We start from the raw sequence: 144,179 nt of genomic DNA on the forward strand, positions 1-144,179 counted from the left end.
TCCTTAATTTGATTTGATTTTATCATATGGGATGTGTTCAAAATTTTCCTGCTTGATGACGTCACTTCTGACCATGACATCACCTATAATAATAATACAGGTATTTATATACCGCCTTTCTTGGTCATCAGTTCTCCTCAGACTTTATTCAAGGCAGTTTACAAAGGCAGGCGGTTCTAAATCCCCGTAGGGATTTTTACAATCGAAGAAAGGTTCTATCTTTCAAGAACCACAACATTTCAGATGGATCTTTCTGATCTGGTATCACATTCTGGCCTCTGGTTTTCTCCCATGCAAGCTGACAAGCAGCTCCATCTCTCAGATGGAGGGCAGCCAAGACACTTCTTCGCTCACACCAAAGAGCAGGTGGAATAACTCCGTTCAGCTTGTCAGCTGCTTCAAGGTCTCACTGTTCAAGGTGCCAGTGGCCTCAAACTGGCGACCTGCAGATGTTATCTATAGGTTATCTATAGGTTGATGACATCACTTCTGGTGGGTCCTGACACATTGTCATTCTCAAAAGTGGGTCCTGGTGCTTAAAATTTTGAGAGCCCCTGATATATATAGTACTGTAATAATAACCAGAAAAAAAGGCCCTCAAACATTTATCTCCCTATATTTACACACGATTGCAAACTGCAGGAGCTGAACTCTTTGCAGACTAATTAGCAGCTACAGTATCTAATTTTTTGAAGAGCCTAAGGGCTAGAGGTAGTTATCTGAACTTTCTATCACCTTTTGGTGACCCACCAAAAATCAGATTGTGACCTACACTTTGGGAACCACTGTTAATGCATCATGTCTGGCAGCCATTGATGGACCTTTGCTACTTGGGGAATTTGTGTAATTCTCTTTAAAAGCCATTTCAGCAGGTGTCAAGCACCCCTATCCCCATGGCAGAGAATTCCACAAATTAATGTTGTATTGTGTGTGAAGAAATGCCTAAAAAAAAATCTGATCAGAATCTACTGCCAGTCAATTACATTGGATGATCTACACCAGTGTTTTTCAAACTGTGGGTCGTGAACCAATTTCAGGTGGGTCCCCATTCACTTCAATATTTTATTTTTTAATATATTAAAAATATATTTGATGCTACCATGGCATGCAACTGCATTGGGGAAATGTTACAGATCTGTACTTTTAACAGGCTACTCCGTATAAGCTTTTAACAATGATAGTAAATGAAACGTACTCCTGGGTAAGTATGGGTAGGATTGCAGCCTAGGATTGTTAAAAATTTTCCTGCTTGATGACATCATTTCTGGCCATGATTTTCTTGGTGGGTCCTGACAGATTCTTACTCTAAAAAATGGGTCCTGATGCTAAAAGTTTGTACTAAAAGTAAGTTTTAGTACTGGGACCCACTTTTTAGAATGACAGTTTGTGGGGACTTTAATGAGACTTACTTCTTAGTAAGTAAGGATCAGCATCACATGCAGGGCTAGCGCTCCAAAGCCCACAGCAGCAGCTTCGCTGTGCCCGCCCACATGCCGCATGTGAGCCACCCGCCTTACCCAAGACAGGGGAGGGAGGAAGTGCTCCCATTGGGTTGCTGGGCAGAGGGGCGGGTGATGTGAGACAGGTCCCCTCACAGAGCCTCTCAGCCTTCCTCCTCCCCGGGTGGCCTGACTAGATGGGGCGCCTTGGGAGCATGCCTGGGTCTTTGGTGTCAGCCCCCCATCTCCCTCTTCCCCCTGCTGTCTGTTTCCTTCCCCCCCCCCCCGGCCTTGCCCCTCCCTCCTTTGCCCCGCCTGTTGCCAAGCAGGAGAAGGCTGGTTTTGTGGCTGTGCGGGCTCCTCGCCGCAGCTGCTGGCGCATCCTGGGGGCGGCGAGCCTAGAGGCTCGCACCTGGCAGCTGGGGCGACGGCGCACGTGCCCACAGAGAGGGGTCTGCTTGCCCTCTCTGGCACGAGTGCCATAGGTTAGCCACCACTGACCTAGACCAGGGGTCGGCAACCTTAAACACTCAAAGAGCCATTTGGACCCGTTTTCCGGAGGAAAAAAAACCTCAGGAGCCCCAAAACCCTTTTAACATCTAAAATGAAGATAATACTGCATATATAGTTTTTTTTTAACCTTGATGCTCTTATAGATCCCATTTTTATAATGTAGCCCCCTCTTGTAGCTTTTAGTTAGTTTTGTCATACATTCTTGTCCTGTGTTTTCAGATGCCTGGTCCTCTATGGTGTTCTACCTGATTCCAAGGCCATTCTCTGCCTGGAGAATTATACCCACTTTAAGCAAATTAGCTCCCCTTCTTTCCCCCAACAAATGACCCTGGTTCTGCCCTGTAGTCCTGCTGGACCCCACCTCCAGGGTAGCTCACCTGTTCAACCTGCAGAGGTCCTCTCTCCTGCCAGCAGCCTCCCACCACTACAGCAGCCCCTTGGTCCTCAGCAGGTCTTGGGCACAGCAGCCACACACCAAACTCCAGTGTCTCCAGCAGTCCATTAGTCACAAAGTCAGTCAGAGCATCCAGGACAGAGTCCAAAGTCAATAAGCCAAGTCACAGTCCAAGATCAGATTCCAAAGTCAGTCAGTCAAATCAGTCAGAGTATCCGTGTCAAAGTCAATAAGCCCAGTCAGTCAGTCTCCTCTCCTAGCTCCAACCTGCACTCCTACAACCCACACCCCCTTCCTCAGGTGCTCCTTATATCCCTGAGGGCCCTATTGCCTTCAAGTGACTGCAGCTGTGCAGCACACTCTGCTGGATGCCCAGGCCTTACCCTTAAAGGGGCCACTGCTGACACCATATCTCCTCCTCACCAGATCTTCCAGGATTCCAATACATATGGAGGTTATGACATCTGCTTATCTTACATGGATACTAAAGAACTCCCCCCACCTTCCAGAGGCACCCTGCTGGAAGGGACACAGACTCCAGAGGTGGGGAAGAGAAGAAGCGAGGGGGGGGGGGGCAGCCACAGGCCAGCCTGCCTGCCCTCCCTCCCTCAGGTTGCAACCCTCTCCACACTATCCTGGGAGTAAGCCCCATTGGCTACAATGGGACTTCTGAGCAGACAGGTTGGTTGGAGCTCTCAGGTTGCAGTCCTCTCCACACTTTCCTGGGAGGAAGCCTCACTGACTACTTGTGAGTAGACCTGCATAGGAGGGGGCTGAGGCTGCAGCCCTCCACACCTTCCTGGGAGGAAGCCTCACTGACTACAGTGGGGCTTACTTGTGAGTAGACCTGCACAGGAGGCTGAGGCTACAGCCCTCCACACCTTCCTGGGAGTAGCCCAGGGACTACATTGGGGCTTACTCTCAAACAGACCTGCATGGGCTCCCACTCACCGGTCCTTGCGCTTGGCCTTGAGCAGGCTCCAAGGCTGCCATCCCAGGCACCCTTTCCTAGGAGTAAGCTTCATCTGCTGTAATGGGGCTTACTACTGAGTAGACACACAGGATGTCTCCTCTGCTGTGGAGGAAAAGCCTCTCCTTGCACTGAGTGGGGACCTGCTCAAGGAAAGGCAGGCTGCAAGGGCTTGCAATGGCTGAGGAGGAGGGCAGCTCAGGATTGGCTGGTGGTCAGCCAGTGAAGGGCCCTGAGCCATTCCAACAGAAAAAGCCAGGAGCCTGCTGGATGCTGATTGGCTGAGCCTGCTGGAGAGTTGGGGAAGGGGAAAACAGGGAGCTTAAGCCTGCAGAGCAGGCAAAATTGAAAAGGGAAACCAATGCGGGGCAGGTGGGGGTGAAGGGAGAGGAGGGCAGTGAGCTCAGGGGGTGGAGGGAAGCAGCCTGCACTCCCAACACAGGTGCCTCCTGTTAACCCCTTTGCCACTTTCACTGGGAGGAGCCGCAGCAGACAGCTGAAAGAGCCACATGCGGCTCTAGAGCCGCAGGTTGCTGACCCCTGACCTAGACCCTCAGGAGGTGAGGGGAGCCCAGCTCCCCTCCCCTCCAGGGGCTTCTGAGCTCAGCAGAGGCCACAGGTGTCCGTTCATGGCCTCTGCTCAGACCAAGCTCTGCAGGAGAAAAAGCACAAGTTCCTGTTCATGGAGAAACCAGAAATGACATTTTTAATGCCTCATAAGGCATTGGGAGGCCTGAGGAAGCCCTAAAGTTGAAAAGTTGGCTATTCTTGGTGTATAAGATTGCAACCTTAGTCGATCCAGCAGACCTCTTCTGAGATTCTCTGTTGAATTTCTGTCTATCATGCAACTGGCTTGGGTTGGGTTTAGGACTTCTTCCAGAAAAAAAAGTGACAATGTTGTCCCCTCCTATGCTCCCCAGACTTTGCCGCTTCCAGGGTCACCTTCTTGCTTCTATGATGGTTTAGTACTGGCTCCATTTCTATCCTGGCCTTCCTGGGGATCTCTGAGTGAGATACAAGATTCTCTCCCCCCTTTTTGTGCTCAGAAGGTAGATGCCCTGTGAGGTAGATTCAGCTGAGAAGTAGGTGCCTGAAGCACTTCTGTTCCTGGAAAGATCCTCAGTGTGTGTTAGTGGTTTCTCCTTGAGTTACAGGCAGAGCCTTTGTATTTCATCAGGGGGTACAAAGTTTCTTTAGGGCCCCTTCCCTTCTCCACTGGATTATTATTTCTATGAATTATGATATATACAACTATGTAGGCTTACCCAAAACATGAATGCTGGTCTTCACACAATCTATGCAAACATTTTCTGAGATCTCAGGAAATTTTCAACTCTCTTCCTTTGGCTCCCAGGTCCCCCTTTGTCCCTTTTTGACTAGTGTGGTCCTGTATAAATTGCACAGGGCCAAATCTCACTGTGTTCAGGTGCTTTTTTTCTGGGGAATGTGTTTAGGATTGCAGCCTGAAACTAATTTAGGGCGCGATCCTATCCTATGCTGGAACAGGCAAGCCAGCAAGCTTGTGCTGTATCAAGCACAGGATAGGGGCCATAAACAGCTCAGCCAAACATTTCCCCTTACCTCTGAGTAAGGGCTGCTGACCCCAATGGGTCTCCTCGGACTCCTCAAGAGGTGGCACAAGTCTGAGGAAAGCGGAGCTGCTTGAAGCCCCTCCATTCTCCCCAGGAACAGGGGTTGGGATCCAGCATAACTGCCGGATCCCAGCCCAGGCTCCCGCTCCCCGCCTGCCCACTGCTCACCTTCCCCCTGCCCAGGAACGCCTCCTTCCTCCTCCCCGCCTACCCCACAGCAACCTTTTGTCCTTGCGCTGGGAGGAAGTCGGCGCAGAGGCTTCCATCAGCCTCTGCAGGCCGACACTTCTGGGAGCGCCAGCCTGGCTTCCTCCCAAGGAGGCGCAAACATGCCTTGCAGCACGTTTGTGACCCTCCCTGGCCAGCCCAAGAGACTTGGGCCAGCCTAACGCCCTGTTAGGATTGTGCCCTTAGTAAACTTTTGTCTTTTAATACAGAGCAGGAGTTTAGGTGAATATTATTTACAATATTTAATTTGGTTATATTATGTAGTTTGACTCACGCTGGATCCGCACACTGGATCTTATCCCTAGAAGTCCCTATTCTGTGACTTTATTTGGTCCCTAATCACATGTACCTGGCTATATCTCCCACAAATCAATACACCGCTTGATATATTTCACTTACAATTGTGGTCTCTTCTATTGATTCAGCCATAGGGTGTAAAAAGAACCTGATTTTCAGATTCATGGCTGAGTGAGAATTTAACCTGGCTATCATGCACGTGGTCCAATTCTTCATTCCCTACCCCATGCTCCTGGCTGAAACAATGGTCCTCATTGTTTTGGAAGTGGCTGTTCCCTGCCTGGCCACAGGGTGTCCCACTTGCTCAACTTTGCTTGCTGAGGCTGCACACTTTGCACAGTGAGAGATGCAGTAGATGGAGACAAGGTCTTTCGTTTGTCCAGTTAGGTGAAGGAAAGTTAACTGAACAATTGGGGGGGGGGGGGGGTAGGAACACAACAACTCTGGACTCTTCTCCAGGCTGAATTGAGGGGTGGTTTTCATGCATGTATATCCATCACTTGCCAATTGCAATGTCAAGTGCAGACTTGCATGTGTGAATAGGCTATAGAGGCAGTCTAAAATGGTTTTTATTTTTTTCAGGGATGTTGGTGTTATCCAAAAATAAAAATGGGTGAAAGCGGTGTTATGTATTTTTATTCCAAATTACCATTTTAATAATTTTAAAGCATTTTTATCTGGTGTAATCACTGTGATATAGGTGGTTTAAATGTGCTTTATTTCATTTTTACTGTTTTAGACTGCCCTAGCACAGATCTAACAGAACAGACAAGGCAGCCATATCTACAGACCTATCTTTAAATACAATGCTTTTCAATGGAGCTAGTTCACATGTTCAGCTGCCTGATATCTGTTATCATAACTGGTTTAGGGCACAATTCTATGTATGTCTACTCAGAAGTAAGTCCCATTATATCCATTAGGTCTTACTCCCAGGAAAGTGTGGATAGGATTACAGCCTCACCCAGTGAGGTTGGGAGGCTTCTGTCAAGAAGATCACCTCAAGGCATGTGATTATAAAGAATGGAAAAATTTATTTATAAGAACTCTGCAGTTGGATAGTGGGAGGGGGGAGAGAGAGAGAGGGGGGGGGGAGAGAGAAGCCCTTCCTGCTTGTTATCTAGTTGGAAAGGGAAATGAGAGAAGGAGGAAGAAAGGAGTTGCCTGACTCTAGCAATCTGCATACCAGAGAGAGCTTTGCTACTGGAAAAGTAAGAGGGGAAAAATCACACCCCATCTGGCTAGTTTGCTAGCTATTTTGCCCCCCTTCTGGTGCAGAAAGTTTGTGGTGTTGCACCTTTCTCAACTTCCAACAATATGAAGTGCTGAGCAATGGAGAGATTGACATGCATGTGTGAACTGGTCCTTAGAGCCCCAGAGGAGGTCATTTTGCCTGGAAGGATAACTTTGCTTGGAATAATTACTCTTCCTCCGACACATATTCATTTAGAGCAGCAGTGGTTGCTATATGGAACATATAAGATCTAATGGCTACCCAGGTGTTTGGAGAATCAAACAATGGGACAGAATGCCGAACTTTGAGACACATGTCCTGATCATTTGTCCTTTGATGCCCACAAGGCAATCTGCTGCTCACAAATGCTTCCTCCTGCCTCTGTGGAAGAGATCACTCTGTATGTGTCTCCAAAAGTTGCTGAAGTGAGTGGGGAAGCCCAAGCACAGAGGCAGTGGCGTAGCTAGTGATTGTATAGCCTGGTGCCAAGTTCAAAATGTTGCCCCGGAAGTGATGTCACAATCAGAAGTGATGTCACGCACAGGCTTTTTTAAAAGTGAAAATTGGGAGGAACCCACCTCCTTCTCCCAGCAGCTCGCCACCCACTCGTTCTGCTGCCTCCCCCAGTCAGTGGCATAGCTAAGGCATCTATCTGCTACCTGGGGTCAATGATTTGTAGCCCCCCACTGCAGACAAAATCAAATTTAATTAAGTAAATAAATAAAAAGTGTGCCCCTGACATTGTGTTGGGGTGCAGCGGGATGGTTATTCTCCCCCTGCTACATGTAACAAGAGCCCGCTTGAAAAAGTGCCTTTTACCCGGTTAGCTCGGGTAACTATTATGATACATGGAAATGTGAGTGGACTCATATTAACACCTTATTGGTATCAAGCTGTATCATGATAACATGACATTGCAACATGTCAATAACATAATAACATGTCATTGGCTCGCAGAACAATCATTCTCATAGGTCAGTTCAGAGTTAAGAAAATCCACTTTGTGCCATAAGGCAGTGTTTTCATTTTCTGGTTAATTGGCCATAACTTTTGACAGAATACAGATATTCCAATGCAGTTTGCTTCACTGCATTCAGCATTAAATTACCTTTCCAATGATATATAACATGATGGTATTATTGATACATACCAAGTTTTTTCACAATTTTGGTCACTAGTGTCAAGCTCAGCTTGTTGCCCCCTAAAGCTTGGTGCAACTGCTACCCCCTGCACCTCCTTAGCTATGCCACTGCACAGAGGAGCTCTATGTGTGCATTTGCAGCACACATGACAAGCAGCGATATTCAACGTTTTTCTTCTTGTGGCACACTGACCTCTATGGTCTTCACCTCTTACGATGTCACTTCCAGCCTCTGGGAGATTCTTCCAGGTTCTGCAGCTCTGTTTCTAGGGCAACTGTCTTGTAGTAACAAATTGCCTGTTTCAAATGTCTGCTCCACTGGTGGAGGAAGAGGGACAGACAATCCATTACTACAGACAGTTGCCCTAGAGTCCAGGACTCACTGCAGTACAGAAGTGTACTCAGGACGCAAGCTCTGTAGACCTGGATCTTGGTATGTTCTGTCAGCTTCTTGTTGAACCAGACTCTCTTTGTGAGTCTGGAAAACGTGGTAGCTGCTTTACCGATGCGCTTGTTTAGCTCGGTATCGAGAGAAAGAGTGTCGGAGATCGTTGAGCCAAGGTACACAAAGCCATGGACAACCTCCAGTTCATGCACAGAGATTGTAATGCAGGGAGGTGAGTCCACATCCTGAACCATGACCTGTGTTTTCTTCAGGCTGATCGTCAGTCCAAAATCTTGGCAGGCCTTGCTAAAACAATTCATGAGCTGCTGGAGATCTTTGGCAGAGTGGGTAGTGACAGCTGCATTGTCGGCAAAGAGGAAGTCAACACAGATATTTCAGCTGGGCTTTGGACTTTGCTCTCAGTCTGGAGAGGTTGAAGAGCTTTTCATCTGATCTGGTCCGGAGACAGATGTCCGGAGATAGATGCTTGAGCAATATGTTACTTTGTTAAACTAGCCGCCCTGGGTCCCTTTGGGGAGAAGGGCGGGATATAAATAAAGTTTATTATTATTTATTATTATTAAACTGCTAATCTTACCCACATACCTGATAAATAGATGTCACAAAAATGTTAGGGATCTTGTTTCATCAGAAAACTGACCCTGTACATCTGCCTTTGATCTTTCTACTGCTGGGAGAAATGTAGAGCACAAACCATTATGTCTTGCATTTTGCCTACACAAGGTAGTGCTAGCAGAGCTATGAGTACATCTACTACTGATAACTGGAACAACTAAGCATGATGTTCTCTTAAGTCACCATCTATGCACCAAGTCAGAAGACCAACAAGGGGCACCAGAGAGATGCTTTAAATGCTGGCCGATCAGTTTTGCATTTCTCTTCCCCTGGAGACTTGCCAAATTCAGAACCTGTGTGTTTTCTGGAAGCCACATAAGATGTTTTTATTCAGCCTGAAGCTGGCTTGTCAGGAATAGGGTATAAGAATTAGAGGATATAATTAGTATATTGTTCCCTATACTGAAGTCTTGAGATTGGGTGAACCATAACTCCAGTTCAAGAAATAATGCAGCAAAAATGTTTAGCAATTAAGGAGTGTAAACTGCAATTCTAGACTAAGAATCAGAGACTTGCCAGTTTAAAAAAAAACACACTTAAATATATATCACTGACTCAGCAGTTATAAGACTCGCATGTTAAAATGTCCTTTAAAAAAAAATACAGCCTCATATGGGTGCCTGCAGATATCTGAAGACTGCCAGCATTTGGGTGGACATGATTTCTCCCTGCTGGGAAACATTCATTTCATGCCAGCTGAAAGCCAGTTCCCATTTCTCCTCCTTGTGCTTATTTCTGAGATGCAGAAAAGATTAATGTACTCCCAGTAAAAGAATGGAAGCATTTGCTCTTAAGCCACAGCACAAGAGTTGCTGCCCACATGGTGAATTCTTGACAAATGTAATGAGGCTGCGCATCCGTCGTTCATTAAACAATTAGAGAAATGAAGGCAGGCTGCCTTTATTATGGCAGCTCCCTGGCAACAAGTATGTATGTGTTTATTTATCTGAAAACCTATTTGTTGCCCTTCTAATTAGAGCCATGTTTTAATCAGCAGATTAATCAACTGGACCTTTATTTGATATATCAGAATGGGGTTGTTTTAATAGGTGAAGGCTAAAGCTAAATGAACCTTTGTATATTTTTTGAGATTGCTTTGGTTCTGGTATGTTACTGTAATTGGGAATGAATAAAAGAAATTAAAGGTGGCTTTACTTTCTAACAATGGCCCAATTCAGATGAAATGACAAATGATAGTGTATTGTTATGAGAATGAGTGCAGAGAGCCTTGAGGTCTCATGTCCCCAACCTTTCACACATGAGAGGAGGTGATTAGAAGCTTCCACTTTTTGTTCTTAATAAACAAGTTCAGTTTAAATCCAAATTTACAAAATTTTACTGTGGTTAGTTCAAACAAACCAAGACTAACCGTGGTTTGAGATCCTGGTTTATAAATTAATCACAGTTAGAACAAACCATGGTTTCCTGAGATCAGATGTAATGGGTTTATTCAAAGTCTGACTGTGGCTTCTTCACATCTAAATCAGTGGTCTCCGAACCACGAGACTGCTGCATCTCAAAAATGCATTCCCCGAGTAGTGTGGCACTTATTGTTTTGTGCCACAGCTGCTTGTCTTTCCAGGTGATCACCCCATAAACTTGCACCAGGCAGCTGCTTCCAATGCCTGTCGTTCCAGCAAGCTATGCACCTGGATTTCTGGGCAGAAGCAGCTGCCCGGCACAAATTTCTGGGGTGATTGATTGGAAAGCAATCTTTCCCTCTACCCAAGGGAAGCTGGGAACTATAGTTCTTTGAGGATGGCCTAGAAACAGAAAATGATCAATTTGCTGACCAACAAGGAAACCATTTAACCACCATAGGTTAAAACAAGTCAGCTGATATTTCCTGACCCCAAAAAAGCTTCCTTAGGTTTGCTCACTGGTCAAACCAACAAGGGAGCTCTACTTAAACAGCAACTTGTGACTACAAGGGCTCAAGACCACCTTCACTTTGTTTACCTCCACCCCAGATCACCCTGCCCTGCCAGATGTCTGACAGCAGAGTCATTAACTGATTAAAGAAAATTACTGCCCAATCCTATCCCTTGCTGGGCTGAAGCATGCAGCCATGCCATGGAGATGTCTACTGGATGCTATGGGGAGAATCAGGAGACCTCTGTAGTCTCTCAGATGGCCTATGGATCTCCTCAGATCTACTCCAGCGATATAAATCTTCTTATGTAGATGCTGCCATAGCAGAGAATTGCCTGTTGTCCAAGGAAGCCCACACCATGGCTTCCTCATGAAGAAGCTGCTTGAACCATTCACTAAAGAGGCTATACTATATCTCCAAAACTAGACGTGATAGGGCAAAACGGATGCCATTTTTGGAATTGGCACCCCAAATTCATCTCAAACCACCAGAAAGTTTGGGAAAAACTTTTCTGACCCTCAATTTTGTAGGCCTGTGTAATTTTAGGTGCCTGGTTCTGGATTTTCTACAGCTCTACTTGTGGTACTCTCGTCATGGAACAGTATTACCTTCTGGAACTTGCAGGGAATCACATATCTTCATGCACCCTCTGTTATATAGTGGGTCCATGCGAAATAAGGAAGGCATAGAGATAACAGCTCAATACGTTTATTCCATCTTCAGAACAGGACCTGGCAATGAATCTGAATGAATCCGACACAAGGCAAACACCTCTGGCTTTTATACCCTTTAGCTCTGCCCAGACTTCCCATGATTGGTGCAGTTGAAACATTAACTAGAGGGCCAATCGGATGGTAGGATTTCGATCCATCACCCAATTGGCCAGTCATAAGTCTGGGCCAATCAGTTATGCAGGATTATGCAGGATTTCGATCCTGCATAACTTGCATACATAACACTCTCCCTGCCACATTCAAAGTGTATGTAGAGAATGCTTCTGGCATAGCTTTCTCCAATGATTTAGTTTAGTGCATCTTGTAATGGTGCAGCCCGGGGAGGAGTTGCACCACATACCCTTTTCCAAACATTAAAGCTGAGTGAAAAACGCATTAAATTGCATTGTTTTGGCAGCTGTTTTGATAAGCAACATTTGGTTTTAAACTCCCAAGACTTGATGTTTGTCTTAGCAATAATGATGATTTGAAGGGGCTCAGAGCTTGCTTATGATGAAATTCATCATTCCGTGCCTTTGAAGCACAGGAGAGTGTCTTTGAGGCTGTTTTCCCTGACAGAATATTGGAAGAGACCTAAGAGCTCTCCAAAGCATACATTGTGCCATCTTAAACCAATTCAATTCCCTTTCCTGTGATAAAGCAAGCCAGTTTCAAGTAGATAGCATTGCTCAGTAACGACTCCCAAAGCTGTTGTTTGAAACACAACCTAAGTGTTCAATTATTCACTACATACAGCCAATTTGTTAAGGAAGGACAAGTTGCGTCTATCACCTCCAGGGCCGCAGCTTCACACTGCAAAATACAACACGACAATAAGCCAGTGTTGAGAAGCATGGGTTGAGAGTGATATGGGTACCACCAGTGGTACGTGAGGTGGTACTTGTGGAACCCCTGGACACCTGCCTCCTGGCAGCAAGACCAGGAACACAACCCAACAGACAGTGGTAGGAGGCTTAGCTTGGTGGACAGAGCTCCAAAGCATGCTTTTCCATGCTCAGAGAAGCCCTCCCATCCACTCTGAGTTTCTTGCTGTTGTTTGTCACATAACATCTGGCCTCCCATGCCAGAAGTAACAGGCAATAATATTATCACCGGTTACTTCCAGTGGTACTTCAAATAGGTGGAGCATGTGAAGTGTTATGGCGGAGAACAAACATTGAGAAACACTGCAATCAGCTTATTGGTGGTGCAAAACCTGTTTATGTCTGCAGTTAGGGCTGCACCTAATGTTTTCTTACAGATACATTTGGGGCAAAAACTGTGCTTTTGAAGAGGGTATGAAATGTTCCCTGAAAAATCCTTGCTTGTACTATTTTTCATGAGTGTTCACAACCACTGTTTGAAACTGGAAGTAAAACCAGAAGTGCCTTTCTAAGGCCTCCAGCAGGCCTTCTGAGGTCTGCCAAGGCTTGGGGAGTCCATGCACAGCCTCCATATACCTCAGAAAGCATCCAAAAGACACATAAGAACGTAAGAACAGCCCCACTGGATCAGGCCATAGGCCCATCTAGTCCAGCTTCCTGTATCTCACAGCGGCCCACCAGCAACGCCCCCTGACACCTCCCTTAGTGTGGCAATTGGGGCAATTGACCCCCTTGGCCCCTCATAGCTATGCCACTGACTGTCTCCCCTTTCAGCAGCTGCTTCAATGCCATTTTTAATCAGCTTCTCCTTCCTGGAAGAACCCAGTCAATCAGCAATCACATAGACTGATACAATGACGCTATGTAGCCAATTCAGCTTAGCTTCATAATGCTGCTGGGAAAATGAAGTTAATTGTCCTTATTCTGAATGCCCACTCTTGCTGTTGTTTTTCCTGTTGTCAGGACAGGGCTTTGCTTCCTTGTCTGCAATGCCTGCACATTTGCAAATCCTTTCTCCTCCTTTCAAAGACACTGCCAAAACTGGCCTGCTCTCCACCATCGTGAAAAACAGCCATGCAAAGTGCCATCTTGTCTTGGCTTAATCCAAAAATAGATTGCTTAAAAAAATGGCAATAAGATAAATGAAAATAAAAATCACACTCGTAAATGCATTCGGCTTTTTACTGGTGCCAATAAAAACCAACAGGCAACCCCCTACAGCCTTAATTCCATCAAAATCTTTCACTAGAGAGCATTAAAGAGAGTCTCTCTCCTAGGAATCACTGTTATTCAATGAATTGTTCCATGCAGACACAAGGTGGGGTTCACTGAAGGGATAAACACATTTAAAAAAACGTAACGAGCAAGCCATGCGCTGCTTCTAGAACAAAAGGCCGAGTTGCACAATATTGGCACAATGTGTTCAACAGAGAACAAACACAATGTGTTGTGTTGTGATGGAAAAAAGTTAATGTTTCATACTCAACGTTGATTTTCAGAATCAAAGATGAATATTCTTAAAGCGCTGAATCGCTTTCCTTTATGCTGGGTAAAGCCGTGGCAGTCTCAATGGGGCTACTTGGATCTGTGCCACCTCAAGAGGTGGCGCAGATCTAAGCAGCCCAGATCTGCGCTGGGCTGCCCGGGAATGGGGCACCTACCCCTGCTCCCCTGCCACCGCCCTCTTTCCTGCCTTTCGCCAGCCGCCCAAGACCCCGCACTGGCCTGACTTGGCTGGCATGGGCTTACCTCTTGTGCCAGCCCAATGGGGCTTGTGCTGGGATCTCCCTCCTTGGTGGCACAATAGTGCCATAAAGCACTATTTAAAGCACTATTTAAAGCACTATAACTTTGGTTGGGCCGGCACAAGGAACTTGTGCCGGCCCAATCAAAGGTTGGGATTGCTCCCTAACAGGCAGGTTTTTCAAGATTGTTCATGATGCTGGATAAATGGTAGCAGATATCTTTGGAAATCTGGGTCCTTTGTCACCTGGTGGGGGCAAGGGGGAAGTGGTTTAATGTTCTGTTGAAAGTGTATCTATAGCCCACAGTGCTACCAAAGCAGTGAGACTACTTTGCTGCGTATCTAATAACTGAAGAACATCTGTTTGAGGCCTAACAAGCCAGCAGAGAGCAGTGCCATCCATCACAGGTGTACCTACTATCTTAACACTGAAGACAGACTTTCTTTGCCTTGATGCTTATGGACAGGGTCAGCAAGCAGGCCCTGATAACTCCTGCTGTAGGTCCTGGTAACACTCCTGGTTTCTTTGTCACTCAGGGTCTCTGTCCCCACTGGCACCCTGCCTTGGAAAGCCATCCAGCCCTTGGAAGCATAACAGATGTGAAATTGTTCTCCTGCCAAGAGGTGGCCCATCCGAGTCCTATGGCAAATCACACAGCCTGGCAATCTCCACTGGCTCTGACAGGCAGCGTGCACCGTGTAAGAAGCAAGGTGTGTGCATTGTACACATAAGGGCACTTGTTCTACACATAACCAAGCCTCTAAGGAGGAGGTGTGGAGGCTGTTTCCCAAGGGCCAGCGCAGCCCTAATGATGCAACAACAGCAACACAAGGGATGGGGAGTGAACGTTGTGACATCACCGTTCCTCCAGTGCTACAAGCAGCCTCCATTAGTTGTGTACCTGTTTTGTGTGAACATCCATGAAGCTCATGCACAGACCCTTCCTTATTGCCCCCGTGTTCCTTCTCGCTCCCATCTTGTCCTCTCCCCTGATGCCCCTGACCCTTCTCCCCCAGCTTACAAGTCAGCGCAGTTCATGATCTTGCCCCCTTCCCACCAGTGCCAGCTCATGCCCTCCCAGAGGCCCATTTATTTTTACTCTCTGCTTCCTGTTCTTTAACTCGTTACCAATCCATACAATCCAGTTAAGATGCTCGGGGTGCAATTTGTTGCCCAACACTATTGTGTAAACTGCTTTCATAACCTCTTTCTTGTTAAAAGTTGGTATAAAAATATTCTAAATAATTTTTTTAAAATGACCTCACTCTGTTTAGCACAATGGTTCATCCAGCTTTTGAACATGTCAAAGTCATAGGAATTGGGTTGTGCCCATATGAAAACATTTGGAAAGTCATTTTGAGGAACACTCTGGGAACTGAGGTCACGAATTGGACCAGATATTTATTAGTGAAGAACCTTGCAATGACATCCAATGAACATATCAATGGAATATATTTCCTGAGAAGAGAAGCTCATAATAGTCATTTTTCTCTTTTATCCTTTTCTTTTCACAGAAGAACATATACCCTGAGGGACCTTCATTTTTTCCAATGCGATTCTTTATTATTTAAATATGAACAGTATTCCTTCACATAAACAATTACTCAGTCATCACATAACTGACACACAAACATGACAAAATAAATATACAACAAGAGCACAGATCAATTTTTGTATGTTTAATTTAAATATTAAATAAATAATAAATTACAGGTTTTAAATTTTTTTTTTTTTACCATTATCAGTGCCTGAAACAATAGGAACGCCAAGAAGAGGACAAAATAAAAATAAAACAAAGAAAGGAATCAGTCTCTCTCACTCTCCCGCTCTCTCTGTTTCTGCATTTTGTCCCCACCCAAAATAAAATTGAACAAAAAAATCTTTTTTAAAAAAGCGCTTCTGTTATAAAATATCTTTAAAAAAACTCCCATTGTTAAAAGAATAAATAACAAAAATATATAAAAAATAACTTGGTTGCATCAAAATTACACGCAAAAGTTAGATTTTTTTTCTCTTCTTAGAGGAAATATTATTGTTTTATTGATCAAAAAGTTGTATTTCTTTCAGGGATTTTCTTTTTAAAACTCCTTTCTGTTCTCATGATGTGATGTCCAGCTTCAACAGAAGTATAAATTTAATAAATAAAGATTCAATAAATAGCCAAAAAAAAAAAATTAAACATAAGGTGTTGCAAATATAAATTACATACATTTTCCAAAATTAGGGTCCATACAGAAACAGACTTACTGTGTTTTGGATTTCCTCCTACAGAGTGAGCTTAGCTTCCCAGTGCTTTTGACAAACATATTTATCCGTGAACTGTATGCTGATTTAAAGGTCTGTCTAGCACCTCCCTGTGCTTCAAGTGAATGGTTTGTCTTTTAAACAAAGCACCTTCTTTTAAAATACCACATGATGCTTTATCTGATTTAAAATTTGTTTAAATCAGAAGCATAGCTACAGGGGGGAATGGTGTGGTAAGCACTGCAGGAGCCACAATGCACCATGTAAGCAGCCTCTCCCACTCACTATTGGAGCCATTCTGGGCAATAACGGCAACACAGCTGCCAAAATGGCTCTAACTATGAGTGGGGGGGGCGCGCTTACACATCTCGCTGGAGCACCTGCAATACTTACTGAGCTGCCCCCCGATAGCTATGCTACTGGTTGTGTGCCTTGTTAAAATACACAGGTTTTTTTTTTTAAAAAGCTGAAATCTGCTCTTGGGAGGTAAATTCATACTGGAACAGGTGCTAGCCAAACCCCACTGTGGAAAGCTGGCTTCTGTGGCCAACTGGCAGAACTGGTTTTCCCCTGAGCTTCAGTCCTGGGGAGAAGATTGTATCTCTGAATAAAACACAGTAAGTGCGCTTCCAGAGTGGCTCCACCACTCAAAGTATGCACGTTAAATAATTTACAGGATAATTCAGCTAACTACTTTCCCCCAATCCTTCTTTTTCTTTTAAGGAAGTGCAATTTCTCTACTCTTAAATACTAAATGAGTTGCAATCACCACCAAATTGGACTCTATTTACATATTGAAAGCCTTGTGTTTTTAATACTTCAGCTCAATCCTTTCCTTAATTTTTCCTTTCTTTTTGCACTTTCCATGGGTTCTATAAATTAGCCAAGTCATAGAGCCCAGTGTTGTAATCATCTTTATCAACACAAGTCAATTTACTCAGATGAGTAGCTCTAAAGGGCTACAACAAGGCTATGCATTTGAGTAAAGTCACCCATGTCTTTTTTCTTCCCCCCCTCTCCCCCCTGCTCCATTGGTTTTTGGAGCCTTCTCCTAGACCTCTGTCTGTAGCCCAGGTACACGCAAGATTAAGCTTTTAGTGCATTTTCACACTGAGGCTTAATGTCGTCCCTCCTCCAAATAGGCTTGTAATTTGAATGTAGACCCTACATTGGCTAGAATGCTCATTTGTGTTACTTCCACTTTCTCATCTGCTGTAACAATCAGAAATCTTCACATACATCACATGAGAAAAGTTGAAAAGCTCACATATCAGAAAAGCCTCACATATGAAAATGCTTTCAAAAATCTCACATTTCTAACTTCAGTTTTACCTTGGTTGGAATCCAAAGGTCATATGTGGTATTCTGCTGCCAGCCCCCCTTTCTGCCATCACCTCTTTCGTTCCCCCAAAAGTCAGTGCTTAAAATTGGGGTGACCCCCCTGGGGTAGCATTTGATGTGGTTTGAGAGATGATGGCCAAAAGCAGGAAAAGGGCAATCTCTTGTATGCAAGCAGAAGCGCCTTGGGCGGGCACAAGGGACTCTTTGGATACCAGTCCTTGTCTCCATGGAATCAACAACTTTTGTCATTCACTTCAGTGAACCCAGGATTCAATTATCAGGGAAAAAAAACCTGACGAAGGCTTTCCTAGCTCGCTAGGAAATATATTTAGAAGTTAGAGTTTTGTTTTTGTTTTTTGGTGAAAACTAAATTATTGCCGAGAGGAGGAGCAATTTCAGCACCATCAAAAATCTTACACATAATGAATAGTTAATACTTTTACATATTAAATTTATCCAACACATCTTCTGGCTTTTGAATATGCTGGGAACCCCATATTGTTCACACAGTGTGAGGAGGACTTGTCTGAGGAGGGCTGAGTGGTTGCCAGGGGAAATGGCAACTTTTTCCTGACGCCTCACAGACATGTTTTGGATTGGGATTGGGAGGAAGTTGCTGATTGATCTATATCCAATCAATACAACTAAGACAGTGTGGGGAGCTTCTCATGAATCAATTCCTTCCCACAATCCCTCCACACTGACACGGCACCAATGGACCATGTTTGGCCTCCATTCCAAATAGGAAGGCTTTGAAAAACTTCATTTGCTTGACTAAGGGAAGGTTCCCTTTGCCAAGAGCTGAAAATCCTTATGTTGAATCAATATTTGTATCCTCCCCGCACAGCTATTTCCTTTCACAAATTCATCAAATACATATAATGGACGAATGAGGAGCTGAAGAAATTTGTTTTGCCAGAGACATTCACTTCACTGTAGTTCGTTAAGTGCACAGCGGACTATGTGTACCAAAGGGCTAACCAAACAATAAAAATAAAAGAAACTGGTTCTTTGGAAGATCTATACTCAGCTGTTCCTTCTGTGACGATCGCTCTGTCTTGTCAAACTTATAAAAAATGTAGAAAACAATGCTGAGAACCAAGAAACATTGCCATGTATGTATCAGCCAAAGTCCATTATGAAGGGTAAATGAATACACTTTGTAGATTCCCTTTTGTCCCTAATCACACCTTAAACTTGTCTCTGGCATTGATGTCTGCAGTATTTTGCTGCTACTCAACGATGACCACAACGACAAACAGAAACAGAACCAGGTCAGCAAAAGGACTTTCCAAAACTCATGTACACTGGACCATGACACATTTAGAAATCTTCCATATGAAATGTTCCAATATTGGTCTGTTCATTAATAGCTTTTTTTTTTTTAGACGGACAAAGGAATACTGTAGTTGCAAACTCCAAAAAAGCTTCCCTGAGAACCTTTTGTATTTTTTTTTCCACTGCGCTTTTCACTGGAAATGCAGAGCTGCTCTTTCAGAAAATAAAAAATAATGCTACTCTATAATACTTGTACAAGTTCTCATGTCCGACAGCAGTCGGAATCCTTGGTGGGGTCAGAATCCCAGCCCAGATTCAGTAGGATGGGTAGCCTGCAGCTCCAGATTTTCATGTACAGTAACAGGTCACAGAATGCATGTGTTATCTGGGGACATGACCAAGGGTGGCACAACACAAGGTTGTGGAATCTGTTGTGATGCAGACAAAAGCCCTGTTCTTTGAGTGCTCTGGATCTTGGATTACCTCTACTATGGAACCTTCTTTGCTAGTGGAGGTGGCTGGCAACCTGTGAAGATCCCTGATCTCCATCTGCTTCCAAGCCCATTTTTGACTCCCCCATAGAATGGGGTGAAAAAAGAAACAAAGCTTCCACTGTTTGCCAAAAGGATGCTGTTGAATAAATGAAAACATGGAGTTCAGTTCTTGAGAATGGCCTCGTGGTTAGGTTTTGGTCCGTTTATTCATTCATTCGACAAGTTTCTTAACTTGTAAACCTGAATATGCAGAGTGAAGGTCCTCTATTTTATTCCAGTTATGTTTACTTTCTTTGTCCCACTGTAATTAGACCTGAATTCCTTTAATGGCCTGTTTGATGCTTTCTAGTAGATCTTTGTTCTCTGGATTCTGGTAGCACTCCTGGTTGGTGTACATGTCAGTAAGGGTGTTGACATATGCATCAAAGTTCTGCTCACTGATTGGCTCCTGGGTCCAACAGAAAAGCCAAAAGAAGCAAACAAAAACATAAATCCTAGCTGGAAGCAGAGAAAAGTCTAATATCTGACTCAGTGAGATTCAAGGCCAAACTGCATATTACAGTAAACATATAATTTGTCCCACTGCTTAATTTTTTTTAATAAATAGCAGGCATGGGGTGGTTGTAAAGATCTGGAATGCAGTGTGGTAGGAAGGGATGTAACCTTTTACCCCACACTGGGGCCCTCACAAAAATCACTGCTGTTTAACAGAGGAGATCTTCTGGAGAAAGTAGCATTTTGGGTTTGTGCGTGTGTGAAGTTTGTCAGAAGGACTGCAGGAAGGGGTAAAAGGATTGGGCAACACAGCACAATCCCAGTACTGAACTCCCTCTACCCAGCTGCTATTTTAAAAATAACAAAAGGAAAATGGAGGCCCAAATTCAGCCCAAAAAGTTTTAGTCTTGTGAATCTACATTCGGCATTCTCTTCTAGACCCCATGTCTCTTTTGCTGGGACATATCAACAGTTCAACTGCTGGGACATAACTTTTGCTGGAGCATATCAACTGCTGGGAATATCAACTGTTCTTAAAAATATTCTGCTACTAAAGTTCCCCCATCTTCCTCTTTTATTTTGTCATTTCAGCAAGTATTGGCTCATCTTTGCATTTGATGTTATGGTCAACCTCCTGAATAGAGTTCATGCAGCAACTACTACGTAGCTCTTCCAAAGCGCTGTGTGGAGTTTTGGGCTTTTCCAGACTATCCAAAACGATGGGTTTTATCCTGAACATTATACCTGAACAATTTCCAATCCAGCATCCTTCCATTAAAGACTGAGGGCCTGATCCCGAACAGTGCGCACCAGCTCACGGCGGAACCAATGCCAGAGCTAGCCCAGTGTGAGCCCACACTGGGCCAGTTCTGGCACTGGGCCCGTGTTCTACTGTCCTGCGGTCGCCTGGACTGTGACGGAGAGGTGAGTGGGGGTATGGGGGGAGGAGGTGTTCCGGGGTGGGGGAGGGTGGGGAAGAGGCGTGAAGGTAGGGAGAGGAGCGAGAGAAGGGTGGGACCAGGGGAGCTCAGCTCCACCAGATTCTGAGCCCCATGTCAGGCTGCACGGTCCTACATAGGACTCTCTGATTCTGTGCTGGCTCAAGAGCTGCTGTAGAATTGAGTAGCCCCATTGTGGGGCTACTTCCCTTACTTGGAGGAAGGGGACAAAAGTCCTCCTCTCCCAGGAAGACAGTGGCAGCTGCCCAGGGCATGTTGGATGCTACAGCAGCCATTCTGTCATCGCAGCAGCCCTGCGCTCCAGGTAGCTCAGGATTGGGTTGTGAGAAAGGTTAAAAACAGGAAATGGTAAAGTAAAAATTCATGACTTAACATGAACATGGGACGGGGGTGGATTTCTGTCAACATCATTAATGATAACACAGACCTTAGCCAACAGGGACTGCCTATCACAGTCTCATTTCACACAGCAATAACAATAGCATTGGAAATGCAAGTGAGTGAGGAATTGAATTTTCCCAGGCACTGCCTGGCATGCAATGGTGGGAAAAATGTGATATCACTTTAATAGATGCATGCCATGGAGGGAAGATGAGTGAACTCTGTGTAACAAATGGGTGACAACTGTACATTTATTATTATAATAAAAACGAATAGTCTGAAGAGGCCTTGGGACATGAATTGGCTGAGAAGGAGCACTGGAGCCTGACCGTTCAAGCTTCAATAAGTTAGTGTATGAACTGGATCTTCAGTAAGTGAGTGAACAAATGAACACTGTGTTCGTCAGACAGAAGAAGCGAGAACATGGGAAACAGCAAGCTAGAGAATGCAAAGAGCAGGAAGTGGTGACGCACACATGAGTGCATGCTGAATGTGTGAAGAATTCAGGAATGGCAGTGCGCAAGCAGAAGGCTGAGGAGTGAAACTGGACTGGGCATGATGTGTTTGAGAGCTGCTCTGAACTGCACATGTGTCATACTGGGATAGGAATGGATTACTTTGGGCTTAGCATGTGTTATCCTATCTGCTGTTTATACTGGTGGAACGTGCATTCTGCCGATGTGAACAGCTTTATGACCACTGCAAACACAACTAGGTCAGTGCGCAGGGCCTAGCTGCAAGTGGTGAGTAGCTGGGTCTGTGTGAAGACAGACACTGGACACCCACCTGTGCTGGGAAGCTGGCACAGGGGGTTGGAGGGAGTGTGATGCATGCAACACAATTAGCTTCCTGAAAACAGAGAGAAGGCAATTAATATCTCCTTTCGGCTGTTCTACTTCAATGCGGCTTTTTTCACTTCATTTCACAGCAACTCTCTGGCAACATGCTGGTCACTATTACACTTGTTATGTTAAATATAATATACTTCCTTTATGGTCATGATTGTTCAGCTGACAGCTCCTCTGAACAGAATTGAAACTACCTTTGTTATAATGGGAACTGTAAGTTCTTTTTGATGTTGAAAGACAATCCTGCCTATCCACTCACAGACTAAAAATACAACCCATACCCTTGATGAAGCTTCCTTTATCTTTTTTTTTTGTTCTCTCCCTTACTTGGGCTATGAGAGACAACAGCAGACTCAAAGGAACATGTCAGTGAAAAATGACAACAAAGGAGTGACAAAGGGAGGAACAGTAAGAAGGTGTTGCTACCATTGGACAAATAGAACCAGAGTGTTTGAGTTGAATTATTAAATGTATAGTTTTCCAACATTTTTTAGACCAAACTGCCTTTAAATAAATAGCGAACTACCTAAAATTTCATGACCAGTTTCATTAGATCTCCTTGAAGCACATTATAAGCGTGTACCCACATCAGGCATGCCCCCATATGGGCGAACGCTGCCCCCCACCCTCCGCTCCCCTTGCTTCCAGAGGGTCATCTGAGCACACGCTCATCAGCAGCCTGTGCCAGGCTCAGATTGAGCTTTGCAGTAGAAAAAACATCGATTCTGGTTTTGTTTTTTTTAAAAACTAGAAGTGACTTTTTAATGCCTTATAAGGCATTAGGAGGCCAGCGGAAGCCACTGAGGGCCCTGTGGACCTAATCCACAGATACATAAATCCATGGATATGGGATCTGAGGACACAAGGATGTCCTGTATAAGAACATAAGAACAGCCCCACTGGATCAGGCCATAGGCCCATCTAGTCCAGCTTCCTGTATCTCACAGCGGCCCACCAAATGCCCCAGGGAGCACACCAGATAACAAGAGACCTGCAAGGCTTCCTGGGAATTGTAGTTAAGAACATAAGAACAGCCCCACTGGATCAGGCCATAGGCCCATCTAGTCCAGCTTCCTGTATCTCACAGCGGCCCACCAAATGCCCCAGGGAGCACCCCAGATAACAAGAGACCTCATCCTGGTGCCCTCCCTTGCATCTGGCCTTCTGACATAGCCCATTTGTATACATTTTGCCACCCAATCCCTCCCATCAATGCAGCCGTGCCACCAAAACGTGCAGTGCATTCGGGGAGGGGGGCGGTCCTGGAGGTCTCCTCTGGGTAAGGGAATATTTGTTCCACTGCCACAAGCTTCCATTGCTTGAACAGGTCTACTCTGACCTGCACCAGCTCTTTTGCTGGTGCAAGTTCAAGTGGACCCAGGAAGGCAGATCGAGGCCCGGGAGGTGGATAGGATATTGGCAGCATTGCTACTGCTAATACTGCCCCCTTTCCAGCCTCGATCCACCCCCCACCCTGTTCCTCCAACCCCCCACCTTGCTGGGCTGTTCCTGGATCTGCTGACATACGAGTAGTATTGGCTGTGGCTTTTTGCCAATTGTGGCGGCAGCCCAGTTTCACCTTTTGAGACAGCCATAAAGCACGTTCTGCTGCCGGAACACAAGTTCTAGCAGTGCAAAAGCTCCATAGAATTGGGATATTAAGCTGGGATTCTTTATTTACCTTTATCAAAACATTTGAACTATATGTCCCACCCCTTTTCAACATAAACATTGCCTAATTAGTTCATCACTGTCAAACTAGATGTGGCATAGGAGTTCCATGACTAGAACCACCAGTATCTTGTTCATCTTGAAAACGCAGCCATAGGATACAATTGAAACAGGGCCACAGGATGGGGGATCTAACTCTTCCTTTCATGCCACAACTCTGATCTAAGCTGCCTCCCCTCCAGGGCCAACTTATCCATTAGGCACAGTAGGCACAGTGATAGGGGCCCATGATATTTTAGGGGCTCACAGAAATGTTTTAATTTCTTTTAAAATCAGAAGAAAGAAAAAAAAGGACTTTTAGGGCCAAAGAAAATGTAATTTTTTTCTCATATCAGAAAAAAATGAACTTTTAGTGCCTACAAAAATCTATTAAATTTTGCCTGGAAAAGTTGAAAAATTTCAAGTTATATCAAAAATAATTTTTAATATTCATATTAGTATGATGGGATGGGCTCACGAAGGCTAAAGTGCCCAGGGCCCATAAGGCAGCTCTGCTCCTCTCAACCTGTTATTAGTTTTGGAGGGAAAACTCAGGGGCATGAAACTGGACCCATAAGTTTTTCACACTGCAACTAATAATGGCCACATTAGGGAGCAGCAGGATTTCAGTCAGGATTTTTCAAGCATTTAAGCAGAGGTGGCCAACCTTTCAACTTTAGGGCTCCTGGACCTTCAACAGTTGTGTAGAGAAGATAATTTCAGCAGGTGCAGCTTGTCATCTCACAAATGACAAACTGCACCTGCTGAAATTCCCTTCTTTACACAATTGCTAAAGGTCCAGGAGCCCTAAAGTTGAAAGGTTGGCCACTGTTGATTGACAGCCCAATTCTATACTTGGTGCAGTAGCCAGGTGCAGCGGCGCCAAAATGGCTACCGCTGTATCCAGCAGCACTGCCAGGGCTGCTGGAGGTCTCCTTGGGGCAAGGGGACTTTTGTCTGCTTCCCCCCAGGAAAGCCCCAAGCCCCGCAATGGGGCTTCTGAAGTCTGTGCCAGTTATTTTGCTGTCACATACTTGAGAACCTCCGTGTTGGGCTTAGCAGCTTGACATGGAGGATAGGATACAAGGGAGCAGGGCTCCACTGGTCCCACCCCCCTCCCATCATGGTTTCTCCCCCTGCCCCACCCTCTTTCCACACTGGATTGCCTCCCCCACCCTGAAAGGCCTTACTGCCATCCGGAGCTCTTCCCTTGCTCTGGGTGGCATCTGTCCAGTGCTGGGCTGATGCCGGTGCTCCCTACGCACTGTAAATGTGCTTTACGGCACATTTACAATACCCAGTGCTGGTGCTGGAGCTCAGCACAGGCACAGAGCCCTTAGGATTGGGTTTTCAAGCTGACCTTAGGCAGCAACTCTATCTATATAAGTACTATACTGAACCTCATGAAAGGCAGGAAGAATATAGCTTCCTTTTTTCCTTCCATTCCTTATTTATATGCAGAGCCCCTTGTGAAAATTCTTTCACGGTCTGGTACTTCATTATAGAGAAGGGATCCTCACCATGTGTGGAAGGCGGATATTGGCAAGACTTTGGATCAGAGTCTGGCTCAGCCCTGAGAGCTCAAGAAAGAGGGCTTCGTTCTGCTCCTCTATAATCTTGTTCTCCTCCTCAATGTTCTTGAGGTTTTTCTCCATGCTTGAGATCTGCAGGGTAAAAACAATACGGATTAAAGGAGAAATGGCCACTATCTTTAAACATTCCATGAGTATCACATATATTAAGACAAAGAGACCTCTAGCAGCCAAAAATCCCCCCCCCAAGATGCAGTGGAAGCCACGCCAGCACTATTCCATCACCACAGAAGATTTAGGTAGAATTGGGCTGCCTGTCTCAGACTTCAAAAAGTAAAGCTTGAACTGGCTGTTGTGTCAAGTTTTGCCCTGTACAGTTTATTAGGTCCAAAATCAGGTCCCAGGTACAGTGGTCCCTCGCTATTCACAGTCTGAGCATCCATGATTTTGACCATCTGTGGATGGCGGGGGCAGTTCCTGGAGCTCTGGGATGCCACTTCCAGGTCACGGCAGAGGCTAAAAAAAAAGTGCTCCCTTTAAAAACATTTTAAAAAGTTTTAAAGGAGTGTTCCTTACCTTAGCGATGTGTTTGGGAAACACTTCCACAACTCATTCAGGGGCATGCCTGGGCCAAGGGAGTGGGCCAAAGGCCTGGGCGCAACCCAGAAGTGACTTCCGGGAGTGCTGGAGACTGCCCTGCAGCTGGCGCAGTTTGTAGTGCTAAAGTAAGCAACACCTTTTGAATACTCTTTAAAACATTTTTAATGCAAAGCCCAGTACCCATGAATTTTGGTATCTGCGGTGGATCTGGGAATGGATCCTCCATGGATACAGAGGGACTACTATAACGCGCACTTGCTGGCACTGCCCTGAAATGCTCCAGTGGCGAGTGGGAGGGGCGGCTTACACAGCGCCTTGTGGCACCTGCTGTACTTACCATGCCACCCTCCTCTGGCTTTGCTACTGCCAAGAAGGTCTGCTTGCTGCTTAGAAGGCATGGTTTAGGGACTTCTGACACCTCACCGGAAAGCAAGCAAGACTTGTTCATCCCAACTTTGGGGAAAAGAGGCTTGGCTCAGGGTCCCGAAGACTCAGCCACACTTTGCCCAACTGATGCAGGAATCTGACACACGTGCAACTATCTTGTGCTGGAACAGGCAGGCCAGGAGACCTGTGCTACATCCAAGCAAGGTAGGGGCCCAAAATGGTTCAGCTGGATGTAAAGGGAAAGTCAGTCCCTTACTACCAGGTAAGCCACTGCAGCCCCAATGAGTCTTCTTGGACTTGCACCACCTCAGGAGTGGCTTGAAGCTGCTCCGCGCTGCTTGGGAATGGGGGCTAGGATCCTGCATATCTGCCAGATCTCAGCCCCACCTCCTGCTTCTTGCCCATCTGCCCTAGGACTGCCCTCTACCCACCCTCCCCCCGCCCTGGAACTCCTCCATCCTGCCTCCTCCCTGGACACCCTAGACCCTTGCATTAGCCAAGCTTGGCCGATGCAAGCCTCCCTGCCTGAGTCGGAGTGGAGGCTGGACTCAGCCTCTGCGGGCCAGCACATGTCCCTGTGCCAGCCCAGTTGACTCTAGAGGAGGTGCAAACATGCTTTATGGCACGTTTGCAACCCTCCTGGACTGGCACAGGGGACTTGCGCCGGCCCAAGGGCGAGTTTGGATTGTGCCCTTAATCTACAGGGCCATTCCATTTCCTTCTGTTGGTCTGGCCATGTAGAGCCTAGTCATAAGAGTTCAGGAACACCTACCTGTGACTGCAGCTTTACCATGGCCGCTTCCATTTCAGTGTTGGACTCATTCAGTTCACTAATTTCTTTGTTTAACTGCTTAATTTCGTCATCATTCTCTAGAACTGAAAGAGTGAAAGAAAATGAAATAAAACAGCCATCAGATACCTCCCTGTTTTGTTACATGCACACAGATCCAGAATATGCAGCAATTTTGTTGAAGCTAAGCAAGTCTGGGCCTTCCCCCCAGTGTTTAGGCAGCATGCTACTTTGCATGCTTTTTTTTTTTACAACTGTCATCAAGTAATCAGTGCTGGTGAAACACTAGTCCTGCAAGCATGAATAGTCCATAGGATTGGGCTGTAGGTCTTCCACATTTACCGCAATGTTCTGTATCCCTTGTAATCAAGCAGGCAGAAGACATATTGCAATTAATGTAGCCACATGGCACACTTCAAGCTTTCACAAAGTTATGCAGCCTACATGTGTAAGCATATCTTGACCTTGACCCAGAGCTGTACCTTGGAGTCCAACACTGATCAGGGAGGAGCAGCCAGACTGGAAGGTCTGGCTTTACCCTGGACTCCTGATCCAGGCCCAAGTCCTGACACCAGGATGGAATCTGAGCATGCAAGGCAGGAGACATCAGGAGCAGCACTCCCCAAGCCTAAGCCCAAGCCCCTTGGAAGAAGCAAGTCCTTTATGCTAAGAACCTTGTGCTCTGCAGAGCCTGCATACAGGCAACAGGCCAGCAGGAATGTGAGGGGGAGGAGTGCAAGGCTCCAGGTGAGAGGAGCCTTTAAGAACATAAGAATAGCCCTGCTGGATCGGGTCAAGGGCCCATCTATCCAGCTCTTCTTGTATATCGCAGTGGCCACCAGGTGCCTCTAGGAGCACTCAAGACAATAAGATACCTACATCTTGTTGCCACTCTCTTGCACCTGGCATTCTGAGGTGGGCTACCTCTAAAACCTATAAGTCTCTCCACTCTTCAGAAAGGAGGTGGAGTCTGGGAGAAGTAGTTTGAGCCTGCAGGGTTTAAGGTCTTCTCTCTGACCTTTGTTAGAATGAGTGGCTCACTTTGAGTGCTTCCAGGTTCTGGAAGTGTGACTTACTGGTGTGGTCCAGTGTACTCTCAGGAGAAGACAGAGAAGGACAAAGAATTCCATTTGGATGTGCATTTTGTTTAGATATTAAAGGAGGTCGACTGAAGCAAGATTTGCGTTCAGAATTGTGGGGAGGGTCTCTGGAGTTCAGGAAGTATTCTGCTTGAACAGAACAGCAGATAACTTAGCAAATTCAACTTGCATGGTCATCTTGATCCAATGATCACAATAACAGTGTGGATACACAGAACACGTGAGGTTACGTGTTGTTTTTTTCCCCCAAGTCAAGTGACAAATTCCATTTTCTTACCATCGCTGGTCTTGAATTTAGTGTTGAGAATTTCATCCCCTGAGATTTTCCCCTTTTTCCCAGCAAAAGTAGCTCTTGGACATCCTGACAGGCTGAAAGGCAAGCAAAAGGAATTGCATTAGAATTTTCAGAATTGACTGAAACCAAATAATAATTTGGGCAGAACTGGAATTATTTGCCACGTTTTCAGCAGTCCCCCTTCAAACATCTCCCATTTTGTTTATTTTCAATGTTCTTTGCGAAAATGTTTGCTTACTTGTTTAAAATGTACTCACTTGTTTCATTCTCAGTTTTCCTTATTTTCTCTTTCATTCAGCCAAGTCTGATAGATCAGACCAACCCACACAATTCCCCCCCCCCCATTTCATGCTGGATACAGTTTTTTGATGTGCACTATGTGATCCCTGCTTGGGGTGGGGAGAAATCGTGCATAATTACCAGTTGTACCAAACAAAGGTGTCAGTCAGGATCAAAGAAAGGTGACTGTCACATAATCTGAATTCTTTAAAATTGAAAATGTTTGATTCCATTGTAAGCACTAGTTTCAATCCAAAAATAGAAACTGTCACATATTTGGCAAGGCTCTAATAATAATATTTAGAAAACATTTCAAGAAAGCACTTTTGTTGAAATTGTTCAGTGATCTCCCCCTTCCCACTTCTTTGTGGCTGGAAATGTTTACGTATATTTTCAAAACAACGTGTGACAGTGATTTGAAAAATACCTTACCTTTCTTTGGAAGAAGAAAGACGTATTTATCTACATTTTGTGTGTGTTTTCCACTTTCTCCTTCCTTTTTTCCATGGAGAAAATTACCCCTCCCCCCCCAAACCCAGCTATTTTAATTTCATTGCAAACCCATTTCCCAGTGACAGTTTTTTCAGCTGACTCTATAAGCAGTAGTTTTTTTTATACACCCATCAGGAATTCACCATCAGTTGGACAAGCTTCAGTTTGAATAGTTATTAAAAAAAGCTGACAGTTGAATACGAGAGAAGAAATTCCCTTGCAGGTTGCCCTATAAAAGATTCAGCTATAAAATGTGGATTTTAATCAAAGTGTATATTTTATGTCCCATAAACCTGAATGGATCCTGATCCTCAAACTTGCTGTTCTAGCAGATAGACCATTGTTCTCTTCTGAGCACTGAACAAAATATCTCCCCCATCAACCCCCATCAAACATGCGCTCAGCTGGACTGGCTTATTTCCTTGTATTTAAAACGTTTTGCTAGTTTACTTCTGGGCACGCAGGCATCAAATACTGCTTCACCCTTGCGCTAATGTTGGAGGGGAGGAGCTATAGCTCAGTGGATGAACAGTGCTTTGCACATAGAAAGCCTCAGGTTCAATCCCTGAGATCTCAAGATTTGCCATGATGTCTTGGACTAAATGTATACCTAGGCCTCAGGTCAGCCATGCAGCCTTTCCGTTGAATGTATACTAAGTCAGATCATTGGTTTAACTAGCTGGCAGCCCAATCCTACCTAACTCCATGTGCAGTGATGAAGCAGCATCTGCTGTATCCCTTGAGAGAGATTCAGTATTTTGAGGCCTCCTCAGGGGAAGGGAACATCTGTTACCTTCCCATAGGTTAAGCCCTTGTTGCCGCCATTGGTTAACCAGTGATGTCGTTGATGCAAGTTCACGTTGACTAGTGAAGGCAGATCAGGCCCAAGAAGGGGGTTGGGATTTGGTGGGCACTGCTACCACCAAACCCATCCCCTTCCTGAACCTGAACTTACTTCCTCCCTGCTCTGTAGCCTCTCCATTTTCATGTTTAAGACAGCTGTAAAGCAGTTTACACTGCTGGAGCACTTGTTTCGGAACACTTTGGGTGATGTAAAGAGCCCATAGGATTGGGCTGTAAGACTACAATCCTATACAGGGAGTAAGCCCCATTGAATACAACGTGACTTATTTCTGAGTGAGATGCATAGGATTGTGCTGTTAGGGCTGTTAACTTTGACTGTCAGTATCTCTCCTCAGTTCCAGCCCTGGAGAGCCACTAGGAGTCAGTAAAGACAATGCTGACCTAGATTAACTATTGGTCTGACCATATACATATGCAGGTCCAGCCAATTTATACATGGATTTTTTATACACGGATTTGACTCAACACGAATGGCCCCTGCAAATGAGAAGGAATGTGCTGATCCCTGGAGAAGGGGAAAAATGCATCCCTTTAAAATCAGTTTTAAAAACTGAACAGCCCTTTAACAACAGCCTCCTTAATGAGAGAGAGAGAGAGAGAGAGAGAGAGAGAGAGGGCAGCAGGTTAACAATCCATCAATCCTTCTCTCTCCTTCTGACCCCTCCTTTCCCCCAGCACCTGAAAGAAAGGTGATCCTTTTGCATTGGTGAAGGGAGGGGCTGAGTGAAGTGCTGAGGGATTGTCTTCTTAATGACTCTTATCTTAGAGTCAAAAGGTCAGCAAGGCTGTTTTTCAATCACTGGAGCAAAGAAACTTTGTTTTTTTAAATTGATTTGCCCCTGCATATTTTATTATTCCAGTGAGTGGATAGGGAAACCACGCGAATAATAATTAGTCTCAACCTGTATGTGTTTTAAGGACAAGAGATACAGCTAGAATTCTGTCTCTTGCACCTGCCATTCTGCTGGAAAACTCAACGCCAGTGAGCAGTTGCTTTCATGATCCCTCAGTTCAGCTAAACCTAAGTGTAGGGGGATGCAGAATAACTGGCCCTTGAAGTAGTAACGTTTGCACAAATAGGTTGTACGTTGTACAACCAATTCCCTACCTTTGCATTCATATGCCTCCTAAAACTACAGTAGTAACATAAACTGAGATTGATCATATGTTTCAGTCATGCCACACAGTACAGGAGAAAGCAAGTCTCCCACAGTATTCCCAGTTTATCTGATATCATATGAGAGAATGAGTTCTGAATCTGCGGTTCAATGTGGAGAGTTAATTTAAGAGCAAACAAAGGATTATTCCAATTAGCTGCCATTACACTGGGATGAATGAAAGATTTTGAGCAGAAATGACTTTTGCCTACATTTGAATTAAATGAATCTTTAACATCCAACAATCAGAAGCCTGATGAGATTTCTCTGCCCCTTCAATTCCACCAAGTCATACCATCTGTGTTTAGATTACTGGAGTATTTAGCTAATTACATCACCCTCCAGATCATTAACACATAAGACACTGATGCTGCATACATTATAGTTACCTTCTGTGAGTGAGGAAGCTTCCGTTTGCATGACCTGAGCCATCACAGCCTGGGGTGGGACAAGTGGGACCCTCGTTCTTGAGTGACTTCCATGAAAAGGATGAACCATTGAGAGACCCTTCCTTCTGCCTCCGGGCTGCAAGGGGACACCCTGAGGCACTGCGATGAGAGGCATATTTCCCACTGATGTGTCCCAGCCCAACACAACCAGGTACAGGGCACCTAGAGAGACACAAAGTGGAGACTTGAAACCAGAAATCCAGCCATTCTCAAAACCCACAGCTGACCCCACATCATGGTAAAAATGGCCACAAACTTTGAGTTCTTTGAGGCACTACTTTGACTATAGTTTGAAGTCCTTTGGCATCACAAGGAAACCTTTTTATTTTCCCAGGTTATTTAATTTCCTGACTGTTATGATAGTTTTAAACTATCATAGGTTAGTTTACCTGCTTTACCTGCTACTGCTTTGTATGCATTTTACTGCTTTGTGTTTTTTTGATACGGTCCCTCACCAAAGGCTACTGAAAAAACTCCAGTCAGGGAATTAGAGGACAGGTCCTCTCATGGATTGAGAACTGGTTGGAGGCCAGGAAGCAGAGACTGGGTGTCAATGGGCAATTTTCACAATGGAGAGAGGTGAAAAGCGGTGTGCCCCAAGGATCTGTCCTGGGACCGGTGCTTTTCAACCTCTTCATAAATGACCTGGAGACAGGGTTGAGCAGTGAAGTGGCTAAGTTTGCAGACGACACCAAACTTTTCCGAGGGGTGAAGACCAGAAGTGATTGTGAGGAGCTCCAGAAGGATCTCTCCAGACTGGCAGAATGGGCAGCAAAATGGCAGATGCGCTTCAATGTCAGTAAGTGTAAAGTCATGCACATTGGGGCAAAAAATCAAAACTTTAGATATAGGCTGATGGGTTCTGAGCTGTCTGTGACAGATCAGGAGAGAGATCTTGGGGTGGTGGTGGACAGGTCGATGAAAGTGTCGACCCAATGTGCGGCGGCAGTGAAGAAGGCCAATTCTATGCTTGGGATCATTAGGAAGGGTATTGAGAACAAAACGGCTAGTATTATAATGCCGTTGTACAAATCTATGGTAAGGCCACACCTGGAGTATTGTGTCCAGTTCTGGTCGCTGCATCTCAAAAAAGACATAGTGGAAATGGAAACGGCGCAAAAGAGAGCGACGAAGATGATTACGGGGCTGGGGCACCTTCCTTATGAGGAAAGGCTACGGCGTTTGGGCCTCTTCAGCCTAGAAAAGAGACGCCTGAGGGGGGACATGATTGAGACATACAAAATTATGCAGGGGATGGACAGAGTGGATAGGGAGATGCTCTTTACACTCTCACATAATACCAGAACCAGGGGACATCCACTAAAATTGAGTGTTGGGCGGGTTAGGACAGACAAATGAAAATATTTCTTTACTCAGCATGTGGTCGGTCTGTGGAACTCTTTCCCACAGGATGTGGTGCTGGCGTCTGGCCTGGACGCCTTTAAGGGGGGATTGGACAAGTTTCTGGAGGAAAAATCCATTATGGGTTACAAGCCATGATGTGTATGCGCAACCTCCTGATTTTAGAAATGGGTTATGTCAGAATGCCAGATGCAAGGGAGGGCACCAGCATGAGGTATCTTGTTATCTGGGGTGCTCCCTGGGGTATTTGGTGGGCCGCTGTGAGATACAGGAAGCTGGACTGGATGGGCCTATGGCCTGATCCAGTGGGGCTGTTCTTATGTTCTTATGTACCATGTAAACCTCTCCAGTATGCTTGGAACAAGTGAGCTGCTCAGAAATACAGATCATCTTGAGGAATAACAAAACATGATCTGATATCTAATGGTGGTGAGTTTCCTTTCTACCCTTCTTAAATTAGCATTGCAAAATAAACCACATGTATTTTACTGGTTGAATCCTGCAAACTATATTTTGTCAGATAACCACCACTGGGGTCTGTGAAGACAGTGACGTCAGGACCTGGCCAGGTTCTGCACAAATTCATCCTGGCTCTACCCCTTACCCACCACATTCTTTCTTTGGTCAACAACCTGACCCACAGGATTCCTTCAGCCTTCTCCCTGGACCCAACAGATTTCTCCCTGACCCCAAGGTTCTGCCCTAAATCCACCTGCCTGCGCTCTTACTTGCTCCCATCTTTTCTGAAACCCAAAGTTATCAATGTCACTTAAGTGTTGCCCTTGCAATTAACAGTGCAATCCTAACTTTGGGCTGAGCCAGTGCAGCCGTCCCCATGCTGGCTCAGAGTGTCGCAAACATGCAATGATGCATGTTCAAATGACCTGTGAGCCAGTAGCACTCACTGAACAGCCTCTACCGGCCTGGTAGTGCTGCATCCCATCCCAGCGCCAGCTAGCATAGGTAAGGTTGTGCCAGGTGGTGCGGGGGCTGGGAGAGAGCATTTTGGAGGCGGGGAGGGGATGTTTCTGAGCGGGGGGGGGGGGAGAACGAGAGGTGGATCAGGCCCAGGAGGGGGATGACACCAGCAGACGCCTCCTCCTGCATTTCCTAATCTCCTTCCAAGGCCAGGCAGCCCTGCCTGGGGCTTCCGGATTTGTGCCAGTTATATAGCTGGTGTGGATCTGAGAAGTCTCATAGGGACGTCTGAGGCAGGGTAATGGGAAAATAAATCCCTGTATCCCTAGGAGACTTCCAGCTGCCTCCTGAGCTGCATTGGATGCATCGTAGGCCATGGGGCCCCACTGCACCAGCACAGTTTAGGATTATTCCTTACAGCTCCTATAGCTGTTTGCATTTGTTTAAACACACATGTCACTAACGAACACAGACGAACAAGTTTGTTACTAAGAGCCTGAAAGAAAGGAGTCAGTGTGAAAGGCAGAGCCACCCCTTTATGCAAGGCGGCAATTAGGCACATCAAACATGACTGTCAAAACACCACCCGCCTGCGCTGGAAAAGCACATTCTATGTTTCATTGTCATCATCATTATTTTTATTTTATTCCATAAAAAAAAAAAAAACACAGGGAATTTGACAGTTGAGGGCTGCCCCTCTGTTAATTCATCCACCCTCCGAGATAATTTGAAAAACGCTGATGCTGTTTTTAATCATCTGCAAATGCTGCACCATTCACTTCTTATATCGTTGCCAGCAGGATGCTCACTAAATTCATAACTGCATCGCTGTTTATATGATCGCAAGCAAATTACTGAAACCTCAGGAGAAAAAGAGAGGGGCTGAAGGAGGAAAGAAAGGGAAAGGCTGCCATTAGTATGCAGGGTTTACGGCCCAGCCGTTACATATTTTACACTGTTAATTTAACTTTCATTACACTTTTATTGTAAAAAATAAACCAGAGCCTCATTGTGGCAAACAGCTGGCTTGGGATGTATAGTGTGTGTGTGTGCAATTGCATGTGTCAGTATGCTTTTAAAATGTATTATTGCTTTTTAATTGAAGTGGTACTAATGACTGGTCAATTGAATAGTTACCCTCCTGAATTGTCTTCTTCTTTTTAAGCAGAGAGGCAGAAGATGGAGGAGATGTGTAGGAGATTGCTAATCAATTTGTTATCTGTGCGATACTGCATGGTTAGGGGGCAGAAAGCATGCTCTCAGATGTAAATGGCGTGGTAAATGGCGTGAGGAAAGAGCAACAAGGCACCAGGGACTATAATAGTTTCTTCTCGGCGGCGGCGTGAAAATCTCGGACAGCAGCCAAGTGGTTTTCTGGCACACAGATGGAGCCACGGAATGACTGTTGAGCCTCTTTAGTGCAAACCTGCAGGGACCTCCGTGAGAGTGTACCTTGTTAAAGAAGACAAAATGCTACTTTCCCAAGGACTAGAGGAATTTGGCAAGGGAGGGGAAAGCTTCTAGCTTTTTCTCCTGCCTGCCATCCATTTCAGAGAGTCCCCGGTTTTTGCAAAGTGTGCAGCCCAACGGCGTAGCTAGAGAGGGTGCAAAGCTCTAAGTTTTGCAGGGAGTCTCACCGCAGCATGCAAGCAGTCCCCCCCTTTGGAGCCTTTCCGGGTAGGGGGAGCAAAACGGAGGCATTTGTCTCTGTTTTGCTCTCCCCACTGGGAATAGCTCTGGAGGGGGAGGAGCTGCAAGCACACTGCGGTGAGGTTTCCTGCAAATTGTAGTGCTTTGCACCCCCTCTAGCTACACCACTGGTGTAGCCTACATGAGGGGGGTTTGAGGAGGTGCAAGCTCTCTGACCCAGACATGCAGCATTACATAGATAAGTTATAACTCTCCTCCATGCAAACGAGTAACAATTAAACATAGCACATGTGGTAGTTTATAGGTAGTAATGGAAAAAATAACATGCACACCTTGAGTTTTGAATGCTGTGATAGTGGCAAGGATAGGAATATAGTAATACTAATACTAATACTAATAATAATAGTACTCCCATTGGAACATTGTTACAATTCTATAGCCATGAGCTCACTCAGGCATGCCACTCTCTGTTAGACTCAGCCTTCTCTGCAGTTAGGGAATAATAATACTGACCTATTTCACTGGGTGGCTGGAAGACTATAATCCCATGTACTTTCCTGGCAATGACTTACTTCTAAATAAACAGGGATAGGCTTATGCTTCAAGATAGTGTATTTGAAAGTACTGAAGTACTGAAAAAGTGCATTACAACTGCTGCTGCTTCTCATTCTCTGCCTTCACTAGCCCTACCCAATTGGCTTAAATATACAGTAAAGGCAGGCCAAACTAAAAATATGATGTTGGGGTACACACAAAAGCAGGAAAAACTCAACAGCAAATCTGAACTACAAGTATGTATTTGTGCTTAAGGTAAAGTTGAACAATTTTAACAAAATAAAATTTAAACAATATTAACACATAAGAAATAAAGTCCTGCTGGATTACGCCTAAGCGGGGGTGGGGGGGGGTCATCTAGTCCAGCAATCTGCTTCCCACAGTAGCCCACCAACACCTTCTGGGAAGCCCTGAAGCAGGAAAAAAGGATCCCTAGTCTCTAGCCATTGCTCCAGGGCAATGGGTTTTCAGAGGCAGATTACTGCTGTACCAGAGAGGTAGCACATAGTCACCATACAGCCATTGATAGCTCCGTCCTCTGTGGCTTTGTCCTATTTCTTCTTAAAGACATCCACACTAGTGGTCATCATCACATCTTGTGCCATGGAATTCCACAGACTAATTATGCACTGTTTAAAGAACCTGCTTCTATCTCTCCTAAATCTCCTGCCCATCAATTTCATTGGATAATTTCTGCTTCCCGTATTATGAGAGTAGAAGAAAAGAAAATACATTTTCCACACCATTTCTAGTTTTATAAGGCTCAACCATGTCCCCTTTAATTGCCTTTTCTTTTTTTCAAGCTACGCCCCCCCCCCCCCCAGTTGTAGCCTTTTCTCATAAGGAAGATGCTCCAACTCTCTGGTCATTTTGGTTGCTTTCTTCTGCACCTTTTCCAGTTTTTGAGGTGTGTGACCAGAACTGAACACAGTATTCCAAATGTGGCCACACAACTGACTTGCATAGAAGCAGTATAATGTTAGCAGCTTCATTCATTCATTCATTCATTCTTACTGCCTGCTTCCTGTTCTTTAACCAATCCATAGAAGAGCCTGTTCCCTTCTTCCATGATAGTTTCCTCAGAAGCCTAAGGCATTTTCTCAAAAGCTGCTCAAAAGTTCAAGTCCAATGTTGCTGCTATCCGCCTGCCTCTCGACATGCTCAATGAACTCTAGAAGGCCAGTGCAGCAGGACGTACCTTTGCAGAAAGCATGCTGATTCTCCTTCAGCAAGTCTTGTTCTTCTATATATGCTTCATAATTTTATGCTTTTCACCAACTAACTCGAAACGTGTTTACAACTGACTGTAATTTCCTGGATCCCCCCAATACCTTTTTAAATATAGGTGTTACATTCATTACCTTCCAGTTCTTTAGCATGGAGGCTGATTTAAAGGACAAGTTATATACTTTTGTTGGCAGATCAGCAATTTTACATTTCACTTCCTTAAGTGCCATCCACACTGGGTGATTTGTTAATCTTTAATTCCTCAATTCACTCTAGAACCCCATCTCTCATCACTCTTGCTTGACTCAGTTCTTTAGACACCCTTCCTGAGAAGGTCAGGTCAGGCACAGGTATCTACCCTACATCTGCTGTACTGAAAATAGATGCAAACAATTTATTCAGTCCCTCTGCAATCTCTCTGTGCTCTTTAAATTTCCTTTTTATTCCCTCGATAGCTAATGGTACAACTGCCTTCCTGGCAAGTTGCCTGCTTTTGATATATTTCAAGAAGTGTTTGCAGATTGCCTTGCTGGTTTTTGCCATGTGCTACTAATATTCTTTCTGTGCATCCCTTTTTGTCAGCTCTCATTACTTTTGCCAGCATTTGTGTTTCTTTCTTGTTTTCCTCATTTGGGCAAGAGACTTCTATTTTCTGATGGATGTCTTCTTGACTTTTATAAGCCCTAAGCATCCTCCACACGTTTGGAATGAGTTTGTTTCTCACTGAACAAATGTATGCCTATATGTTTTCCTCCTTATATCTCTAGAAGTGAAAGAGCTGAAGACTTTAAAAATAAAATGGAAGCTGAATGGTCATCGAACAGAATGTCCTTGTGGGTGCTGATGTCTCTGTAGGATCTCTCATCCTGTGGATTTGGTAAAGGTCTTGGAAGAATGAAATATGGGCCTATAATTTTCAAGGCCATAATGCAGTGGTATTCAAACTGGGGCATTGTGATGCCCCAGCCTGTGGGTCCTGGCCTCTGCCCCCTTAAGGGGCGGGGGCAGCCAGGAGACAGGGGGAAGGCAGCGGCGTGATCCACAGGATCGCACCATTCAGGGGGGCTGCAGGGGCTTTGGTGCACTTGCCCAAGCCTCCTGCAGCCTCTCGGGGGTGCAGGGAGCCCTGCGCAACCTTCGGCAGTGCTCCCCAGGTCAGGAAAAGCGAAAGTGGAGCGATTGTGCCCCACTCCGCAAAACCGGAAGTGGAGCACGATCGCTCCGCTTTCCTGTCTGACGGGGCTGCAGGGACTAGGGTGCACCCTCCAGTCCCTGCAGCAGCCGTCCCTGTGTGCGGGGAGCCCTGCGTGAGCGCCTGCAGGGCTCCCCAGGTCAGGGAAAGGGAGAGTGGGGTGATCGCACTCCGCTTCTGCTTTTGTGGAGGCAGAGCTGATTGCTCCAATCTCCCTTTCCCTGACCTGGGGCGCCCTGCAGGAGCTCGCACAGGGCTCCCCACACACAGGGACGGCTGCTGCAGGGACTGGACCCCAGTCCCTGCAGCCCCCAGAGCGACACGATCCTGGGGATTGCGTCGCTGCCTTCCCCCTGCCCTTGCTGCCTCCCCCCGCCCCTGCAAAGACTTACTGCGGGTTTCAAACTCCCGGAGAGTTTGAAATCCGCAGCCATAATGCATTGAAACAAATTCATTTTGAGGTCCTGAAAGTTGCCTTGGACTCTGAGTTTTGAAGATAGAGGAGAACCATCCATTATGTGTACCTTCAGTGGGTATCACAGAGCTCTAGGTTACAGTTTCTATTTTTATTTTTATTTTGGTCTCTAGTACTGGCATCTGTACAACTTTTAAAAGTGTCTCCCCCTCCCTTCAGCCTTCCAAAATGACAGCTTCCTTAAAGCAAATGGCCACTTGGGAAAAGCATTATCCATTAGCTGGCTTGATACTGTTCAGACTAGACCCTCATTGTGAAATGATTCAGAATATGAGATTTTACACAGAAACAATTGTCCACCAGGCAGTATTTATTGGTCTGAACAGTAGAAGTATGCTCTGTCAAATAACTAGTACCAGTGATTGAAAAGTCAGTAAACACCAGATTGTGTGAGGTTTCACCCATAATGCACGAGGTTTCACCCAGGCACAGTAGGTTCGTTCCTGGCTCTGTCCCTGACCCACCGGACCTTTTCTTACCCATGCGCCACCCTTAAGAGTTGCTAGGGCTAGAACTAGGAAGCACTGTGCATAGCTGCCCTGGCTGGAGCATCTTCTAGCGCAGAGTGACTCCACTCCCACAGCCTGGTCATTGACTTCCTTAATCTGTAAAGCCTTCCTTTTCAAGCTGCAGTGCCTGGGAAATGGTAGGCTTCACTGGCTCCAGTTTATTCTCTAGTTCTGACCTCTAGGCTCCAACTTTTACAGAAATCCTATCCTCAATGCCTCCCCCCTGCTGGTGTAGCTGTGCCAAAAAGGTGCGTGCTGTATCCAGTGGGAAGAGGGTATGGATCAGGAGGTTTAGGAGGTGAAAGGGATTTAAATCCGCTTACCCCTCCAAAAGCCTCCTTCTCTACAGTGGGTCTCCTCACACCTGTGCCAACTCTTTTGCTGGTGCAAGTCTGAGGAAAGAAAAGGGGTCAGGGAGGCTGCAAAAAGAGGTGTTTGGAGGGTGCTGCTCCTCACCCCCACTGCTGCCCCCATTGCTTGCTTCAGGGTCTGGAGACAGGTCTGGCAATGGATGGGATAGTACTGTCACCTCTTGCAGCAGCACTCCCAAAATGGCCACCAACAGAGCGCTCCATGAACATAAGAACATAAGAACAGCCCCACTGGATCAGGCCATAGGCCCATCTAGTCCAGCTTCCTGTATCTCACAGCGGCCCACCAAATGCCCCAGAGAGCACACCTGATAATAAGACCTGCAAGGCCTCCTGGGAATTGTAGTTTAAGAACATAAGAACAGCCCCGCTGGATCAGGCCATAGGCCCATCTAGTCCAGCTTCCTGTATCTCACAGCGGCCCACCAAATGCCCCAGGGAGCACACCAGATAACAAGAGACCTCATCCTGGTGCCCTCCCTTGCATCTGGCATTCTGACATAACCCATTTCTAAAATCAGGAGGTTGCACATACACATCATGGCTTGTACCCCATAATAGATACAATTGTCCTTTGTTCTGTCAGCAGCCATTTTGCAACTGTGGGAAGCGTCTTCACAGTACAGCCCAATCCTGCATAGGTTGGGCAGTTTGCCTAACTTCTGTCTCCCTCTGGAGGGTTGCCTATGGTTAGCTCTGACAATCCTTTGGCCTACTGGTGAAGAGCGGGCAGTATTTTTAAAATCAATGTTTGGCAATCCTAAGTAACACGTGGACAACCTACAGGCTTCATTGATCCTACTTTAATTTCCTGACATGAACACAGAGGAAGTCGGTACAGAGGAAGGAGCTGCCCAGCTCGTTGCACTAATGGGTTATAAACTGCACATTGCAGCATTTATCTTTGGCAGGCAGACCAGTTTCCCTCTTTTTCTCTTAGTGCCATTGGACAGTAGAATGACAGTATGGGTTATGTGTGGTTCCACTTCCCCAAGCAATTCAGAACATTAAAGTGAAAAGTGAGGATTTTTTTCTTGTAGATTTTAAATGTGGGTTGCTCAGTTTTTAATAAACTCTGCTTACTCCTGCTAATTGTGACACGGCTCATTTAGTGCAAATGCTCTCCTTCCTAGGGATAGAAGACAGAGCAGATGGCTCCAAACATCATCTGGTTCTTACAAGGCCTTTGGATCGCTTATGGCATCACTGTTTACAGCAGGTGCCTAAGTGTGCAGAATTTTCGCACCCTTGCCTTGCTGTTTTCTATGCCTGTAATACAACAGAGAAAAATCACAGGGTGATGGAAACACAAGTTGAAAGGTGGAAGGGTGGGAGGCTTCCTTAAAGTAAGGGAGCATTTGTTCCCTTGCCTCAGGGCTGCATTGTGGCTGCACTGGTGCTGGAAAGATGGATAGAATTTGGCCATTAGTTAAATTTAAATGTCTACAAAACTACAAAACCATATTATAGGACAATCCTATGCATTCTTCAGAAGTCCATAGTGTTCAGTGGGGCTTGCTGTGGGAGAAGAGCATGTATAAAATTGCAACCTAAAGGAGTCCAGGATCCTGAAAGGGCTTCTCATCAATGCAAGATAATTAAAATATAATCAACAAAAGTTACTACAGGTGGAGTATCTGTGGATCCTGTATCTGCGAATCTGACCCAATGCAGGTCCTTTGGACCTTTGCTGAGCCAGACTCAGGCCCCACTTGCACTTCCAAAGGCAACTGGAGCTGTATTGGAGGGCTTCCCCAGGTCTCAAAATGCCTGAAAAGGCATAAAAATGTCTCTTCTGGTTTTTCTTGGGAAACTGGAAGTGGCGTTTTTTTACCTCTCCAGACCTTTCTGAAGTCCGCAGGCAGATGTGTGTGGCCTCTGCGGGCCTCATAAAGCCCTCTGGAGAGAATGGAAGGCAGTTCCAGTTCCCATCGGAGGACATGAGGGGCCGAAAATCACGGATTCGCTTATCCACAATTTTAGGTATTTGCAGGGGGCAGGGGGGGAAGAATGAATCCCCCGTGGATAGTGAGGCCCCACCTGTACTATTTTTTGAAGGAAAGGCCATTTTGTTATCTTGCTTTCATCAAAATGGGCACTGAGATCTGAGAGCAAACACACATTTGCAGCATGTGTGGCAACAGCCCTTTAAGAATCCTCAGTCCTTGTTCTAAGTCCTTGTGCTAGGATTTTAATTTGTGATTGAAATGTTTGCCAGTCAAGCACTCTGATGACTGGAAATGGGTTAGAGTAAGGTGGTCATTAATTGGATACATAAACTAGTAATATACCAAATTCCACTACTCTCAAGCCAAAAATATTCAGACGTTACTAGCATCAATTAAATTGGAGTTAATGAAATTGCAGACCAATTTTACATCACGGTGTTAACAGGTGTCCATGAAACAAGCAATCCTTCAGTACAGTTACAGGGTGAGTGAAAATTAAGAGTAGGTGGAATAACTTCATCTTTGTTTGAGGATTACAAGCCAGTAATTTATTTCACTTGGGGAGAAGCCAAGTGAAAGCATAATTCTAACTTGCCCTGGAAACAGGCAGACCAGTGGCCCTGCGCTGCATCCAGTACAAGTTTGGGGCAAAAAGCAGCGCAGCCTGAGGCAAGGGGAAATGTTTCCCCTTACCCTGTGTCATGCTGTAGCAGCCCCAAAGGATCTACTTGGATCTGTGCCACCTGATGAGATGGCGCAAATCAGAGCAGCCCGGTACTGTCCCGGGCTGCCTGGGAACGGGGTCAGGATCTGGCATAACTGCTGGATCTTGGCCCCACCTCCCACTCCTGCCCGTTCGCCCACAGTTCCGCCTACCCACAGTCCCACTCACCACGTACATTCCCCCTGTCCTGAAACACCTCCCTTCCTCCTACTCCCCGTCCTCACCCACCCCCCCGCATCAGCCAAGCTCAGCTGACACAACTCACCTTTCCTCCGGGGCCCACGTCAGTGCAGGGAGTGTACTCTCCCCAACCCGTGGCGCAAAAGTGCTTTATGGCACTTTTGCGGCACTCTCGGGTCGGTGCAAGGGACTTGCATCGACCCAAGTGCATTGTAGGATTGTGCCCTAAATTGATTTGGTGGGGTTCATTTAACAATATCAAACCCTTTCACTCCTGCTGTGGTTTGTGTCTTATACTGACACAATGTTAGTATGTCTGAAAATGAATATTGCCACATGCTTGTATGCTAAAAGAAAATGATTCATGTACATGCAGGTGGTCAGCGGGTTTCTCTATATACCCATGTGTAGGAATCATAAAATACAGTTGTTGGGATATCTGCAGAGGTATTTTCTGCTCACTTACTTCATCAGCTCTGGGTCTTCTTTGTCATCCTTTGTGGGGGTGATCTTGATCCCGCTTTTCTTGGCACGAGGGCAGCCTGATAAACTACATTTTGAAAAAGAGGAAGAGAGAACGTTTTACTTGCAGCCTGGCAGCATCTAACTTTGCTTTTGATTCACAGCTTGCCCTCTATCAAGGGTAGGAAATGTATTGCACATAGACATACATACCTACATATATGTAGGTATGTATGTGTATGTGCAATACATTTCCAATACATACGTATGTGCAATACATATATATGAACACAAAGCATTCAGGGTATAGGTTAAAAGCAGGAAAACTGTCTGGAACCTACAATGTGGAAGACTGAGGATTTTACCCAATCCTGGACAGCTCAGGATTGGGCCGTGACACAGTTTTTACTTTGAAGAAAGTCCTGGATTGCAGTGAACAAGGGATTGTAAATCCCATGTCTTGAATCCCACTGTTGTGAATTATGGATTTTTTTCCCCATAGAATAACTACACATTTGTCCTGAACCTAAGTGTTTCAGCTGGAATGAACACTGGCCTGGGCTCCTGGCTCATAAACCTGCATCAGCTTTCTGTAAAAACGTCCTTCCTTGTACTGAGCGTCTCCTTTTCCAACAGCTAAAAGGAATGTTTCTCCCGCCTGTGCTTTGATCTTGATGACTGCTTCTACACCTCACAAAGGGGAGAAAACAGTAGTGAAAATTAAGAAGGGAAAAAAACTCACTTTGAAAGGGGGTGTACTTTGCAATTAATACTGTTGAGATTAAAAGAAATTTACTAGCAGACAGCAGCTGTTAATGGAACCGTTCAAATGGGAGGCTGAGGTCCCCATTAATGTTTGAAAAAGATAATAGAAGTCATAAATAGGCAGTGTTATTAACAGGAATTTTGTGTCAGCTAAAATCTAACTCTTTTCTTTTGCTGAAGAGAGAGCTTCTAATCTGATTCTAAAATTGGGGGGAGGGGTTAAATCAGATTAAAGAGATGAAAGTAGGCTTCACTTGTTGCTAACATGCATGAGCACTTTGCAATTTGCGCACTTTGCCATAAACAAGTGGAAATGACTGTGGAATTGAAATGGAATTTCTACTCCTAGAAATATGTATGTGTGTATTCACAAGGATTTTAGTCTATAGTAGCAGTTCTCAATCTTTTTAGCCCCGTGACCCACCTTCAGCACAAAGCTCAGCAACCTGGAAGTTTTGGCGGTGATGTGATGATGTCACCGCATCATGCCAAAACTTCCAGGTTGCTGAGCTTTTGCATTTTTTACATGAAAAGCCTGCTTCTGGAGTGTGTTTTTGTCAGCGAGAAAATGATGCGACTCAGCCTGGAGCCTGGTTTGCTGACATGCTTTAGGTTGGCTTTTTGTATAAAAAAATACAGGTTGATCTGCAGATAGTAAACCGCTTTGTGAACTTTTGTTGAAAAGCGGTATATAAATAACAACAACAACAACAATAATAGTCAAATCCATTATTTTTCTTTTTTTCAAAGCATCTGTTTAAATCGCAGTTTAAAAAACACTTTTCTTACCATTGTAGAGCAGCAAGTAGGCAGTCTCCAGAGATTAGAATGGCTATTTTCGAATCACGCCAAAGCAAGTGACCCCCCCCCCCCGGGGCCTGGTGTACTGAAGAATGCAAGGAGGAAGTCATTAAAGATTTCCAAGTTGCATTCTGGGGTGACCAAGGCCAAGGGAGGGGGTCACAATCTCAACACAACCTGGAAATAGCCGTTCTAATTGGTGGAGACTACCTGCCTGCTATTCTACAATGGTATAAAAGCACTTTTTAAACTGCAATTAAACCGCAGGCAGGTTGCCGATCCTTGCCAAAGGCCATTTACTCCTTTTTCACAGCCTCTCCTGGCAAAACCAAGAATCCTAGAAAGTAGCTATTATTTGAGGGGAGACAGTGGCGGACCTGTCATTGAATGAAAGGGCCAAATGCCCCGGCGAGGAGCCTTGCGAGCCTCTAGGATCATGTGGAAGCCTCACTGAGGCTCCCAGCAGAAGCACAGTTTGCTGGAAGCACAGTTTAAAGCGTTGGGGAAACTTCAGGAGGGTTCTGTAATGCGTCCTGGAGTTGCGCAAGGCTCTGTGTGCACCAGGTAAGTGTGTGTGCGTCTGTGTGTGTGTGGGGGGGTAGATTTGTGCACAGAGGGGTGGTGGCATCCCGTGGGGGGCACCATCGTGGGCCTTTGCTCTGGCAGCGAGACCAGGAATGTGACACAACAAACAGTGGTAGGAGGCTCGGCAGGCAGAGCTCCAAATCATGCTTTTCTGCACTTGAAAAAAGTTCTCTCATCCACCCTGAGCTTCTTACTGGTGTTTGCCTCATCGCATCTGGTCTCCCAACCCAGAAATAACTGGCGATGATGTCATCACCAGTTACTTCCGGTGGTACTTCAAATAGGTAGACTATGTGAAGTGGTCTACGGTGATCCGTATTGCCTTGCCTTTCTTCTGTGCTCAGAGTCGTCCCCCCCCAGCCAGATCCATCACCCATTTCTCAAGTTGCCCTTTCAGAATCCCAGATGTGCCTATGCCCATATTGCTTCTTTCCTGTCCTCAGTGCCTTCAGAGAGACCAGTCCCTGCTGGCTTCCCTTCCCTCACTTGCCTTGCGGGCAGTGCTGCAGTGAATAGAAGGAGACAGGTGGTGAGCAGCTGGAAATGGAGGCAGTTGGGAGGCAGAATGCACAGTGTGTACACTGGCTGAGGTGAATGAACCATCTCCTGTCTCCAGGAGGGGGCAACAAAGCCCCATAGCTTAGCGAGGGGTATGGCTCTGTGTGGATGAGGACAACAGTGTCAGCAGGAGAAAAACATGGCCTGAGACTGCGGAGAGGTCTGAGAGAAGAGACAGGGCGGCTCTCCTGGCATGTGGAAATGCAGCAGTCCTGAGGTAAACTCAGGTGTGGCAACATTGCCAGGTCCAAGCAATCAGGAGTCCTGAGAGGATTCATTGCTTTAAGAAATACTTGAGTACCTTCAGCCTGTGGGGGGAAACATCTGTTTTGCACAGTACACAACCCTCTGTTCAAGCAACAGCAAACCCACCCTCTCTCCAGTCACCCACTGCATAATTCCCTCTCCTGCTCAGCCTGAGATGGGTCGGTCATGCCAGGAACTGTGGCCAGGCTACCTCCTAATGACTAACTGGAGCAAAACTCAGAGGAATCCTGAGCAACCCTGAATGCTCTTGTATTTGCTTGCAAACATTCAAAAGAAATCGTACGTGTACCGTGGAAATGGATCCATTTCATGAATGGATTTTCCCAGATATGCATTTAAACATATAAGAGCCTTGATTCCTAAATGTATATGAAGATCCTTACGTAGCTGACAAGACTGCCTCCTAGTCATTTTAAATACTTTAACACAAAAATGTGTGAAAACATTCTGTCTTGTGCCAGCATTCTGGGAAACCCCAGACTGGAAATAAAAATCTGTTCCCTCAGGGAACTCTCTTTCCCTCACTCTCAGCAACTTTTTTCACACCTTTCCTTCAAAGCATCCCTTCCCCCCCCTTCACTTAGGGCCAAATCCTATCCAATTTTCCAGTGCCAGTGCTGCTGTGCCAGTGGGGCATGTGCTGCATCCTGTGTTGGGCAGGCAACCACAGAGACCTCCTCAAGGGAACACTTGTTTCCTTACCTTGGGACTGCATTGTGGCTATACCAGTGCTGGAAAGTTGGATAGGATTGGGCCCTTAGTGCGCAATCTCACCCAACTTTCCAGCTCCGAGGTGAGGGTAATGCAGCTCTGAGGTAAGGGAACAAATATTCCCTTACTTTGAGGAGGCCTCCGTGACTGCCCCCCAACTGCAGGATGCAGCACCTGCCCCATTGATACAGCTGTGTCAGTGTGGGAAAGTTGGTTGGGATTTGGACCTTAGGCTCCCTTTCATTTCTATTATGTGACCAAAGCTCCATCTTTCTTACCCATAACTTCCTCCCATTTCTTCCCCTGCAGGTTCCACTTACCTCCTATGTGATGCATAATTTCCTGTTATATGACCAGAACCATCACAGCCGGGAGTTGGGCACCTGAATAACAAGAGAAAGAAGAGTCGCTGAACATTGACACTGGAAACTGATTTTAACATTCAGTTAAATCTGCATCAAAAGAGAACCAAATGACCTCAAATGTGGCTACGACCTGCTTGCCTTCAGTTCTCACATTTATCTCATGTCAAAGCAAGAGTAAGGGCCCAATCCTATCCAATTTTCCAGTACCGGTGCAGCCGCAATGCAACCCTGAGGTAAGGGAACAACTGTTCCCATACCTTAAAGAGGCCTCTGTGACTGCTGCCCCATCTCAAGATGCAGTGCATGCCCCACTGACACAGTTGCACGGGCACTGGAAAATTGGATAGGTTTGGGCCCTAAGTCATTACATGATTTCACGGTCAATTGTTACACGGGAGTATTTGGTGACCATTTTTTGAGATTTTATTTATATATATATTGAGGTTTTATTATAGCACTTTGTCACTTTTGAGCACTCCAGGATACATCCTGTGTAACTAGCTCATCAGCCAGGATCACAGTGAAAAACACACACAAACACTATTTACTTCCCCACGCTATAGAATGGAAATAGGAAAAGTGGTGAAAATGTAAGCTAAACAATGTGCTGGAACCTGTGGCGTCGCTAAGGGAATGCGGAGGGTGTGGGCTACATCAGGTGATGCCCATGGCTGTGGGGATGACACCGCTACTGTCCAAAGTTTTTAAAATCTTGGTACTTTTGAATAATACCATCATGTTATATATTGTTTGATGTGTAATTTCATGCAGAAAGCAAAGAAACAAACTGTTGAATTATCTATATTCTATCAAAAGTTATAGCCAAAAAAACCAGTGGGGCAGTGGGGCAATGGTGCATCACCACATCCACTGTCTGGGGAATTGCCCTGCCCACTGTATGGGAGGAGGGTGACGCAAGCTCTACTGGCTGGGATTCCATTGTGCTGGGATCCTGGCTCAGCCCTGAAGCTATCTGGGTGTCCTTGGGCCAGTTACTTCTCTCAGCTTAACCTACCTTGCAGGGTTGTAGTGAGGACAAAAGAAGGGCAGGAACCATGTGCATGGCCCTGAGCTCATTTGAGGAAGTGGGGTGTAAAAATGTGAAAAATAAATAAATAAGCAACATTTGTAAGAGCCTGTATTAAATTGTACAGCCGCCCCCATATCAGTGGATCCTGTATCCACAGTTCCAGTTAACTGCAGATATAGCTGGGCCCCCATCTCCAAAGGCTCCCCTCACTTCTGAAGGGTCTTCTGAGTCCTGCAGAGGCCGTTTGCATCTGCCTGCAGCCTCTGTGGGGCTCAGAATGACTGTTAAGAGGGGAAAAAGTCACTTCTAGTTTTTTGGCAAAACCAGAAGTGACATTTTTATGCCTTTAAAAGGCATTATGAGGGCTAGCATTATGAGACTGTTATGACCTACTGCTGCTGACCTACCTGCTCCAGCAGACGTTTGGCAGCCAACAGCAGCCAGTGCAGGGCTTTCTGACTCCTGCATCTTTGGTGGTGAGCTACTCACTGTTAAGAGTGGCTTGGGTAATGGTGGACCTGGCCTTATGTTGACGGATCATAAGATCCCTCATAAGATTCCTCCGTAAGACTGGATAGGCTTGGCCATCTGTGTTAAGGCTGTTACAACTGGTGGGAAATGTTCACTGTTTTTGAGTTATCTCTTGGCCAAAACTGATGAGACAAGGAAGGTCCCTTACCACATCTTCTGAAGTTTCTATGTATTATTTATTTAATACAACAGAAATGTCAGAATATCTGAACACAAATTTTCAATTGCTTATTTGGCCTTCTGTCTTGGGTTGCTCTATCTAGGACTGTTGGTTCCTGTGATGAGTCAGTCTTCTTGCCCTATGTTTCGAGGGAGAGAGAAAAAATCATGCTATATTGGAGTACATGTGTACCAATTGTAACCTTTCTATCTGTTGTAGATAAGCTGATCAGTGAGTCAAAGTGACTCAAGTACCCTATCTACTAATAAGTGTAGGTGGGGCCTCAGTATCCATGAGGGATCCATTCTCAGATCCTCACTGATACAGAAAATAACCAAATCAGTGATTTTCTGCCCCTTTTTCCCTCTAAAGGGGACTGGAGCTGTGCACTGGTCCCATCCGGATGGCTTTCTGAAACCTGCGGAGGCAGCGTGTGTCTGCCCGCTGCCTCTGTGAGCTTCAGAATAATCTGGAGAGGCAAAAAAAACCACCGTTTCCCAAGGAGAGGTGAACAAATGCCACTTTCGGTTTCCCAAGCCCCTGGAGGGCTTCCCTGAGCCTCAGAATACCTAATATTCTGAAAAACAGTCACTTCTGATTTCCCAAGGGAAACCAGAAGTGGTGTTTTTTGCATCTCCAGGTCCTTCTGAAGCCCACAGAAGCAGCAGGTGAACACGCGCTGCCTCTGCGGGCATCAAAAAGCCCTCTGGAGGGGAATGAAGCACAGCCCTGGCCTCCTTCGGAGGACTCAGGCGGAGCTCAGGGGACCCACACTGAGACAGATCAGTGGATGAAAAATCCGCAGATTAACAGGCTCCAAATGTATTCTTATACTAATGAAATTGTTCACAACATTGTCCAGGTGTAAATTGTTGTCTTTCCTTATTCCTCCTTTTCTTTTAACAAGACTGTCACCAAGTCTAACTATTTATCTAGCAAGATTCCCTAGATTCTAGAAAGTTTCCCAATACCTCTGATATGGGTTACTGAGAGGTGCCTTGCAATATCATCAGAATCAATGAATGCGCTACGAACACATATCAAGACAGGCAGTACATTGAAAAAATTCAGTTGTGGACAATAGGCAAACATTTTCCATCTTAAAAAAGGGGGGAGTATTAATTTGGTTCTGTTCACAGTTTCAGGTCTGCTCTTATTTCATCCAAACGCTTCTCTCCATTTCAGCTTTGCAGTGTGAAACAGTTGAGTAGGGGCACTGGTTTCATTCTCCTGAGTCTAAGAATAACTTGGCAGGAAAGAAGGTGTTCAGAAAATGACCACAATACCTTTTGCAAGGATAGGTAGGTAGCTTTAAAAATGTTTTAAATGGAAGAAGTGTACATAGAAGCCACATAGTGCTAATTTTGGGGAACATGCACAGTAGCCTAGAGTTGTTAACAAAATATTTATCACTGTTAAAGCTGTTGTAAAATTTCATCCAGAGTCTTGCTAATAGGGCAATGTTAAGAGTGGTGGGAGACTTGGATGTAGTAATAATTTGGGAACCCTTTAAGAGTTCATGGCAGTGACTTCTCTTAGAGTATAGGACTTGCACTTGCATAGGAACGACATGTGTCCTCAGTGCTTGTATAACTGCCATGGTAAGCATTTCAACTCTTACTCCCAGGTCAGTCTGGTCACCAGACAGTGCACAGGATGCAGCAGCCAGCACGCCGGTGGCCCTGCATCTGTCACATGAGCCCAGGATTGGATTGGGCAGTAAGTCACTTGACAGCTGGCTCCTGAGATTTTATTTGAGTTGAGCCCAGTTTACCTCATGCATGCCTGTACGTCTTTACACAATGCATAATTAACTTCTAGACTTCATTGCTACAAGATGTGGTGATGATAGGCCACTAGCTTAGATGGTTTTTTTAAAAAAAGTTTCAGACAAAATTCATGAACAAGGAGCAGTCCCCCAGCAGCTATTTGTATAGTATTGGTGGATATACAGTATGTTCAGAAGCAATGTGTTTCAACTGTTGTCTTCATGCCCCGCTTGGGAGCTTCCTGGAGCCATCCAATTGGACACTGTGGGAAGCAGGAAGGTGGGCTAAATGGACCTTTGCGTACATCACTTGATTACTCACAACTTGCTTACTCAGCTTTTGATGACTCACAGCTGAATGAGTGAACTGGCTCTATTGAAAAACATGATGTTTAAGGTGATATGGTAATTCTAATTGTGTTGTTTGACGTTGATGCAAAGTGTTACAATGAACACTAAGGTGAATACAATTGTTACCCACTTTACTTTTTCCTCAGTGTCATTAATTGACCTGACGGACATCTTTGAAAGAAAAAGAACTGCACCAGGCTGGAAAGAACTTACCTTTCTGGGAAACAAAGTGTGAAATTCTGCTATTGTGAAAAAAAAAAAACACTCAGAATGAGCCAAACACTCATCTACTGTGTGAACAGCATGACTCCAGCTGCATTTTGGCACATTCTGAGCAAAGTTCAGTTGAATCTGGCTTTTTAATGTAGTCTGTGCTCATGTGAAGAAAGGTGAACAATGTAATGTGCATCTTTTAGGATTATTCAGGAGCAGGTCCCTTATTTCCAAAACATCCAAATATATTTTATGTATAATCTTGTTTTCCTGCAAAGAGAATTGTGACTTGAAGGTCACATGGCTGAACATAAATACTTGGGAATAAATCCCCCATTTAAAAAAACCCCATACTTATTTCCACATAAACATAGTTAGGATTAGGATGGAAGTCACATAAAAATTTACCACAATTCTCCTCTAATCTGTTTTCTAGAGGAAGTGTTCCCTGCATGAAATATATACAGTATATTCCTCTTTGTTCTGAGTTCCCGTGCTTTTCTCATTTTAACTCTAGTCTCTGAAGTCTGAGCTGATTCACATGAACACTTTTTTGATGCATTCTCCATCCATGGTGACATTTTTTCTTATTTGCTTGGACTGAATATTAAAGGGATGTATGTACTGTCTTTCAACTGCTTCACCACAGGCCCAGATGACAACGTATACTACTATGATACTATTCAGTAGTATGTTATGTAGATCATTTGTGATGGTGTGATAAAGTGTGAGCCAGGTCTGTGGTGGAAACATTGGAAGGCTGCTTCAGTTGAGTGAATATTCAGTCCAGGCTGATAACACAGTCACCATGGATAGAAAATAAGTCCCCAAAGTAGTCATGTCAATTGACGCCCCACTGAGAACAAGTGCTAAAATGCATTAAAGACCTGCTAAACTGAAGCAACCATTCATGTGAATATAAAAAAATCAAACTGACAGAAGTGCAACCAAACTGCTGATTTTGCTGACTTACTGGACCCAGTTAGATTCATGTTTGAAAAAAATGAATTCTCTTTTTCCCAAATTCCCATTGAACTGTTTCATTTGCAGAGTGAACTCCACCTAGAAGTTAACTTGCAGTGTACTTAAATGCAATTAACTTGATCCAGCTGGATAGCAGCTTTGCATCAAATGTAATGAAAATTTGAGCATTCATTACTATATTGTTAGCACAATGAAAAAAACAATGTTATCTCCAGGTGGAGGATTTGGTGCAAGCTTTTAGGCCTGACAGAAGCACTCCTTACTTGACAACCACCTTGAAAGCTTGGACAAATTCCCCATCACAGACCAGTAATTTCACTGATGTCTCAGGCTATAGAAGATAGATTATCAATCACTCTAACAAAAATGGTGTAGCTTGTTATCTGAGAAAAATACTGGCAACGTTGTAATCTGAACTGCAGAAGATCATCAAGAGAAAAGTGGAAGGGAAAAAAAGGATAGCATGTCTCTATGATGGCCAATAAAAATTTGCCTGGGGTTCAGAGGAATATATATAGAAGTCCCAAGCCAATTCTTCCTACCAACAATAAAGTGTTCTTCACACTCCTCCCCGCCCATATTGCCTACTTGCCACACCAGTTGTGGTGGGAATATAAATTTGGCTCACAGGCAGGTTTTTGATTGGCTTGTTCAGAAGGAAAAGTGCAGGGGAAAGGAAGGAAGAAAAAGCCAGAGTGGTAGCGGAAAGGAGACAGAGATTCAAGTTTAGCGCAAACATACTTGAGGTCAGCAGAGTGGGCAGCCATGAGATTTCTGAGGCTCTTGTCAGCAAGAGGACAACCAGAAAGGCTGAAAAAGAAGAGATGGAATATTTGGGTAAGCTAAAAAAAGTAGGGGAGGTAAAAGAAAGGGGAAGAGGGAATAGAACCAAAGTATCCACACCATTTAAAAAAAAAAAAGATTTTTAAGAGACTGTCAGAGCCTGAAAGAATAGGGTAGGTAAGGTCAACTAACCTGCGGTGAGAAGCATAATTCCCCGTGATGTGTCCGCTGCCATCACAGCCTGGGGTAGGGCAACTGAACAAAAAATAATTATGGGGAAAAAAACGTGAGTGGCAAAAAAAATAAAGAAATCAGTAAGATTCATGCATATGTAAAAAAATTTAAAAATATAAAAAGGGAGAAGAATATCCTTCTTCTGTAGAAATTGGAAAAAAATTACTAAAGAGCTTGTAGGGATTTCCAGAAGTACAGCCTTTTTTCTTTATGTTGTTTAAAAGTCTCTTTATACAGAGGGCAATTTTTCTGAGATTAGGCAACGTCTATTCAGCAGTATTTATACGTTCATCTATATTTGGACTAAGGCTTGTGAGAGTCAGTACATTAAACCATGTCAGCCCGTCTTGTCTACTCTGAGTGGCAACAGCTGTCCTGGACTTCACACAGAGGTCTTTCCCAGCAGTGACACCTGTAATCTTTTCAGTAGAGGTGCCAGGGATAGAATCTGAGTCCTCATGCATGTTAAGCTTGTGCTTTGGACCCTCCAGATCTATCAATCTATATGCAGTGCACTGAGCCACCATCTTAAGGGCAGTAATAACAAGAAGAAGAAGGAATCTGACTGACATCTTAAGGTCACATCTCATGAAAATTAAAGAGCATTGATTTTATAAATATTTTTTAACCTTACGATAAGGTTAAAGATTAAGGTTATCATCACAGAAGTAACACTTGTGATATGCAGTTAAGGTTAAGGTAAGGTTAAGGTTGTGATGATAGCAGACGAGATCTAAGGCACTCAGTAGCTTTCCCACAGGGGGGTGCAGTGCTGAGTTGTGCAGGGTGCCACAACATGCCATGTGAGCTGTCCTTCCCCGTTGCTGTTGTACCATTCTGGGCGGCGAGAGCAACATAGAGGTGCCCTGCAAAACCAAGTGCTGTGCCCCCCTCTGGGAACGCCACTGATGGCACCAGCTTAGATATGCAATCAAAGTTTTTAAAGTTTCCTCCTTGTCTGCCTCTATGGATCATACTGGAGTGCAGCACAAGTGCTTGCACTGTTGTGTGATAATGGATTATGAAAGAGTGGTGATAGTGGAGGCAAGCTGGTTCATGGTGCTTGAGTGGCTGTTGATTGGATATCAGCCTCTCATTAAATATTTTTTGTAATGTTTTATTTCATCCTAAAGCAGGAGTTAAAGTTGAAGAACAGAGGTGTTTTATTGCATCCAGACATACTACTATCAGCTAAAAATGATAAGACGGAGCAGGGTGAGGGAGAAAAATTGAAATTTTTCTGTTTTTTGAGGAGGGAATTGAAGGGGGAAAAGGGATTGTTGAGAATGGATTTCTAGCAGTGGCAGGGAATGAGAAAGGAAAATTAATTTGAGAGGATTTGGAAGGAAAACAAATTTTTAGGAAAGGAAGATTATTTTCGGTAGGATCTAGGAGGGAAACGAATCTGTAAAGAAAGGACATATTTTCAGCACGTGTTGAACAGAGGAACTGCAATGGGTGTTTGATATGCACGGCTCAAACCCCACCTCTAGCTTGGACTCGGTTTGCAGCCTTGGGAATGCTACTTGTCTCTGTTTAGGCCAGCAGTCATCTGGTGGGCCACTGTCGGATACAGGAAGCTGGACTAGGTGGGCATTTGGCCTGACCCAGCAGGGCTCTTCTTATGACCACAGTGGCTAGCTAAATTTCTCTGGGAAGCTTACAACTAGGGCACGAGGGCAACAGCGCCTCTCAGTGTGAAGGCTCCGTCTTGCTATCATGGTATTGGTTGGCAAGACGAGCATGTAAGGTAGGAAGAGCTTTGGGGTGATTGAGCTAAGGGAGGGTGTAGTGGTTTGACCAGATAGATGCGATTTGACAGGATGCACCTGCTGCATCCATCTATCCATCTGTCTGTCTGTCTAAAGAGTGACTTCAAAAGTAAAGGGAAAATTTGGCTTTTAGTACTCTGAAGGCCCAATCCTATCCTTTCCCCCTCACCCATGTAGCCGTGCTGAAAATGGGTGTGCTATATCCAGTGGAAAGGGGAATCATTTCTCCTTAACCCCCTGTAAGCCTCATACCCAGCTCTGTCGCTGGTGCCAGTCTGAAGAGAGAAAGGGGGGATAGGATCAGATGTACACCATCGCCACTGGATCCTCTTTTTCTAGCAGCATCCCTTATTCTTCCCCCCTCCCCACCCATCTCCTGCCCCTGCTTTACCTGCTCTGGTGGCCACAGCAAGTTCTGGCAGTGGCCAAGGAGTGCTGTCACCTCTTGTGGCAGCATTCTTAAAATATCTACCAACAGAACGTTCCACGTGCTGTTGGCAGCCATTTTGCAACAGAGGAGCAGAGTTCCACTGTCACAACACGCTAAAGCCCAGCCCAGGTACAGTAGTAGCACTATATAAACCAGACTCTGACCCTCCCTAGGTGCTTTTTTATGATGGTTCATATATGCCCCACTCCTCCTTTACCCCACCAGATGCCACTTAATGGAAGTAGATGAGGACTGCACTGCATATCACAAGTGTTGCTCTCGTGATGATAAGGGCTAGAGACTCTTAAAAAAACCCCAACCAAATCCATGCTTTTATAGCATTGGTGTAACATTGTAGTGTGTGGCAAAGGGGTCACAGCAGGGCTACTCAAGAGTGCTTTAGAAGTGAAGCCATGACTGGGATGCCTCAGAAGTTTACTGCTTCTGCTGGCAGTTTTGGAATCTGCCAAGAGGGCTTCCTTTTTTCCTTTTCTCCAAATGTCACCAAATCTGCAGTTTCCGTTTTGCAAAAACTTATTGTTTTCAAACATGCAAATTAAAAATATAAGCAACCTTTAATACAATTACTGAAATTGCAATTGAATAATGTCCTTGTGCCTGAGAACCAAAAATATATTGCCTTTCAGTGTCAGTTTCTACCAATGCAAAGTTTGTGAGACCTTCCTACAAGGATTCTCATTTTGGTCCTAACATTGTAACTTTTGTAGATGTGTGTGTGTGTGTGTGTGTGTGTGTGTGTGTGTGTGTGTGTGTTCGGTCATTTTCAGATTGGTTTCAAAACTTAGCTAGGTCACTCTTTTGCAAAAAAAAGGAATGTGTGTCTGTTCAAATCATGAAATCTGCAAAAAAATAAAACCATTTTCAAACATCCCTAGTGATAGGGCTTGCCCTCTACAGTATTGAGTGCTTGTGGAAGTGGTTTACTTAAGCACAACTTGAGAAGGGGCTTGAGGGGGTTGGAGGGGACAGATTGATCACATGCTAGCCCTGGGCAAGTAATATTTATGAATTCAAGCCTATCAATCTCAGAAGAAAATTGGGAAGAGGTGGGGAAAGCAGGAAGGGCCAGGGTGAGAAGCAGGATGGATGCAGCTCCATGCCTGCGCCAGTTTTCTCTTCACTATGCATTCACTAAGGCTTCTTTAAGGATCACAGGGCATTCCTACTAAGTTGTTTCTTTAGGAGTCAGGATTGCCACTGAGGAAAACCAGCAAGCCTCTTTAGATAGCCAATCTGGCAATTGGGGGAGGGATCTCCCTAAGAATCTGACTTTTCCTATGGAATGAGGGGCTGCCTTCCTTGCCATTACATGTTGTGTTTTAAGGAACTGCATGCTGATTTAATAAAACCTCCTCCTCAAGGAATAAAGAGGTGACCAAAGCAGTATTGGAGGTAGTGGAGGTGGAACTCAGAGGTTACTGGGAAGTGCATTTTACTTCTAGTCCCAGAAGGGCAGGCAATAGCCCATTGACCAGGCTTTATCCAACCATAACAGCGAGGACCTGCAAGGGAAGGCACCAGGATGCAGGTCTCTTTTTATCTGGTGTGCTCCCTGGGGCATTTGGTGGGCCGCTGTGAGATACAGGAAGCTGGACTAGATGGGCCTATGGCCTGATCCAGCAGGGCTGTTCTTATGTTCTTATGGGGCAGGAGGTCTGGTCTAGAGGGTAGAGCCTCTGTTAGCCTGAAGATAACATCAGAAGGTCGCCAGTTCAAGGACACCGGCAGCTCCCTGAACGGCTGGGAATGACGAGACCATGAAGCAGCTGACAAGCCCAGCTGAGTGATTCCACCTTCTCTTGGTGTGAGCAAGAAGCGTCTTGGCTGCCCTCCATGTGAGAGATGGAGCTGCTTGTCAGCCTGCGTGGGAGAACTGGAGGCCAGAAGTGAGACCAAACCAGGAAGATCCATTCTGAAATGTTGTTGGTTCTTGAAAGAGAGAACCTCTATGATTGTAAAAAACCCCTTGAGGAATTTAGGAACGCCTGACCATGTAAACTGCCTTGAATAAAGTCAGAGGAGTAATCCGATGACCAGAAATGCGGTATATAAATACCTAGTTGTTGTTGTTGTTGTTGTTATTATTATTTATGACCTTTAGAATGAGAGGCTGTGAGACAAGGCTAGATCAGGGAGGATTCCAACATCACTCTTGAGAGTCATGAACTTTCAAGACCCCTGGTCCTGCCTTAATAATCACGATTACAAGTCAGAATCACCACTTCCACTTCAGGACGCATTTCTATCACTAAACATGGAAGCAGGTTTTTTTTTATGAGTTTTAACATTTTTTTTCAGTTCAAAAATACATAATTGTGAGTATTTTTAATGGATTACTCACTTGATTGCCATCTGTGGCAAAAGCTTTTGCAGTATATGTGTCCCACTGACCTCCCATCCAGGCAGTGGTTAGGACTACACCTCCCTAGCGGCACTTTGGGATTAGAGTTTCCCCCAAAATTCACTCTTTCTCTCTGTCATTGTCATTTTCTATATGCAGGGAGGGAACATTCAAAGATGTCATTTCCCCTAGCTGTTATCAATATACTGTATATGTGGTATACCGAATAAAATTACAACAGCAAATTTGGCGGACAAGTCCGGTGCAGGATGGTAGCCATACCCTAGCCAGGAATACAGAGTTTTCTCTTCAGAACCATAGCTGAGCTATCCACGAAGTGGACAGTGTGGCTTGTGTTGAACAGTGGGTGGCAGGGAAGGCAAACATATTTTGGATGCCTTTCACCCTGATTCTGCTGCTACCTCTTTCCAGCCTGCTGTAGACCACCGAGCTGCTTCTCTACCCCATTACCTTACTCCTCCATAGTGTGGTCCCTTTAAATAAATCAGGAAATGCTCATAGTATTTCTGTAAAACTTGTGTGAAATCTTAGTGCTCCAGAGACTGGTATTGACCTTAATAAGTTAACCTTCATCATGGAGAGTTGTTTCACACTCTCCCATCTGCTATCTCCCACTGAATGTGATATCAGTTTTCCCAGAGTGAGGAAGAATTAAGGCAGTGGCGTAGCTAGAGGGGGCGCAAAGCACTAAGCTTTTCAGGGAGCCTCACCACAGTGTGCAAGTGGCCTCTGTCCTTCAGAGCCATTCCGGGTGGGGGGAGCAAAACGGAGGCATTCACCTCTTCTCTGGGTCTTCTCTGGTATTCACCTCTGATTTGCTCCCCTTGCCCAGAATGGCTCCAAAGGGGAAGGGAAGGGGATGCTTACATGCCATGGTGAGGCTCCTTGCAAAACTTAGTGCTTTGCACCCCCTCTATCTATGCCACTGAATTAAGGTAAGGGAGCAGGGAAGCAGATTGTGGCCATCACTGCTACGTGCACCTGAAAGACCAGGCAGAAGGCTATGATCTGCTTCCCCCTCATCTTGCTCCTGCTGGGAGTTCCTAACGTGTCCTGCAGTTCCTGTTTGCTGAAAGGGACAGCATGGAAAGAAGCAATGGGAGGCAAGAGGAGGCTGAATTGCCTCAGGCAGTGTTTTGCCTTTGGCTGGCCCTGCATAGCACTGTTCACTTTTGTCATTTTTTAAAACTTGGTTGCTACCATCAGGGCAGTGTTAGCAAGCACATTTCATGTCATTCCAAAGTGTTGTGACAACAGTAGCAAGAGGATTCTGAATTTGCCTTCCCATGAACACAGGCGTTTTACCTCATGACTAGATTATCAGTCATGGGCAGGAGGTCTGGTCTAGAGGGTAGAGCCTCCGTTTGCCTGAAGATAACATCCGAAGGTCCCCAGTTCGAGGCCACCGGCACCGTGAATGGTGAGACCTTGAAGCAACTGACAAGCTGAGCCGAGTTATTCAACCTGCTCTTTGGTGTGAGCAAAGAAGCGTCTTGGCTGCCCTCCCTGTGAGAGATGAAGGAGCTGCTTGTCAGCTTGCGTGGGAGGAAACCAGAGGCCAGAATGTGATACTAGATCAAAAAGATCCATCTGAAATGTTGTGGTTCTTGAAAGATAGAACCTTTCTTCGATTGTAAAAATCCCTACGGGGATTTAGAACAGCCTGCCCACGTAAACCGCCTTGAATAAAGTCTGGGGAGAAATCTTAGGACCAAGAAAGGCGGTCTATAAATACATGTACTGTATTATTATTATTATTAGGCCACAAAATATGGGCTGTGCCTATTCTTTACAGAGTTTTAAAGAGAAATTTTGGTTACCAACCCAAGAAATAACATTTCTCATAACGTTTCTCTAAAACTCCTGTGAAACCTCAGTACTCTCGAGACTGGTATTGATCTTGATAATTTATCCTCAATCATGGATCACTTGGAGATTTATTCCAGATCCTTCCATCTGCCACTGTACCATATCTTGGAATGTGGTATCAGTTTTTCCAGTGAAACCGATACCTTATAGGTTCTAGAGTGGGTCAAATGGATTTATGCAGATCACACACATACATATGCATGCACGCACACACACAGACAACAAGAGTCCCTAGGGTACTGGCGTGTGCAACTGCCACCAGAGTCCACCCCATCCTGCCCTTGAACTGCCCCGCTCCCCATCCTTTCCTCCCCTGAGGTGCCCATGACCCTCCCCCCCCACCTTTCTTGCTCCAGTGTGGCCTACATGAGCTATCGGCACATGCATTTGGCCTCCCGCAGTGCATGCCAGCGGTGTGCCTTTTGTGACATCACACCTGGACCTATGGCAGTGGATCGTGAGATCCATAAGCCCAAGATTGGAATGGGCTGCCCATGAATGGCTTGTAGATTATAGCAGATATGTGCATATGGCATTACTTGTGTGGTATATAAGTATGTGTGTATTGATGATATCACATTTCTCTCTCTGTATTTTACGTTTTATTTACAAGATTTTAGCTTGAGAGGGGAAAAAAAAATCTTTCAAACTCAAGCATTCAACTTTTTTTCCCATCAAGCACCAAGTACTCTCAGGCTGAGATTCAGAGATGTGATCATTCTTTCTTTGCTGTACTTTGCTGTTCAAACCAAATATAAAATCGCCTGCATGGACAACATGCACAGATTCTTACATTTCCATTTGGAAAAACCACATCTTACAATCTGAATTTCAAATTCTGAACCACTGAAGTGAAACAAGTTCTTTCTGCCCCCTCATTTATCCACCCCTTAGACACCCAACATTCAGAGAGAAAGGGTGACGCTGCCCTGTGTAGGATGCTTCCAACAATTGTAGACCATTTGAGAAATATGGCTCCTGGGAAATAATAAAACAACATTGTAAACAAAGAAGCAACATGTTTGGGAAGAGACCTTTTCTTCCAACACCACATTAGAAAGGCTCTCCTGATTACGAAAAGAAACAAGTAGGGGAAAATTATGCTTTTATAGTCTCTCTAATGAATCCTAAGATTCTGGTGCTTTAGCTGAGTGTATTTTCCCCCCCTTTTAATCATGTCACAGCTTCAGGGAACCATATGGAGTGATACTTCATCTTGACAATCAGGAATAGTTGGAGCATGAGGTTTCTCTTTAAAGCTTTTGATTTGAAGTGTTTGGATTAAATAAGACCCTCGCAGTGTGAAACATCAATGAATTGGGTATTTTTTTCTGAAGAATTCACACACACACTGCCCTCCACCCATCCAGCAAAATTACTTCTTGCTCTCCCCTCCTCTTCAATCCATTACTGGGCGATTTCAGAGCCCAAGTGACACAACTTACGTGAGTAACTCTTTCTTGATTTCCTTGGAGAGGAACTTAAGCTTGAAGTTGGTTAAGGTGATTTCTCCAGGATATTTCCTTTCTTCAAAATTTTCTTCAGGTACTTCCTGGTCATCTGCTTCAGAAGAGGCAAAAGAGCAGACAGCAGGCTCTGACTGAAAAACAGGCAAAGGATGGGTGTGGAGGAGCAAGAGACTCAAATGCAGAACTATTTCTCTAGTGCAGGGCTCTCCAAACTTTTTGGCCAGAGGGCTGCATCAAATATCTGGAACAGTGCTGGGGGCCAGAAAAAAAATTTAAATATAAATTTATATAAATAAATTAGAGATGAAACTTAGATAAGTGATTAAATGAATGAATGGGCTCATTCATTCAACCTCTCTGGCCCTTAGAACACCCTCCAGATGCAACCGGAGCATAGTTCCAGTCATGTTAGCCAAGTGGGCCAGTGGTTTTCAGGGGACAAGAGGCTGGCAGCGGGCTGGATAGAGGCTTGGCGTGGGCCGCATTTGGCCCCCATGCCGGGTTTTGGAGACCCCTGCTCTAGTAGGTTGTAAAGTACAGTGAATTCTCTAAAGGGGTCCAGTGGTCATTGCCACATCTTCAGCCACACACTGCCAACAATTGCCAAGAGTGGAAGCATGTCATGAATGGTATGTGGATCTTAGCAGCACCTACAGCAGCATTTTGGTTGAGAGGATGACTTGCTCCCCAAGTGCCAGCTAAAGATTTAAGAAGAAGAAGACATGTCCAGCTGGTCCACAAGGCCACTGTCAGATACCAAGCAACTCAAACTAGGAGCTCTGCAGAGCTAGCACTGGCTGCCTGGCTCATGCACCATGAGAGCCACTAACTGGCAAGGAGAACACAGGCAATCCCATTGAGGAGACTCATGAAACATGAAACAGACTCATGAAACAGGCTTCCCTGGCCTGGGAAGTGAGAAGATACTGGAGAACCAAACTGTTGCTGCTGGCAAGCAGCAAAGTTATCAAACCTGCTGATTTCCTCAGTCTGGGCAAACTGATGAAGGGGGACACCATTTGGTTCTCCCTCTATATATGGGACTACAGATAGTTTTCAGCTTGTCACCTGTAGAGTGATTTTGCCCTGCCTACCTCCAAGATACCTGTCCAAGCACAAGTGCCTGATAAGCAAAATTAAAAATAAGTAGAAGATGTTGAAAAGTCAAAATTTTCTTCCCATGTATTGATGAGGCATCCTGCTTCCTCAAAGTTAGTTGGCTCCTCAGAGAGGCTGTAAAGGAAGCTTTGAGATCCCTTCCTCAAGTGTGTGCCAAGCTCTCTCTCTCTCTCTCTCTCTCTCTCTCTCTCTCTCTCTCTCTCTCTCATCTCCATGCAGGCATATAGTTTCTTTGGTCTGTACCATGGGACAAATGCAGCAGCTAACCTTAATTAGAAGCCTTTAATGCTTCCTTCCACATGGTTGGCTGCCAGGTAAGAAAATATGATGGACTGAAAAAAAAAGCAGCAAACCTGAATTGTGGTTTCCAATGCAACAACATTTAGGTATTGACGCTATAGTATTGCTCCTTGCCCTCAAACAGAATGTTTTATACCAAAACAATCTCTGACCAGTACCTGTTCAAACTTCTCCAAATGGGCAAAGAAGGAGAATCTACATTAGCTGTTGAAGTGCTATTATAAAGTATAACTTGAATCAACCTCTCTGAAGTTCAAAACTTCAAGTCCAATGAAACTGAATGGTAACAGATTTAAGACACAAAATAAGTAATTCTTCATACAACTAACTGGGAACCAGAGGATGTTGTGATGCTGCTAATATAAAATGGATTTAGAAGAGACATTAAGTAAATGATGATGACCCAATCCTATTTTTCTAGTATGGCAGTGGAACTCGAGTTCCACTGTCACAAATGGCACAGTGCTACTGCAAATGACACACAGCCATTGAACGCAAGGCAATAGCCAGTGGAAACAGCTGGCAGCTCCCTTTACGTGCCAGTGGCCCACCAGGCTACATCAATGCAGGTAAGGTGGCAGAGGGGGTCATAGGGCAGCGAGGTGGAGGTTCAGGGTGGAGAGGAGTGAGGGTGGGGAGGGGGGCTAGCTGAACAGGATGGATCTCGGCAGCAACAATGCATGTCAGATCCTATCCCCAACTTTCTAACCTGCCACATCTGCTTCCTTTCCTCAGACTTATGCCAGCTAAAAAGCTGGCATGTGTCCAAGGAGATGCTCCATTGTTGCGGCTGAACGCTGTGGTTTGGCGGGCGATAGGATTGGGTTGTAAATGAGCTCCGAACCAGCAACAGAGATATATTGATGAAGAAACAGCACTCATTAGCAGATCAGAATCTGTGCATAAGGCTGGATACAAGGCATCCAGCGTGACCTTATGCATACTACATATTACGTATTGGCATGCACATTTCCATCCACGCTGCAGTGACAATGTTTTCAAACTGCGCATACATGTGCACAACTCTGTAGGTGCAATCACTTTCAGGGAGTACTGAATAGCTTTGATTCTCAGACCCTAAGGACGCAACAGAGGGTAGATATCACCAACCTGAGCTGCTTGTTAATCTTTCTGGGCTATCAGGCTGGTCACTGTTGAAACAGAGGGACCGTTGCGTTGACCTGGTATGCGAGATGCATGCTTCCTTAATGTCTACTGTCTCGTAGAGTTTGGAGGAATACTGCCCCTACTTTCTCAGGATGCATCAACGATAACCCCGACACAGCTGTGCCATAGAGCAGGAGCTCTAGTTCTTTGAATCACAGTGTTGCACCAGTCACCCTCCTCCCCCCGTTACTACTTACCTCTTCTGGCTCTTCCTCCCGCTGTCGATTTGGTTTGGTGTAGTCAATGGGGCCATCCCATTCGTCTTGGCGGGATGTGTGGCTCGACTGGGGTGAGGTCATGGAGCTACTCGTGGCACTGGTGCTATTTTGGCGTTGGGATACATCTGGGGATTTGATGCTGGGGCTACTGCTGCAGCTGCTGCTGCTGGGGAAGGCATTCTCACGTTTGCGGTGCTTGTTCATGCTTAAGTCCAGAGTCCCGTTTTCATCCACCTCAATGTCCATGGACTGAAACAGGAAGCAACAGTCTTGACTATTCTTTTGTAATCACCTCCATGACTACTTTGGCTGAAGGCAATTTGTTCTTTTTAATCTCCCCGATTGTGCTACACTGAATAATTTGGGTTGACCTGCTGAGGGCTAGTATGTCTTGCTTTGTGGCTGGGGAATTGAACAGATGACCTTTTGGTCCCTTTCAACTTTATAATCTGGTCCAGATGCTCAGTTGACCTCATGTAATTGCCTGCAGGAGCACTTATGGTTGACAGGAAGCTCAGAAGCCAATGGGAACTGGGCTTGCAAAGAGCTGTTCTGATTGTGCAGATCATGGTCACTTCATGCCCCCTTTCAGAGGCACCAGTTCACATAAATGGCACCCCCATGCAGGGCATGAGGGGACCATGATTTGCACAATCTGAGGAGCCCTTTGAAAATGCATGTTATAGTAGCTGAGTACATAGGCGGCACACGGAGGAGTTAGTTCATACAGTTAGTGCCTCCCTGTGCCACAAGTCAACAGTGGCCCTACAGAGTCTTCCAGAGCCCCTCTGTGGCATGAGCCAACAGTGCCATGAGAAGGCCCTACAGAATCTTGCAAGGGAACACCAAACGTCTGAAGCAAAGTTGAAAAACGAGGAATCCTGTTCTTGAAAAGATTTGTCATCTTGTAAACATCTGAACACATTAATATTCTAATCCTCTACAAAAGTTTCATAATAGCCTAATTCTGTAATGGCTGATCTGGTTTACATACAATGTCTTTGGCTCTTAAAATCAAGGAAATATTACAAATATTTGACGCCCTCTAATAATCACCAGCTCCCCCTTGGGTTAACAGAACTAGGTAAGTAAACCCCCATTCTGTTACCAGCAGCAGCGTGATCTTGGGGGTCATATTACTGCCATTGTCCCACCCCTGCAAAGACTTACTGCAATCCCAAAGTCCAAGCAGGGCTTTGGGAACTGCTGCTATAGAGAGTTATAGAAAGACTGAATGTGAAGTCTGTATGGATAAGGGGGCAGAACCCTTTCCCCTCTCCCCTCTCATGCTTTTCTCACTGAAACTACTTCTTTCTAGCTTTTTGTCTCCCATTGATATGAAGTCTGCATTCATATACACACATACCTGGAAGTCAGCTTTTTTTAGCATAGTGTGACTTACTCCTGAATAAGCATGTATAGGATTGCACAATGTATAGGATTGCACAAGGACATCTGCAAGAGGGATCTGAAGGCCTTAGGAGTGGACCTCAACAAGTGGGAAACCCTGGCCTCTGAGCGGCCTGCTTGGAGACAGGCTGTGCAGCATGGGCTTTCCCAGTTTGAAGAGACACTCGGCCAACAGTCTGAGGCTAAGAGGCAAAGAAGGAAGGCCCATAGCCAGGGAGACAGACCAGGGACAGACTGCACTTGCTCCCAGTGTGGAAGGGATTGTCACTCCCGAACTGGCCTTTTCAGCCACACTAGATGCTGTTCCAGAACCACCTTTCAGAGCGCGATACCATAGTCTTTCAAGACTGAAGGTTGCCAACAGGATTGCACTGTCAATCTTGTCATGGAGCAACACTGGAGAAAAATGGTTGGGGATGAGTGACTGGGGATGGGGAAAGGCTGATGAAAGAAGGGCTCAGCTTCCCTGTACTTTTACCCATGCTGTGCTTGAAAACTGCCCCTACTTCCCATGTTATAGAGAATTGGCAGCAACCTGACTGACATACAATCTGCGCCCCTCATATCTAGTTTGGACCCACACACATAATAACAGTCAAAAAGGTAGACAGAAGCAGAAAGGGCTATATTTTCACAGACGTATTCCCATGGTTAGTCTCACAATTCCTCTTGGAACTCATGCATGTAATGCCTAGAAGAAACTCTTCTGGCTGGTCACTCTTCTTCTACTGAGACAATGAACACTTGGCAGCCCATCTTACCTTCACCTTGCTAGGCAGATCTTGCTGCTTGGTGCTGAGATTCTCGGGCATTTCCCAGCAGCGGGTGGAGAGGTTCAAGATGGCTGTGGCAGCCATATGTGCAGCCTCGGCATCATGGGAGTAGTCGAAGCCTGTGGATGAAGACGAAGTGCTCTTCAGGTAACTGCTGGAGGGACTGTGGCCGGGGGAAGAGGCCTTTGGAAAAGGTTTGGCTGTAAAAAGGGAGTAACACAGGGTGTGATGTAGGATGGTTGTGAAAGCACTGCTTGCAAGTAAATCAGTCCAGACCTGGGAGCATCATCTCAGATCTCAGTCTACAGCAGGGTGTGGATGGGAGATTCAGCAAAGTCCAAACACCCACTCAAGGTTAAATGGCAAAAATTAGTATCATTTAGGAGCATTAATTTTTCCAGTATTATCAACACAGCATAAACTTGCAATCTCTTCGAACAAAGGGATTTGACACTTTGGCAAGCATACCTGATACACCCATGTATATTAATTGTACTTAACAACAGTCACTCCACCGATAACAATGGAGAATGAACCAAAGATATAGGTGGCCTACATGAGTGCTCTGGTAACAACAGGCTAGATTACTGCAGTTATACACTGAGCCACCTTTGAAGATTGTTGGGAAACGGCAGGTCGCCCAAAACAGAGTTGTCAGGATGTTAATTGGGATTTATTGGACTGTACATATCTCACCAGTGCATAAAAGATATGTATGGACTGTTATATTTCTGGGCACAATTCAAAGTGTTGGCTTGACAGTTTGAAAGCTCCAAACGTCTTAGGACCTGAATATCTGAAGGTCCATCAGATCTCATATGAACCCGCTTGTTTTGAGGTAGTCCTCTGAGGCTCAGCTCCAGGTGCCCTTTTTTTCCTGAGGTGAGGCAGGTGAAAACCACAGACATGGCCTTTTCCATGGTGATACCCATCCATGGACTTCCTTCTCCAGAATCATTTGTTTAGCACCAGCTCTCATTTTGATATCAAATCAGTGCATTCTTTTTTCACGCAGGCATTTGACATGTTAAACTTTTGTCTTGATTGATTGATTTAGTAGAAAATGTATACCCTGCCTTTCCAGTTCCATAATGGAAGCCATCAAGGTTCCTTACAGAGTTAAAAAAATATTAAACAATAAGAAAAAAAAATAACAAAAATAAAAATTCAGCGACAAAAACATAAGAAGCAGCAAACACCCAAAAAGGAACAACAATGTTAAACAATAAATTAAATTAAATTAAATTAATCAATTTTTAAAAATTAAATAAAATTAACCCATTTTTGTACAGCCCACAGGTGTACACATTTGGTTCCTGTTGCATATATGCAACATTGGGCAGAAATGACTTAAAATATTATTGAAACAGTTGGGCTTCAGTTGATGGTCGACATTGAAGGAAATTAACAAACTAACAGGGAGTTCCACATTCCAAGGGTTTCTACAGAGAAGACCCATTCCAGCATTCCCTACCAACTGAATCCCAGAAGGTGACAGGACACTTCGGAGGGGCTCATCACACGACCTTTGTGAATAGAAAGTTTCATATGGTGAGTCTCTTAGGTACTGTAACTTGATCCTAACGCCATTAGGGTTGTAAAGGTGATAACCAACACTTTGATCTGGGCCTGGAAAGGGAGCAGTGTTTATAAAATTCTATGTGTTTATCTACAAATTCTGGCATGCCACTAGAATAGGTATGTGTGAACCAATGAAAATAATGGGCAAAGGAGCTAGGCTGTAGGGCAGTGTGAGAAATTTATGAGCGGCTTTTACTGAGGCAGGTGGGCTTTTTGCCTTTTGGTCTGACTGACACACACAAATCTCTCTGTAAAAGCCAGTTTCCAGCATTCTGTCACAATCTTGTTTGAACAAGAAACAGAACCCAGGATGGGGCTATACGGATGGAAGCCATCTTGATTCCCAAAGGGGGAGCGACACACATATAGAGCCATGAGCAGGGAGAAATCCCTTGCAAACTTGCACTTGAAACCCGGGGGCGGGGGCAGGGGGTAAGGGAGAAATTTGGAATTGAAAGGATTAAACACGCTTTTCCCCCTGTTATCAGTTCTTGCCATTTTTGGAATCGGCACCCCAAATTCATATCAAACTACCATAAAGTTTGGGAAAAACTTTTCTGACCCTCAATTTTGTAGGCCTGTGTAATTAATTGTTAGCTTTTAGAAAGACTTAGATAAATTCAAGGAGGACCAAGACTAGCTCACTGACAGGTCAGTTAAAGTAGCTGCTTCAGGTAGCAGGCTAGTTGTATACACCAGGAAGGGGTGTCCCTTTTTCTCCACATACCTGTTGAAAGTCTCCACCTTCCATTTGGCTACCTGCTCATCTGGCCTAGGTGGCCTAGCATGACCCCAGCTGCCACTGTTGCTACTTCTCCTTCTGGTTCTCCTACTTCAAAAACTAGAGCCTGGGAGATTCTCTCAGCCAGCACCCTGCTCTCCTCCATACGTTCCTTCTCTTTCAATCATCAGATTCTGCCTTTTTAAAATCAGCGGGTGGGAAGAGGAGGAGGAGGAGGAGAACTGGTAGCAGCAGCAGCAGCAGCAGGTACAGGTAAGGGATATACATACATGTGAGGACAGTGTCTCACTGAGCAGCTAAGGGTACAGCAACTTTGACCTGCTTCAGGTTCAGCTTGGGATGATCCTGTGAAGGATCCATCACAACTACTCTTATGCCAACAGGAGACTCATGGCAGCAGATCTAGCAGTCCACTGCTGAAAGTCGCCGTGCAAAGGTGCAAACATCACATCACCATCTCATTCTGCTGCTGGCAGAAAGAGCCAGAGGCTCCTCCACGCATGTGCCAGAACTGCCCAGACACTCTGCCAGTGCAGGTAAGGTGGTCAAGGGATTGGTTCGGGATGGAGGGTGGACAGAAAAAGGGGGCAGTTTGAGAATAAGAGGGGTTGGATCTTTGGTCTGATTCTGTGGGTCAAGCCTTGCGCAGCAACAATGACAAACCACCACAACAAGCCCTCCAGGGTATTCCAAACCATGTCCATTAACAGCCCCAACTTACATTTAAAGGCTTTAGGTGAGGTTTCGCTAGTCTGAATCTTTGGGGCAAGCATGCGTTTGCCAAAAACCTGAGCATCAAAACTTGCATAATCGAAGGTGACCTTGGAGTACTTCTCCAGCTCCTTGGCCAAGTTGGCCCTTGGGGTGGTAGGAACCATGTTGGGCCTGTAGCTCCCGTATTGAGGAACCTCCAGTTGCTTCACAAAACACATAGGCCTGAGGAGGAGGAAAACAGTTAAGATGGACATTTCACAACATGTTTCATTTGAGATGAATGTCTTATTTTGCAAACTTTTTTTTTTGGGGGGGTAGAATTTCCTCTGGGAAGGCACACTGAATTTTGAACAGCACAATCCTATGCATGTCTACTCAGAAGTAAGTCCCATTGTGTTCCATAGGGAAAGTGTGTATAGGATTGCAGCTTTAAAAGATGAACATATGAGTTATTGCTTTTGAATAATTTTGTTAGAAGTGAAACAGTCTCTGGAGAAGAAAAGTGAAAGATATTGCAGATAAAATTTATTTGAATTTATGATCATACTTGTCTTTTTTTGAATTAGAAATCAACAGTTTGGGTGCAAAGAGTGTGGAACAGTTACAATGAAATCTACACATGCAGTAAGATTTAGAGTTGGAAGAGAAATTATACATGTGTTTTGGGGAAAATTTAAATGATTTTTAAATGTCCGAAACACACTGTTAAAATGTAATTATGAGTATTTCATAATTCTGAAATGATCAGGTGGTTTACAATTCCTGGCAATGCCTTTCTAATCCCATAGTGCATGTAACCTAAATCTTTGTTCCCCTAGCCAGCAGAAAGCTTTTGCTTTGTCAATTCTAATTTACATCAGTGAGCTTGAATACTCTAGATTTATAATTCCAGAATGGCAAAGGTTGGCCATTCATGTGTGAATGTAGTGGAGGCAGATTTCTAGCTTAGCAGATGCGATCTGCAGTCAACTAACAATGGCCATATCTATGAAGCTGGCTTATCACAGTGGAACAGACCACCATTCCACCTACCCTGACTAGCAACAGTCCTCTAGGGTTTCAGACAGGGCAATTTCCCAGCCTTACCTGACTTGCCACTACTGCCAGAGGCTGAAACTAAAACTTTTTTCATTAAGTCAATATAACAGCTGCAATTCTCCAGCAGTTTGCCTTGCAGTGTAATCTGTAGGGAGGCTGGACACAGAAACGCTTTGGCCTGTTGTCTCGGCATTAATTGATGTTACAGAAGCCACTCATTGTTCCCCATGAAGGGGTCGATCCAAGGGGAGACCATGACTGTAACCCCCTCCCCCCAAACTGTTGTGCCAGCAGGGAAGAGCACCTGCTGGGATGGGGAACAGCCCAAGCACACTTGAGAGCCCAGGTCTACTCACCTGGAAGTGGCAGAATGGGAGCCCAGATCTACCTAGCAAGTAGATCTGGGCTCCAAGTCTAGGCAGGAGCCAAAGTCTATCAGCCCAGCAACCCTCGGCCATGGAAGCCAGTTTAACTGGGAGCTCAGGTTCTACCCACCTGGAAGACGTGATTCCAGAGGGTCGTTGGAATGGGAGCCCAAGTCTACCCGGCAGGTAGATCTAGGCTCCAAGTCCAGGCAAGAGCCCAGGTCTACGCGCCCAGCAAACATTGGCCATGCAGGCCAAAGTTCTGTTGGGAGCCCAGGTCTACCCGCCTGGTTGACCTGGCTCTGGAGTTAAGGTAGTGCTCATGCCCCAAACACAAACACTGGATCAGCCCCTGCCTGCATGTCCTTCTTAGGAACATCAGTTTCATTTCTACCCTGTGAAGAAGCATTTAACAGTAAGAAAAATATCAGCAGAAAAACAAACAAAAGATATGCCGAACGTTCTTACAGAAAATGGCCTAGCTGTTCTTCTCAGAGATTATCAGGGACGGTGTATGCTGTTCGCTGGAAATTTTACAAACAACCGAAAGTACACACACACACACGGCTGCGTTCCTATCTTGTCCTGAGTAACAAACTGTGTGTGTAGAACTAATTGATGCAATAGAACAGTAGATTCAGTGTAACTAGCTACTGACTGAAGCCTAACTGAAGACTTTGGCACGTCCAATATACATGACAGGGGTGGGGTGGGTGGTAAGTAGAATCTGTTTGTCAGCTCTCTGATACCTGAGAATCCGATCAGAATTGGAGCTATTCTTTGTAGGGTCACCAGTTAGAGGCTGCTGTTTCTCATGAGATTTGGCTAGTTTTTCAGCAGCTGCGATGGGGCACCCAGATAAGCTGTTGGAAGGAAGGAACAGCACAACAAAATGAGAGTGGAAGAAAGCAAGCAAGGGAGAAAAGTTAAGTAGATACAGCCGAGGGCCACATGCATTGCCTTGTTATAATCCTATTAATAAGAAAGCCTGTATTATTGCAAGGTCCGTTTCTCCCATTCTGTAGATGGTAGAGTGAGTGTAGTTTGCCAAAGGTCACCTTAGATCTATTCACATGTTTCATTCAACATGTATGAAAAATGAGTACAGAGTTCACAGTTGTAGATCTGAATGCATGTGTAGTTCTTCATGTGTTATATTCAGCACTACCTGTAATCTGTACACTATGTTTTTGAGGGGTCCAGTTCCTGTATTGGCTTAGAACAGGGGTGCCCAAACCCCAGCCCTGGGGCCACTTATGGCCCTTGAGCACTCCCAATCAGGCCACTGGGGAGCCCCCAGTCTCCAGTTGGCCTCTGGCCCTCCAGAGACTTGCTGGAGCCCACGCTGACTTGATGCAACTGCTCTCAGTGTGACGGCTGACCTGTCGTGTGAGCTGTGGGACGAGGGCTCCCTCCACTGCTTGCTGTTTCACATCTGTGATGCAGCAGTGGCAGCGAAGGAAAGGCTGGCCTTGCCTTGTGCAAGGTCTTTTATAGGCCTGGAGCTATTGAAAGACCTTCTTTCATTCATTCAAGTTCAATCTCTAATCATTTATGTAAATTTATTCAAATTTGAAATGTAAATTAATTCTTTTTTCCCCAATACACTGTCAGATGGATGATGTGGCCTTCCTGTCAAAAAGTTTGGACACCCCTGGCTTAGAATATGAATGCATATTTCAGATGGAAATATGTACGTCTGTGCAGATGTCTGTAAATGTTTACAGTGGAACACTGAATAGCCCTCTAGTAACTTCATGGTATTTAGACCTGCGACTCCTGATTTGTAGCTCAGTCTCTAGCTACTACACCAAACCAACACTCTTTCAACACTGTGGCTTAGAATATGAATGCATATTTCACATGGAAATATGTACGTCTGTGCAGAAGTCTGTAAATATTTGCAGTGGAACACTGAATAGCCCTCTAGTAACTTCATGGTATTTAGACCTGGGACTCCTGATTTGTAGCTCAGTCTCTAGCTACTACACCAAACCGACTCTCTTTGAACACAGTGGAATGAAAGTAGGAATTTTATAAGTGCCATAGTCCAGGATTTAAGTTAGGGCCCAATCCTATCCAACTTTCCAGCACCTGTGCAGTCACAATGCAGCCCCAAGGTTGCAGAACAAATGTTCCCATCCCTTGAGGAAGCATCTGTGACTGCCTTTCCACCACAGGATGCAGTGCACACCCCATTGGCACGGCTGCACCAGTGCTGGAAAATTGGATAGGATTGGGCCCTGAGTTACTAGGTTTGGGCCAAATACTAGGTTTGGCAAGCAATAGAATCTCCCAGGACCCAGTACAAAAGTGGTCAGTTATTAGAATACCAGGTTACAACCCAGCGATTAAAAAACATTTTTATTTTCCCCGTCACACTGGGAGTTTCTTGCTATGACTCATTTCCTCTGCCCCGCATGGTGTGGGGGTACAAGAGAATTTCTATTTGCTTTAGCCAGGGGAACTAGAGGATAAACAACAAAACCTAGAAGAAACTAGACACCCAAATTACAGTTGTAAAGATCCTCCAGGCTGCAACCTGGAAAACATACAGCACCATCTTAACCTACTCTGGATCAGGCAGGCCGGCAGGCCTCCGCTGCATCCAAGGCAGGATTGGGGCTGAAAGTGGCTCAGCCCAGGGCAAGGGAAATCGCTTCCCCTTACCCCGGTAAAGTCACAGCAGCCCCAATGGGGTTACTCAAATCTGCACAAATAGAGGTAGAGGTAGCACAAATCTGAGCAGCCTGGGATTGCCCTGGGCAGCTCGGGAACAGGGTTAGGGTCCAGTATAACTGCTGGATCCTGGTCCTGCCTCCTGCTCCCGACCCACCTGCCTGCCCCCAGGAACGCCTACCACCTGCACTCCCTCACCCCGTAACGCCCCCTCCCGCCTCCTCCCCATCCTGCCCCCCCAATCCTCGCATTGGCCAAGCTCGGCCAACGCAACTTACCCATTCCCTGGAGCCCAAATCAGCGTGGGAAGCCTGGTGCACTTCATGCACCGTCCTAGCTCCCCACAAGTAGCACAAAAGTGCTTTATGGCACTTTTGCGACACTCCTGTGCTGGTGCAAGGGATTTGCGCAGGCCCAAGGGTGTGTTAGGATTGCGCCCATAGTCAGGTATGTGAGGCATGCAGAAAATTAGGCTGCTTATGGCCCAACCTTATATTTCTTTTGTGCCAGCAAACCGTCTCAAGGGACTTGTTCACATCAGCCCATATATCACCAGTCTCAGTTCTTGATATCATTGTGGCAGGAACCAGCTTCAGTACGAGTGGAGAAGCTGTTGTGATTGTTGTGGTGTCCCTTTGCCTGCCATATTTAAACTTTATTACACAAGGGGGCTTGGGCAACACTAGGATGGGGAGGAAGGATGTGGGGCATTTGTGAAACCAATGGGGTTGCAAAAGGCAGCACAACTCTTGCCCTCCTCACTGGCAGCTGCGGAGATTTAATTTCCCTCTCTGTCACTTGCTAGCTGGTGTTTAAAGTCCAATTGTTCTTCTCAGTTAATTGAGCGAATGGATCTAATTTTCCTTTCAGCTTCTAGTCTAAGCCTACAAGGAACCATTTGCCAGATCAATTTCTTTTGGTTTCCACACTCAGAATGAACAACAAATTAAGCAACAGTATTTATCATGTTTATGGCTCTACCTTTGTAGGTTTATAGTAGGCTCAGCCTTAAATTGAATACATTGGCCTAAACAGTCTTTTAGCAAAACATCCACAGACTAAACCTTTAGTCCAATAATTTATCTAGCTGAGTTTACCTGTGTAACAGAGACTGAATTTTTAACCCCCCCCCCCCCCGAAAAAGCCATTTGAACAGTTTCTACATGGGTTTTTAGGAAAAGTGAGCTATGAAAAGAAAGTGAAAACACCTACCTTCGGTGTGTGTTGCGGTTGCTGTTCACATGCCCCTGTCCAGTGCATCCAGGCGTCGGGCATTTTAATACATTCTCGTGCATGGCCAGGACTTTATAGAAAAGAGGGGAAGGAGAAGGATACAAAGGAGGATGGTAGAAAAAACATGATCATGATTTAAAAAACAAAACATATGAGGACAGATGTATCATCAAGTCTCAGCACAATGTGTTTCTTTGAAATCAACAGATCTGTTGGATCCCTTGGAATCCACCCTGGGCAGAAAGAATTTTTTCATCATTCTTGGATCCTTCTGGACCTGATAAACTTCCAGTCCAATTGACTGGGAGTCAGATATGAGTGTCCTGAGCTGGTATATTGCACAGGTTAAAAATACGAGCTGTCATACCGGAAACCCCTGGTTCAAATTTTGTTTTGGCCTTCCATGGGTGATTGTCCCTATGAGAGCAGTGGTTCCCAAACTTTTCAGCTCTGGGGCCCACTTTTCAAAACAGCCCTCCATCCGGACCCACCTAGCTTTACGAGGCTAAAAAAAATGCAAGCCTCAAGCCTCTGTTTTTATCCTTTTTACAGTGGTGGTGGTGGTGGTGGGGACTGCCTTCTGGAGCATTTGTTGAGCTCCATGCTCATTGAATTGGGGCCACCATTCTGATGGCTTTGTATTCCCCTTCACCTGGCCTTTGATAAGAGCCAAGGCACATTAATCTACTCTCAAGTAAACATGCACATGTGGGCTCAGTTTCACTTTCCGTAGGGCTCAATATATTTTCCTTGTCAGCTATCAGCTTGTCAGTTTCACAACCCACCAAAAACCAGGTCGCGACCCACTGGTGGGTCCCAACCCACAATTTGGGAAACAATGCTCTAGGGGCAATGGTGAATGGCCATGAAGGACCTGTACTGCTGAAACTCAGCCAATTCAGACATGAGCATGATCTAGCTAGGAAGCTGCCCGAGAAGCAGATGTAAGCTGTACCGATCCCCTTGTACGACGAGTGAGATAGAAATGTTAAATCATAAAAAAAAACACTTTCATATGTATTTTTATTTGCTACTTCATTACAATTCTCCCTATCTCCTTCAGGTACTTTAAAATGACTGGAATTGTATTTGCTTTTATCCATAGTCTGATTTTTTAGCAAATGATTTTAATCTTCAGGATTACTGCCTCCTGTGGTGATGACCTTAAAAGCAAAGAAAATAATTTGTTTTTCGGTTCCTTGGAAAACACATGGCTTGCTTTTTCGTTCTAATTTTTTTTAAATGCATGCAGAAGAGAAAATAACTGATATTCTCTTGTCTCATTTTTTTAACACGTTTGCGACCTTTGAAATAACTGATAAGGCAGTGTCCTCAGTTCCCTGTGATGCTGTTAAAGAAACTATTTTGGAGTGTTTCAATAAATATTTTCTCTTTGAGAAAAAAGTATGTGAAACTTTTTGTGTCTCTTTATACTTTTTAATACTTAAAAACAGAAAAAAGAATTGACTATCAAATCAAATTCCTTTGTATTTTCACACATTCCACTGCTGACTTGTAAAAATATGTTGATGGAGTGGAAACCTCTCTCTTTTGCTTTTTAACAGGGTAATTCTTATTAGAAAATCATTTCATGGAAATTGGTACAAAAGGAGTGACCAATTCAACCTAGCAAGACTGAATTCTTCCTAAATCCTTCTTGTGTTTTCAATTGCAGTCCAATTTTCTTTAAAACAATAATGATGAAATTAATTGAAGACTACATCAAAACTGCTTATGAAACTAGGAGCAATGTTCAGCTGAAGTTAAGCACTCTGAAATCCCATTGATTTCAGAGGGAAAATTAAGCACATACCCAACTGCCCCGTTTGAATCAATGGGATTTCAAAGTGCTTAACTTCAGTAGTATCGTATATTACATAACCCAGTCTATTTTTAAGGACTATGAAGAGTTTTCTAATAAGGAGTTCTGTACAAATTTGGGATAGTGTGATGGAGTGCTTAAGGTCACTTTGCACTTTCAGGAGCAAACTTTCGAAATGGATGTTTTCCATTTGATGTAATTGAGAACTGTGATGTGGAAACCAGGTGACCGCCTCATCCTGGACAAAGCTTATTCAGTAAAGGTAGCAAAGTCTTGGGGTAGCTCAGTTAAAGTCAATAAAGGTAGCAAAGTCTTGGGGTAGTCAAGATCAGTTGCATAGCTAGAGGGGGTGCAAACTGCTAAGTTTTGTAGAGAACTTCACCGCAGTGTGCAAGTGGCCCCTCCCTCTCCCTTTCGGAGCCATTCCAGATGGTGGGAGCAAAACTCTCCCTTTAAAACTAAGTGCTTTGCATCCTCTCTAGCTACGCCACTGGCTAGGATCCATCCTAAGAACACTTACAAGATGCTAGAAGGTGTGCGTGTGCCCTTTTATTTTCCAAATTGTAAAATCCTCCAAGCAGAATCGCTCTTCCTCCTTTGGTAAGATCCATCCCTTGTCCATTAAGATTTGTTCATTTCAATGGGCCTTTGATTATTTTTAGCTGTTTTGTCTTGACTCATTTTGTCTAGTGATCTTGCTGTTGAAGTTTTTAATTGTTTTAATATGATTTTCTTTGATCATTCTAAGCTGCCTTGGACACAATGCTGGAAAAGTGGAGCATAAATATTTTAATAAATGAAAATACTATGTAGTTTAAATGAGACCAGCTCTGTAGTCAGGTATTAGAAATCTGACAGGTCAGATATGGGCCAAGTAAGCCCTCCTGCCCTGACCAACCCCTAAACTTCTGTACTGGTTGCTGTGATAGCACCCAATGTACCAAGCTCCCCCCCCCCCCCGGTGCAGGACTTTGCCAAGGGCCCCCAGCAAATCTGGTGCTGGTGCCACATGTAGCTAATTTTGATTATAGGATAGGTTGATTTAAATCAAGGTAATTTAAAGAATGATTTATATCACTAGGAAAAAGACTGAGATAAATAATTGACTTAAAATCAGTTTTCCCAGTTTAAATTTCATGTACTTCCAAATCAAGTACACATACTAACTGGTTAGTATAACCATTAAAATAAATGAATTTGTAAACTAAATAAAGTCTAAACAACTTACAGCGCAATCCTAATCTTGTGCTAAACATCCCTGCTCCATCTGCTGGGCACTACTGGGTACTGCATCCATTTGATGACAACTTCTCTTGCTGCTTTTCAGACAACCTCAGGTATTTTCCTTCAGCCTGCTTGTACTTTTACAACCACATTTATTTCCCACATTGTTTAATTTCCTTTTCTTTTGGACTTTTAATAAACTAGTTGCATGTTGACCCTTAGTCTGCCTAGTTCATGTTCATAGGAAATTCAGCGTATTGTCATGTCTCTTCACCCTGCAGACACTACCATGGGTTTGATTTTTAATAAGAACCCTGGGGTTTAGCGCTCTCTTGGGTGTTTTTTTTTCCCCAGGCAGCCCTTTCCTGCCTGGTCTCTGTAGCCTGGTAGCAGATACAAATGACCAAGGCTTTTTTTCTGTTCGGCTGCAGTTCCAGAAATGAAAAGCAAGGAGCAGGAAGGGGTATAAATGCACTAACCATTGGGCCCTCTTCCCCTTGGGCAGCTTACCTTCTGTCAGGACTCACTTCTCTACCCCTTTCTCTGACAGTCCCATTAAACATAATAGGACTTACTTCTGAGTAGACATACACAGAATTGCAGTTCTAATGTATCATTAGCAAAGAATGACTTCAATTTTTTAAGGTTTCTGCTTAAAATATTGTTGATGTACATCTAGAAATGAAATGTATGAAGGGCCTTTTTTCCCAAGCCTTTACTGCTTCTTCACATTCCATTTTTCCTGAGCACATGACATACTGAGATGGACCATTGGCCAGTCTAGTTCACTACTGTGTATTTTGAATAGTTGTGACACTCAGGGTCACTTGCAGAAGCTCCTTTCCCAGCACTGCTGTCTGAGATCCTTTCACTTGGATCAGAGCCTGGGAATTGTGATATGTAAAGCATGGATTTCTGCATGTGTCATGCATGCTTAGTTACTATCAGAATGCTTTTTTTCCCTTCTCCCACTCTCACCTTTGTCAGGCTGCACCTGGAACACCCCCGGCCCTGGTTCGTATGCACCAGAGCTGCTGGATCTGATCAAGTATGTTAATCCATACATCACTAATTCAAACAAGCAGTAGTGACAGTAGCCAGTGAAGTAGCTAGAGGGGGTGCAAAGCACTAAGTTTTGCAGGGAGCCTCACCGCAGAGTGCAAATGGCCCCTCCCCCTCCCCTTGGAGCCATTCCAGCCAGGGGGAGCAAAACGGAGGTGTGCACTCTAGCTGCGCCACTGACAGTGGTAACATCAATCAAACCAGTTCTGTGGCATAAATAGCTTTATTTCACACTCACTCTCAGGAGGGATCCTGTCTTTGTGCGGACAGCCAGACAAACTGCGATGGTGAGGATAGAGCCCTGTGACATGGCCCGTGCCATCACAGCCAGGAGTTGGGCATTTGATCTCGCGCTTTTCAGGTCTTGAGGGATCTAGGAAATGCATGGGGAAGGTGAAACAGGATGAACATTGTCAAAAGGTGCAAAACTTCTATGAAAATTCTAACTAGGTTAATCAAGATTCTTTTTTGCTTTCTGTGAAGTTCTGTGAAGTTCTGTGGGTCCTCTAAGGAAGAACTTTTGAGTTAGTTTTGAATTTTGCTTTAAGCAAAATTTCAGTGTCACTTCAACTAATGGCTACAAAGGTATCTAGAGAGGAAGAGGATATGGGTATAGTATTAAAAGAATATGGCCTGCGCACGGTGATGGTACAGCATGGCATTGGGAGACTACTCCCTGTCTTATAATTCTTCTAGTATTGTGATATTCTGTGGCTTGGCATAAGCTGCAGCTGCTCAAGCAGCCCTTTGTACTGCTGAATGCAGTTCAATTTCAATAACAACAAAATGACTATAGGAACTGCCTTGATGGATCAGGCCAAATGATTCTCTAAGAGTGGCCGGCCAGATGTCCTTGCAAAGAAATGTTCTATCTCCAGGTGTTCTCCTCGAGCACCTGCTTATCAGAACCAACCCGAGAGAGGGTGAGATGGGCAGAGCCCTGCTCCATCAGATCATAAACTCTGTATTGGGCTGAAAAGTCTGACATGGAGTCACTCAAGTCTGTGCCAGAAAAATAGCTGGTGCAGACTTGAGAAGCCCCATTACAGGGCTTGGGACTTTCCCCGGGGGAAGGGAACAAAAGCTGGAGATTCCCAGAGGTTTCCCGACACCTGCTGGATACAGCGGTACCCGCTTTGGTGCCACTGCTCCAGCGGGTGCTGGGAAGCTTAGGATTGGGCTGCCCTTCCATGTTTATTAAACTGTATGAAGAAATGCTTCCTTTCTGTTTGCCCTGAACCTGCACATGTCCGATCTCATCTGATCTTGGAAGCTAAGCAGGGTCAGGCCTGGTTAGTACTTGGATGGGAGACCGCCTGGGAATACCGGGTGCTGTAGGCTTATACCATAGTCTTTCGAGACTGAAGGTTGCCAACCTATTCCCAAATTATTTTGTGGAGGAAGGAAGAAAAGTATATTCAGCAGGTTTCATGCATTAAAAATTGGTCACTGTGTTTAACAAAGTAGCGTAAGTTCAACCCAATTGCAATCTGATGTCTTTGCTGGTGGGGTGTGAGCGTAAAAAGAATGCTAGATGCAGGGAGGTGGCAGCAAGATGCAAGTATCTTGTGGTCTTGTCTGTGCTCCCTGAGGGGACAATGTGGGGTGCTGTGAGATACAGGGGTGAGGTGGGGTGCTGAGAGATTCAGGAAGCTGGACTAGATGGGCCCTGGACCTGATCCAGCAGGGCTCTTCTTATGTTCTTATGTGTGTAGAATGGCCTGCTAGCATGGTTTAATTCTTTGGTATTTACTGTAGTCATGATTCAGGCCAGAATGACCCTGCACAAGCCATTGTAACTGAAAGCAGTGGGCTGGAAAGATAGATGCCCTCTGAAGGGGGTTGAACCCAGATGCTACAGATCAATCAGGTTTGGGCTCCAAGGCGCAAGCAAACTACATTTCTTTGCCACTGGGAGGGAGAAAGATGATACGGTGTCCTCACCTTTGCTGTAGTAGCTCTTTCTGATGGAGTCCAGGGCTTTGTTTTGCTTCTCCGCCACCTGCAAATGTTTGGCATGCTCCCCTGTCAGCTGGCTTGGTTCCCTCACGACCTTCACTTGCTCAGCTTTCAGCGCAATGGCCTGTTCCAAGAGGCCCAGGTTCCCCCGAGTCATCATGTCATACATCTCAGACTCATCAGTCACAGTAGATTTCTGGGAGTGGGAATCATCGTCCTTATCGTCGTCTGATCTCACCTCCACAATCACAGAATACTCAGGCTTGGGGCTGACCATCTCTCCTTCACAGTGGGTTTTGGGGGAGTCCTGAGATGCCCGCGGAGCTTCTTCACAGATCACTTCAGTTGCTGCCTCCTCCTCCTCTTCTTCCTCGTCTTCCTCCTCATATTCGTCTTCTTCTTCTTCCTCCTCCTCCTCTTCTTCATTATCCTCATCTTCCTCCTCCTCTTCTTCCTCTTTTTGCAGTTTGCAGGATTCCTCACAGCTGACCTCCTCATCTCGGTGTTCCAGGCACAAGTCACTGCTGCGCTCACTGGTGACCTCAATGACTTCCTCTGCATCCTCCGTCTGGATGATGATCTCTTTTTCACATTCCTCCTCAACTGCCTCCTCCTCCTCCTCTTCCTCCTCCTCTTCCTCCTCCTCCTCTGCTGCTCCTTCATGCACCAAGTGCATGACATTCCCACTGGCTTTAGAGACTTGTCCTTCACTTTTGGTCACCTGCCCCTTGGCTGCCAGAGTTCCTTCTGCTATTTGGCCTAGATTTAAAAGAGAGTTGGCAATTATTTCTTGATAGCTGTTGTAGCTGGCCTTGAGCAGACCAGGTGCAATACTTCCCATACTTTGCCCATAAAGTGGGGTTTGGGGGCTTTGCCCTGTAAAGGGGAAAGAAAGGGAGAGGGAGGAAAAATGACATAAGAGTGTAAATAGCCCATTTTGAATGTTTAATTGAAACCCAAATCTTGCTGTTTCCTGATGTGACGAGACTCACTGCATTCAGCAACGCCAGGTAAGCAGCCAGTTTCCTCACTTAAAACTGCTTCCTCTGATGAGATGAATGTCAGCTTCTGACCAAATGTAATGAGCTATGTACTTGCGCAATTGGTTTTGCACCTCTCTAGATCAATATTTTGGTGTAGAAAACATCACTCAGAAGGCATGCATTGTTTCCTATGTTTTACCTGGGAGAGCAATGCGTTTGAGGTCCCAGAGCAACTGTCTTTGGCTATACCAGTAACTCTTTATTCTCAGTGGCCCAGAGCTTTTGGGGAATTGGTATCCTCTGCAGTTAATGGAAAGCTGCCTTGAGGGCCCTCAAGCAGTGTGGAAAGGCGGGGTATAAATCTCTTAAATAAAATAAATAAATAAAGGTTTCAACTGAAACCAACTGATTTGGACAAAAAGCGTGCCTACCCCAGGCACAGTCTGGACAGGGGTGCAAAATGGACTTCAAAAGTCTTACAATACGCTTATTATTTTTAAAGAATTATCAGCGTATGGTAATGGACTTTTGATGTCCATTTTGCACCCCTGCCAGATTGTGCCTGGTATAGACACCCTTTTTGTTATGTTAAATTATGCAATGTGTACTTTTCAGTATGAAATAGTTGTCCTTGTTCTGAAAGTGGTAGATAAATAGTAGTCAGATATCAGTTTGCTCTCCGGCTTAGGCTGCAATCATATACACACCTGGGAGTAAGTCCCATTGAATTCAAGTAGACATGTATAGGATTGTGCTCTTAGTAAGGACAGCAGGCACAGCAGAATGGATATAGTTCCAGCTTCTCACTGGCCCCATGTCTGCCGCCAAACACAGTACAGCACATACAGCCATGAAATACTGGGAGAAGGGAAAACCAGAGGCATGATTCTCCTTGGTTTTACCTGTCATGTTACAAAAGGGTCCGTCTAGGTGCAGCATCTAGTGGGGAAAAAAGCCTGTTCCACATGTAGAAATGACTAGTTACAGAAATGAACTGTATTGCTGCACACGTGCCGGCCACTCAGCTTTGTCAGTGTGAATTCAGTTTCAAGTATACTTTCTTCTAGGTTTGTACGCTGTTCTTTAGTATGCCCCTTGGCTATCTGGTTCATGCAAGGAACTGCCTGCTACTCAAATGTAGTTCCTACATTTGGGCTATGCTCAGAATTCTCTAGCAAACTCCATATAAAAAAAAGAGTGGATCACTTCCCACCATGTTATCCAATGCATTGCTGCCCCCTGTTTCTCATAAAGGTACAATGAAATTAAATCTCCCCAGTAGCATAGCTAGAGGGGGCGCAAGGCACTAAGTTTTGCACCACACCTCATTGCGGTGTGCAAGCGGCCGCTCCACCCGTTGGAGCGATTCCAGGCCGCTACAGCAAAATGGAGGAGATGCCTCCCATGTCATCCTCAACCTCTCTTGCTATGTGCATAACACAGGACAGAAAGTAAATGACTCTGAATGTGATATTACTTTGAACAACAGTTTGCTTCTTAAAGCAAGGATGTTCAGCTTCTCTGTTCTTATGAAACATTTGCTGCTCTCCAACCACTAGACTGAAAACATATTTTGACACATGATCCAAACCCATCACACATGGTCAGACTCTGTAAAGAAGTTTCTTCACTTAGCGGTAAGGGTGTCACAGGTGTGGAGGGCTGGTAGAAGGCTAGTGCCACGGGGGAGAGAGGGCATTCGTGAAAGATTCTTTTAAGAGTATCTTAAAATTTTAAGGGACTTTAAAATTTCAGGCAGCTGGTCAAAACTTTTTAAAAATGCACTCGGATATTTAAGTTTTTCTTTTGTAATTGTTAAGTACCATTCCTCTCCTCCCCAGTTTTTCTACTAAGGGATTTTGCGTCACTGTTTTAAAGTGTAGCTGTTATCTTGCTTTGCTCTGTTGTATATTTGTAATTGATTTGCTATTTTTATTTATATTTCTCATAGTTTTTGAACGTATTTTTGTTAAATCTTTTTAAAAATTATTTATTACTTACTCCCCCCTCCCCCAGTTGTCTGATAATGATACATACAGTAGAGTTGGTACAGATCTTTTGTTCTTCCAAGATGCACATGGTTTTGTAGCGACACAATTCCACTTATATGAAATACTGAAGGTAACAGTTGACTACCCCTATGGAAGGGCCATTGGGGACCACCTAAAGGTGGTTCCCTCAGGACTTACATGTTCTGTGGGCTGCCTGTTGGCCATCCTTTTCTGGGAATATCACTGGGGATGCTTTAGGCCATAGAAATTGGCATGGCATTGTATCGGAAGTCAAAAAAGCTTCAGGAGACCATATAGCAAAACGCATTTCACCCAAGCTTTTTTAGGAGAAGGGTTAAAAATGGCGGGGATGGATTGCATATCAAGTAAATTAGGAAGATCCCACTGTTCATTCATGCCCACAGGCACAGTCAGAGCAAGTGTCAGGGTGTGCCAGAGCCCCAGGTAGGCCCAGTTTCTGAGGCCTTTGTATGGATGGTCTGGTTGGTCTGTGGAACTCCTTGCCACAGGATGTGGTGATGGCATCTGGCCTAGATGCCTTTAAAAGGGGATTGGACAAGTTTCTGCAGGAAAAATTTATTACAGGTTACAAGGCCATGATGTGTATGTGCAACCTCCTGATTTTAGAAATGGGTTATGTCAGAATGCCAGATGCAAGGGAGGGCACCAGGATGCAGGTCTCTTGTTATCAGGCGTGCTCCCTGGGGCATTTGGTGGGCCGCTGTGAGATACAGGAAGCTGGACTAGATGGGCCTATGGCCTGATCCGGTGGGGCTGTTCTTATGTTCTTATGTATGCACAGACCCCTATCTGCTCCCATCCTGTCCCCACCAGCATAACAGGTACCGGGCTTGGTGATGGCACTGAGCATCCCACTCTTGTTTGTTCCCAGGTGGCAGTCTCCCTGCTTGGGAGCACTGGTCCCGAGACTAATTGGAATTGCTCGCAGAGGTCCTTTGCTGAGTGCTCCCAGAGGCAACCCCATTAGACAGCTGTCACACAAGCCACAGCAGCCTACAGTCATTTTTAAATTTTTTTTAAAACTAGAGTTGTGTGGTGGCTGTAGATTTTTGTATATCTATGTGCAACTCACAGTGGTACAAAATACTACTGTAGTTATCACGGCACTCTAGATTTTCAATACAGACTCTAGTGACTCATTCAGCAATTATTCAAAGGGATGGATAGAGGTGTTTGTAACCACATTCATGTTCCTTTTCCTTCCCAAAGCCAGTGTTTTTTTTAAATAATCAAGAGTTTTTCAAAATCAAAAGGTTTTTGATTTTCTGAAGCAAGATACGAAAATGCTTTTAAACTAAAGTCAAACATTTCCATGGCACGTATAATGCAGTCATACTCAGGACGATCCTGTCTCCAATTAAATACAGCTGCTTTCTTGTTCCAGTTACACTGGAGAACCCATCTATATATTATTTAGGGGAGCTATAACTCCAGGTAGTTAACACTCCGCGGCTTGCTTTCATCCACACAATAAATCTCTGCAGTCGATAATGAAATAAATCACCTGTTGGCTGAGGGCTGCTGGAGGTCTCCTCCTGGTTTATTGTCTCAGCCTCTTCCTCCTCCAACGTGCCCTCTGAGTCGTCCGTCACAGACTCTTCCTTTACTTCTGTTTCTTCACTTCCATCACTGTCCACATTGTAGCCTTCATCAAGGGCTAGCTTAAGGGGGTGGGATTTCCTCTTGGACGCCAGATGTTCAGCCTCTGCATCTTGAAGTTTCCTCTTCTTTGCTAGTGGGCAACTTTGTAAACTAAATGAAAGGCGAGAAAGTGGGTGGGGGAATAGTGAGAGGTCACTGGAATGTGAATCTAGGTCTAGGTATCAGAAGCAGCCCTATTGAAAAAGGGCAGGCTTATAGTCCAATCTTATCCTTTACACCTCCTGTTGATGAAGTGGTACTAAAACGGTGACAGCTGAATCCGGTGGCGGTGGGGGCAGTTGCAGAGGTCTCCCCTAGGTAAGGGAACAACAGTTCCATTACACAGAGGTATACCTCCACGATGTGGAGGGGTCTACTTGCACCTGCACCAGCTATTCTGTATTCACAAGTGCGCATGGCCTGTGTAGCAGGGTTGGGTCCAGGAAGGGGATTAAGATATTGGTGACCCCATGCAGAACTTTGCACTTAGCCTCTTAAGAGAAATTTCTCTCTCGTTTGGTAAATTTAAGATCAGGGGCTGCCGCATGGGACACAAAGTCTCTTCAGATAACCGCCAAACTGGGTGGCACCCACCCCAGGGATGCCTCTGTTCACCCATCCTTTTTGTCTTCACAACAACCCTGTGCGGTAGGTAAAACTGAGAGATGGTGACTGGCCCAAGTTCACCCAGGACGTTTCATGACTGAGCAGGGATTTGAACCTGGTTCTTCCAAGTTCAGTACCAGAACACTACACCATCCTGACTCTCAAGGATGGCTCTCATCCTAGATATTTCTATCCAGTCTCTCCACCTATTTATAATTTTGTAAACTTCATATTCCTCGTGGCATTTTGCTTTTGAGCTTCATAGCCCCAAATAACACTGTAGGCTCAGTTCGTACAGAAGGCAGTCCAACCACTTGGTAATTTTGATTTCCCTTTTCACAGCTTGGGAGGGTGCATGAGGACATGCAGTCTGCATTGACTGCCCCTGGAGTGCTACAGGTTGCTTCCATGCGTGGATGTCATTTACTGGATGGAGGCAACTGATGATGATGATGATGGCAATGGCACTGGTGATGGTCATCAAACCTTACCTCCTGTGCCTTGCGTATTTTCCACGGATGTGACCTGATCCATTACATCCTGGGGTGGGGCAGCTAAGAAGGTATAACCAAGAAACAAAACAGGCATGACTTCAAGACGAACATTTCCATTAAAAATCAAAGTATACAAATGATGGAGTGTTTAAAACAAAAACAAATGAACCCTGTGTGTATCTGAAACCAAAGGAGCTACCTCAACGCCCTGTGCAGGAAAAGATAATTTCCTGTAAACAGTTCATCCCTTCCCTTTGAATTCCAACAGAGGAGGGCAACTCAGCGGCTCTGTGGTTTGCTAAAAATTAATGAAATGACTCACCCCATTTAATTAAATGAACGGTTCATTATAGTTTTATGAGTATGTTTAATTAAAGATTTGCATGTGTAAGAGCAAGCCTTTTAAAACCAGACAATTCCTGCATTCACCTCCTACTGATGTGGCTTTTATTTATTTATTAGTGCCCCCCCCCCCACACACACACCACACATGAACATACAGTTGTAGATTTTCTGTGGGCTTTAAGACAGAAGAAGTTCTGAAACAGATTCAGGTATATATGTCTAACACTGACTTCAGATTAATTTGGATGGATTCACATGATCACAGGATTTATGTTACTGTTGAGATTGTCGTATGGTACATCCCGGTTGTTCCAAAAGTCCATCATCTGCCATCATAAAACTTTCTTTGCAGCCCAGTCCTATCCAGGCACGTGCAGGGGTTTGCAACAATGCAACAGAGTTCACATAGCGCACTGCTGACGGCCATTTTGCACATACTGCCACAACTGTCAGCAGCACAGGAGGCCCACCTCCAGACCAGCAAAGGTGAGTCTGATGTTAGTGGGGTGGAAGGGGGCAGGGGAGGAGAGGAACGAGAGTGTCCCCGTGAGGGGCGGAGGGCATGGAAGGATGTGGACTGGGGACAGGATTGGTGGCACTCGCACGCACCAATATCTTAACCCCTTTCTTCATCCTTTCCACCACTGTTACTTACCTTGGACTCCTCACCTCATCTCAGTTGAATGGGCAATCCTAGAGGCTCCACCTGGGAGATGGACTACAAGTTTGTCTGGCCTTGCCACATAGAATGCACTTCCGTAATTCAATCTTTGGGATCATCTCATGAACAGATCTGTTCCCCATAATATAGCATATGCACGATTGGAAGAGCTAATTCCCTCCCCTCTCCTTTTTTTCTCTTTGCGGATGATCTTAAAGTCTATTTAATTTTAATTGCCTTCCATCAAGAATGGAGATTGCAGCATAACAAGCCACCCAGATACACTCAAGTGGCCTCATCCAGAGATGCGGAGTTTGAATTCGTTGCCAGTAATGGCTCTTCTGAATTACAAGTTGATTTTGTTGCAAACAAGGGTAGCTCTGATGAATAAATGAGAGACCATTCTGAATTTCCTCATGTTGTCCAGTATCAAGCTCTATCTCAGTAAATTATGGCCCGAAAGAAAGAAAGAAAGAAAGAAAGAAAGAAAGAAAGAAAGAAAGAAAGAAAGAAAGAAAGAAAGAAAGAAAGAAAGAAAGAAAGAAAGAAGTCCTAAAAGATAAATTTCTATGTATAATGGGGAGTTTCATCTTTAGAAAAGTGGTTCTGTCCTTTTGGCCCTTGCATGACCCATTTCAACTGCCATATTGGGTTGACCTGCTGTTGATGATGATGCCAAAGGGGGCATACCAAAGGGCAAATGTCACTTTGGGACACTCCTTTGGGTTGCTTTGAGGGCACCCAGGCTCTTTGAACCTGGATGGCCTCCAGTCAGTGGGGGTTCATTGCAGAGATGATGTGTCTCCCAGTCCCACTCAGAGCATGGTAGGGATGTGAGAGGTTGGAGTTTCTCACTGTTTTTTTCCTTGTGGGTTGTGATTTAGAGGAAGTGAGAACTTTTGTTGTTGTTGTCAAGGTGCCCAAGGGGGTGGTTATGTTTTCTGGTAAAATGGAACATTGAGGAGTTGGTCAGGAGTTGGTTTTATGCTGTATTTATTGGGGGTGGTAGTTTTTTGTTACCTGTGCTGGAGATGGGTGAGATTCTGGGATTGCATTTCCATGGAATATGGGTATTGGGGGGGGGGGCGAGTGCCCACATAAATAGTGTGGAGAGGTGGGAGGAATGTGGTGGTGGGGATTAGGCAAGCTGTTCATGGGAAGATGGATTAATGACCGTTATCTTCCAGCTCCTTTCCAACCAAAAATGTCTGGATAATAACAGAGGTAGGCCCTGCAGCTTGAAGCTGCTTTTGTTGAATGTGAGATGGGTCTAGCCAGGATTCATTAGCCATGATTTGATCCTGGATGAGCAGGCTGATCTCGTGCGTATAACGAAAGCAGGAAGAGTTAATCTCTTTTGGTTTTGTCTACCAGCTTTCAACTTGCATCAGCAGCCATGACTGCACAGGTGTGTGTGTGTGGGGGGGGGGGGTAGTCTATCACAGTACTCTATGTGAGTCCATCTCTCTGACCAGGTGTTCCACCCAGCAGTCACCCTGATTTGAGTGCCCATTTCTGATGTTGGGTAGTTGGGACAGGACTGGGGTTCTGACTGGAGTTTTACCCATCCTGTCTCCCCTCCCAAGTTGGCCAACATGTTTTTCTCTGAAGCGGCGCTAGACACCTCCAAGCTTTAGTGCTGGAGGACTTCAATGCGTCTACTAAAACCCTTGTGGAGGACTGAAACTCAGTATTTCCTGGCCACCATGGCAGCCATGGTCTTTTCCCATTTAATAACAGATGCCTCACATTGCACAAGGCTTGCTTTGGATCTAGAACTTGCTTCTGGGCAGGCCGATGGTAATATGGTGATAGAGCATAATATCACTCCTCTGTCATGGCCAGATCTCTGTCTGGTTAGGTTTCAGCTGGCCATAGCCTAGGACACTGCATGGGATGGAGATTTGCCTTTCGAGGTCTGTGGATCCTAATGGATTTCTGATGGATAATCCTAATGGATTATCTGGTGTGCTCCCTGGGGCATTTGGTGGGCCGCTATGAGATACAGGAAGCTGGACTAGATGGGCCTATGGCCTGATCCAGTGGGGCTGTTCTTATGTTCTTAACTACAATTCCCAGGAAGCCTTGCAGGTCTCTTGTTATCTGGTGTGCTCCCTGGGGCATTTGGTGGGCCGCTGTGAGATACAGGAAGCTGGACTAGATGGGCCTATGGCCAGATCCAGTGGGGCTGTTCTTATGTTCTTAACTACAATTCCCAGGAAGCCTTGCAGGTCTTCTTGTTATCTGGTGTGCTCCCTGGGGCATTTGGTGGGCCGCTGTGAGATACAGGAAGCTGGACTAGATGGGCCTCTGGCCTGATCCAGTGGGGCTGTTCTTATGTTCTTATGGCTCAGGGGAATTTCTGCCCTCTCATCTATATCTGTCCTGTCTGTCTATTGCAGACCATATCCCTCTGGACAAGGAGAATTTCAGAGCAGTGCCTGGGGCAATTATCACAAGACAATGGCAGCAGGCAGAAAGAATGCACTCTGCTATTTTGGACAGTAGATGGGGGCTCACACTCAAACCTGGAGAAGGATTCAAGAATGATACGCCCCACTTGTGGTCTGGAGTGGACCGGTCCACTCTACCATCTAAGGATGCTACCCCTTCATTCTTCTGCACATGTGGACAAACACAGCCATGTATCTTCTTCTTCTTCTTGTACCATCTGCATCATAACCAGGACTCAGGGATGTCGCTCCCCTGCGTCTCTGAATTTCTCTTACTGCCACTCTCCTTTTCCTTTTCACACAGACACAGCCTGGGTCTCAATTAGTCGATTAATCGTCCAGTTAATCAGGCAATTAGAGGACAGCTGCAGTGATGGCAGTGTGCGGCCCTCTGAGCTGCCCCTGAAATATGTCACTGGCTTCAATTACCACCTCCGCTCATGTGTTCAACAATAAAAATGTAGACAAGCAGTGTGCTTTCCGCTCCCGAACTGGTATCTCAAGAGAAACAGCAGGCTCTGGGAGCAGAAACACGCTAGGAAGCCAGGTCACGTAAGGTCCAATTACTCTTTGATGCAGGAGGCTTCTCTAATCAAAGGGGAGAGGAAAGTCGGCCTGTATCATTTGCACCATGCTATGGAGTTGTGGTTTGAACCTTGGTGCATGGTGTGTTTTTTAATAGGGCTTGGTGGTTGCATGAGCTTCTAATATATATGCTCTTGACCTCAGAACTGTGTTAAGTCCTTCAGTGTTTTCCTTGATTTCTCTCACAGTGCTTTCTTTGTGGGGTGGATGTGATGGAGCGCAGACACCCGCAAAACAATTCAGGGTTTAGATTATCAAAGGCTGTGAGAGGCCAACGTGAATAGATGGTACATAACATAAGCCCTGCTGGATCAGGCCCAGGGCCCATCTAATCCAGCTTCCTGTATCTCACAGTGGTCCACCAACCCCATGGCAAGGAAAGGGTAGCAACTTTTACTCAAGGGAAACTGGCGGTTCGTGGCCTTCATCTGCCATGGCCTCTTACGGCCAGGTGACCTTTTTCTTCTCCTGAATGCAATATGGTAACACTGTTCATGTCTGAGCAGAGGCCCTGAGACAAGTTGGGGGTCAAAGAGGAGGCTTGCCCTTAGTCTTAACTGCCAGTAAGCAATTTTACTCACAATTAGGGTGAGAAAAGGGTGTGTTTTTCTCCCATCTCTTCCCCACTAGTGCAGACCTATAAAGAGCTGAAATGTCTTCTGAGTCAGATGCTTGGGTTCTCTGGCTCAGTCTTCTGTATACTCGTTGGTAACTGTTCTCCAAGGTCTCAGGCAGGGATTTTCCCCAGTTCGACTCAGAGATACTGTCAGGGACTGAATCTGGGACCTTTGGCATACAAAGGGAATACACTCCCATTGCACTATGGCTGCATCCCAAATGTGCAAACAGGGAATTCTAATCTCCTCCAGCTATCGTGAGTATGGATAAAGGGTGTGCTTTGCATTAATGCAGGGTATAATGCAGGGTATCCTATACCTTGGATGGGTAGCCCAATAAATTGGGAAAGGGCGTGTGTGCTGAAACATGGCTGGAGTTTTGAAAAGATCGGTCAGCAACCCAGAGGCATATCCAGGGACAGAACCGCCTGGGGCGGTGACATCATGGCATCATGTGACATTTCAGGATGCAGTATTCTCTTCTCCAGCCCCACTTCTAGATCACTATCTTGTTCCAGCCTTCACCGCACCACGACCAGCCTGCCTACCTGCCTCTCTTTTCCCATCCCAACTGAGCCTTCCCCTTCCCGCCTCTCTGCCATTGCCTCAATTAGCAAGATCATGGCTGGCTGTGCTGCTGGTCAGATCTCACAAGATCTCACTGCCTGGTGATGACAGCATTGCCAGGCTAAACATACAAAAACCCCATCCTACTGCTGTCTTTCACAGTATCTCCAGGTGCTGCAGCTCTTGGGATATTCAGGGGACAAGGGTTTGTGTTGGCTTGTAACCCAGCTTTCTTGCATGAGATTTAAGAAATGGGCTATGTCAGAAGGCCAGATGCAAGGGAGGGCACCAGGACGAGGTCTCTTGTTATCTGGTGTGCTCCCTGGGGCATTTGGTGGGCCGCTGTGAGATACAGGAAGCTGGACTAGATGGGCCTGTGGCCTGATCCAGTGGGGCTGTTCTTATGTTCTTAACTACAATTCCCAGGAAGCCTTGCAGGTCTCTTGTTATCTGGTGTGCTCCCTGGGGCATTTGGTGGGCCGCTGTGAGATACAGGAAGCTGGACTAGATGGGCCTCTGGCCTGATCCAGTGGGGCTGTTCTTATGTTCTTATATTCTTATCTCAGCAGAGGGCTCTGGAGTGTCTTCTTTGTGCTTCAGCCCTTACTACTTAAAGAGGGCACTAATAGCCTCTTGCCTACCAATCCTGAAGTGAGTCAGTCTTTCCAAAATGGTGCATTCTATCCTCAAAGGAACACTGTAAATTAAAAGGCTACGACAGAAAGAAAATTCTTGGCCCATGAAACGAGGCAGCCGGAGGTTCAGGATAGGCCAGGCAAAAGGTCCTCCACACCACTAACATGAAATTCACCACCATTGCAGAGTTTTCATATCAGCTCACATCATCTCAGACACATTTATTCTGAATGGGTACAGTTCACACATTCCACAGCGAGTCATGGAGGGAACACACATGCACGGTATGTATAAATTCACCTTGAGCAGCTGAGTAAAAAATGTCCTTACCTCACCTCCTGGCCAATAAGTTCCGTTGGTACTGAAGTGAGCAAAAAGGAGAGGGGGGGGGGAGGAGAACCAAAATGGAAACAGAAGTGAGACATAACAGTGAGTAAAATAAGAGGGGTTCCTTCTAAGTACTCTAAAGATGGAACTGCTTGCTGCATGCAATACAGAACTGCTTTTGAAAACAGCATCTCTGTGTCCATTTTTCCCTGTGACGTATAGGATAATTTATCTTGTGTGACGGTATAATTACGCATCACATAACTGGCCACCATCGGGGGAAGCAGGAATTCAGGATGAGGTCATGACACAGGGTAAGGGATCCTCATGTTAAAGGAGAAAGGGGAGAGAGTTTGACACAGGGGTACAGAGTTTGAGGGCATCTTTTTCATTAACGTGCAGTTGCAGTCTCAGTAAGTACCCCAGCTTTCAAGGACCACTGCAGGTGTTAAGCTACCTTGGAATTACAGAGAATTTTGCTAGCAGGGCGTTTCAAGATCAAAAGATAAGTAACGTGCATTTCCTACGACAACCAAATACACTACATATTAGGAGAGCTCCACACCACAAAGAGGGGAGCAACTTTGCTTTTCTAGATATGTGGACTGATTGGGCCCTTTGCAAGAATTCTCAAAATGGGAAGGCAAGCAGCAGTTGATCCTCATCAACTTGCCAGTGCTGATGCAGCCACCATGCAGCTCTGAGTTAAGGGAACAAATGTTCCCTTACCTTGAGGATGCCTCTGTGACTGCCCCACCCCATCGCAGGATGCAACCCACACCCCATTGGCACTGGAAGGTTAGTTAGGTTTGGGTTGTAAGTTGTCTAACAAGGGACCACCATTGATCTTCTACCCATCTCTGATATGAAAAATACACAGCTCCAGAATTCAAAAGGCAAACTCATATCATGGCAATTTCCTCCTCAGCATGCCACAATAATTGAACAACAAGTGGGAAAAATGCCTCATCTCTCTGGTGAACCTCAGAAGGTCTCAAGGGAGGGCACTTTTCTCCAGAGTACTCTCGGTCCTGCTGTGTTCTAAGTCGGAACCAATGATCCATCCCCTCCCATGTGCCCCAAATTGTTTGTGAGGAATAAGGCTTCCCACAGGGCTTAACAGATTCCTTTACTTCCCTTTCCCTGCCACTCCTCATCTAGATGGACACAGAGTGCCAGCCCTGTTGGCATTCCCATAGTGAAATATCAGGACCAAGATCCTCCCAAAAATCACAAATACAGTCTTCTTATGCTCAAAGTAGGCGTAGCCTGTGTGACTGTGCACTGCGCCTGTGAATAGGCTACTCTCTGTAAGTAAAGCCCTGGTACATTACAATGCACTGGTGTTATTCATGCTCCCAGTCAAGCACTGTTGGAAGTGGGAGGGAAGTTCAGGCTTCATTGAAGCCTGTGGGGAATCCCCTTCTATGTATGCAATAAGGCTAATTGTCTGTGTCTTCGTTTTTAAGTATTTCCAAAACATTAGTCAAAAATCTATCATTCAAAGGAATGCCAAATGCACAAGCTTTCTCGTCTTAGAGCCCAATCCTATTCATGTTCACTCAGAAAGAAGTCCCATTGTGTTCAGTGGGCTCACTTCCAGGAAAATGTGTATAGGACTGCTGTCTTAATTGCAATGAACAGATTAGCAATCAACTTATTCAAAAACCTTGGCTTAGAAACATTTTATTGTAAAACAAAAATGTATTTTAAAAAAATGGAACCTTATCCAGTTCTCTTTAAACTTGATGTTTGTATGTTAGATTTTTGAAATTTGAGTATTAGGGTAGCTGCAGCAGGAAAAAATGGTTTACAAAGCAATGCATAACCGATATTTGAGTATCTGCTTCCCTACCCAAAAGAACACCCCACTCTTCCCTCTATATACACATGAACCACGAACAATTTAGAGCTGAAAAACCAGATGGAAACGTCAACAGGTGTAACTCAGGCCCTGAGAGTTGTAATTTTTTATGTTAAAGCAATGATCCGGCACTCCAGTCTTACATGTCAAGACATTCTACCTTCTGCCAGGTGAGAGGCATAAAGGCATTTTGCTTTTAAAGTCAGGAAATAAATAGCAATCAAGCTTTGAATTAACAAGTCATTTGTCCTCACATTTCCCCCACAAGAAAGCCTTGTTTGCCTCTGCAACATACACAGTCTGTGCCTGGCTCTCTCAGATGTATGACTTCAAAGCCTCGGGCCAAGCACACGCGATAAAAGTGATCTGAAGCGATCAAGATTTCTATGGAGCTAAGCACGCAGGGCTGTTTTATGAAGGAGAAAAAAGGAAAAGGTGGAAAATCAGGTTGTGGGTTGAAAATGTTTGTGGCTGGTTTTGTCCATGTGCATCACTAGGCAGTGGCAGAGCTTGAGGGGGTGCAAAGCACTAAGTTTTGCAGGGAGCCTCACCGCAGCGGGCGAGTGGCCCCTCCCCTTCGGAGCCATTCTGGGTGGTGGGAGCAAAACAGAGGTGGATGCAGGGAGTCAGGGAGACAAATACCTCCATTTTGCTCCCCTGCCCAGAATGGCTTCAAAGGGGCACAGGAGATGCTGTGGTGAGGCTTCCTGCGAAACGTGGTGCTTTCATCCCCTACAACATTGTCCCTAGGAAGAGATCTCCTGGGAGAAGCTGGGGAGGGTGGGTGTGTTGAATTTACACCCGCTCCCCATAAGCCAGCCAGTCTTTTACTCTCTTTTATACCAAGGCATGTAGGAAACCGTCATATCTAACATGTGTACATTGTGCTGAGTTCCTGCCAAGGGTCAGACTGGTAACGTGACTATTGCATGGATTGATGGCAAGAGGCCTCAGATACATAGACCAGGAAGGCCACACTTTGTTAATGAATGGAGTAATCACTCCCCTTAATTGTTCAGAGCTCCGCCTGCTCCAAATGGTATTTAGAGGTTCAAAATTTCAATATCCTGCTGGAACAGCAGATTTTGAGCTTGTGATCACAGCCACTGACTGGGAAAAACAAATTTAGCAAAACCAAAAAAGGATCCCTGACTCCCAGGGTTGTGGCCAATTGAATTTCAGGATGGAAATTCACTCAAAGAGAAGTGTTAACAAGCAGTGACCCTCAAGACCACCCATCACACTGCTATTCCACTGTTTAAGGGAGTCCTGAGATCAACCTCATGCCTCCTTTGAACAAATCTCCTTTGCTGCTTCATCAAGGACTCTTGAGACCAAGGAGAATCCCCTATTCCTTTTGGAGGCTTGGGCCATCAGTTAAGCTTTTAGGTCAATGGGAGTGACCAGGGCTGAACTCCTATCCACACTTACCTGGGAGTAAGCCCCATCGACTATAATGAGGTTTACTTCTGAGTAGACATGCATAGGCTTGGGCTCTAGCTCCCCCAACGCAAATGGGGGAAGTGATTTCATGGCCTGCCTCCAGAGAGACACTCTCTAGCCACCGTCTTTCACTATGGTCCAAATCACACGTTTGTTACACATGTTTTAGAAAGCACTGCTGGATACACCACCCATGAAAAACAACATTCTTTGCCTACTTTGTGACTTAATTGTATTTTAAAACAGCAGGTTGTGGGGGCCCAGTCTGGATTGGGGTCATGGCAGAGAAGTAAAAGATGTTTAACCCTTTACTTCCATGCAGTTTCCTGCTCAAACCCCCCCCCCCACACACACACACAAACACACACCAAAGAGGCCATTATAGCCATTTAAATGATCCACACAGAGCCACAATGCTAGCGGCTCTTTAACTGCCTGTGTGCATAATTCCACATGGGAAAATAACAAAGTGCTCACCTCTGATTGCCTTTGATCGTGTACGTGCTCGCTTATCGTCATTCTCTAAGCTCATCTGGAATCAAACAACAGAATCAACATTTTATTTAATGAAAACAATTTGCAATCAAAGCTAATGTGCCCCTGGAAACCACGAGCCGGATTGCACAAAGGAAGTGGAAAAGATCTAAGGCACGAGCCATCTGAGAAATTACCTTGATGTGTGGCTAATAAACAAGACCACCACTTTGGCTGGCGCCATTTCATAGGATGAAACAGTGACTTACTTGGCTGCTGTGAAGCGCCAGTGCTTGGGAGAATATGGAAGAATCACTTGAGAGAGGCTTATTGAAATCTGCCAGTCCACCCCCAGATTCCCCAAATTTATCTCTAACGTGGCTTCCTAAAACAGTACTCAAGTGCCTCTAACAAAATGCAAGGGGGCTGGCCTCCCTCTTGCCCCCTTTAGCTTAAGCACTGTTAGAGGCAGTCCAAAGAAGCAAGCTACATGTACGACTGGATTCACCATGAGGTCCCGTCCCCCCCCAAAAAGCCTGCATTCTATAGACCAGCAATTTAAAAAAATGTTTGCTGTTGTGCGGGACAATTTTCGCACTGGCATGTCAGCTGAGAAACCCCCAGGCTCCTGCCATGGAACCCTTGCATATTGCAGAGGTTCTGGGGCATCTTCGGAGGCAGTTATTCACACAAGGTGCTGGTTAGTCCCCTTGGGTTTCATTATCACTCCCACCACATTTGAACTGAGAATTCATCCAACACTCTCGTGCGGGCAGCCTACGGCAGGGGAGAATCAGTAGTAGTGTGCAATCCATCAAGCAGAGAATTATGTTCACCATCAGTGATATTCCCATTGAGAAATTCCCAAAGCTTCCAAGAAACCCCTGAATTCCCCAGAATCTAGTCTGCAAGCCACAGCTAGAGTCTCATCTTTCCCCACAGGAATTTCCTGTGGGATCTTTATCATCTTTGGAACTTTTTCCTTTGGTTCCATCTCAGGCCTGCCCCTTTCCTCTTCTTGGACTTATATGCAACCAAAATGGCTGGTGTAGATCCAAGGATACCCATAGGTGATTGCACTGTTGGCATGGGTGCATTGGTGCCAATGGTGTGGGAGCGGGGAAGTAGGATTGGGCAGTAGAACTTCTGACCATGGGGACAGAATGAAACCATCACACAAGTTCATCATGTGATAGATCAGGGGTGCCCCAACCCTGGCCCAAGGGCCACTTGCAGCCCTCAGGGACTTCCAATCAGGCCCGTAGGGAGCCCCCAGTCTCCAATGAGCCACTGGCCCTGTGGAGACTTGCTGGAGCCCATACTGGCCCAATACAACTGCTCTCAGTATGAGGACAACTGTTCGACCTCTTTTGCATGAGCTGTGGGACGAGGGCTCCCTCCACTACTTGCTGTTTCACCTCTGTGTTGCAGCAGTGGCAGCGAAGAAAAGGCTGGCCTTGCTTTGTGCAAGACATTTTATAGGCCTTGAGCTACTGCAAGACCTTCATTCATTTGTATGTTCCATATCTAATATATTCATTTATGTAAATTTATTCAAATTTGAAATGTAAATTAATTATTTTTTCCCCCGGCCCCCTGCACAGTGTCAGGGAGATGATGTGGCCCTCCTGCCAAAATGTCTGGACACCCCTGTGATAGATGAAGTCAATTTGACTAGGCTTCTCCAGGCTGGCTGAAATAACCTGACAACACTTTACAGTTATTTTATATCCCACCTTTCTACCATGATGGAACTCTCTGTCCCCAGGTGGTCTCCCATCCAGGCACTCAGCAAACCTGCTTAGCTTCAATAAGCTCAGGGTATCATTTCTCTTCAGGGCACACTCTGGGACTAACTAGCTGTGTGAATTGTATCCTCCTTGACAGAAACAAGTCATTGCACCCTCCTTAATAGATACTTCTTCAATTTCTTCGAAGTAACCTCTCTATTAGATCTCCTGTTCAGCCACTGAAGAAAGGACTAGAAACAGATACCGGTGTTCACATCCTGAGCAAGTCAACTTCCAAGTTGCACAGAGTCACGTTTAAATCAGAGAGGAAATGCCTTCAAATATCCTTTCCAATTTGGGGACATCAAACATGATGCTCAACAAGGAACAGTGCCATGAATAAATAATATTTCTAACTTCTAAGTGCAATGAATACATGTAGTTATTAATCATCATCCTCATATCGCAGTGTGCAGAAGGGGGTAGAGCAAACTTGTCTGGGGCAGAAGAATGCTGTGATTATTTTTCATGGACGACCAAAAAGTATCCAGAGTATCCAGAGTGAGTGAGTGAGTGAGTTACATAGGGAGGCAAGATAAAATGTCAGGCACCACCCCCCAATTCACTTGAATGTCTGGACGTAATTAATGCACATACAACCAGTATGTGTACAGGGCTTTCTCTGTACAAGCTAAAACCACAGAAAAGCAGGGTTTCCAACAGGGTGAGTCCCAGATAGCAGGGACCCTGCAGATGCCCGAACTCGTCTGATCTCGGAAGCTAAGCAGGGTCAGGCCTGGTTAGTAATTGGATGGGAGACTGCCTGGGAATACAGGGTGCTGTAGGCTTATACCATAGTCTTTCGAGACTGAAGGTTGCCAACCATCTCCCTATACTGAACACTATCTCCCAATCTTGTCTGATCTCGGAAGCTAAGCAGGGTCAGGCCTGGTTAGTACTTGGATGGGACACCGCTTGGGAATACCGGGTGCTGTAGGCTTATACCATAGTCTCTCGAGACTGAAGGTTGCCAACCAACCAATGTGGGCAGGGAGAGAAGATTAACCCAGCGGATGAACTTATCTGCTCTCCTCCTCCACTTCTCCTCCAAGAACAGTGAGAGGAGGAGAAGCTGGACACTCTGCTGAGGGAAAAGAGCATTCATCTGCTCCCCCACCCCTGCATCCTTCTCAGCTATTGAGAATGAAAGGGGGGGAGGAGTGCTCTTTTCCAGTAGCATTGAGAGAAAAGAGCATCCATCCACCCCCAGAGAGGACAACTAGCAACTCTCTCAATGCTGTGGTTCTGTTGTCATTCCCTCCTGCCTTCCAAAGACACGTGCAAATGAATTTTCAGGAGGAAGTCCATTTGCAGAGGGGAAGGCGGGGGAAGGCAGCAGGGGAGTGACAAACTAGATGGCACACATTGCCCACATAATGCTGAATTCTCAGGGGGAGCGGGTCTGAAAAGTTTATGAACTCTTGTGCCCAACCTGCCTGTTTTCTGATGCTGTTCACAGTTTCCCGGGGGGGGGGGGGAGAGAGAGAGAGAGAGAGAGAGAGGTCTGCATGTGTCTACTGGGCAGATGTTCAGAGGAACCCATGTAAGATCACCCTGCTACATTCATTCATTCAGTCTGACTATATCACGAGAACAGGGCTAAGTAGGCAATTCTGTGTCCTTACAGTGGTTTGTGCATCGACTGTATGCCGACATCCCAGCGAACACGCACAAATCTTTCCTCTACTCATGCTTGCTCACCTATGTAATGAAAACAGGGCTACTGTCCATTAGAAATGATTGCTGCGTTCACTAGAATATGACTCAGAGCTCCCAGTTGAAATGCCAGCCCAGCATGGAACCTAAAGGATAATTTATCAAATGGCACTTTAGGGCTTAACTAGCCGCTTTGATGGGGGAGTGGTTTTGGTTGGATGGTGGCATGGAGGTAAAGGATTGGTGCCACAGGCCCAACCTGAGCCACAGCCCCCAGTGGCTGCTTCAGGAAGTAAAAATAAGAGCTGATCAGCATCACGTGGCCAACATAACATGCAGTTTGGTTCCCATATCAAAAGAAACCCTGGAAAATGAATGTCAACAAAAGTCAAAATAAAATTACAGGGGGGCCCTTTACCTGTGGATCCAGTATCCATAGAGTCACTTATCTGCGGATCGGGTATGCAGGCTCCCCTGCGGCCCCCAGTGCATGACCCCTCTGGAGGCGAGTGGGTCCTCTAAGACCAGCAGAGGCTGTGGATGTCTGTCCACAGCCTCTGCTGGGTTCAGACCTAGCCTGACAGTTAAAAAAACACAATTTCCGGTTTCTCTGTGAAACTGGAAGAAACATTTTTAAGGCCTTGTAAGGAATTAGAAGGCCTGGGGAAAGCCCTCTGCAGATGTCCACATTCTCTGCTGAGCTCAGAGGACCCTCCAGAGGTGAAGGGAGCAAAGCTCCCCTCTGGTCCAGAGGACGCGAAGGCAGGAGTTTGCTGGCATCTGTAGTTTCAGTCAACTGCGGGGTGGATTTGTGAGCGGGTTCTGGAACGGAACCACCACAGATATGGGGTCATGCCTGTACTATCTAAATATGCAGATGTTTGCTGAATATCACCAAATATTTGTGTGCATGTTATATGTAATTTCACCAGTCATATTTGATTTCTGTATTTAATGTAAACATCTAATATGTGGTGATATTTTATAGCAGGCATGTAACAAGTGTTCTATTCTGTGCTTGACAGTTTATGTCATATTTGATGCCTGTAAGATCAAAGAAAACATGACCTACGTCTAAATAACTCAGAATTTGCAGTTTGAGATAAAGTTTTGCATTCAAAATTCAAATTCAAATTTCAAATCTGGAGGTCAAAGTTTAAAATGTTGATGAAGTTTGGAACTTTTGTGAACATTCATCTCTACTCTCAATTCCTTTTCTAACGCTGCAAGCCCATACACATAAGAACATCAGAAGTGCCCTGCTGGATCAGGTCAAAGGCCCATCTAGTCCAGCTTCCTGTATCTCACAGAGGCCCACCAGATGACTCAGGTAGCACAAAAGACAACAAGAGACCTGCATCCTGCTGCCCCTCTCTTGCTTCTAACATTCAGAGATAGGCTACCCCTGAAACCCACCAACTCTGTAATTGTTCCTTGTAGTGGATGTGCTCTAGACAGTGGGCAGGAAGGTCTGGTCTAGACAGTGGGCAGGAGGTCTGGTCTAGAGGGTAGAGCCTCCATTTGCCTGAAGATAACATCCGAAGGTTGCCTGTTCGAGGCCACTGGGCACCACCGTGTGACCTTGAAGCAGCTGACAAGCTGAGCCCATTTATTCCATCTGCTCTGAGCGTGGGAGGACGGAGGCCAGAATGTGAAACCAGATCAGAAAGAAACATCTGAATGTTGTGGTTTCTTGAAAGATAGAAACTTCTTTCAATTGTAAAAATCCCTATGGGGATTTAAATAGCCTGCCTATGAAACTGCCTTGAATAAAGTCTGAGGAGAAATCTAACGACCAAGAAAGGCAGTATAGAAATACCTGTATTATTATTATTATTATTATTATTATTATTATTATTATTATTATTATTATACATCCATTCTGCTTGTCCTTTTCTGCCCCTTTTCCAGCTCTCCAAAATGTTTTTTAATATGGCAATCAGGACTATTTACAATATTCCAGCATACCTGGGGAAGGTAGTGAGGTCAGTGCCCCTCACCTGCATGTCCATTTTGATACATCAATGAGAAATATGACTCTCATTCCGCTTTATGCATTGCTGGGGCAGACACATGAACAACCAAGACATCTAGTGAGTGTCCAGAACTGGCATCCAGCACCCGTTGAGAGCAGTAGGTTGTGACACCCAGTGTGGCAGGTCAAGGGAAGGTCTGGCTCGCCTGACTGTTTCACTAACACTGTTGTGAAACATTTCTTTGCTGCCTTGGTGGTCTACCACATCTACAGTAGCAGGTGGGATTTGCTACATGTCAGTAGCAAAAGAAAGACCCTCTTTAGCAGAAAGCACCCCAGCTTCAGTGCATCACACCCAGTTATTGCCCATGACAATTTCCCTTGTGAGATGAGAGGGTGCAGAAAATGGTGCTGTGGAATGAAATGATAGAGGAGGGCAGGGGAAATCACAGAGGCTGAAGAAGGCAGCAGCTGGAACATGAAATCATGGAGCAAGCCTCACTCACTGCTTCCCTTTCTGTCGCTTCCTTGGCAGAGTGTCTAATGAAAACAAAGCATGCTGCCTTCCCATTAGCACAGAGTCATGAGCTCGTGCCAGTTCCCAGCCATGTGATCCGCTATTCCTCAATGAAGGAGGAGAAAAGGGAGGCTGTTCACAGAGATGGGATTCTCAGTGTATCCAGACTAGAAAGCTGAAACCGATATAATCCACTGTCCTCAGGGAAACTGTATGTCTGCAGATGGGGCAGGGTCTCAATTAGAGCTCTAATACTTTTCGCCACCCTCACCGAAGGACAGTTGCCAGGATTCTTTGGGGGCAATCCTGACCACCGAACTTGCATGAAAGAGAGAGAAATTTGTGATGTAGTTTTGCACCCAGCGTTTATTACCGACACAAGCACGTACTCCTCAGACCCATATTCCCATCTTTCCCCCAGATGTGCTTTTTCTCTTAAGCTTCACAAGGGAAATCTGATTCCTGCTAGGAGTTGTTCCAAGTTTCTGTGTGTGTGTGTTTGTGTGTTAAAACTGAAGGATGATGCCCTGAAGTGCCGTCCGTGAACCAAATGTCTCAGATGGAATTTCCATGCATATTATTCCCCCCTCCCAGTAATGTAGCACTAACACTCAATGATTTATACTGTGTGATTTGCTACTGGGGTGATTGGAGGGGGGAGGGGAAAGAAATAAAAAAACCAGGCGTAATTTATGCATCCTGCCAATGACGGGCTTGCCGCGCCACTGCCTTATGAGCCCCACGTTTATTACAACCTTCCCCATAACCCAAGAAGACAATTACTATAATTTCTATTTTTAAAGCCTTGATTCCCTCTGGACCAATGGCTCACATTTAAAGTGTGGAGAGGAGCAGGTGTCAAAAGGACTTCATTACATTTACGAGCCTTTCAAATATGCCATTCCTGGTGCTCTCCAGAGTTAATGCCTTCCAATGCACGCCTCACAATAGAATTAATATTTTTGATTGCTGGACGGCTGTGTGTTTTTGCGGAAACGTAAGCTAGTTGGGTCTCCTTCTTCTTTTTCTTCTTTATTTTTGTCAGTTTTCCCAGGGAAATTGGCAAACATTCTTCTGGTTTTCAAGCATGCCTTGGCAATTTGGATTTCATGCAGATAATTAAAAAAGGGAGAGAGAGAGAGAGAGAGAGAGAGAGAGAGAGAGAGAATGGAAAAAACAGCCCCAGAGAACAGAAGAGGTTGTAGGAAATATAATGGGGCTGCGCACAGGCTGCTAACTCCTTTTGATGGATGTCAACAGCTGTGGCTTGCTTCCCCCCCCTTTTTGCATCACCTTTCTCCATTTGTAACTGAACAACACAGAGAAAGGAAACAGTCATCAAGAAAGCACTTCATCCCCTACCCCCACCATGCAAAAGAAAAGGAGACAGGCTTTGGGGGTTGGATAAGTGGGGGAAACAGCTTTGGTTTTATAGTTGCAACATTTTTGTGACAGCACCAAAGGCTGTTTGAACCTTCTGAATCTTGAATCACCTGAGATCCCCTCCCCTCCCCCCGTAAGGCATGCCTTTGAGCAATCTTTAACTTTTCCAGAATGGAGGAAAACAACGCCCAACCCTTTAATCTTAGCCTCCAGCATGCGGAATGCTCTTAATTTTTGACCATCTCTCTCACTTTGTCACTCACTGACTGCAACTGTCCTCATGCAGTGTAGAGAGGGCTTTTCATGGCATGAAAGTGCCCTGGGGCAGCCATCTTGGATTATATGCACGCATGCACTGTGCATAGCTTTGTTCTCTTTGCATCTGATTGTGGATGTAATCCACCTAAGCTCAGGTCATAAATCACCGGTGGGTCATAAGAACATATGAAGAGCCCAGCTGGATCAGGCCAAAGGCCCATCTAGTCTAGCTTCCTGTATTTCACAGTGGCCCACCGAATGCTTCAGGGAACACACCAGACAACAGACACAACCTGCATCATGGTGCACACTGGCATCCCCTGCATCTGGCAATCAGAGGCAGCCTACCTCAACCTTGCACATACCTACCATGACTTGTAACCCGTGATGAACTTTTCCTCCAGAAGTTTGTCCCATCCCCTATTCTTGACTCACTGGTTAAAGCCAATATCCTGCCTCACCAACCCAAGCTCACAGTAACATGGGGTTAAGAAGCCAGATTGCAGAATCAGGAGGCATGATTTGGTGGCTGTCCTCCTGTCTCCAAGAGTGTCTTCCAAATGGACACATCTGTTGACTGCCTGATTAGCATTGGCTCATTTAGGTCTCCATTATATAGGTTTTACATCTCGGTGTGAGTCTAAGGTTGATGTGACTTGAATTATGAGCTCCAGCCAAGTACACAATGTACTGTACAGAGATTGCATATGTTTTTCAGCTAGCAGCACCAGCAGTGCTGAAGAGGTGTATATAAATCTCCTCCCAGCATGCTACGGTTGTATACGTTTTTTCGCTTCTCCTCCACGCATAACAGTTCAATGCCATTTTATGTGCTTACCGTATCCTGATGTATGTTCAGCACGAACTAGAAGCACGCTAGTGATGTCACTTCCTGATAATTTCTAGTTGAAAAACATATGCAGCAAGCGTAACAGGCAAAATGACTAGTTCCTGCCCCAAGGAATCTAAGGAGGAAAGAAGGCAAAAGAGGAAGGCACTGGCATTCCTGGGGGGCTGGATGAAAAACGCTATTTTTTGCAGGAGCTCAAACTCTGGTGCAAAGTGGCCCTTCCCCCTCACCTTCAGAGCCAGTCATGGCTGCAAAAGCAAAACTCCCCCGGGGGGGGGGGGTTTGTGCCCTTGCAAAACTTAGTGTTTTGCCCCCCTCCCCCCAGGAACACCAGTGAAGGGAGAGAAGGGAGAGGTCAGAGCAATGAGGTACGGATGTGAGCAAATGCAGGAACATTTGTTTCAGCTGGGGGTGAGGACTAAGGAGTTATGTCAAAGGCCTCCAAGAAAGGGTGAGTTTTGAGATGGAATTTGAAGGGAGAGAAGATGACATCACAGAAGTTTTCCGAACAGGGCCTCTGAGAAGAATTTTATCAAGGGGTACAAAGTTTCTTTTGGGCCCCTTCCCAAAGGGGGACGAGGGCAATGGGGCAGGCAGAACAACGGGCAAAATAAGGTGGGGGGGGGATGCTGACAGCCAGGATAGTCTTTGGAGCCCAGGTCAAGCAAGGCTCCATGATTCAGAGCCCAGGTCTACCTGACCCTTGGCAATTAGATAAAGTAATATGGAAAACCAAACACACTCCTAAGTCTTTGAAATATAGAAAATCCATTGCAGAAAATTAGCATCATCCTATTTAGGCTCACACTAGAATGGAAACTGTCCTGTTTGCACCAAAACATACATCTGCAGCAGCTGTAGCCCTGCAGCTGTGTCCCTGGGCTCCTCTGAACACTCCTTCATGGTTATCAGATCCACAAGCCCAAGAGCTACTGTAGCAGGCCAGTTTCCTCCCAATTTGACACTGTGTTAAGGAGGGTCCTGGATGCATTCCTGGGCCCGGAGTATATGACTTACAGCAAGAGTTGCCACTGCATACCCATAGTTGTGCCCCCAGCATCATGTGCAGGCAGCAAGTTCAGGTGAGATAGGAAAATGTAAGATCCCAGGAACTTTCTGGGCCCCCTCCTTTAACTTCTGGGACCCTTTATTGACCCTGGGCCTGGGTACAAATTACCCCCTTTACTCACCCACCCCCCTCCTAGGCCCTGGTTCAGAAAGGGAACAAGACAATTCCCGTTCCTCCTGGCCATGCAGTGCTTGTACATGTTAATTTGGTGGATCGGGCTATAAACATTAAAGTCAGATCACTCAACCATGACAATATTTGTGTCACATGGTGCACACTTGTAACCTTGGAGACCGATGGGGCGTTTTGATTCGCTTCTCAGTCTCTCTCTCTTGCACTTATAATAATCAGGATGCAAAGGTCTCCTGTTTTTATTTGTGCATCAGAGATGGAAAAACAGAGTCACACCCGACTTGTAAAGATATGTCTGGTTGGGCTTCGCATGCAGCTTTGACACTGAACCCCACAGTGCGCAGCTCTCCGCTGACATCAGGAATACAGATAAAGAATATGTCGGTATTTCCCATGATAACTTGAGCGGTAAACAACTGCTTTTTGATAACGCAGGCACAAGTATGCCTGTTGCTGCATGCATTTTTCTGCGCTCTCCATTGCATGGACAGGGTAGGCAAACTGTAATCTTGCAATTGGCCAATTACTAATGTTAACTACAGAGAGAATCAGGGGCAGATCAGCTGAGCTAACTCCATGCTTAGCATGCTAAACAACAGATACGTTAAGTTAGCCTGGAAAAACTGTATTGGATATGGTAATGTTTCCCAAACTGTGGATGAGGAAGGGATTCTTGGTGGGTCATGAAACTGAAACTGACAAGCTGATAACAGACTAGGAAAATCTATTGAGCCCACTGGAAAGTGAAACTGAGGCATGCGTGTGCACTTACTCATGTGTAGGCAAACATGCCTCAGTTCACTTTGAAGGGTAGGAAATACCAAAATACAGCTTAGCCTTCACTTTAGCTCACTGTTGGGGGCTACCCTCAGCGATATTAGAGGGACATTATAAGAAAATGCCATACCTTGAGCGGCTATGGCCCTGTGCTGAGCAAATAGAGACCACTGAACACAATTTCTTGAACTGCGCGTTTTATAAAGACATCCGCGTTGAGCTTATCTCCCCTTTATTGGATAGAATACCAGGTCGCAGGATGCATTATTATACCTCTCTACTCCTTTCGGATGCCAAACCTACCATCACATATGTAGTTGCAAAATTCTTTGTGGCCGCAATACATACTCGTAAGAGGATGATGAAGAGCCCAATTCTGAGCTTGGCGCTCCGGCTTTTTGCCAGAGTGCACTGTCGCAAATGCGCCGTAAGGCATGTCTGCGAGGCTTACCGCCGGGCCAGCATCTGTGCTAGCCCAGCAGTGGCCAGCACTGGGCTAGCGCTGGGCGGCGCCCGTTCTCCACTGCTCAGTGGTCTCACGGAACGCCAAGCGATGGCACGGTAAGTAGGGGCGGGGAGGGGGCGGGGAGGGGGCGGGGAGGAGGCATTCCGGAGAGAGAGGAGGCAGGCAGAAAGTGGGGAGAGGGCAGGGAGGAGGCGTGACGGAGAGGCGGGAGGCGGAGAAAGGGCGGGTGGGAGGCATGCCAGGGGGAGGGAGGGATGCGGGTCCCGGGGAGCTCCACTCCACAGGATCCAAGGTGTTCGTGTGGGGTTTGGCGCCCTATACTAATGCCTTTACTTGTAAAGTGAGTAGCCCCATTGTGGGGCTGCTTCCCTTCCCTGGGAGAAGGGGTTGAAAGTCCCCTTCTCCCGAGGCGCTGCCCACAGCAGGCTGAGGCATGCAGGATGCAGTGGGATCCGTTGCTGCAGCCGCGCGCCCCGGGCAGCTCAGGATTGGGCTGTAAGGATGATGCCTCCCTTACTCAACACATGAGTTTTTGATGCAAGTGGCTCCCATTATTATCCAGATGACTTCATGTCATGAATATGTACAGTTTAGGCCTAGTAGCATGTAGAGCCTGAACCAAACTAAACCAGTAACGGAGAAGTGGCTTGCAGTTCCTAGCTGCAAGGATGTGAGCAGCAACAGCCAACGGAATTAACAACTCAATGGGAGGTGATAATGTAGCACCTATGCAGACAGAAAGGCACCCATCAAGGATGGAATGCAGCTGTGGACCTCCAGTGGGGAGGGGAGAACTGAGAGGGCTAGCGTCCAGCCCCACTTCGGGAAGATTCTGTCCCCAAGAGTTCTGACTGGGCAGTTTAAATAAGTACAGCGTCACCTCTATCCTGTTAGCCTGAGAAGTATAAGAACAAAGCCCAAGGGGTGTGTCGGGGTCTTTTGTGTGGAAAAAGTTGTGTGTGTAACATCCTGCAGGGAGAGCCTGGTCCACCAGGGCCATGTGGCCTCATAGGTAACCTGGCTGAAAGATCTACAAAAGAACGATGACCCAGGTGAGAATTAGGGAATAATAGAGATAGCCAGTTAGCTTTGTTATTTTAATGCTGATATGTTTCCTAGAAGTTTTATGCCTCTAGCATTTGCTGCCTTTTGTAACTTTATGTAACCCTATCTACTTAATATAGTAAAAATCCTTTTACTAAGTTGTTTCATTGTCTGTTGGGGGCAAAGTTTCAGAATCCTGCCTAGCCGTTCAGCAAGCTACCAAATACTCACAGAGGACTAGTAACTTGAGGGCTGAGGCTTTAATTAAAGAAAGTGCTGTGCCTGCAAGGGATAGAATTAAGTCCCTGGACTGAGACACTGGCACATACAGGGTGGTGGCAGTACTACCGAACAGGGGTCCTTGAGGGCTCTAGGGTTCGAGAACCAAGAACTCTGAGCACCCCAAAACCCTGGGAGTGTACAACACTTCATAAATTGGAAAAATATTTTTATTATGATTATCATTATAGATTATATCTTATTTTAGTAATTAAACCAGCATAACAGGTAACTATGGTTTTTTGAATAATTTAATAGCAATTTTTAGTTTAATAGTAATTCTTAATTTAGTTTTAAAGTCTTTTTTCCTGAAATATATAGCTAATTTTTTAATTTAAAGTGGCCTCTAAGGTTGTTCATGCTATATTTGTAAGCTTGTATTGCTATGTTATGTTTGTAAACCTGTATTGTTACTTTTATGCTGGTCTAAGACCATTAAATAAAATACTACTACTACTACTACTACTACTACTACTACTACTACTTTGAAGGGTAGGCTGAAAGGAATGCAACACCACCAGAATGGTCCCAATCTGATGAAAGCATGCCTCAAAAAGCACTCCAGCCTCCAAGCTGACAAGGAAAATGAATTCAGCTATATAGAAATGGGCAGCCCAATCCTGAGCTGCCTGGAGCGTCCAGGCTCGGTGGCACCGAGAAGGGCTGCTGCCGAATCCTGCTCCTCCCGAGCTACCGCGGGAGGCACCTCGGGAGAAGGGGACTTTTGTCCCCTTCCCCCCAGTAAGGTAAGCAGCCCTGCAATGGGGCTACTCAGTTTACTGCCGACCCTTTGGTCAGTGGTAAGGTAAAGGCACTTGTGTAGGGTGCACAGCCCTAGACGAGTGCCTTGAATCCTGTGGAGCAGAGCTCCGCGGACCCGCCTCCCACCCTCTCCCGGCACGCCTCCAACCCGCCCCCTGGCATGCCTCCCTCCGCCCTCTCTCCGCCTCCCGCCGGCCTCTGCCCTCCCTGGAACGCCCCCCCCGCATAGAGCCATGCCGCCAAGCACAGCATTGGGTTCTGCAATGGATCAGCATGTGCATGTTTACTTGTGAGTAGGCAAATTTTGCACCTTCACCTGGTTCCTATGGAAGGCCAGGTGACAGAGAATGCAAAATGGTTCCAATGTAATGAACAAGGAGCTCAAGAAATGCTCCAGAAGGCACCCCCCCCCCCATAGTAAAAAGGATAAAAACAGAGGTTGAGCAGCTGGTATGATGAAACTGGTTTTTGTTTGTTTGTTTGTTTGAAGGCTCATTGAACGAGGTTCACAGCCAGCTTGGAGGTTTAGCTTGCCCAAAAAAGCTAAGCAGGATCAGCTCAGGTCTCCCCTTGCATGGGTGACTGGAAGCTGCTGGCTAGAGACAAAAGGAAAGGCAAGAAATGGCAAACATCCTGAGAACCAGTGTGTGTTGCACTTCCTGTGGAAGCTGGGAAAGAGCAGGAGCTGTGCAGCCAGGGTGACAACAGCATGACAAAGGGACACATCTGGGGAAATGGAGGGTTCTATGAAGTTTCTCTCATAAAATAACACTTGTGAAAACCCCATTTGAAAAAAAAAATGGGATTCGTGATCAGCTTGCCTGTGTCAACTTGGAGAGGTGCTCTCAGTGGCAGAGCACCTGTGTTGCATGCAGAAAGTTTTAGGTTTAACTCCAGGCATCTCCAGTTAAAGAGTAGGGTAGCAGGTGATGAGAAAGACCCACCAGGCAATGGAGACAATACTGGGCAAGACAGACCAATGCTCTGACTCAGACATGGGAGCTGCCTATTCCTGCTGCTAATAGATTGAAACGTGACACCCCCCCCCCCTCAGTTGAACTGGGCTGTGTTTGAACTATGTCTTGTTGATGGCAAAGCAGCCTGACTGGCTTTGTCCACAGTCAGAAGGTGTCGCTTGGGTTGTCGTGCTGTGAGCCCTATGCTATTACAGGCCAAGTTGTTATTTGCCCAAGGTCAGTGTTAATACTTTATGTATATTCATGAACACTGAACAACGTAGAAGTCCGAGATCGTGTCCTTCAATGGGTGAGGATGAAGGTGGCTGGCGAAGAATATTTATGGGACGTGTGGGAACAAGAACAGCAAAACCCCACCAGAGTGCTCCTTCCAAGAGGACCTGATTAGAATATGTATCATTTAAAAGAGGTCCACTTCAGCTTGACTACTGGAAGTTTATTCCCTTCCCCAATTAATAAAAGCAAAGAAAGGAGGAATTTCAATCTTTTCATTGTTTTCTTATGACCTAATTTTGCTCAGAGGCAGCAAAAATTGAGGAGGGGAAAAAAACAACAAAAAACAAAAATAAGAGTCATCACATTTCACTGGCAAAAGGGATTAAATTACACCTCTTCAGTCTGGCTTCTCATACCTGCACACCAGGAGACCCAGTTCACCATCTGTTACAAGATAACCGCTTCTTAGGAAGCCTTTGTCTTCCACCAAGCTGGGGGAAAAGGATTATTTATCCAAACTATTTCTCACCCACTTTTCCCAGTGCTCAAGATGGCACACCAACTGCATAAATACTCAGTTAAAATAGTCCAATTTTAAACCAATGATGACCAAAATAGAAGAGACAAAAACTGGGCTGCAGCATGATAGTTAGAACTTGATTAACTAGCCCAGCACTTCTAAAGCAGTTAGCACTTGTCAGTGGCATAGTTAGAGGGCGTGCAAAGCACTAAGTTTTGCAGGAAGCTTCACTGCAGTGAGTAAAGTACTAAGTTTTGCAGGGAGCCTCACTTCAGCATGCAAGGGTCCCCTCCCCTTCAGAGCCATTGGGGGGGCAAAACAGAGGCAAATGCCTCCTTTTTTCTCCCCCTGCCCAGAATGGCTCTGAAGGGGAGGGGGAGGGGCTACTTGTACACTGCAATGAGGCTCCCTGCAAAACCTTGTGCTTTGAACCCCCTCTAGCTACGCCACTGGTGCTGGTGTGATGCTCATTCTGCCAGCGCTGAAGCCCAAGAGGATTGGGCTGTCAGTGTATTAACCTTTAATGTCTGAAATGGATTTGGATCAAGATACATCAAGAACCACCTGTTCTCACAGGAGCCTGCACAGCACTTAAGGAGGCCTTGCTCTTTAGTCCATCATTACCTAAAATGCGACAGCTCCCCTCCCCCCCAAGTTGGGATCTTCTTGGTAATGGTTCCAAGACTGTGCAATGCTCTCCCTGGGGAGATCGGCCACACCACATCCCTTCTCACGTTTAGGACTTTTTAAAATACCTTTTTGTTTTGACAAACATGCAATTTCTGAGTTTAATGATGAGCTGCTGTTTAAAGGAGGTTCTGCTGCTTTATTTTGGGTTTCACTTTGTGCTCCTGTGAATTGCAGCTATTTTGTGTTTTGTGCTCTTTTAAGCGAGATGGTGTTACTGTGGCCGCAGTCCTAAACAACTTTCCAGCACCGAGGTGAGGACAATGCAACTCTGAGGTAAGGGAACAAACTTTGCCTTACCTTGAGGAGGTCTCCGTGACTGCCCCCCAACTGCTGGATGCAGCACATGCCCCACTGGTACAGCTATACCAGTGCTGGAAAGTTGGTTAGGATTGTGCCCTGAGTTTTTTAATATCTGCAAGTTACTTTGGGTGTTCCTTTGCTAGAAAATGGGGTGATATTAAAAAACAAGAGTGCCCCTGAAGCGTCCCAAGGTGTGATCAACATTCATCTAAGATGATGACTAAGATGATTATTGGGCTGGGGCACCTTCCTTATGAGGAAAGGCTATGGCGTTTGGGCCTCTTCAGCCTAGAAAAGAGATGCCTGAGGGGGGACATGACTGAGACATACAAAAGCATGCATGGGAAGGATAAAGTGGATAGAAAGATGCTCTTTACACTCTCACATAATACCAGAACCAGGGGACATCCACTCAAATTGAGTGTTGGGAGGGTTAGGACAGACAAAAGAAAATATTTCTTTACTCAGCGTGTGGTTGGTCTGTGGAACTCCTTGCCGCAGGATGTGGTGACGGCATCTGGCCTGGATGCCTTTAAAAGGGGATTGGACAAGTTTCTGGAGGAAAAATCCATTATGGGGTACAAGCTATGATGCGTGTGTGCAACCTCCTGATTTTAGAAATGGGCTATGTCAGAATGCCAGATGCAAGGGAGGGCACCAGGATGCAGGTCTCTTGTTATCTGGTGTGCTCCCTGGGGCATCTGGTGGGCCGCTGTGAGATACAAGAAGCTGGACTAGATGGGCCTATGGCCTGATGCAGTGGGGCTGTGCTTATGTTCTTAAACTACAATTCCCAGGAGGCCTTGCAGGTCTCTTGTTATCTGGTGTGCTCCCTGGGGCATTTGGTGGGCCGCTGTGAGATACAGGAAGCTGGACTAGATGGGCCTATGGCCTGATCCAGTGGGGCCGTTCTTATGTTCTTATCTGCAAAAGGGGAAAAGAATGCCAAGTTAAACAGCCCAAATCTGTGGGTGTGTAAAGATGCTTTGAGGAAGGGAATAGTGATGAGCAGAAGAAGTTTTACCATGGCTGGCTTAAAAAGCAGACATTTAAAAAGAGAAGTTGTTGCTTTATAAAACTGAGTATGTGTACATTAACCTGTAGCTCGTACATCAGTTCCATAGCACCCTGGTTTGGTTTCATGGTCCTGAATCCCTCCCCCCATTTCTTTCCTTTAGGGTCTTCTCAGCTGCTTGATTTAAAGTTTTATGACATTCCACCCATTGTCAGTCCTATTCACAGCTGAATTAACTGTTGGTTTTCTGAGGGCACAATCCTAACCAGGTCTACTCAGAAGTAAGTCCTATTTTGTTCAATGGGGCTTACTTTCAGAAAAGTGTGTTTAGGATTGCAGCCTGAGTGAATCTTTCCCTTCCCCCTGCTTGCTGTTTTGTAGAAAACTCATCCAGTGTAGCATTCACTAGCTTTGCACCTTGGCATGATTTCTCCTTGACATTTTTTTTATACTAGAGGTTGCTGCTGCTCACTCCTCCCTAGGCCTCAAATTGAAAATTACTGCTGTGTAATAAACAGCCTAATGAAGCTGGGCTGTCAGTTTTCATTTGCAGAAATGAAGGGCGTAAATGAAACATTTTAACTACACGAGATGAAGATAGCTTTTCTCTGTACAAGCGAGGCAGACCAGGAAAGCTGCTAGGTAGTGTTGACATTCAAATTGTGCCCTTGCCCCAATTTGCAGGGCTGGCATTTAAGCACTAGGCTGGTGTGACTCAACAATTTGCAGGCATCTAGCCTGTGTAGTTTCCACCTGTTGTTTTGAGCTTGGAATAAGGCAGCCTATTTTTACAGTGGTAGATATCATTGTGTGCAGAGGCTTAGTGAGGGCGGCAAGTCAGGTAGAGAAGCTGCTTCTCATTTACCCTGTGCTGACAGCCTAAAACAGTATTGTAGATCCAGCCATTATATACCATAGACAAAATATGTTGATGTGACACTGGACAGCAGTAGGCATAAGAACATAAGAACATAAGAACAGCCCCACTGGATCAGGCCATAGGCCCATCTAGTCCAGCTTCCTGTATCTCACAGCGGCCCACCAAGGCAGTTTGTTCAGTGGCTTCTGAGCAGGAGCAGTCTATCTGAGAATTAGCAACTTGGGATTCCAGAAAACCTGCCTTGACTGCTCTACCTCAAAATGGCTGATCTCAAGCAGGGCTCTTGAAAGTTAGGGTTGATAACAACCCAGTCTCTGTCTTCAGCTGTCTACTTTGCAAATTTAACTGGATAAAGGACCCAATCCTATTGCGGTGTGCAAGTGGCCTCTCTCATTTGGAGCGTTTGCCTCCATTTTGCTCCCATTGCCCAAAATGGCACTGAAGTGGAGGGGGAGGGACCGCTTGCAAGCTGTGGTGAGGCTCCCTGCAAAACTTAGATGCACTGCACCCCCCTCTAGCTACACCACTGGTCTCATACTAAGTGAGAAGAAAAATGTTACCACATTTTTGTTCCTTACGAGAAAACTTAGAAAATGGGAGAAAGTACTTCTTCACACAAAATGTAATTAATGTAAAGAATTCACTGCCATGAGCCATGATTGTCCTTTTTAAATGATTAGGATAGGTCATCAAGGGCAATTAGATGCAACAACAGAACCTCCATGTTCAGAAGCAGTATATCTCTGAGTACTAGGGGGTAAACCAGGGGTGCTCAATAGGTGGATTGCGATCTACCGGTAGATCGCGAGGCAAAATGAGTAGATCGTGGAGTGCCGACCCCCCCCTTTTTCAGGTGCCTCTGGGAGGAAACGCCGGGAGTAAGGCCCATTGTACTCAATGGGGCTTACTCCCAGGTAAGTGTGGCTAGGATTGCAGCCTCACAGCCTAATCCTAGGCATGTCTACTCAGGAGTAAGTCCTGTTATACTCAGTGGGGCTCAAGGTAAACCAACATACATTGTCCACATAAATGTTATATGTTATGATGGCGCGAACATTGTAAAAAAAACTCTGGTTGATCTCCAGGCCTTGCTGGGTTTCAAAGTAGCTCTCGAGCCAAAAAAGTGTGAGCACCCTTGGGGTAAACAGTGGAGGACTGTAGCCTTCATACCCTGCTTGTGGCCTTCCCAGAGGCAGCTGGTGGACCACAGTGGAAACAGGATGCTGGGCTAGATGGGTCCGCTTTGGGATCTTCTTATGAGTAGTCTGTTCACTGCTTGGCAGTGCAATACAGATGACTGGTGCATCATTTGCAAAACCAGACCAAAAAGTCTCTTTTCTAGATTTTCAGTGGTATGGAAACTTGGGTGACCAGGCCCAGAATCTGAGAAGGCTCCTGCATCTTTAAGAGAAGCAATAGAAGAGACAGTGGCCCCAGCTGTAACTTCTCCCATCAGGGCAAGAGTGCGATGAGAAAAGTTGCACCTGGTGAAATTCTCCCTTCTAAGAGACTCTTAAAGCAGCAGGAGACTTTTCAGGGTTTGGATGTGGCAAGCTGAACAGAAGTGCTGTTTGGTCTCTGCTGTGTCACGGACAGCAGGTCTGCAGGCGCAGGCGGGCTCTGCAGTTTCACACTGGGCCTGTTTCTCCCATCACAAGATGATGCCTTGTTACCAGGGGGACACAGGACTCCGTGTTTTAGTGGCACCAGGATAAGGCCGGAAATCCTCCTTCGTGAAAGCCCCCCTAATCTCCTGGCAGGGGCACTGAGCCTGAACTTTTGACGGTTCCGTCCTCCCCCCCCCCAACTTCCTCCTTTCAAAAAGTTGCAGCTGTATCTCTTTCCTTAAATACCCTCCTGTGTCAAAACAACAACAACACCCTGCACTTCTTTTCAAAACTTGCTTTCCCCTCTCGGAGACTTCTAATTAGGGCTGCTTCAGGAATGAATGAAGGGATTCATTTAGCTCCTCCAAAGTGTCCTTCCCCCCCTCCCGCTGCCTTTCACCTGGCCTGTCAGGAGCGTCTTCCGACAAGCCTGCATCTTAAGGGGGGGTGCCCCTTTTTGTTCTCAATTCAGTGCTTGTCTCACTGATATTTATTGTGCTTCTCTTAATAAGAACAAAACCTATTTTGGAAGCAAAAAGGCATTTGATTATGGCCCTGGGAAGGGTTCCTACATTGTCCCTTGAACCACAGTGGCCAGCTGGAAGGGCTGAGGAATACCTACCTCTTCAGGTCCAAACTCAATGTTACACGGATGATGCACAGATCCGCCACCCAACTGCTATTTTGAATGGAAGAACGCTGGCTCAGAGGCTGTGATGGGGAGCGCACGGAGGGGCCCCAAGCCCTTTCCTAATATTTACCCACTCAGAATAGCCCCCTAGAGCCAGCACTACATGCTGTAGGAGTTCCAACAGCAGCCAACCCAGCACCCCTGCCATGTGTGGCCTGTTAATGAAGAGAGGTGAAATGGGAGGTGAAAATAGTCATCAGTCTGCTTTTTTCTCTTCCCATTCTAATTAATGGAATACAAAAGAAAGGAAGAACTGGGGTGTATGTGTATGATTTTAATAGGGAAAAAGGGGAGGATTGCAATTGCATTTCTGGGCAGTGGAAAGGACAAATCCAAGAGAGAGGTGGGACAAGCAGAGGCCTCCTCTGCCAAATCTTATCCCCCATGTTGGGCTCGCAAACCCAACACTGGGCTTCTCAAATATGCACCAGTGAAATAGCTGGTTCTGACTCACCAATCCCCACTGAGCAGGCTGGGGCTTTTACTTGGGGTAAAGGGATGAATGTCCCCTTCCTCTGAGGAGAACTCCAGCCTGCTTGGATTGAGCACAGGATCTTACAATGGCCATTTGGAGCTGCCGTTCCTATACTGGATAGGATTGGGCCATACGTTTGTTCGTTATTTGGCGTTAAGAACATAAGAAGAGCCCCACTGGATCAGGCCAAGGGCCCATCTAGTCCAGCTTCCTGTATCTCACAGTGGCCCACCAAATGCCCCAGGGAGCACACAAGACAACAGACACAACTTGCGTCCTGGTGCCCTCTCCTGCATCTGGCAATCAGAGGCGGCCTGCCTCTAAAACCAAGAGCTTGCACATACCTACTATGACTTGTAACCCGTAATGAACTTCTCCTCCAGAAATTTGTCCAATCCCCTCTTAAAGGCATCCAGGCAAGATGCCATCACTACATCCCATCCCCAGACATGCCTTACATACGTCTGCATTCCCCAGATCTGTTTCCTTAATCATAAGCACTTATTGGGGTGGGGGGGTGGGGGGCATTGAGTCTCACTTTGAGTCATTTTCATTTCAAAATTGCAGATATGAAGGACATTAATTGGGACCATGTATTGCAGGTGCAAGGAGCAAGATGGAAAAGAGGAAAGTGTGTGTTCTGGCACCATAAACTATGGTTCTTCTATTTTAAGAGGTTGAGTGAAAATTTGGCTCTTCTTGCAGGGCAGGTTAGGTAGGGTCATCAAGTGTTTATCCTGTGCATGGAAACAGCACTATAATTTACACAGCAACCTGTTCTGAATAGGCATTTAAAAATGGAAACCTTCAGCTTATGCCCCCACATGCAATGTCCAGGCTTGATAACTCTCCCTGCTCGGGCAGTGGACGACCAATATTTTGGCATGTGTATCTTTCTCAGTAGTTGAATCTTCTCTTGTTCTATTACCTCTCTCTTTGCTCCTGTTTTAATCACTTTCCTTTACAGAGACATCAAGTTTTATTTCTCCCCGACGATTTCCTAAATAACATGATTTAAGCTCAAGATAATAGGGAAAGCTTTGCAAGAGATGAGACCTCCTCTGTTATATACATCAGTTAAGAATAGCCGTGCTAAGAGTTCAGCTGCAAATCCATTAAATGTGGGGCATCATGGAACACACACACAAAGAAGAAGATCCAGTTCTATCACTCAATGACAATACAAAGCACTGCAATGTTCTTCTTTAAATATATGCTGCTTTTTTTTTTTTTTTTACAATATATCTGAAGAAATATCACAAATGTGAAGAGAAAATTGACCAGGTTTCTGTGATTCATGGGGAAGTCATGAAGGTAGAGAGAGAGCAAACAGACTCAAGGTGTTAAGTTTTAGGCAAGGTATTAAGTTCAAGCAAGTTTTAAAATGCTGGAGAAAGAAGAAGCCTCAGTCTACCTCCCTCAAACTCTATTAAGGTTGACAGGCCAGAGTAGCAACAGAGGGTAAGTGACTGGGTGCCTTTTGTGAAAATAAAAGTTTCCTTGCTAAATTAGAGCAAGGTCCGACCACTCTAGTGTCCTGTTTCCAACAGCAGCCAGCCATACACTTCTGGGCATGCACAAATGGAAGGGCAACAGCCCTCCACATTCTTGCCCACATCTTGTGGCCAGAGGTGCATTTTCTTTGTACACAAAGGTTCTGTTTAGCTGTGATGGCATAATTCCATTGAAGGGCCTGCCTTATTCCATGACTGTGTCCTTTTCAAAAAGAGCTGTCTAAGCCAGTGGCCATCAACACGTCTTCTAGCCGCACATGCACAGCTGTGTTTTAGCTTATGCGCTACAGCTGTCTCTCTCTTAAGGCCTGCCTTCTCACCTTGATGTGCCTGCTGTGGAGGCTTTTTGCTGTCTCGCAACTGCTGATCTTTTCTCCACGCGTCCACCTTTGACTCAGCAGCTTGCCTCGGAACTCATTTTCTAAGAGATGAAAGAAATATAAAGTGTCAGGAAACAAGGCAGCTTGTGAAGGCTGCAGGCGCTCCCATCCTATGCTTCTTAACGGGGGCAACCTGCAGTTTGGAGACTGTTCGTTAGACTTTTGCTTTCTGCATCGGAGTTTGTGTTGGTGTGGAGGAGTGGGGGCTGAAGAAAGCACCAGGATATGTCAGGATGGGAGAGGGCAAAACCATGCTGCTGTTTTCCCTGGGTGTCTCTGAAAAGGTGGGGGTCAATCTTCCTTTCTGTTCAAACCATGCACAAAGTTGATGCCTAGACTTTCAGCAAGATATGCTCAGCAATGACTTGCTGAACTTAGAGGGGTTTGGGGGGGCGGGATTTGTTGCAGTTGCTTAGCAACCACAATACACTCTCTTTTCAGGGCCAATTCAAGGTATTTTGCTGCCTTAGGCATGGTGGATTGGGAGCAATCTCATATCAATTGTGGGCATGTCCAGAAGCTCCTGGGATTCTGGGATCACTCTTTTTTTCTGGCCATGATGAACTGGCTGTGGTGGAAGTAGCATGAGATCCTGAACTCAGGCAATATATCTGATGTGGTAGGCACCCTTGGAATTTTGTGGCAACCATCATGTGCTCAGCTCACCTGTATTTTTAAGCCAGGCCTGCTTCTTGGGAATTGTTCTGAGTTTCTATACCACACTCTGTGTGTGTGTGTGTGTGTGTGTGTGTGTGTGTGTGTGTGTGTGACTTCATACATTTGATGTATAATTTTTCACAGGGAATAATTACTTTACTACCCCCATGGTAACCTTAAAAATGCTCTCAATGTATTCATTTGTCTTTTCCTACATTGAGACATATTAGACATTTAACAATGAGGTCACAAACAAAGAAGGCAAAGAGAATTCTCCTAACTGTCTTTCACTGCCAGGAGACAGACTGATCTCAGCAGCGAAAGAGCTACCCACCTAGAAAACATAATCAACAAAATTTAACTTTTCTGTTCAGTCAAAGCTGCAGAAGATTCCAGAATTCGAAGCGCTTAAGAAGAGCCCTGCTGGATCATTCCAAAGGTCCACTGATTCAGCATCTTGTTTCCCACAATACCTCCAAAAAGTCCACAAGCAGGTATGTTGTTGTCCTCCCCCAACAACCAATATTCAAAAGCACACTCCCTCTGAACCTGAAATTACCATGCAGCCAACATGACCAGTAGCCAGTGACAGACCAAGGGCCATCACCACATTAGGCGGAAGTGAATAAATCAATTGTGCATTGTGTGAAGAGGTAACTTCTCCTGTCTTCCTGAATCTCTTGCTTATTTTGTCTGGTCTAGTAAGGCTGATGCACACACACAAACACATCACTTGACAGTTCATTCACACAGTGGCCTTGTTCACACATGCATTGCTTGGTTTCTGTTAGAGAAGTGACTGGCAGTGGAACGTGAACCAGTTCCCATTGGAAAGCTCCAAGGACTGAGCTCGAATATGCATCCACACCAGATGTAACATCAAGAAGAGACTCTCATGTATTGCTTTTCAGTGGAGGCAACTGAGAGTTGTCAAGTGCTAACTCACTGGGCTGGCTAACACAAGCATTTAATCATCTGATAGCTGGAGCATCAACTTATATTTGAGGCGATGTGCTAATGTGTTGCATCAAGAACAAAGATGTTACTATCTGTGATGACTCCCTGCAAGTCCTCACTTGATGCTTCAGCTATCAGATGATGAAATGTGTGTGTTAGCCAGCCCAGTGAGTTAGCACTTGACAACTCTCAGTTGCTTCCACTGAAAAGCAATACAGGAGAGTATTTTCTTGATGCTACATCTGGTGTGGGATGAGTATTCCAGCTCAGTCCTTGAACTGGAGTTCTGTGCTACAGTTCAGTCTCATAGAACCATTTGCTCTTTTACAGTTGCCCCAGAACATTGGCCCATTCTCTTGTCATTTCCTGCACTGATGATTGCAACATTCTTTCTGCTGGTCTCTCTGTTTTTACTCTTAAGCCTGTCTGTGTCATCTTACATACTTTTGTTAAATTGATATTTTCTGCTCATCGTTTATACTTCTCTTCATTAGAACATAAGAAGAGCCCCACTGGATCAGGCCAAAGACCCATCTAGTACAGCTTCCTGTATTTCACAGTGGCCCACCAAATGCTTCAGGGAGTACTATTGTATTGGCAACCTTCAGTCTTGAAAGACTATGGTATCGCGCTCTGAAAGGTGGTTCTGGCACAGCGTCTAGTGTGGCTGAAAAGGCCAATCCGGGAGTGACAATCCTTTCCACACCGGGAGCAAGTGCAGTCTGTCCCTGGTCTGTCTCCCTGGCTATGGGCCTTCCTTCTTTGCCTCTTAGCCTCAGACTGTTGGCAAAGTGTCTCTTCAAACTGGGAAAGGCCATGCTGCACAGCCTGCCTCCAAGCGGGCCGCTCAGAGGCCAGGGTTTCCCACTTGTTGAGGTCCATCCCTAAGGCCTTCAGATCCCTCTTGCAGATGTCCTTGTATCGCAGCTGTGGTCTACCTGTAGGGCACTTTCCTTGCACGAGTTCTCCATAGAGGAGATCCTTTGGGATCCGGCCATCATCCATTCTCACGACATGACTGAGCCAACGCAGGCGTCTCTGTTTCAGCAGTGCATACATGCTAGGGATTCCAGCACGTTCCAGGACTGTGTTGTTTGGAACTTTGTCCTGCCAGGTGATGCCGAGGATGCGTCAGAGGCAGCGCATGTGGAAAGCGCTCAGTTTCCTCTCCTGTTGTGAGCTTCAGGGAGTACACAAGACAGCAAAACACAACCTGCGTCCTGGTGACCTCACCTGCATCAGGAACGTAGCCTGCCTCTAAAACCAAGAGCTTGCATATATCTACCATGAGTTGTAACTCGTGATGAACTTTTCCTCCAGAAATTTGACCAATCCCCTCTTAAAGGCATCTAGGCAAGATGCCATCACTATGTCCTGTGGCAAGGAGTTCCACAGACTAATTACATGCTGGATAAAGAAATATTTTCAATTAAATTCAATTAGTGAAAAATATGTGAAACTTCAATTTTGTCTGTCCTGACTCTCCCAATACGCAACTTTAGTGGGTGTCCCCTGGTTCTGGTGTTCTGTGAGAGGCAAAAGAGCATCTCTCTATCATCTCTATCCAGTCCCTGCATAATTTTGTATGTCTCAGACATGTCCCCCCCTCAGGTGCGTCTTTTCAAGATGGAAGAGCCCTAAATGCATTGACTTCCTCTCCTTCACTTTAAGGAGAAGCACTTTAAGATTATTGTACTTACTTTCATATTATTATTATTATTATTTAGAATGTGTCTATACTGCCTTTCAATAAAAATGTTCTCCATGCAATTTAAATAGTAAAAAAGTAAAAATGATATATTTAATAAGACGGTTTCCCATCGCAAAGGAACTTGCCAACAAAAAAAAGAGAGGGGAAAACACAAAAGAGATAAGCAGTCACTAGAAAAGGCATTAAGTTGGGAGAAAAAGGGACAGTTGCTCTCACACTGATAAAGATAACAGGTGCCTCTGTGCTCAGTTGGCAGCAGTAATTTAGGGGTGAAGTCTCCATAGTCTTGCTCCTCTATATCTGTTGTTTCTTCTCTCTCCGTATGCTCTTTTCTGGGATCCGTCACACAACAGGTTAAACCTAGGTTTGCCCACTCTATTGTCTGCCTAAGGGCCCAATCCTATCCAACTTTCCAGTGCTGATACAGCTGTGCCAACCGGGCATGTGTGGCATCTTGCATTGTGGGGGGCAGTCATGGAGGCCTCCTCAAGGTCATCATTTGCCTCAGGGCGGCATTGCAGCTGCATCAACACTGGAAAATTAAAGATAGAATTGGGCTCTGAGTCCCCTTCCTCTTGCGGCCCCCCCATCACTTAAATTTCTTCTACTTGAGGGCCAAACCACACATTAGTTTGGAGATCCGTGATTATAATGTAATAGTATCACGTACTTCATGTAATAGTAGCCATGAGTTATTTAGATTAGGGCCAAGTGAGGGGTGACGTCACTTTCTCCCACACTACAGAGAGATCCTGGTCCAAACCATCCCCCTGAAGCTGTTATTGGCCATGAAATGGAAAGTGTTCAGGCTTTTAAACGTCACTCCTGGTTTTCAGAAGTTAATCGGAATGTCCTCTGGACGTGACTGGAGTGCATTCAGAGGGTTAAATGTGCCAAATCTGTGGGTTTCAGTATCTGCAGATTTTGGTATCTGCACGGGGTTCAGGAACAGATCCACCATGGATACCGAAGCACCACCTGTATAGAGTTCATATTCTGTCTTTCTTGTTACAAGAAGCACAAGACCGCTTACAAATATAATTAAACCACAAAAGGTCAATCAAATATCAAAAGCTGAAATAAAATAGAAATTGTAATGAAACACAAAGCTCATTCAGAGACAAGAGCAAATCTAATAACAACTCAAAACAACTTCACAAAGCCAGGTGTTCTTTAAAATGCTAGATAGCAAGTAGACAGGGGGCAAGCAAAACCTGCCCTCAACTTATCTGTGAGATTGACTTATACTCGAGTATCTATGGCAGTGTTGTGCTGGTGGAGGCTGCTTTAGGGCAGTTGCAGTTGGACCCATGGAGACCAACTAGAGCAGGTAAGCCCACTCAGGGGGTTGGAGGGATGCAGGGGCAGGGTTGAATGGGGCAGGTGGGTGATATGAGATGAGGAGAAGGGCAAATCAGGCTTGTGATGGGGGTGGAATCAGAAGCAGCATACTCCGAATCCCGACCCTTTTCCTGGACCTGATTCACCTTCCTGGGTCAACACAGATTTTCATCCATGATCAGGATGGCACAGGTCCATGTTGATCCATAGCATCTGCTGGGGCTTACCCTAGGGCAAGGGGGTCAAATGTCCCCTTACCCTAAAGAGACAGTTAAGCATCCAAAAAATCCCCATGGGATACAGCAGTAGCCGTGCTGGTGCTACTGCATCACCATGTGGGCATTTAGATTGATTGGGTTATAAGTGAGACACTGTGGTGCAGTGGTTAGAACGTTGGGCCTAGGGAGACCCCACTCAACCACAAAGCTCTCTGGGTGATTTTGGGCCAGCAGCTGTGCCTTAGCCCAAACTACCTCAGAGTTAGAACGTGAGAACATAAAAAAACCCCCGCTGGATCAGGCCAAAAGGCCGTCTGGTCCAGCTTCCTGTATCTCACAGTGGCCCACCAAATGCTTCAAGGAACACACAAGACAACATGCACAACCTGCGTCCTGGTGCCCTCCCCTGCATCTGGCAATCAGAGGCAGCCTGCCTCTAAAACCAAGAGCTTGCACATATCTACTATGACTTGTAACCCATAATTATGACTTGTAACCTGTACAAAAGAGAGTATAAAAGAGAGGAATCAGGTCTGCTATCTTGAACTCCAAGTTGGAAGGATTAGCTACATCTGGAATTGGAAAAAAGTGTTGGGATTTACAGAGAGGAATCAGTATTGTTCTTCCAAATGTAATTCCATTATACAAAAATATTAAAATACAGTACATTTTGTGAAGGAAAGAGGCGCAGCAATTTGATAGGGACGCTCTTGGTTTTGAGCAGTGAATCATAGCTCTGTTTGTTTTACAGCTTCTTCCAGAGAAATGATAGATGATTTCTCTTTTTCATTTATAGACAGTGGCTGGCATCATCCTGCCTTTTTCCCCCAGTAAGATATTACATCATATTTACTGATGGAGTGAGCATCGTGTATCTCTATTACACAGCTGTTAAGCCTCAATTAATAGCTTCTAATGATTAGCCATTAGTGGTGTAATATACAGTTTAACATTCTGTATTAGGGTTTAAATTAAATGCACGCTTCAAGAACTAAATTTTCCAGGCATTGCTCACTGCTTTGCCTAAGTAAATAATATTCACATGGGGCGGAAACTATAGATGCAGGACTCTTTGGAATGAGAGGAAAAAAGATTAAACAAACAAAGGGCAATTAAGCACGACAGCTTCTTGTTGCAGCAAAACCACAAGAGTACCCCATGAAAAAATGAAGCATCGTGTGTGTGTGTGTGTGTGTGTGTGTGTGTGTGTGTGTGCGCGTGCGTGTGTGTGAGACCAAGGGCAACAATATAACATCATCATCTCTGTATTTTTGGTGGTCATGCTGAAGCTGCATGACTGAAACTCACAAAAATTGTTGTGCCGGGCCATAAGAAAAAATTCCAAAAGTCAAAGTAGGATAATACCTTTCTTAAGACCAATGGAGATGTCAGCAAGCAGCAAAGCAGGATTTTGAATTTTCCAGAACTTTCGATTGTGCTGGAAATCAAGCAGAACAACAAGGTGTGGGGAGGCATGATGGAAAAGTTCCACATCTGCAGTTTGCAAAAGTCTTTAAAACTGACATTAAGCCATTTCTGCCCAACGTTGCATATACGCAACAGGGACTGAATGTGTGCACCTGTGGGCTGGGCAGAAATGGGTTAATCTGGTCCTTGAGAGATGGTGTGGAGCAGTGGGTAAGGCTGCATTTGCACCAGCGGCATAGCTAGAGGAGGTGCAAAGCACTGACTTTCACAAGCAGAATATGTGTGTGCAAATCAGTGGCATAGCTAGAGGGGGTAAGTTTTGCAGGGAGTCTCACTGCAGCTTGCAAGCAGCCCCTCCCCCTCCCCTTTGGAGCCATTCAGGCCTGCTAGAGCAAAACAGAGGCAACCCGAATGGCTCCAAAGGGGAGGGGCTGCTTGCAAGCTGCAGTGAGACTCCCTGCAAAACTTACCCCCTCTAGCTATGCCACTGATTTGCACACACATATTCTGTTTGTGACAGTTAATATCATTGACCTAAACAGGATTTATTTCTGAATACCAATACATGGGATTGGGTTGGACCACTGCAAAACTATGCATAATTGCTTGGGAGTATGTTACATTGAATGCGATGGAATTTACTTCTGAGTAGCCATACAGGGGATCTAGTCTTAAGTTCAAATTTTAGCACCAAAAACATTTATGTTAAAAGTATAGTTTGGTGCAACTTTAAAGAAAAGAAATTGTTTTTAAATTGCCTGGGACAGAATCAGAATTAGAACATTGCGTGGGGAAAGAATATGTAATCCTTCCTCAGTAGGCCCAATTCTGATTGCATCCCCATGATTGCTATTTAAGAAAAAACCCCAAAAATCTCAAAAGCAAACCCAAACTAATTTGCTCTTCAGTTGGCATTAGACATCCCTTCTCTCAATTTTTGAATGTTTTAAATTTCTGCTCCTATTAATTTAAGTATTACCAGGACAGATATCTTCATCATCATCATCTTCACCACCACCACCTAGGTCAGTGAATGCCCCCTAAACTGCTTCCTCTCAGAAGAGCATCGTCATAATCCTTTGAATTGGGTATTCTTAAAGCCATTAAAATAAATGAACTTAGGTGTGCCCTGCTCTGGGTTTATGTCTTGCTAGATGTTCTGCATCCCAAGTACTGGGCACAATCTAATATTGAGGAAGAGAATGGGCGATGCCCACAAAGTTTAAAACAATGGCAACTGGTGATTTTTCATCTCTGAGAATTCCATGGTTCGGGACCTAGTCCGCTCCAGCTTTCCAGCAATGATGCAGCTGTGCCAATAGGGCATGCACTACATCCTGCATTGGGGGGAGGCAGTCACAGAGGCCTCCTCAAGGTCTGCATTGTGGCTGCATCAGCACTGGAAAGTTGGGTAGGATCAGGCCATAGGTCCTGGAACCCAAATTCATCTGCTACCACCCTGAAGACACTGGCTGTCACTTTTGGAGACATGTTTTGGAACTGACTTTGAAGACTAGATTTTGCATAGAGCCCAGGAAAGTTGTGATAGATCAGAGCAGTGGTTCCCAAACTTTTAAAAATAACATTCTATTGGGACAGGTCTACAGAGCTTGCGTCCTGAGTACACTTCTGTACTGCAGCGAGTCATGGACTCTCCGCTCACAACAGGAGAGGAAACTGAACGCTTTCCACATGCGCTGCCTCCGGCGCATTCTCAGCATCACCTGGCAGGACAAAGTTCCAAACAACACATTCCTGGAACGTGCTGGAATCCCTAGCAGGTATGCACTGCTGAAACAGAGACGCCTGCGTTGGCTCAGTCATGTCGTGAGAATGGATGATGGGCGGATCCCAAAGGATCTCCTCTATGGAGAACTCATGCAAGGAAAGCGCCCTACAGGTAGACCACAGCTGCGATACAAGGACATCTGCAAGAGGGATCTGAAGGCCTTAGGGATGGACCTCAACAAGTGGGAAACCCTGGCCTCTGAGCGGCCCGCTTGGAGGCAGGCTGTGCAGCATGGCCTTTCCCAGTTTGAAGAGACACTTTGCCAACAGTCTGAGGCTAAGAGGCAAAGAAGGAAGGCCCATAGCCAGGGAGACAGACCAGGGACAGACTGCACTTGCTCCCAGTGTGGAAGGGATTGTCACTCCTGAATTGGCCTTTTCAGCCATACTACATGCTGTTCCAGAACCACCTTTCAGAGCGCAATACCAGAGTCTTTTGAGACTGAAAGTTGCCAACATGGGACCCACCTGGGTTTACCAGACTTTAAAAAAAGGAGATCTAGAAAGAAATATTTAATTTAATTTTATTTATTTATTTATTTATTTATTTATTTATTAATTATAACCAGAAAGAAAGACCCTCAAATATCTATCTCCCTGTATTTACACATGTTTGCAAACTGCAGGAGCTCAGCTCCTTTCAAGGTAATTAGCAGCTACAGTATCTGATTTTAGAACAGCCTCAGGGCTTGAGGCAATTAGTTATCTGATCCTTCCATCACTGTTTGGGGACCCACCCAAAAGTAGGTTGCGACCCACCAGTGGGTCGCAACAGTTTTTGGGAACCACTGGATTACAGTTTTATTCAGGATTTGGGAACATTTCCCCAGATAAAGTCACATACCATGGCAGCATCAAGTCTAATATATTAAAAATAAGATATTGAAATGAATGGGTACCCACCTGAAATTGGCTCATGACCCACCTAGTGGGTCCCGATCCACAGTTTGAGAAACACTGGTTTACGGTATCACATTCTCCCCTTAGAAAATAATGCCTTGTTTTAAAACACTTAGCAAGGGGTGAGGTTTAGTATACTTAGGGCCAAATCCTATCCAATTTTCCAGTGCTGGTGCAGCCGTGCCATTGGGGTCTGCATTGCATCTTTTGGTGGAGAGGCAGTCAAAGTGTCCTCCTCAAGGTATGGGAACATTTGTTCTCTTACCTTGGGGCTGCATTGCGGTTGAACCGGTGCTGGAAAGTTGGATAGGATTGGGCCCTCACTATACTATATTTTCACAAAACGGATCACCTACATTCCTACTTTCTCCTTTGTAAAAATGTGCAGAATATGCCCCCCCAAATCTTAGGTACATCTGGGTTTATGTCCTGGTACGTTTGCCTGGATGTTCTGCAGCCCAAGTACTGGGCACAATCCAATATTGAGGAAGAGGATGCATCATGCTCACAACAATGTTTAAAACAATGGCAGGTGGTGATTTTGTAAAGACACTTGTCTTTACAAACTCATTTGGCTTCACTTAAAAATGCTTCGGATTCTCCTTGGAAGGAGTTCTGAAATTTGCTTTGAATGTCACTGTGTGATAGGCTGGTGCCAACCACACTCTGCAGGCTGATGTAGGAAGGACTACAAAAGAAGCTGAACACAGGAAGCTGCCTTAGATTGAGTCAGACCAGTGATTTTCAACTGGTATTCCGTGGCACTTTGTGTGCTGTGAAAAGTTCGTAGGTGTTCTGCAGGAGTTTGGAGCAAAGCAGTTGAAAATCATTGAAAAACTCTTCCAGTTTCTGCTGGCTGAGGAAGAGGGACAGAGAATTTATTACTACAGACAGTTGCCCTAGAAAGAGAACTTCAGAACCCAGAAGAGTCTCCCAGAAGCCAGGTGTCACCACAAGAGGCAAAGATCATAGTGAAGACCATAGAGATCAGTGTGCCCTGAGAAGAAAAGTGTTGACAATCACTGAGATAGACCATCAAATCATTTATCCCAGTATTCTCCACTTTGACGAAGAGTGGAGATCTTCAGGTCTTAGGCAGAGAGAGGCATTTCTTATCATCTGCCATTTGATCCTTTTAACTGGAGATGCTGAGGTTTGGCAAGTCTCTACCAGTGAGCTATGGCTCCCCTCCAAAATCATTTGTGAAGTTACTTAGCCTGGTTGTCTGGCTTCTTTTTTCAGAATGTCTACCAATGAATCTGATATCCTCCTCATTTATAATCTGTGGGCCAATTTAAACACAATGTGCAACACATGGAGACTGCTGGAAAGTGCTGATGTACCACATGGTGGGAATCACATTTCAAAACCTTTTGCCCCATATGCGGGCTTATATGTTCAGTGTTTGAAAACCAATGCAGTATATCCATGGCAGTGGCCATCTCAGTGTGGACGAGTCTCCCAGAAGATGGAAGTGACATCACAAGAGCCGATGGTCAGTGTGCCATGAGAAGAAAAACGTTAAAGTTTGCTGCACTATGAGATCATGTAGCATTACTCCATGGGAGCATTATTGGAAAATAAAGGGCAGCTGCCAGCCAACAACCACAGGGCCAAGCGTTGCTTACTGCTGTCAGCACTTGTATTTGCCACCTCATACATCTGATGCTTCATCAAAAAACTGTGAAAGTGAGGGTGGCATTTTGTGCCAGCTCTAATTTTTAGCCCATGTGACTATGTAGTGACATCATGACGTCACTTGAATATATGTTGGCAATGCCGGTGGGATGACAAGAGTTTGATTTCTCGTGATTGGAAGTGGGGTGTTTGCCCCTCCCCAGGACTATCAAAACCACAATAAACTATGCAAATAGTGCATAGAGCAGAATAAAATCTACAAAGGAGCATGCATGTTGCACACTTTCATAATTTGCATAATTTATACTGGTCATAGAATTCTGCCAACCACAGTGAAGCATTTGGACTTGGATGGCACAGATTTAAAAAAAAAATCATTTTCAACATTTGGTCATTCCTCTCTCAGAAGACTTGCATTCTACCTTTCCATCAACTAAAATGCACATGGCCAGAGTGGCTTATGTAATAAAACAGTAAGAACAACAGTAAATCAATAATACATTAAAATAATGTGACTTGAGTTGGTCATGACACACTTGTCTCATTGATTTTGGTGATGCTTAGTTAGGACTAACTTTCTTTGCATATAGCCCAATAGGATTAAAAAAACCCAAAACAAAAACAGACAGATCCATAAAATATAAAAAGTGGCAATAAAAGCCCCTAAAACTAAAAATGAAAATGGGCCAAGAGGCACTTAAAGTGGGAACACTGGCAGAGTGGACAAAGAGTTCTGGGGACAATGGAAAAGGTCTTCTCTTGTGTGCACCCCCTCACACCGTACCTTAGAGATAAAAGGATGTGCAAGAGATCATCACAAGATAAACTGAGAGGGTGAGCAGTTCCATGGGCAATATAAGTTCAGAACATAGGAGAGGTCACTAGCCCCATCTACCCTCCTCAAATGTACCCCTTTTTCAGTGGCTTCCACATGGAGGCTGCAATGCTTAAACCAACTGTCTGACATATCACGGTCAGTGTTTTCTGAAATTTGTTTTTCATTCCTAATCAAAAGAAGAAGGGTGGGGGAGAAGCTGCTGATTCAGGAGGGCCAGATCTTGTGCCGGTTACACTGTAGAACGGATGTTCCCAGCTCAGCAGAAACATACCTCTGAGGTGTTTTCCGCTGACAGCTGAGCATAATCTGGTTCAAATCTGTTGGCACCAGGGCAGAGGAGCAAGCGGGAGGATGGAAAGACAAGCACAAGGTCTTCCATCAGGGCACATCAAGGGGAAAAAAGCCCATGGTGTAATCAGCTGCTCTTTTGCATCAGCAATGACTTCCCATGGATTTCTGCAAGGCTACAGCCTTGCCATGATAAACTAACACTGAAAATCTGTGTTGGCAACCTTCAGTCTCGAAAGACTCTGGTATCACGCTCTGAATGGTGGTTCTGGAACAGCATCTAGTGTGGCTGAAAAGGCCAATTCGGGAGTGACAATCCCTTCCACACTGGGAGCAAGTGCAGTCTGTCCCTGGTCTGTCTGCGTGACTTCCTTTTTCCCACGATGCAGCTGTCACTACCCACTCTGCCAAAGATCTCCAGCAGCTCATGGATCATTTTAGCAAGGCCTGCCAAGATTTTGGACTGACAATCAGCCTGAAGAAAACACAGGTCATGGTTCAGGATGTGGACTCACCTCCCTGCATTACAATCTCTGCGCATGAACTGGAGGTTGTCCATGACTTTGTGTACCTTGGCTCAACGATCTCCGACACTCTTTCTCTCGATACCGAGCTAATACTGAAAATATGAGTTACTTTTCTAGGATGCCACAAGCCTGTTGCAATCATCACAGAGTACCCAATGATATGTGCACCTTCTGTGCATTCTGACTGGCTCATGTGCATTCACATTGCCATTTCCTGTGTACACTACGCAGAGGAACAGGATCCATTGCTGCTGTTAGACATTGTTTCTGTGTGGAGATCTTTGGAAAGCAAAGATGCATATAATCTGAGCAGTGAGCCTGCTGTGTGGAAGTTGCTGCGGAACAACTACCCTTTGTGAAAACATACCATCAGAAGTAACTGGTTCTGTGCACTAGCGGCAGAAGTACAACTCTGTACAACTATGTACAACTCTGATTGGCTGGAACTGGTGACATCACAAAACCAACTTCCCAGAAAAGTTTTTCAGCAGTTTTCATACTGATTGTACTTAAAGGAAAAAAGCGGGGAAGGGAATGCACAGTTAATTTAACAAAAGCACATGTGGTATTTTAGACAACAAAAGAGGGATATTCATCTGAAGCATGGGGGAGCAAGAGGGGAGGCGTAAGGCAATGAACCCAATCAGTGCTGGACATGCCAATTAGTAAAACTGTTATTTGAATTCCACCTCCTGGAGGAAGCTGACCTCAGCCCACTGCCATCTAAGAAAAAAAAATCTGCACGCAGTCCAGATTAACCTGAGTAACAAGCAACTCTTGTTGACAAAGAAGAGCCAGAGCTGCTGTGGAGGACAGATGCCTGGGACAGTTACGGCAGTTCCTGAGGACAGGAAACAAGGCAAGGAGGCAGTAGCATAGCCGGGGGGGCAGCATGGTAAGTACTGCAGGAGCTGCGGTGCGCCTTGTAAGCAGCCACTTGCCGTTGAAGCCGTTCTGGCAATGCACAGGATCGCTGCCTGGAATGGCTCTGACTCTGAGTAGGGGCTTACATGGCATGTTGCAGTGCCTACAGTGTTACCCATGCTATCCTCCTCTGGTTATGCTACTACAAGGAGAAGAGGAGAAAAGAAAAGGAAGTCCAGAAGTCAGACCCCTTCCGAGCCATGACCTTGTGGGGATGTATGGCCTGATCGACATTTTTATATCAGTGTTTTATTCAATCAAGCAAGTCTTGTCCAAAAAATAGAGCACCTTATACTGAAAGATATCTTGATTGTGGGAGAAGGCGGAATACTGTAAACTGTAAATACATACAGGCGTCCCCCACTCATTTGACAAGCTGGGGACCGGAGCAGTGGTGAAAAGTATCAATGGCTGAAAAGCAGAACCCAGTCTTTTTTTAGTTTTCAAATGTTGCTTCTGATGCTTTTTTAGGTAGCAAATTGAAAATGCTTTTTTATCTTGCAAATTCCTGCTGTCACACAGAGTACTGCAAACGGACTCTCATTAATGCCTTTGGGAAAGGGAATAGGACTGGAGCTAAAGTTGGCTATCTCTCTCTCTCTCTCTCTCTCTCTCTCTCTCTCTCTCACACACACACACACCCCTCCACACCAAAAAAAGTTTGAGTCACCATGTCATATGCAAATCAACATGGGGAGGGCAATTTTAGCCTCTAAAACAGCAGAGAGAGGTTGAAAGTGCGGAGCATGAATTGAATGAATGACTTCTGGGTCTAACTGAAATGTGTTGAAAGAGCGGAGCTCCCAAAAAATGAACCATCAGAAAGCAGGGATACCTGTACAGGAATGAAAATGACAGGTGGGAGGTTCATGACCCAAACCTTCCAAAAGCACAAACGGTGCATTTCCTAGGCCACTGTGGTGAAGGCCATTCGATGTGGGGTACTTTGGTGAGTGGTGAAGCCTTCCAGTGTCCCCTCCCACCCATCCCCTCCAAGTAGACCATGCCCTGCATAACCCCGACCCCTAATTGGTCTTCTTTGAGATTCAGACAGGAAAGAAATTGCGACCAGGGTGCAGTTTAGCAGCTGTTTTTCCAGCACCGGTAAGGTTAAAAAAAATAATAATACAGTAGTAATAATAGTGCGAGAAAGCCTCAGCACTGCCTGCAACATGCCATTTGCATTTTTAAGGAAATACTTCTTTCAGACAGCCTGGGTGAAAGGTCGGTATTTGCATATAAATGGAAAAGAAAGTGTATGGTGCTGGAAGTTACATCTATATCATTTTCTCAGTGGTGAGCTGCTGTTTTGGAGATTAAGGGACATGCTTTGCATCTCGCCTTTTATTGAAGACAGAAGGTGGTAGGAGAGTCAAATTGGGATGAAATAACAAGGAGAAGGAGCAGCAGCCCATCATTCCCCCCCACCCCCACATACATAAATGTATCAGAATTCACACTTGACTTCTTGAAAAACTTGGCTATGAAAGGTACCTGAGTTTAAGTGGCAAAAGACAGGGATGCTGCCATCAATTGTGAAAGGTGCATTTGCACTGAGATGTCCAGCTTTCCTTGCACTTAAGTTAGAAGTGACAATTGAGATGAGAGCTGGCCTTCACTTCAGTGGGCTTATTACCCATTTTTTTGTTTGCAGGCAAACCTTAGCCTGCTGCAAAACGACAAGTATGAATCAGCCCAGAATGTACTGTTTGTTTCACAGCAGGTTTAGAACTTCCAAGTGTTCTGCAGCAATTTAGGGTCTAATCCTGTCCAACTTTCTAGCACGGATGCAGCCATTCCAATGGGGTGTGCGCCGTATTCTGGGGTGAGCGGGCAGTCACAGAGGCCTCCTCAAGATACAGGAATTTTTTTTTCCCTTGCCTCAGGGAAGTAGGAAGGGGAAGAAAGAGGACTTAGCCCCGAGCCACAATGCAGAGGTCTCAAAATGCAGCTATGTCTGTCATTAAAACAGAAGCACCAGCGAGCAGCTAACTAGTGAATGGGCTTGGACACGTGGAATGTGATGACTCAGAGGACGTCTTTTCCACTGCCGGCCTGTCGTTCAGATCTTAAGTCCCCTCTTCTACTTGTCATTTGAGAAGTGAAAACTTGACACGGAATGTGTGTCACACCAAGTGAAAGAGACAGAAGCAATAAGGCGTAATGAGGAAACAAGGACGCTGTGAAATCATCAAGCCCCCTTGGGCTGGTTTAACACTTCCTAGCACCCTCTGACAAGCCTCTTTCCTCAACGCCAGGAGCGCGTTCACACAAATACACAGAGATGGACACACTTGCCTATGTCCTCGCCTACTCTGTGGTGTCCTTCCAATAAGAGCTCACCCCTTCAAACTCACTATGACTGGTGGAGTATGTTTCTACTAGACACCGAAAGGAAAAATTAAGATGCATTTCTATGCATTCAAACTCCCAGTCAATAGAAAGATTTGTCTGGTTGCTTTTAGTTACAAGACATTGTGGATGCCGAGAGACGCATGAGAGTATGTGCAGTGAACTTTCTGAGATGGTGGGGGCTGAGTCGGATTCTGAATGGCTGCTGACAGGGCATCAGTGTTGGCTTCCCTTGTTGTGTCTCCGCTTGACTGGCCAAATCAAATTAAGCAAAGAATGACTCATTATGCAAATTAAACTCAGAAATACACACAAATCTGCATTATCTGAAGTAGAAATGACCAAGTTCTGGCTTCTCTGAGCAGTGGCGTCACTAGGGTTCACGTCACCCAGTGCGGGAGGCCAGCGCGTCACCCCCCTGCAGTGGGCGGGGCAACACTCTAGGTGGTGGGCGTGGTGATCTACCATCGCCCCGCCCCCACTGGTTTTTTGACTGTACCTTTGTTTTGCCAAATCCCAATCCACTGGGCCTTGCAAGCCAGTCCAATCAGAGTTGCCAATAAGCCAAGTTCCAGTCCAATGGTCAGGTTCCAGGTAGGTCAGTCCAATCCGTCAGGGTATCCAAATTAAAGTCCAAAGCCAATCACAATCCAGTCTTTCCCAATTCCATAAACCAAGTCAGTCAGTCTCCTACCTCCAACCTGCATTCCTATCACCCACCAACCCTTTCTGCCTCAGGTGCTCCTTATATCCCTGAGGGCCTTATTACCTTCCAGTGGCTCCAGCTGTGCAGCACACTCTGCTGGATGCCCAGGTCTTACCCTTAAAGGGGCCACTGCTGACACCACAACTACCTCCTCGCCAGTTCTTCCGCAATTCCAATACATTCCACCCCTTGGTGTCACAGTGGTCCCCTTTATCAATTGTCCATTGATTTCTTTCTTGGGCCATCCACCCCTTGGTCTGCCTCATCTTTTCCATGCTGGTTGCTGAAGCTCCCATATAGTCAAGTCCCATTCTATCCATCTCTGATCCCAATCTGTCCAGGTCATGCCCCATCCCAGAGGGGAGCTTATCAATTCCAGTGGTCCTGCAGTTAAGTCCAGAGGCCATCCTATTAATTGCAGGCATGCTGGCTCCTCCACCTCCATCTGTTTCTCTCTCTAGGGCATCCCCAAAACTATGAAGCATTCCCATTCCATTTCTTGGGGAGTCTCTTTCAAACCCACCTCCAGTGGCAAAGCCCATTTTATTCATCCTGCCAAGCCCCATTCTAGGAGGATAATGGCCCAAACTCTCCATGCCATGGAAAGGGCCTTCCATTCTTCCCATTTTATTCATCCTAAAATCTAAGCCTTCTATACCCATTGTTCCAGGTCCCAAGTTGCCTATCCCCAGGCCCTTGGTCAAGTGGTTTGCATTAATAGGTATCCCTCCTGGTCCCAGCCCCATACCAGTGCCCCCAAGTCCATGAGGAAGCTGCTGGGGTTGCTTTGGAGGGGAGCAGTCTCTGTTTGGTAAGGCTCGTACATCCATCTTCACCTGCATCTGTCTACCAAACAGCAACTGTCCATTGAACATGGAGATGGCCTGGACAGCTTCAATTACTTGCTCAAAAGTCACAGTGCCAATCCCTCGACTTCTGCCATCTTTGTCTTTAAAAATGTCCACACGGACAACCACACCTGCCATGCTGAACACATCCTTCAGTTTCTTCCAGCCAACTTTGTACTTCAAATTGGCCACAAACACAGTGCTTCCCAATCTGCCAGCCTGAAAGGAGTCAAAGAGGCCTTCTTTGCTGCTCCTGCAGCCCCACCCCTTTATCTCTAGTCCAGACCGGCACTTCAGTTCAACCAGGCGTCCTGCTTGTGCCTTATACAGGCTCTCTGCAGCCTTTATATCTTTCTGGGCATTTGCAAAGGCCTTCACATATGTGAGATTCTTCTCTCTTTCAATGCAAATTAGCCCTTTTAACTTGGCAACTTCCTCCCTCAGAATTCTCTTTTCCACATCCTCCCCACCTGACCCCCTGAGCCTTTTCAGGGAAAGGATGCCATATTTAATGAGTCCACCCATATACTGCACCATCTGGAAAATGGTCCAAAGAATGCTCAAAGTAGCCCAGACATTCCATAATAGGGCAGGAGCATTTGCTTGCCATACAGCAAGGTCCAGGGCCTCCCAGATCTGCCAGAGATCCATTTGCTTGCTCTCTTGTTACACAAGGGGATACTACTTGCCTTGGGCTTGTACCCCACTCCTGGTACCAATTGTTTTGCCAAATCCCAATCCACTGGGCCTTGCAAGCCAGTCCAATCAGAGTTGCCAATAAGCCAAGTTCCAGTCCAATGGTCAGGTTCCAGGTAGGTCAGTCCAATCCGTCAGGGTATCCAAATTAAAGTCCAAAGCCAATCACAATCCAGTCTTTCCCAATTCCATAAACCAAGTCAGTCAGTCTCCTACCTCCAACCTGCATTCCTATCACCCATCAACCCTTTCTGCCTCAGGTGCTCCTTATATCCCTGAGGGCCTTATTACCTTCCAGTGGCTCCAGCTGTGCAGCACACTCTGCTGGATGCCCAGGTCTTACCCTTAAAGGGGCCACTGCTGACACCACAACTACCTCCTCGCCAGTTCTTCCGCAATTCCAATACAACCTTTTGATAGAATAAAGATATTTCAACGTAGTTTGTTTCACTGCATTCTGCATGAAATTACACATTGATTGATATATAACACGATGGTATTATTCCTCCAAACTCTGATTTTAGTGATTTTGGTCACTAGTGGTGTCACCTCCCCCCAGGGTGTCAACTTACTAACACCTTATTGGAGCAGTTCTCAAACTTTTAGCACTGAGACCCACTTCTTAGAATGACAATCTGTCCAGGACCCATCATAAAGCAAATTGAAATAAATAATTATAAATAAATTAAAGTAAAATCAATAAATAAGGGAAAACCAGCCCTGTTCCACCAAGTGAATTTTCTCTGTAGCCTGCCTGCAATAACACCCGCCCCCCCCCCCAAAAAGAATCAGTAAGATTTTCACCCCTACCCAGTACCCAGTTCAATTTAAGTTCTTATATTTCAAGCATATCACTGTCAGGACCCACCTGGCTTCACAAGTCTGAGAGCCCAATCCTATGCCTGTCTACTCAGAAGTAAGTCCCATTATAGTCAGTGGGGCTTACTCCTAGGAAAGAGTGGATAGGATTGCAGCCTAAAACAGAAAAAAATTTCACCTTAACCTGTCAAGCCTCTGTTTCATTCTTTTTATGGGGGGGGCTGCCTTCTGGAGCATTTGTTGAGCTCCAGTTGCATCAAATCAGGACCATTCTGGTGGCTTCACATTTCCCTTTGCCTGACCTGCCCAGGAGCCAAGGCACGTTTGCTTACTCATGAGTAAACGTGACCACGTGGCTTAGTTTTTCTTTCCATAGGGCTCAATACATTCGCCAGCTGGGAGAGAGGGACCTCCTTCTCGGGTGTTTTTTGGGGGCTACACTTATTGGATCAGGATCATTCTGGTGTTGTTGAATTCCTCTCATCCTGCCCTTTCAGATGGACTAAGGCTTGTTCACCTACTCATGCGTAAACATGCGATACCCCTTGGTTTCTCTTTCTATTGGGCTCAATGCATTTTTTGTTTTCCAGTTTTTTGCCAATAACTTTTGAGAGAAAAGAGATATTCCACTCCCGTTTTTTGCTTTGCATTCCGCTCGAAATTCCACATCCAACGGTATATAACATGATGGTATTACTCCTAACCACCACAATTTTAGCGCATCACCTTCCCAGTGTGTGTCACCCCCCCTCTTGTGCATCACCCGGTGTGGCCCGCACCCCCTAGCAACGCCACTGTCTCCGAGGTTGCTCCAGTTTTCAGATACTGCTCAAAGAGGTGATTTTATGTCTTTGGGTCTGAGGCCCTGAGACCCAGAGGCAAAAACCCACTTCTAAGACCAGTGTCTGAAGACTAGAGCAACCTCAGAGAAAACAGAGTTTGGCCATTCCTGCTTGCAGTAGTATTGAGGCCTGCAGTCCCTTCTCTGCTAGGAACCAGTAGCATAATCACAGGCGACGGTGCAATAAGTATTACAGGTGCCGCAACACACCGTGTAACCAGTCCCTCCCACAGCCTGAGCCTCGAGAGACCTGCACACCCTATTTGGCATACGAACAGAACACCACAAGGTAGTGGTGGCCCACAAGGGCAGCTTCTTCCACAATGATGGCTTCAGACAGGTGCTCAGACCTGGTCTTGTGTACACTGACATTGTGCAAACACAGCATGTACAAAATCCAAAGAGATCCAACATGGTTTGGAAATGTTGCAAATGAAACTATGGGAAAACACATAGCCAAACCTTTTAGCTTTTTCTTTGCAAAGAATTAGGGGATTTCCCCCCCCCCTTTCATACAAAGCATATGAAATGCTGCTAAGAAGACCCTCTGGAACCAAATAAGAGCCTTTGAAGAAGAAATAAGAGCCTTTGAAGCCTTTGAAGAATTGGCTACCTCTTCTCCCTAACATCTTGGTTCCACAAGGTTAAATTTATGATGTGGGCAGCCCAATCCTAACCAGCTGGGTCGTGCGGCCAACACTGTATCCAGCCCTGGCTAGAAGCAAGCTGGAGGTCTCCTTGAGCTAAGGGGACATTTGTCTCCTTACCCTGGGTAAAACCCCAGCCTGTGCAATGGGGCTACACGGAACTGCGTCTGCCAAATGACCAGTTTGAGAAGCCCTATGTCAGGCTTCCAAGCTAGGGAAGGGGGGGGGGTAGGAGTTGGCATGAGCCAGTGCTGCCCATCCTGTCCCCCTTCTGGGCCCAATGCACCCCTGTCTTGACCCTCTCCACCCTCCCACTGCTTTCCCCCTGCCCCACCTGGCAGGAGCTTGCTTACTTCCTCAGATGCTCTTTTTGGATCCAGCAGCAGTGGGATGGTGCAGGCCTTCCCGCCAGCACTGCTTACTCACTGGGTGTTGTGGAACACTTTGGGGCACTTTTACGACACCCTAGGTTGGCATAGCAGTCATTGCACCAGTGTTCTTCCAGTATAGGATTCTGCTACCAATCAACTTGTTGATCCTACCACCCCAACATCTCCTGGGCAGCTGTGGGCACATGTGGCAGTCAATATACCTGATCTGGGCACATTTTTAAAAACCAGACTGTACACACAAGCACACGTGAAGTGGAAGGTGCCATGAAATCTGATACCAAAGAACTGGCAGCCACAAGCAATGAAAGATTTAATGCTGCCGTGACTGTGATTTTGAGGTGAATCTTCACTGTGTTTCTTTTAAATTGATAGTTTTAAATATTTTGTGATCTTTAAAAAAAAAAAATTGCGAGCCACTCTAATTGGTTGCAAATGCAATAGGCTGTTCAGCAGGCAAGTAGTCAGAAAATTCCACTTGTGGGAAGAATATTGAAAAACAGTATTAGTTTTACGGTCTGCACTAACTGGTAGTAGCTCTCCGCCCACTCCTACCTGGAGATGCTCCTCGGGACAGAGCCTGGAGCCCCTGCATGCAAAACAAGTGCTCTGTCACTGAACTACAGCCCCATCATACCCTGAGCCATCTCAGCGGATTGTCACCAACAGTCACATCGTTCATGAGTTGGTCTAAAACTTTTCAAAGGCCTCTTAGCTTAGCCATCTATTTCTACATTAAAAAGCACAAACTACTTCACTTGTTTGCTTTATAAGTGAGCTGCTCCACCTCTTTGCCCTGTAATTCTTGTTTTACTCCTCTACATTTCCCATCACTGTGGTAGGGATGAACTAAAAGTGACGTTTTGAGAGCTTTTGTATCAGATGCTTCCTATATTTCGGGGGTGCTCACTTTGACAGTAGGGGACAAAAATGTTTGCAGGTTGGTCCTTTCCCCATGCTAGCCAATTTGCAAGTGCTTTGTCAAGAGAGGCTACTGTTTAGCTGGAATCATGCCAAGAAAGAGAGTTGTGGAGGAAAAGGGGGTTGTGGGTCAATGGTAGAGCACATGCTTTGTATACAGAAGGCCCCAAGTTCAATCCCTGTCCCTTCCTGATAGGGCTAAGAGAGACTACTGTCTGGAATGCTAGATAGTCACAACCCGTCAGGGTAGACAATGTTGACCTAGACCAGGTATCTGCCTTCTCTTCCCAGTGCCAGGCTTTGAAGATCTGTGCCCCTCCCCCAAAGCACTGGCTGGAAGCAGAAGTGGAAGAAGGATTTGGGAAAAAGCACCAAGTTCACCTGTGAGCATTCATGTGCAAATGACAACTTGCACCTGATTGTCCACATCCCACTACTTTCTGAAAAAGGGTTTGCAGGTAGAACCTTCTTGGTTGTGATGCCCAGACCTTGGAACCCACTCCACTGGGCATCTCTCAACCTTTCCCATCTTGTTTTTGGAAGATTCGCGGGAGAAACAGGGTCACTGTGGGCAAGCTGAAGCTGATAGCCCTAATTGGCACAGCCTTGTGTTTTTGATATCCTTTTTGAAGTGGGGTGACCAAAACTGCACATGGTGTTCCAGCATTTCTTATATTGATACAATAGCATTATAAGAACTTGCTGCTTTGCATTCAGTCCCATTCCTAAGAATCTTTAATTGTGAATTTGCCACTGCTTGCTTGAATCTGTAGGTGTTATACAGAAAGAAAGCCCCAATATTTTGACAAGGAAATCTAACATACCCCATGTGGGGAAATCAGAAAGAACAGCAAACTGAGCATAGCTGTTCCATATCAGCAATCTTGCTTTTCAGGAATTTCTTTGCTCCCCTCCTCCTCACCTGCAGATTAAGCCAATGGTACTTTAGGATTTAAGTGCCATACATATGCAGCCACCTCCAGAGATATCTCATGTAACTTATAATAACATTCTCTGTGGGAGCCTTGCTTTGGCAAGCCATGTCTGCTGCACACACCCGGCTTTCTCCTTAAGCCGGTAGAGAGCACTTAAGTAAACAAGGCTCCAGGCTGCAGCAGAAGGAAATGATTCACTCTGGCATTCAGAGGTTTGATGGAGTCTGTGATACCAGAAGTACCTTCAGGGAATTATTGGAGGCCATATTCCACTGGATTTGTTGGGGCTGAGTGGCAGCTGTGCAATAGGCGCCATGGCAGGGCTGGATTAAGTTAGAACAAACTTGGAGCCAGGAAAACAATTCTCATTGCCAGGCAAAATCCTTTCCTGAACAGGAAAACTTCAGAGCTCTTCCTGACTGTTGAAGAGAGCAGAGGGCACGTTTGGGTGGGCAAGAGTCACTTCACTATCTTGACTTTATCCCAGTGATCTTTAATGTTATCCTTCTCCAGCACACTGATCTCTAAGACCTTCTTTATGGTCTGCCTCTTTTGATGTAACTTCCAGCTTCCAGGAGATTCTTCCGGGATCGGTGTCTTTGTTTCTAGGGCAACTGTAGTAACAAATTGTTTGTCTCTCTTCCTCCACCAGCAGAGGAGACATTTGAACCAGACAATTCATTACTTCATACAGTTGCCCTAGAAACAGAGCTGCAGAACCTGGAAGAGTTTTGCAGCCGTTTTCAACCACTGTGCTCCAAGCTCCCATGGCACACCTGAGGACCTTTCAAGACTCACCAGTGTGTCGTGGCACACAGATTGAAAATAGCTGCTCTATCCAGATGGTCCACCTAGTTGACCTGGTGACTCACTGAACATGGCAGGCTGTGCACATAGCTGGAGGTGGCTGATTCTAACAATGGAAGCTCCTGATGATGTAACCTGAACATAAGAACAGCCGCACTGGATCAGGCCATAGGCCCATCTAGTCCAGCTTCCTGTATCTCACAGCGGCCCACCAAATGTCCCAGGGAGCACACCAGACAACAAGAGACCTCATCCCGGTGCCCTCCCTTGCATTGGCATTCTGACATAGCCTGTTTCTAGAATCAGGAGGTCGCACATACGCATCATGGCTTGTAACCCGTAATGGATTTTTCCTCCAGAAACTTGTCTGATCCCCTTTTAAAGGTGTCCAGGCCAGACGCCATCACCACATACTGTGGCAAGGAGTTCCACAGACCAACCACACGCTGAGTAAAGAAATATTTTCTTTTGTCTGTCCTAACCCTCCCAACACTCAATTTTAGTGGATGTCCCCTGGTTCTGGTGTTATGTGAGAGTGTAAAGAGCATCTCCCTATCCACTCTGTCCATTCCCTGCATAATTTTGTATGTCTCAATCATGTCCCCCCTCAGGTGTCTCTTTTCTAGGCTGAAGAGGCCCAAACGCCATAGCCTTTCCTCATAAGGAAGGTGCCCCAGCCCAGCAATCATCTTAGTCACTCTCTTTTGCACCTTTTCAATTTCTACTATATCCTTTTTGAGATGAGGTGAGCAGAACTGGACACAATACTCCGGGTGTGGCCTTACCACGATTTGTACAACAGCATTATAATATTAGCCGTTTTGTTCTCAATACCTTTTCTAATGATCCCAAGCATGGAATTGGCATAGAACCTGGAATGTCATAGGCCAAGCAGGTCCCCAGCAAACCAGTGTCAGGTCCACATATTTGTTCAGCCGTTAAAAAATAAATGCAGATGGCAAGTTCACACTGCTGACTTAAACTGGGTTTCCTGGCAAGAAGGAATTACTGTTAAACCAGTTTAACAGTGTGTGTAAACCAGTTAAACCAGTTTAACAGTGTGTGTGAATTACGGTGTAAACCGGTTTACACAGTGGAAATGCCTTTTGTAGATCTCTTCAAAGGGTTGGAAATCTTTAACAGAGAACTCTTGGACATCTCTCCCTGTGCTATGCTTAGGGCTGTTCAAATGGCGCCCTCCATGCACGTACCACACATATGGTTGGGGGGGGAGCATGATTGCAATGACAGTGCATCCTCTGACTTATGAACCTATATCTGTACATGTGTAGGGTCTCCAATCATGCTGGATTCCTAGGCGGATAGAAACGACCTTTGAGCAGACAGTTGTGCAGAGGTAGTAGGCTCACCTGCACAATAAACCGGGTCTGTGGCTGAGGCACACACAAAGCTGCGTGCAGGATCAACAGGTGCTCTCCCTCTTCCCCCTCCACACATTCTGTATAAGCATGGCAGGATTTTGTCTACACAGCTTTCTTGCTTATTTTAGATTGTAAGTTCCTGGGGGCAGGGAGTGATCTTTTTTTCCCTTTCCTTTCCTTTTTTTGCTCATGAAACTTATAAAGCACAATAGAACATGAATGGTGTTGTATATATACAGTGAAATATCTTTTATTCCCGAAAGTGGTGTACCATGTTAACATGTAAGGGAAAAACAAACTAGAAACATATCAGGGCAACAACCAATGCAGTAACTGGAGTACTGCATACCTTAGATAAGTTAACTTAGAAAAGCCTGGAAAAATGAAATAAAACTTTGCTTTCCACTTTGCAGCCCCCGCTATACACAGGTGCTTAATTGAATCCTCTCTTCCTCCTGGGCCTGGGGAAACGCCATCCATGATGTCAGGCGTGAGACCACAGAATGCCGGAGGTGTTTTCAATTTTCATTCCCTTGAAAAGAGGAGAACCCCCCACCCCAACTACTCGACATGTTTGGTGCGCTGCCAGTGTGCTGGCACCATCTGGCTCTCCCCCGCTGCTCTCCTTTCACACCACAACATGGTCCTTGCAGGCTTTCATTAATATTTTACCCAGCATGCCTAAACAAGAGGCAAAGAATGCGCTCGACAGCAACCCTTTTCTTAAAATGATATAGCCCTGTTAATAATGAAAGCTGTTTTTTCCCTGCAAAGAATTTACTGAGCACATGGCTCTTTCCGTGGGGAGGGGGTCTAAGCCATGCTGGTTGTTTCCTCTGTGTTATTATCCCCACAAAGCATATGTACAAATCAAGGTCATTTTCCAGTTCCCCTTTTTGCTCATCAACAGTTATGGTGCAA

The 144,179-nt window shown here is 45.5% G+C and overlaps 1 protein-coding gene across 1 annotated transcript; it reads right to left on the minus strand.

Moving 5' to 3' along the window:
- Positions 1–19,708: 19,708 nt before the first annotated feature.
- MYT1 (myelin transcription factor 1) lies at positions 19,709–96,535 on the minus strand. The gene is made up of 22 exons (XM_066624732.1): positions 96,481–96,535; positions 92,700–92,730; positions 86,503–86,565; positions 85,269–85,516; positions 81,401–81,624; positions 80,734–81,361; positions 79,028–79,162; positions 74,661–74,751; positions 71,519–71,632; positions 69,374–69,588; positions 66,324–66,448; positions 64,126–64,395; positions 61,319–61,473; positions 53,378–53,440; positions 53,144–53,212; positions 47,321–47,383; positions 43,318–43,401; positions 31,680–31,901; positions 28,481–28,572; positions 27,086–27,189; positions 25,315–25,458; positions 19,709–19,849 (listed from the first exon to the last, which is right to left on the minus strand). Exons 1-22 carry the CDS (start codon positions 96,533–96,535, stop codon positions 19,709–19,711), a joined length of 3,336 nt encoding a protein of 1,111 aa, XP_066480829.1.
- Positions 96,536–144,179: the final 47,644 nt, after the last annotated feature.

This window comes from Tiliqua scincoides, chromosome 4 (genome assembly GCF_035046505.1).
Source record: "Tiliqua scincoides isolate rTilSci1 chromosome 4, rTilSci1.hap2, whole genome shotgun sequence".
In the NCBI taxonomy this organism is placed as follows: Eukaryota; Metazoa; Chordata; class Lepidosauria; order Squamata; family Scincidae; genus Tiliqua; species Tiliqua scincoides.

Excerpts from the sequence above, each read along its gene's own strand:
- MYT1 (XM_066624732.1), bottom strand. The coding sequence starts at position 96,535 with ATGAGCTTAGAGAATGACGATAAGCGAGCACGTACACGATCAAAGGCA. Across the intron at positions 69,589-71,518 it reads AATTCTGATCGGATTCTCAG|GCCTATGTGTTTTGTGAAGC; the intron begins GTATCAGAGAGC and ends CCTCCTCCTCAG. Across the intron at positions 64,396-66,323 it reads AGCAAGATCTGCCTAGCAAG|TCCATGGACATTGAGGTGGA; the intron begins GTGAAGGTAAGA and ends TTCCTGTTTCAG.